At 38.4% G+C, this 144,179-nt stretch overlaps 11 protein-coding genes and 1 long non-coding RNA gene across 18 annotated transcripts; 6 read left to right on the top strand and 6 right to left on the bottom strand.

The window, feature by feature from the left end:
- Positions 1 to 442: 442 nt before the first annotated feature.
- LOC130734172 (bet1-like protein At4g14600) lies at positions 443 to 3,840 on the bottom strand. The gene is made up of 4 exons (XM_057586505.1): positions 2,514 to 3,840; positions 2,292 to 2,409; positions 1,182 to 1,238; positions 443 to 813 (listed from the first exon to the last, which is right to left on the bottom strand). The coding sequence occupies exons 1-4, from the start codon at positions 2,573 to 2,575 to the stop codon at positions 652 to 654; spliced, it is 399 nt and encodes a 132-aa protein (XP_057442488.1). The 5' UTR covers positions 2,576 to 3,840; the 3' UTR covers positions 443 to 651.
- A 2,823-nt stretch (positions 3,841 to 6,663) lies between these two features.
- On the top strand, positions 6,664 to 11,628 carry LOC130734171 (dihydrofolate reductase-like). The gene is made up of 6 exons (XM_057586504.1): positions 6,664 to 7,186; positions 7,421 to 7,519; positions 7,991 to 8,032; positions 8,339 to 8,468; positions 10,760 to 10,861; positions 10,965 to 11,628. The coding sequence occupies exons 1-6, from the start codon at positions 6,848 to 6,850 to the stop codon at positions 11,021 to 11,023; spliced, it is 771 nt and encodes a 256-aa protein (XP_057442487.1). The 5' UTR covers positions 6,664 to 6,847; the 3' UTR covers positions 11,024 to 11,628.
- An 11,668-nt stretch (positions 11,629 to 23,296) lies between these two features.
- LOC130734170 (mitochondrial succinate-fumarate transporter 1) lies at positions 23,297 to 28,196 on the bottom strand. 7 transcript variants are annotated; one of them, XM_057586498.1, is made up of 5 exons: positions 28,061 to 28,196; positions 27,682 to 27,841; positions 26,732 to 26,797; positions 26,150 to 26,586; positions 23,297 to 24,158 (listed from the first exon to the last, which is right to left on the bottom strand). In XM_057586498.1, the coding sequence occupies exons 4-5, from the start codon at positions 26,552 to 26,554 to the stop codon at positions 23,622 to 23,624; spliced, it is 942 nt and encodes a 313-aa protein (XP_057442481.1). In that variant the 5' UTR covers positions 26,555 to 26,586; positions 26,732 to 26,797; positions 27,682 to 27,841; positions 28,061 to 28,196; the 3' UTR covers positions 23,297 to 23,621. The 7 variants fall into 7 exon arrangements, with proteins under 7 accessions (XP_057442481.1, XP_057442482.1, XP_057442483.1 ...); XM_057586499.1 differs by having other exon boundaries at positions 27,682 to 27,846; positions 28,061 to 28,191; XM_057586500.1 differs by having other exon boundaries at positions 27,682 to 27,812; positions 28,061 to 28,185.
- A 23,296-nt stretch (positions 28,197 to 51,492) lies between these two features.
- On the bottom strand, positions 51,493 to 54,848 carry LOC130734169 (transport inhibitor response 1-like protein). The gene is made up of 3 exons (XM_057586495.1): positions 53,959 to 54,848; positions 53,092 to 53,593; positions 51,493 to 52,993 (listed from the first exon to the last, which is right to left on the bottom strand). Exons 1-3 carry the CDS (start codon positions 54,591 to 54,593, stop codon positions 52,235 to 52,237), a joined length of 1,896 nt encoding a protein of 631 aa, XP_057442478.1. The 5' UTR covers positions 54,594 to 54,848; the 3' UTR covers positions 51,493 to 52,234.
- A 6,478-nt stretch (positions 54,849 to 61,326) lies between these two features.
- Positions 61,327 to 61,668, top strand: LOC130730323 (uncharacterized). The gene has a single exon (XM_057582305.1). It carries the CDS (start codon positions 61,327 to 61,329, stop codon positions 61,666 to 61,668), a length of 342 nt encoding a protein of 113 aa, XP_057438288.1.
- An 18,768-nt stretch (positions 61,669 to 80,436) lies between these two features.
- LOC130731713 (uncharacterized) lies at positions 80,437 to 81,952 on the top strand. The gene is made up of 4 exons (XR_009016790.1): positions 80,437 to 80,892; positions 81,001 to 81,118; positions 81,409 to 81,511; positions 81,601 to 81,952. It is a non-coding gene; the product is annotated as an uncharacterized LOC130731713 (long non-coding RNA).
- Positions 81,953 to 87,733: 5,781 nt separating this feature from the next.
- LOC130734168 (18.2 kDa class I heat shock protein-like) lies at positions 87,734 to 88,510 on the bottom strand. The gene has a single exon (XM_057586494.1). The coding sequence runs from the start codon at positions 88,381 to 88,383 to the stop codon at positions 87,922 to 87,924; it is 462 nt and encodes a 153-aa protein (XP_057442477.1). The 5' UTR covers positions 88,384 to 88,510; the 3' UTR covers positions 87,734 to 87,921.
- Positions 88,511 to 89,391: 881 nt separating this feature from the next.
- LOC130730312 (protein MAIN-LIKE 1-like) lies at positions 89,392 to 90,949 on the top strand. Its single transcript, XM_057582284.1, has 2 exons — positions 89,392 to 89,461; positions 89,815 to 90,949. Coding segments are annotated over exons 1-2 (1,137 nt in total). The 5' UTR covers positions 89,392 to 89,459.
- Positions 90,950 to 91,133: 184 nt separating this feature from the next.
- On the bottom strand, positions 91,134 to 92,946 carry LOC130730302 (protein FAR1-RELATED SEQUENCE 5-like). Its single transcript, XM_057582271.1, has 4 exons — positions 92,866 to 92,946; positions 91,624 to 92,783; positions 91,277 to 91,526; positions 91,134 to 91,163 (listed from the first exon to the last, which is right to left on the bottom strand). Exons 1-4 carry the CDS (start codon positions 92,944 to 92,946, stop codon positions 91,134 to 91,136), a joined length of 1,521 nt encoding a protein of 506 aa, XP_057438254.1.
- Positions 92,947 to 113,934: 20,988 nt separating this feature from the next.
- On the bottom strand, positions 113,935 to 115,138 carry LOC130734167 (zinc-finger homeodomain protein 2-like). Its single transcript, XM_057586493.1, has one exon. The coding sequence runs from the start codon at positions 114,955 to 114,957 to the stop codon at positions 114,136 to 114,138; it is 822 nt and encodes a 273-aa protein (XP_057442476.1). The 5' UTR covers positions 114,958 to 115,138; the 3' UTR covers positions 113,935 to 114,135.
- A 12,489-nt stretch (positions 115,139 to 127,627) lies between these two features.
- LOC130730278 (uncharacterized) lies at positions 127,628 to 128,329 on the top strand. Its single transcript, XM_057582243.1, has one exon. The coding sequence runs from the start codon at positions 127,628 to 127,630 to the stop codon at positions 128,327 to 128,329; it is 702 nt and encodes a 233-aa protein (XP_057438226.1).
- A 2,446-nt stretch (positions 128,330 to 130,775) lies between these two features.
- On the top strand, positions 130,776 to 131,294 carry LOC130730264 (uncharacterized). The gene has a single exon (XM_057582224.1). It carries the CDS (start codon positions 130,776 to 130,778, stop codon positions 131,292 to 131,294), a length of 519 nt encoding a protein of 172 aa, XP_057438207.1.
- The last annotated feature ends 12,885 nt before the right edge of the window (positions 131,295 to 144,179 follow it).

Below are 144,179 nucleotides of genomic sequence, written 5' to 3'. Positions count from 1 at the left end.
AATATGGACTTGACGGCTACCTGTTTTCTAACCGAATAGAAAATGAAAATCTGCTCCAATATTATAAATTTAAATCCTTAGGAATTAAAAAGAAGCCATACCAGAGTAGGTCATAAGTAAAAGAGAAAATCTATTGGTCCTGATATAGGGCCACCTCATGAATTGAGGGTAGTTCTTGGTTTTGGTTGTTGCATGCAGATTAAAATCTTTTGTCCCGTTTGATATCTATTTCCCTGTCTCACCTATATAACTATGGCATATCAATTAAAAATAGATATGAACATAAAAGTTATGAGTTATAACCTTACAAGGTGGTTTTTAAATGACATGACACAATGACACAATTTTATTCATGACACAATGAAGAACTAAACTTTCAACCCGTTGTATCCAAAGTGCATACTTCATTTATAAACGTGAAATTTAGACAAAAAGAACCCTGTCAAACCATTAAGCTAGCAAATTATGCATTCTTAACTATGCCATACATCCAATCCAGTGAACATAACTGAAAAGTCATAGATTTTTTATAATGAGCTCCAAAGGAATTTAGAGCTTTCTCTTTACAAAAGTTTGCTATCATATTACATGAGTCATCGAAGAGCCCATAAGACTTTCAACCAAGAAGTTGGGTAGTAAACTCGCAAGGCCTCATTTTCTGGACATCTTTGACCAAAGGTACACTATGAAGAAACAAACTAACGCAAAAAGAATGACATGAACAATATGGTTTGAACCACTTTGGATGATGCTCTTGTTCAATCTTCTTAAATTATTCTTCACTCCAGCTTGAGCTTTTATCATTGTCATTTGCTGTATTGAAATAGATAAAACAAGTGTTAACATGACAGCACGTAGATTTCAGCTAAAGAGCTAATCTGACTAATTACTAGGAATCAACATGCAACAAAAACCAGCTGAAAGATTTTCCTCTATTTTTCTTTTAAATCAAAAAGAAAAATAACAAGTTGACCCTATTTTGCTCCTTCATAAATGTTTCCTGCCACAGTTAGCATTCAGCTTTCAAAATCTTAAGAATCAAAATTTAAGGAGTAAATCATTGATCATACTGGTAACACTAAGAAGAGTGGAGTTATTTCTTAATGCGCAGAAAACTTGTTTGATAAACAGTTGGAAAAGAAAAACAAAGTGAAAGAGAGATTAACCAAGAAGTTACATACCAGCTGTTCCAGAAAATCTTTCTGATACTTCACTTCAGTACCTATCTCTTGAGCAACCTGCGCCACAAATATCAGATTCAGAAGTGGTATAAAAGCATAAAAGAGAAAAGGGAGAGTAAGATAAGTTTTGAAACACAATCAAAAGATTTCGCACCATACAATTCAACAAGTCAAGCTAAGGCTGAAGAGTAAAGACTCTATAACATGTAGTTGGAACTTGAAACAACAACAACAATCAAATCTTTTCCCACTAGATAGCATAGCCTACATGGATGCCTTAGTTTCATGTTATGAAAACTCAAATATAAATCATTCATCTCTAAACCTCTCAAAGGTTTAGTCTATAGTTTTTCTTCGTTTCCATCTATTTCTAACTAATGGTTATAAATTGTTGGAAATAGAACTTAATTTTATACAAAGGCTTTCTGAGTTATACATACAAAAATGCAAGGAAGCATACACACAACAAGCATATAGTCCCCTTGATTGACAATTATTTTCAGGGCCAAAAACATGCACATAATTTTTCTCCAAGAGTAAGCCTACAAAATGTAGTTATTCCTCCATCTGAGCTTCCAGAGTTCTCATTTTTAAAGTGTAATCTCTACCCACCTGTTGTTTGCGCAAACCTTAACTATTATCATCAAATTCAGAAGAAAGAGAACAACTTCAAAATGTTAAATTCCCATTCTTTAGAGAAGAACAAGGCATGAATCAGGTGTATCATGCATCATCAAAGGCAATCAAATGATAGTAATCCCTCAGAAGAACAACCATAAAATTTGAAAAATGGGTATTGCCTAGAAGCTCATAGAAAATAAAGAATCCTAAAACAAGAGTCAAAACTACTAGCTGTAACACATAGTTTGATTAAATCTATGTACATGTTCATCCAAGTGTCCTGCAGAAACCTTGAATCTTGTTCACCTTTGTGAATAGAACTCACAAACATGATTCAGTCCAAGTTCAAGTCAAATTTCACACAATAAAATATAACAACATCTTCTAAATTGAATAAATATACCACACAGAAACAAATGAAGTAACAATTACAAAAGTGAATGAAAAATAAAGAGGGAAGAAAAACCCTTGAAAAATGGCGAAACATACATTTTTGAGCCTTCTAACTTGACTATGAAGACCGGTGAGCTCATCGTCCAAGTCCATGGGATCAATACGCAATTGGATCTCCTCGGAGGCAGCACCGGGTCGGGTACTAAGCCCATCGCTGCAATTCAACACATGCAGCAATTGCATATAAGCACAATGAATTCAAAGGTATGAAGACACACAGAGAGAGAGAGAGAGAGAGAGAGAGAGAGAGACGGTTACCTTGATCGGTAAGGGGCGGCGCCGCCGTAGAAAGATCCCGGTCTTTGGGAATTGGCGGCCATTGAGGAAGAAGGGAAATCGGGAGAAACCTAATCCTCTCGAATCAAGTTGGATTGTCCGTCACAGGTGATCTGGTTTTTGATTTTGTAGAAGAATTGAATACTACGTAATAAACGCGGTGTGTCTGACAGCGTTTAATTGTCGTGGGATGATAATCAATGAGAGAGGAAATCTTACTCACCAAGAAAATTGAAGGAAGTAGGAAACAAAGGGGAAGATGGGAAATTGGGGGAATACTGGAATGTGACTCACTCGTGATTGCAAACATGTCATATATATTTAATATATTTCTTTAACTTATTTTTTACTACAAAGAGAAAAACTAACAAGCATGAAAAACTAGGTGTTGTCTAAGGTGCAATAGGTTGTGGGTCTTGCACCGGTGCAAGACACATTTAGAGCCATAAAAATGGAATATTCCATTTTGATACTGTATCTATAACATGTTATACCTGTAATTTTATATTCAAAATTTATTATAATTTTAATTTGTCTTTTACAATAAAGCTCATTATTGTCTTTCTCTCTCAACCATCTTCATCAGCAATCTCCAGCCTCCGGCCAAGACCTCACACGGCCACCACCTTTAACCACCACCTCTAACCACCACCTTCGCCTCCGACCACCACCGCCTCCGGCTACCAGATTATGTTCATTTAAACTTAAGCCCACACCTTCAAATCAATAGCAACAACAACAAGCAACCCAACAACATCTTGATTTCAATATCATTCATCATCAAAATAAAAAAATCAGATCAAATAAAACAAGACCCGAACACAGATTCCAAACCACCATTTAACCCACACCAGAGGTCCGCCACCGTCGTTGGTGGTTTGGACAATGGGGTTGGACCTGGGCGGCGAGGAAGAGGAAATAACGGCGTCGCGTGGTGGTTACGGGCGCCATCGACAGAGCTCGGTTGATGGCTGCTCCGGCGAGATAAATGGAGGGTAGATCTGTTCACGGTGGCTGGCACCATGCATGACCAAAAAATACAGGATATATCAGATCGATGATGGTGGTGGTGGTGATCGGCATCTCGGTGGCTCCGATGGTGGCGTTGAGTGTCGATCTCAGATCTGAATGAAGGAAATCTAGGTTTTAACATATTTCACCAAAGGCTTAATCTTCCCACCATGGAAGAGTTCCTCTACTGAACGAAGGGGGAAGGGAAGGGTTGGAGTGTGACGGCAGAAGGGCTCTGGTAAGGAGGAGGCTGGACCTGGGCTCCAGAGCCATGGTGGTCAAGTGGGTACAAATGTCATCGGTGGGGAAGAGAGGTAGAGAGCAGGGAGAAGAATAGTGCAGGGTATTTTTGTAACCTCCCTTTTTATTTTTTATTTTGAATTTTCTTACAGCAGGTAACAAAACCTGTTATAGTAGGTGATTTACCCTCTTGCATGGTGCAAGACCTAGAGTGCACTTCCACCCTAACAGCCACCGAAAAACTACACTAGAGCATCTAAATAGACGGACTAGATAACAAATGACGGCGGGAGTCTCCAAACGTTGCGTGGAGTACCCTCCCTAGATGCTTGTCGGGCCAAACAATCCACGCTGCTATTTTCTTTCATGGGCACGTAATCAATAGTAACATTCCAACCCCAAGAGAGCATGATTGTAACTCGATCGATGACATCCCTTGCCCAATAAGTTGATGTATCTATGGTGCTTTGCATCACTTCAACCAAATTGGCACAATCGAAGACACATGAAACATCACGATAGCCAAATTGCTCGTGCATGTTGCAGTTCAAGTTCCATGCCCATAACCTCAACAAGATATGCATTCCATGCCTGACTGAGAGGCACACCGACTACCCAGACTCCATGTGGTTATCTCGGATAACAGCTTTGCATCCCATTCGGTAATCCTCCGCATTCCAGCTTCCATCCATTGCTACATGCGCCTGTGACGTGCGGCAAGGTTCAACGGCCTGCATCGATGCGTTGCGGGGCTGTGCAATTCCGACCCCTTCTTCTCGTAAACAACATCCATCGCGACCTGTCGAAGAACATTCATCACTTATTAAATTTATGCACTTATGACATAAGCTTTTATATAAGAAATTCTTTTTAAATAAGTGTTTAATTAAACTGTTTATCTACACGTCGTCCAGAACTAACCAGTTTTTTAAGAAATAATGTTTGGTTGACACTTCAAACTCACGTACACCTAGTAAGCTAATGAAGAAAATATAGAGAAATTAGATATATGGTAGATGATGTGATATGAATAGAAGAGAGATATATGAAGAGAAAATGAGTGAAATGAAAGAGATAGTAAAGCATGATAAAGCATGAATAAATCAATATTATTTTTTAAGATTTTTAATTCATGCAGCAACAAGGACCTCGCATCTTGACCTCTGCCCTTCACCAACGTCTGCGGGCTCAACCACTAGCCACCACTCAGAATCATCGTCTGTGGTCGATGGCCAACACCACTCTCATATGCTCTTCTCGGTTCATGCTATTGCGGTAGCGCCTCCTCCAACAATCAAATTTCCTTTACCTCCATCTTCGCCTCTTCCATTCCATAATGGATGCCTCTGTTGTTTTACTTAGCGTCAACCGATACATGTTTGGAATCATCAAAAGCCTCTTTGTCTTCCCCATGTTTCTAGAGTTGCTTTGATTGACGCATGTTAATATTGTTGAAGCCTTAATGGGCTTCCTTGATAGCTGCACAATTTACAACTCCAATAAAGATGTTTGAGTTGTTTGTATATATGGGGATGTTGTTTGAGAGGTATGTTCTTTTCGCTCAGAAGTCAATTCGCTTTTCAAGTTTTGGGGGCTATTAAGGGTTGTTGTATGACCTTCAGGGTTTTGCATCATGTTTTTCTGTTGGTTATGTTGGCTTGAGTGTGCATATTTGTTCTTCATTTCCTTATGTATATGTGCATTGTTGTAACCTCTTAGAGATTTATTCTCGCATGCCATAAGCGTTGTGGAGCAAACCTTTGGGTGTTATTCCATATATCTTTGACACGAAAGAGAGTTTTGTTTCATTTCCACTAACATTTTCTTCTTATCTCTCTCTTCCTTTTTCTATCGCGTGACACATCATATCTTTAATTTCTCTATTTTTGCGTTCTATATCACTTTAGGGCTCGTTTGGCACACCGTATTAGGCATGATACTATAAGCTTATACAATACATTATGGACTTATCCATTGTTTGGTGCTAACATTGTATTATATAAGCTTATACATCAATCCACTCTTATACATAAAAAAGATAGATTACTTAATTCACCCTATTGATGATGGATAATGCATGATAAGAGTGTGATGTATAAGTTACATGAAAACACTTAATCCACCGCCACAACCACCACCCTCTACCACCGCCACCACCACCACCACCCTCCATCTCTACCACCAGCACCGCCTCTACCGCCGCCACTAACACCACCCTCCACCGCCTCCACCACCACCGCCAATGTCGCCATCGCTATCACCACTACCACCATCGTTGTCACCCCTACAACCACCATCGCCCTCCACCTCCACTACCACAACCCTCCACCTCTGCCACCACCACCGCCTCTATCGCCGCCACTACCTCCACCGTCACCCTACAACACTGCCACCACCACAATATTTTCCACCAACATCATCCACTACCACCATCACCACCACCACAAGTACATCCCTCCATCGATGCAAAATCACTCAGCATCACTACTACCACCTCTACCACTACCGCCACAACCATTCGTCACCGCCACCACCAGTACTACCGTTACCACCACCACCGCTGTGCCACCACCACTCATCACCCCCAATTTCATTACCCACTAACAGTCTAACACCATCATTTTTTATATTATCTATCATTATTCAATATTTCACAAAACATATTATATTATTTTAAACGATATTATAAGTTATACAGTGTCCGACCAAACGTCGTATAATATTAAACTTTTATCCGACCTTATTCTATACTATCAAGCTTTATACTATACAACAAACAAATCGGGCCTTTAAGTATAAATTGAAGTTGGAACTTAAATACTTCTTTTTTCCCATTTTAAGGGAAGTGGAAGTGGCATGTCCACATGTGTTGGAAAAAACGCCACCTCTAAAAACAACCAAAAGGTTTGCTTAATGCCTTCATACAAAGCCAACAAAATGGACTAGACGAATCCCTTGACAAAATAGCCAACAACTAGTTATTCATTTTCCATTGGACGCACACGCCCACGCACACGTAGAATTGTGACTGAAAACAATTCCCTTCCTTTAAATTGTGTTCATTCATGTGCGTCCACAAAACCTTATTCGCCACAATCTCTCTCCCACAACCTCGCAATCCTCAAACATCGATCATTCATCTTCCACGTTCGTTTCTCGATCAATCGATGGGAAGCGAAGGCGATGACAACAACAACAGGGTGGTGAAGAAGCCAAGGTTCCTGTGCCTTCATGGGTTCCGAACAAGTGCAGAGATACTCAACAAACAGATACATAAATGGCCTCAATCCGTTCTAGAAAAACTCGATCTCGTTTTCGTCGATGCCCCTTTTCCTTGCAATGGAAAATCTGATGTTGAAGGCATTTTCGATCCTCCTTACTACGAGTGGTTCCAGTTTAACAAGGTTCGGTTCTCAACTTTTCTATAATGTATTGAATGTGTTGAGTTGGACCAAAAATCAAACACATGGTGTGCATGTAAATCAAAACCCGTTTTATTCGGTGTTAACATGTGCTTACTCATGATTTTTTCATTTTGTAACTGTTTATTGTTGCGTGTTTGACATGTTTATGATTGTTCTGTTTTGTTTTGTCTGTTCTGGTTTTGTTGATGTTCTGATAATCTGATTGCACAACAGGAATTTACAGAGTATACTAACTTTGATGAGTGCCTGCAATTTATTGAGGATTACATGATCAAGCATGGGCCATTTGATGGTCTACTTGGCTTCTCACAGGTGAACTACCTAATTCATTTTGTTTGAGGTTGGATGTTTTAATGGTCAAATTCTATGTGATTCATGATTTTGTAGGCATTCTGCAGCAAGTATTTGAATGAGAGGGTTTTAATATCTTTTATTATAGTTAAATAAAATTTAATCAGTATATTAATATGAAACTTGTGTCGGTCTAGAAGTAAATAAGTTAAGACCCTGCAGAGTAAGCACACTAGTTTGAACCCCGGAAAAATCATTTATTGGGATGAACAACTACCGAATGAGTGAAGATAGCCGAGTTTAAGACAGTAAACAATCTTTTACACTGTAATTTTTTATGGAATACAATAATAAAATCATATTGGGAGGGTACTAAAACCCTAGTTAATTCAATGCCTACCCAAATATTCTTCATGTTTTGAATAATTTAAGATTTCATATACTGGTCAAGGATTTCAATCTGATTTTTGATTCTGAATTTTGACAAAATAGGGGGCTATACTATCAGCTGCACTGCCAGGTCTTCAGGAGAAGGTGCGTGGAAATTCGGAAATTTTGGTTCATTTTGAATTCCCTTTTCCACTTCGATTAAAATAACTCCCATATGCATGTTGACTTAGCCATGGATGTGTGTATCTTGCCATGTTACTAGCTAAGATACCAATGTTATGTATGATAATAAAAAATCTAATGAATCATATATCAAGATATAAGTACTTTTAAGTTTTGGGAATTGCTTTTGTATCTTAGACAGTTCAATATCCTTCAGTTCATTGATTAGAATATAAATGACTAGATTGTGAAAGTGAAATATCTGATAATAAAAATGGGCATGTGCAGGGCGTGGCACTTACAAAGGTTCCTAAACTGAAATATCTGATAATAATAGGAGGAGCTAAGTTGAGGTCACCTTCAGTGGTGGACAAAGCATATTCTTCCCCCATTCGATGTCCCTCCCTTCACTTTCTAGGTACCTCCAGTGCCTCCTTTTATTTTATTTTATTGTTGTCACTTTTAGAGCATATTCTACCATTCCATCCTTGATTCGTTAACCACAGAAGATGAATAATTTTTTTCTTGGGCCTGGAAGCCCAGAACTCATTTTGACATATGGCCTGGCCCATTAATGATTCGCCATTAGAAGTGGCAGGAATTGTTTTTCAGGCGTAGCTCCAGTATCTATTGAAAATATGATGGTGTAATACCTTTAATTTATTTTTTACCATATAAATGACTAAATTGTTAAATTTAAAAAAATTTATTATGGAAAAAACATGACTGGAACCATTCACTTTTAAAGGAGTACTAAACAAATTGCCTTATTTTTTTACACCTCTTTTTACTATTTATGCTTTCTTTTCTTTTAAAATTAAAAGGGTATTGTTATTCAGACCCCCCCACAACTATTCAAACCCAAAACATTTTCAGAAATCCAAAAATACCCTTGTCGAACGCACTTTGAAAGTGAAAGTGAGACAGGTGAAAGTGCTGTCTCACTTTAAAATTTGAAAGTGTGTTAGGGTCGCACTTTCAAAGTGCGTTAGGTTGCAGAAAAAAAACAGCAATTCTAAAAACGACACTTTAACAGTAGAAAAGAAGAGAGAGAGAGAGAGGAGAAGATGGAGGTTGTTGTTGTGGTGGTGGTGGTGACAGAGGTGGTGGAGGAAAGAGGAAAGAGGATATAGAGAGGAGAATATGGAGGTTGTTGTTGTGGTGGTGGTGGTGACGGAGGTGGTGGCGGTGGTGGCGGCAGTGGAGGTGGTGGTGACAGTGGTGGTGGAGGAAAGAGGAGATAGAGAGGAGAATATGGAGGTTGTTGTTGTGGTGATGGTGGTGGTGGTGGTGGCGGCGGCGGTGGTGGCGACGAAGGTGGTGGTGGTGGGGGTGGTGGAAGAAAGAGGTAAGGAGAGAGGAGAGAGAATGTGAGTGAGAATTTTTTATATTTTTTTTATTAAGGACATTTTAGTATTTTTACACATTTAAGGGGGGTCTGAATAGCTGTGGGTAGGGGTGTCAAAGCGGGTGCGGCCTGTGGGCTCAACCCGCAAGCCCGCAAAAAAGGGGCGGGCCATGAAAAATGAGCCCGCAAACCATGCAACCCGCCCCGCAAACATAGCGGGCCAACCCGCAGCAGGGCGGGTCAACCCGCATTTTTCTATTTTTTTCTCCCACATAATTATGTGGGCTGCTACTGTCATTTTTTTCACTCAATTTTCTCAAGATCTATAGGTCAGCGCTTCTCACTTTGGTATGTGTTATGTGTTGTGTTTTGTCACAATAGAACTCCTCAAAGCAAAAAGTAAATGTTTGATCCGGATGAACATATATTTTCCTAAAGCTAAGTACCAGTACCACATATATAGTTAAAATGTTTTTCCTTAAAATATGAGGCTTAATTATTTGATCTGATTACTTCTATGACATTTTAACCAGTACCACATATATTCACAATGATAATTGGTTTTGATCTGAGTACTGCTATGACATGAAGACATTAGCATGGAGTTGTGGTAAAATAAAATAACCAAGTTAAAACAATTGATGATTTTTCTTTGATGAATTGATGGAATTAATTGTGAGAGATTGATGTACTGTGCGACAAGTTTTTGTGTTTATAATTCATTCATATTAATTATCATTAGGAAGTGGAATTTGACTCTTAATATTAGGCCAATATCATCATTTTATAGACTAAAATCAGTTATTTGAAGGCAAAACCCACCATTTTATAGGTAAAAAATTGATTTTCTCTTTTACGCGAGCTAGCCCGCGAACCCGCAAACCCGCCATTATGCGGGGCGGGCTAGACTTTTTCAACCCGCGCCTCATGCGGGCTAGCCCGCCCCACCCCGCTTTTATGCGGGTTGAGTGCGGGGCGGGGCGGGTTTCCCGCTTTGACACCCCTAGCTGTGGGGTCTGAATAACAATTCCCAAATTAAAATATAACAGATGAGGATGAAGGGTGTAAACAATAATATGAAAAATGGTTGTAGAAATTGTGTCTACTTGACTGTGCTAATCGTTAATACATTTAATACGTGCCAATCGCATTCCTTACTCATTTTTCTGGTTCCATCTTTGTATATAATTTTTTTTTTTATGTAGTATATGCTGTATGGTTATTTCTTTAATTATATTGTTTAAGGTACAAACAATAGAATTCATGCTGATGTCACAGTAAACATGGGTTGAGAATTGATTGTAGTGTTTTGGTTAGTTAAAAATAAAACTTCTCTTGAAAAATTTTCATGCTTATTGCAGGAGAGACAGATTTTTTGAGGCAGTATGGTAATGAGCTATTAGAATCCTGTGTCGAACCTGTGGTGATTCATCACCCAAAAGGACACACAATACCAAGATTAGGTACTTTATTGTTTTATCTGTGAATTTCATATTTTATTCGTTTTATCCAAAAAAACAATTGTCTTATTGACATGAGTTGTTTTTTTTTTTCTTTTTCTTTCAGATGATAAGAGCTTGAAGATCATGATGAATTTCATCGAAAAAATTCAAAAAGATACCTAAAAATAAGAAATAGTTTTAGACGAAGAGCTAATGCTTCAAATGATTTTTTTAAATAATTTTTCATTTTATCATAAATTTATAGCATTAATACGTTTTGGTACTGTCATATGATTCTGCTAGTGTTTTGAAATATATATGAAAAGGCTGTCATATTTGCCGCAATATTCACTCTCATTTCCCTATTCATTTTTAGGTTTACCTAATATCGACTCGTAAGAATATCTAAATTTAAACCCTCATTTTTTAGCGGCTATTAAGGGTCACACTTCTTTACATTTACATAATTGTCCTCCTGCTTAGTTTTGCAACAAATAATAAGAACAGCAAGTGTGTAGCTTTCTTCCTCCTAAACCTCCTTTGTCGCTTCATCTACTTCGTCTCCCTCTCCCCCTCCGACCAAAACTTCATTGGTTTCGTCGATACCCCTCACAGTCCATAAGCGACAACAAATTATCAACCTATGTGACCTTAAACATGCCAACGTCGTTCAAGTCCTTGCGCACAAGTGATGATTGAAGAAATAGCTCATGCCCGCCTCTCCTCTCTTTTCTTAATTCTCTCTCATGTACTTAATCTACTTTCATCAACAAGCTTTGTCGCGCTTTCATGTCGTTGTCGGAGTTCTTCGATGGCTTCTACACCTCTAGTAGCCCACTTTGTGAATTTTTCCATGAATAGTTGCTAAAACGCCATGGAAGGAACATGGGAAAGAAAGAAAATAGTTAAGGGAAAATCCAAACAAGGACTGTTGGAACTAGTATTATTATGGTCAAGATTTTCTAAATCAATGTTTTCTCTCAACCATCAGGTCGCTTGATTCTCACCTTAAAGAAATCAGAATTTCATGGATGTGCGTCCCCCCGCACCTTACTCTTTCTCCTCCATTACTAACCAAACTTCTTTTCTCCTCCAAATCCTGCAAAAAACAATCATGGGTAGTGGACTGGGCGGGACATAAAGAAGATTATGCCCGCCCAAAATGAACAATAAATGATTGAAGACAGCCATGGCGGGAAGTATGATACAACGAGCTTCTCTACCCTTCCTTAGATGATGGACCCACAAGCCAGCTGGAAGATTCCTTTGGATTTGTCTTATATGTACGGGGATTTGGGCCCTGATTGTCAGGCCCAAATTTAGGAAAAGTCCATGTCATGACTCCACCCTCTATAAAAGGGAAGGTCATCAGCTTGTACAACTTAACTTTTTAGCATTAATGAGAATATTCCTTTTATGATAACATAGCTATTTTGAGTGCTCTGCTAGGGTTTACTTTCTGCCATTATCTTACGTAAGATTTCCCTAGTACAGAACATTGGCGCCGTCTGTGGCTCTGACCTAGATCTTCCGGTGACAGAAGGCAGGAGTTACGAGCCATGGAGACTCGTTCATGCGGCGTGGGTCGACGTGATCATCGCCGGCGCGGTGGTGGTCGACACGGCGGCCGCGGCGGTGGACGGAACAACAACCGTCCCATACTGGACGAGCAAGAGCAGGAAGCTTCCTCGGAGGGGGTCCACTCAGTGGCGCCGTCGCCAGCGTCGCTGGTGAATGCAGCTCCGGGAAGACCTTCAGATCTGATCGCTAAATCAGATCCAGGCGTTCGGCGGCATTCAACGCCGCCTGACTACGTGAACTTAGAAGATCTTAAAACCACTGCTCCACGGAGAGCGCAGGAGGCAGTGACGGGTATCACGCCCGCGGCTTTGCAACAAATGTTAGATACCTTACAGAAGGTGCAGTCCCAAAACGAGCAGTTGCAAGCCCAAGTTGAGTATCTTACTCAGAGGCAAGATTTCAAGCAGGGACAACGTCTGGAGGCGGAGGACGTAGTTGAATTTCAACCTTTTGTTCCAGCCATCACCAAGGTGGACATACCAAAGCACCTGCAAAACATGACATTGGACGCCTTTTCGGGCAAATCTGATCCTATGGAGCACCTGAGGTATTTCAACACTAAAATGGTGATCGGCGGGGCAACGGATGCGATAAAGTGCCGATTATTGCCTTCCACGTTCAAGGGCATGGCGATGCAATGGTTCATCCGACAACCGCCCTTTTCCATCGATAACTTCACTGACCTGTCTACTAAGTTTCTGACTCAATTCTCCGCCAATAAAACCACAAAAGCAACAATGTTTGATCTTATCAGCATACATCAGCAACCAGGCGAGAAATTAAAAACCTACATGGCACGCTTCAGCAAGATGGCGGTGCAGTTGGAGGAGGATAACCCGGATGTATGCTTGGCATCGTTCAAAAATGGCCTTCGGGCGGGAGATTTGAATAGAGACCTAACAAGGCGGCCGGCGAAAGATATGATGGATCTTCGTGCTCGCGTTCAGGAATTCATATTGATTGAATAAGATGATCAGAAGAAACAAGAAAGAGAGGAAGGACGCAAGCAGTCTCAGTCTGGCGGTGTTTCACAGGAGAAACCCAAGGCGGGGAAGGAAACCAGGGTAGCGCAAACCCCTCGTGTACCAAGACCGGGACCATATCAAAACTCCAAACCTGGCTTCCAAAATACATGGCACAGAAATTCCCAAGGTCCCACTGCAGCCACAACTGGTCAGCATGGTGCTTCGCCAGCGCCAGTCCCACTTACTAAGTTGAATGCACCCTTAAGTACCATTTTAAGGGCAGTCGGGCAGACAAACGTTGTGCAGTATCCGCCACCACCACGACGGCCCCCGGCTAATGTGGATACCAATAGGTGGTGCGAATACCACAAGGCGTTGGGGCATACGACAGATAATTGTTGGAACTTGAGGCGGGAAATTGATCGCTTAATTAAGGCTGGCCATTTGGCAAATTTTGTTAAAGACACAACAACGCCAGAGGCCGCAAAGATAACCCACGGGGACAAAGGCAAAGGGAAGGAGATGGTTGAAGAGTTGGGCGATCCTGTTGGAGAATGCTCATCTATTGCAGGAGGATTCGGTGGGGGTGCAATTTCAAGTAAGGCTAGAAAACGCTATGTGGCGGCGGTACACTCAGTACATGAGGCGAACGAAGGCGAGTGTTGGGTGAATCATTCCCCTATTATATTTACCCCTCAGGATTTCGCGCATGTGATCCCCCATGACAACGATCCAATTGTGGTAACAATCAGGGTTAACAATTATGTGACGAAGAAAGTATTTTTAGACCAGGGATCTTCGACGGATATCATTTATGGAGATGCCTTTGATCGCCTGGGGTTAAAAGAATCAGACTTGAGGCCGTATAAGGGAACCTTGGTAGGATTTACAGGGGACTGTGTCACTGTGAGGGGATATGTGGAAATACCAACTGCCTTTGGCGAAGGAGAGTTCGTAAAGAAATTTCAAGTGAAGTACTTAGTCTTGGCGTGCAGAGCCAATTACAATGTACTCTTGGGGCGAGACACCTTCAACAAGCTATGTGCGGTCATTTCAACTGCTCATTTGACTATTAAATATCCAGCCTGCAATGGAAAGGTTGGGGTATTGCATGTGGACCAAAATGCAGCAAGAGAATGTTATTTACGAAGTGTGGCGCTTTATGGGCGTAAGGCCGCCAAAGAAAGTCACAGAATCACAGAAATCTTTCCACAAGAGGGATTTAGTTTGGATCCAAGAGACGATGCTGATGATTTCCGCCCACAACCTCTGGAAGAAACCAAGCAAGTGCAAATTAAGGATAAATTTTTAAAGATTGGCAGCAGTTTAACAAAGGAGCAAGAGGAAAGATTGATCACCCTACTGGGTGATAATTTGGATCTCTTTGCATGGACCATCAATGATGTACCAGGGATTGACCCCAATGTGATCACTCACAAATTGGCCATACGACCAGGGGCGACCCCAGTCATCCAGCCAAGGCGAAGAATGAGTGAAGAAAAGAATAAGGCGGTACAATTAGAGACTGAGAAACTAATCAAGGCCCGCTTCATCCGTGAGGTGCAGTACCCAACATGGCTCGCCAATGTTGTGATGGTCAAAAAATCCAATGGGAAATGGCGAATGTGCACAGACTACACAAGCTTGAACAAAGTGTGTCCCAAAGATTCGTATCCACTTCCCAATGTTGATAAGCTTGTGGATGGAGCGTCGGGGAATGAACTTTTAAGTCTCATGGATGCTTACTCGGGCTACAATCAAATCATGATGCATCCATCGGATGAAGAAAGTACAGCATTTATGACCAATCAGGCGAATTATTGTTACAAGACAATGCCTTTTGGTTTGAAGAACGCCGGAGCCACGTATCAACGGCTCATGGACAAAATTTTTTCAAGACAAGTAGGCAGGAATATGGAGGTATATGTGGATGACATGATTGTAAAGTCCGCCAGGGCTGGTGATCATGGCGGCGATCTTAAGGAAGCATTTGCTCAATTAAGAACATATCAAATGAAGTTAAATCCTGAGAAGTGCTCCTTTGGGATCCAGGGAGGAAAGTTCTTGGGATTTATGTTAACCTCAAGAGGGATAGAAGTGAATCCGGACAAGGGGAAGGCGATCTTGGAAATGAAAAGCCCAACAAGTGTAAAAGAGGTGCAACGTCTAACAGGACGAATGGCCGCTTTATCACGTTTTTTGCCAATGGCGGGTGACAAAGCAGCCCCATTTTTCACATGTTTAAAAAAGAATTCAAAGTTTCAGTGGACAGAGGAATGTGAACAAGCTTTCACCAAGTTAAAAGAAACATTAGCAACATTACCGGTACTCTCCAAGCCAACGCCAGGCGTCCCCTTAATACTTTATTTAGCAGTCACTGACAAGGCGGTGAGTACGGTGTTGCTTCAGGAAGAAGGAAGTAAGCAGAAGGTTATATATTTCGTCAGCCATACTTTGCAGGGGGCGGAGTTGCGGTACCAGAAAATTGAAAAGGCGGCTTTGGCAATTTTGAAAACAGCAAGGCGCCTCAGGCCTTATTTCCAAAGTTTCCAAGTAAAAGTTAAAACTGATGTTCCCTTACGGCAGGTATTACAGAAGCCTGATTTATCAGGACGATTGGTCAGCTGGTCAGTAGAGTTATCAGAGTATGACATACAATATGAGCCGAGGGGCCAAGTCACAATCCAGAGTTTGATCGACTTCGTGGCGGAGTTAACACCCACGGAAGGCGAGAAAACTCAAGGAGAATGGGTCTTATCTGTGGATGGGTCCTCCAACAACACTGGAAGTGGGGCTGGGATAACCATTGAAAGTCCAGATAAAATGATAATCGAACAGTCTCTAAAATTCGGGTTCAAGGCGAGCAACAACCAATCTGAATATGAGGCTCTGATCGCCGGTTTAAGGCTAGCGATTGAATTAGGAGTCCAAAAGTTATTCATCAAAGGAGATTCACAGTTAGTGGTTAAACAGGTGAAGGGCGAGTATCAGGTGAAAGACCCGCAACTTTCCAAATACTTGGAAGTGGTGCGTAGATTAATGATGGAAATCAAAGACATTAGAATAGAGCATGTCCCGAGGGGTCAAAATGAGAGGGCTGATGTGCTGGCAAAATTGGCAAGTACAGGGCGATTGGGCAATTACCAAACAGTCATTCAAGAAACCCTGCCTCGCCCAAGTATTGATTTAGTGGAAGTGAAGTTCAAAGCAGTAAAGTCAATAAGTGAAGGCGAGCCTTCATGGATGGAATCAATCAAGATTTTTCTACAGAATCCTCCACAGGGTGACGACTTGAATTCAAGAGCAAAACGTAGAGAGGTCAGTTTCTATACACTGGTAGATGGTGAGTTATATCGGCGAGGCATTATGTCTCCCATGCTGAAGTGTGTGGACACCAAGGATGCCCCGGGAATAATGGCGGAAGTCCACGAGGGAGTATGCTCCAGTCATATTGGTGGGCGATCCTTGGCAGTAAAGGTTTTGAGAGCAGGATTCTACTGGCCCACAATGAAGAAGGACTGTCTAGAATATGTTAAGAAATGTGAAAAATGTCAAGTCTTTTCTGACTTACATAAGGCTCCGCCGGAGGAATTAACCACCATGATGGCGCCTTGGCCATTTGCTTTATGGGGGACTGACATTTTGGGACCATTCCCAGTAGCAAAGGCACAAATGAAGTATATCATCGTGGCGGTTGATTACTTCACCAAATGGATAGAAGCTGAAGCAGTGGCGACTATCACGGCAGCCAAGGTCAAGAATTTCCTGTGGCGAAGAATTGTGTGCAGATTTGGGGTTCCCATGGCTTTGGTAATGGACAATGGGACTCAATTTACAAGTAATGTCACCCGGGAATTTTGCGCAGAAATGGGAATTGAAATGAGATTTGCCTCGGTAGAACACCCACAAACCAATGGACAGGCCGAGTCAGCTAACAAAGTTATTTTGAAAGGTTTAAAAAAGAAGCTGGATGAAGCAAAAGGGCTTTGGGCGGAGGAACTACCAGGCGTTCTTTGGGCATATAACACCACTGAACAGTCAAGCACAAAGGAAACCCCGTATCGTTTAACTTATGGGACTGACGCCATGCTCCTAGTGGAAATAGAAAACCAAAGTTGGCGAGTGGCTCGGTTTGATGAGAATGACAACGGAGAAAATCTGATAGCAAGCCTAGTTATGCTGCTTGAAGAACAACGAGAGGCGCATATAAGAAATGAGGCGGGAAAGGTGAAGGTCGCTAGAAAATTTTCAACAAAAGTGGTGCCAAGAAAGATGAGGGTGGGAGACTTAGTGCTCCGAAAAAATACCATACCTGACAAACACAACAAACTGTCGCCCAACTGGGGCGGGCCTTACAGGATTATAGGCGATGTAGGAGGAGGAGCGTATAAATTGGAACAACTTAACGGTCAAAAGGTTCCACGCACATGGAACGCCTCCCACCTGAAACAGTATTTTAGTTAAAAGAAACAACAAAGGTGAATGAAGCCGCACTCTTTTTCCCTTTCTTCGGAAAGGTTTTTAATGAGGCGGTATATGTAAGAACGAATGAACAATTGTTTCCATATATGAAAAGTAATGAAAAGCTCATTTCAACAGTATTGCTTATCTTTTGATTTATATTACGAGTTTTATGCAGTGCAAATTGTATCAAGGTATACAATACCGCGAGGAAACCTTTCGGAATAAGAAAGTATCGCCATCAAATGTTAAAAGCCTTGGCAATTCTAGTGGCCACTAGAAACCAAGCCACATTGAAAAATTGGCTAAAGTATATGAAGCCAAATGAAAAGAACAATTTAGTAAACAACAACTTAAAAGTAACAACGATCGAAATTAAACAAGTCATATTAAAAAAAAGATAAAGGGGCGAAGCCCATACATGATTCAAAACAACAAGGAACAAAAAGGGCAAGGCCCAAAGCTAAAATTTAGACTTAACAAAATAAAAACAACAGAATAAATTCAAGCTAAGTTCTCGTTGTTGGCGCTGTTTCCCTGGTCTGTAACAGCTTGAGGGTCTTCCTTTCCTCGATCCTCGCCCTTATTTTGGCCATCTCCATTTTCGCCATCTTCTTCTTCTTCAGGCTCACTTTCATCATCGAATTGAGGAAGGAGATCGAGGCTAATGTCATCCTCGCCAACCACTTGGCCATCCTTAATATCCTTCAAATACCCAATGCGGGAAAGATCAAAGCCTGGCTCAACCACACTTATTTGCTCTTTGGCCGCCAGAAAGCCTTGAGCAAATTGGAGGGAGGCGCGCCCTAAAACAGAAGCATTCAGACGATCATACTTCTTTTCCAGCTTTTGACACTTGGCTTGAACAGCAGTGTGTTTGTCATTGATGGCCTCTTTCAGAGACTTGGTCTTTTGAAGAAGCAGGTCCGAAGCCGCCAAGTCATCAGTTAACTTAGCGCACTTCTCCTCAGCAGATTTCAGCTTTTTGTTGGCAGCCTCAGCGTCAGCCTTAGCTCGCTCGTATGCAGCCTTGTAATCGGCTGCCTTCTTTTCAAAGCGGTTCTTGGTTGAAATCAACTCCTTCACACACTGAGCCATTCCCGCCACGGTGCTGGCGGCAGAAAGGGCGTGATGGATTGCCACAGAAGCAATGTTGGGGGTGCCCTGACCGGAAACATCCTTATGGATCCGATTGTCAACAGTACGGGTCATAAAGTCCAACCCGTTGAAGTGAGGATCAGATAAGTTCATCAAAGGGGGAGAAGCCTCGCCACCAATGGCTGAGCTAGGGCCAGCTTGGTTGTACGGCGTTTGCGGGCGGTTGATAATGCTTGAGTCTTGGTGGGGAGGCGGGATATTGTCATTTCCCTTCTTTTTCTCCGCCGGATGACTTTTAGAAGCTAAACCGGCTGGATCGAGAGTGGACTGATGAAGAGGTTTGCCACCAGTAGCGCCTGAAGTCTTTTGGCGCTTTGGGTCCCTGACGTTGTCAGAACCCAAGCACCATCATTCTTCTTCTTTTGCTCAGTTTCGGCGGCCCTCTTCTTCGCCGCCGCAGCAGACTGGGCGAGGTATTCCTTCATCTTGATTGGGTTCGCGTCAACCTTGCTCTTTCCCATCGTAGCTGCATGGAAAACACCAATTAGACGAGATACATGAACAAAAAGAAAAACAAGTTACGTGCAAAGATTATAAACTTACTAAAAAATTGATTTAAAGTGCCGGATTTCGACGCCTCAATCAAGTCGTGACCAGAAATTACTGGTAGTGTGCGGAGGTAATCGGCGATGCCTTGTTCAGATTCATCCAAGGCGTCGTATGAAACGGATATTTTTCGGCGAGGGTTTTTTGTCCAGTAGAAAGGGAAAAGAGGGTTATTGTCGGAATCTCGGAACAAGTTCTTTATTTCGGGCGACTCCATAACTTTGAAATATTTTTTCTGCCATACTTTGTAATGGCTTTTAAGGGCGGTGAACCGACTCATGTTCTTACGGGCTAAAAGGGGAACCCATTTCACAGAAGTAGGTTTAGTGGTGACTGACTTATAGAAAAGGAAAAACAAAGGATAGGTCGGAGTAAAACTCAAGTGTTCACAAAGAATTTCAAAGCAGCGGATAAAACCCCAGGCGTTGAGTTGGAGTTGACAAGGCGCCACATTCAGAAAAGAAAGAACGTGACATATAAAAGGCGAGAAGGGAAGTTTGATATTCAAGTCTAAAAAGAAATAACCATAAACAAAAAAGAAATCAGGCGATTCATCGGTTGGCTCTTTGCGCAAAAGAACACAGTCATCCTCGCCACATGGAAGAACATTCAACTGAAGGTCTTCATTATTGGAGGTGGCGGGGTTTATCTTCGTGAACCCTTGGGCAGATATTCGAAGCGAATTAATGCTCCCAACACTGCTCCAGATAGAACGCAAGAGACACTTATCTTCAACTAAATGCGCGTTTGAGCGCCATTCAGGTGAAGACAACTCTCCATTGGAGGAGAGAATTGAATCTACAGAGCCGGCGGGACCGGAATCGTCGTGGGTAGAAGGCGAGGAGTGAATTTCAATTATGGTGTGGGCAACAACTTCCTCCTCCGTAGAGGGCGAAGAAAGTTCTAGGGAAGAAAAGTTGGCGTTTGGCAACGACATGCGAGGCAGTTTCATAAAAAGAAGAAAGAAGATGAACAAACTCAAAGAAGAAAGAAGATGAACAGAGTCAAAAGAAGAAAGAAGATGAACAGTCAAAAGAAGAAAGAAGATGAACAGAGTCAAAGAAAGAAAGAAGTAAACGAAGAGTCTCAAGAAAGAGGAAGAACTAACCAGGGGAAGAACTGTGGATTTGAGAAAGGAGAACGTCGGCAATGGGGGAGCACCGCGCAATGACGACGGCCGGAGTAAGGAAGGTTCACCGGAGTTCAAAGAAGAGAAAGTGAAAGCTGCGGTGAAAAGTTTTCAGAACAAAAGTTTCAAGAAAGTGAAAAATGAAAAGTGAAAAGGGGTTTTTATAGAGGGAAAAGGAGGAGAGAGAATGAGTGGGGAAAGATTGTGAAAGGACGTGGGATTTGAAATTTGAAAAGGCATGAACCGAAAAGGTGTAACTCCTCGAGACGCACAACCGCATTCATGGCAAATGATGACGAAATCCCGGAAAACAAGGATTACGCGCGTTAGTTGAAAAGACGTGATTGACGGTTATGGCAAATGGCGACTTATCTACAAAACGGTAACAAAGGTGGCGAAGCATGAAAGTGGCGTCGTATCAATGAACACTGAAATGGCGACGAACGAATAAACAATAGAGGCGGACTACTAAACAACATGATGAAGACATTTCGACTCGTTACTCGAGTCTCATGTCTTGGGGGCATGTGGACTGGGCGGGACATAAAGAAGATTATGCCCGCCCAAAATGAACAATAAATGATTGAAGACAGCCATGGCGGGAAGTATGATACAACGAGCTTCTCTACCCTTCCTTAGATGATGGACCCACAAGCCAGCTGGAAGATTCCTTTGGATTTGTCTTATATGTACGGGGATTTGGGCCCTGATTGTCAGGCCCAAATTTAGGAAAAGTCCATGTCATGACTCCACCCTCTAAAAAAGGGAAGGTCATCAGCTTGTAAAACTTAACTTTTTAGCATTAATGAGAATATTCCTTTTATGATAACATAGCTATTTTGAGTGCTCTGCTAGGGTTTACTTTCTGCCATTATCTTACGTAAGCTTTCCCTAGTACAGAACAGGTAGTAAAAATGTAATGTGCACCGGGATGACCTATTGTAGTGGGTCAAAAAGTTGGACCTTGATTGAGGTCGACATAACCTCTTTTTTATAAATATTAGTTGAGACTTAGGATGTGTTTGATAAACAGTTTAGTTAAGTGTTTATGGCAATAACTGCATATCCTCTTATTCATAAACTTATTGAAATAAACTGAAAATAAGTTATAGATAAGCACAAGCTCTTATTTATAATTTAATATAAACAACTTATGAAAATAAACTCAAAATAACTTATAGATATACTGCTATGGAGGAGGGAGTTGTTGGGTTTGTTGCTCTAGTTTTTTTTAGGGCTAATGCAAAGAGACGAGCAATTGTTAAATAATTGCTGGAGCGTCTCATAGACTATGCAGGCTTGATTAGCGGAACAATAGCATAATGACAAATTAGCAAATAAAAAGATAAGAGCGGAATATAATGATAACTAGGGATGGCGGCATAACCCGAACCCGTGGCGCTAGCCCGAACCCGACCCGATTTCACGAGTAAAACCCGATATGTTTGGGTTTGGGTTTGGTATTGGTTAAACTCGCACCCGAACAATATATATAAAATTACAAAGTTACTCTTATATATACCACGTTAACAACTTGATTTGTTAACAATTTGATTATATTTGAACAACAAAGATACTATATTTGTTTGCAAAGAAGATATAAAAGGTTTTTTCATAACAAAATCCGACGCCTTGTTTTACAAAAAACTCTGCGTCAAGTTAGGTTAGTTCGTGAGTTTGAGGCTATAACGGGTTTGGGTAAACCTGAATTGGGTTTGCTATGTTAGTTCGGGTTTGGGAAAGGCAAAACCTGACCCGACCTGACCCGGTGTCATCCCTAATGATAACCTGAGCTCCGATTAAGATGAGACTAAATATATGCTATTTCTCTAAATGTAGGGGTATTTTTACAATTTTACTTTGGCGAGGGACTAAAACCAAATCTCGCTCATTGTACAAGGACCAAAAAATTATTTAACCCTAAAATCAACCTTAAACATTGATGTTAAAAAATCATTACATTACTGATCAAGGGCTCAAGTTAATGTATTTGTGAAGAGCTTAATAACTATACATTAACAAAATAATTAAGTTTTACATAATCAATTTCACCAAGCAAGAAGGTCGCCGTCAAAAATAAAATAAAATCAAGAAGGTCAAAATGTTGAGTTTAGAGTTTAGACTTATTCAGAACATGATTCTTTTGTCATTGTATTTAATTAAATACTTCATAAATTAGGAGAGGTTTTAAATAGGTTTAAGAAATTGAAGGGTTTTTGACTTTCTGTAATAGAAGAGGTTGAAGTAATTTACTAAATTTACTATATAAATTAAGATTTAAATATATAAAAAAATGCATTTATACCCACAATATGTGCATTTATGGCCATACATTGTGCAAGAAATGAGCGCAGCTGCATGATTGGTCTTTCATTAAAAAATATATTTAAGTTACTTCAGAAAAGTAAAAAACACTCTAGTTGGTATGCAATCCTTGAATCATCTACATCAGAAAATGGTTAAAATTATGTTACAGACCAAGAGAATGGAAGAAAAAGGCAGTCAATTCAGGTATCTGAATTCACAATATGATGATGATAAACAAATAACACATAAGCACTCGTTCAGTCCCCTGAAGGAGATAACTATTCAAACATCTCATAAAAGTAATCACCGTTAAATAACGCCATATTGGCTTTTCATAAAATAGCATTTGACAGTGTTTTACATCTCAAGTCTTGACATAAAACTAATAAACCCAGCATCTGAAAGGGCTTGCCACCTAGTGGTTCTGCAATTATTCAGAATAATTTCTAGGCCTAAATGCTAGAAATTCCCTACAGCATGAAGCCTTGTTATGGACCCCTAAGGACTAAGATCCACAAAATTAAATTCTAGTGAATCAAATAAATTAACAGTAGATTGAGGCTAAATGATGATTTTGTAGGCTTGAAATGAAACTGGTTCTGGAGAAAGGAAAAAATAATATAAAGGGGGGAATCTACAAAGCTGACATTTGAAGATATCTCCTCTCATACAAACCCATTATTTGATCAGCAACAGCCCACATAATGGCCTGTCCAGGAGGGATCCTCATGAGCCGAGGCAACAGACCTTTCCATAATGCGCGAAGTCCTTCTTCTGAATATATTGTTCTGATGGCATGGATCATACCCTTGTACTTCAGTTCACCCCCTTCTCGGCTCTGAGCCATAAGCCTTGTTTTCACTACATCGAAGGGACCAGTACAAAATGGGCCTGCTGTACCTGCAAGAAATCCAGAGATCATAGACTGCCATGGTTGCAGAACACTCCCATCTCCTTCGTGTTTCTTCCACAAAAGCACATCAAAAGCATTTTTGGCGGAGAACATGACAGATTGATTAGTCCCATTACGCATTATAGTTGGAGAGACCCCTGCCCAAAGCCCACGTATGCCTTCTTCATGTAAAATTGTTCGAGCGCAATGCACAGGACCTTTATATTTCAAAAGCTCAGGGCTTAGTCCTCTTTGCTGCTGCAGTTTGATCTTCACCACCTGCAATAAGACATTATACAAACTTGAACCTTTACAAGGCAAAGTCAAAGGTGATGTTATATGCAGAGTAGCCACACTATCTGATGACTTTTATACCCAAACAAAACATCAGTGTAATCAGTTTGGGCAAGAAGAAAGCAAACTGCATGTGCTCATAGTTCGTAGCACACAAGAAGATGAACTAGTTTCCACAAAGAAGTTTATGAGACCTGTCAAAGTTTCTTGAAAAAAAATGTCATGATTTATTATTTCCCAGCTATTATGAGGCATACACTGTCATTTTGTCATACATTGGAGAGACTAAACTTAAAGGAATCAAAATGGGAGCAAAATGACAATGATCTTCCCAGGTCTGCCAGTCAGAGGAATGAAAATGGAGATTGTTAACGTTATATCTATTCTTAAAGTTAAACTTTTTTGCTTTAACCTTGACTGAGAAATTTGTCCGCAAAAATATAACTTAATTAGACATAGAAGCAATTATATGGTTTTATTCTACTTCAACTTTCACGCATAAAAACTTAGGAGAAGGGACGTTGATTTATGGAAAACTCAGAACATGCCACAAGCTTCAGTAAAGGCTCACAAGGGTAAATACAGATGATCTACCAATGAGTGTCCAACTGTGGAAATCAAATCCAAGACCTTTTCATGAACGCCATTTGATGTTACCAAATGAACCAACCCTCATTAGTTGTTTTTTTCACTTCATTTGTACTTACATATACTAGAAACATCTAAATTCACAAATGAAAAAAAGCTTCCTTGTAAATCATACCATCAAGGAAGGGAATACTCTTTTCCCATTCTCCTCCTACCTTCCACCCTGATATCCTTAAACAAAAGTCAGAAGCAGACTACTCCTCTCATATTTTATTTCCTTCTTCTATTCACCATTTTTAACTACATTTTGAAAAGCACAACAAATCATCAACTTGCCCTGGAATCTAATAAGCTCGATGAGGCTTAGAGACATGGTGGAATAAACCCCACACTACAATCTCATACTTCAAATGTGGGACTAAAGTCCCATACCTTGCAATTGATCCTAACATGGGCTTTCCACCTACCATGCACCCCCATCGATTAAAATGAATTACTAAAAAAAGTTTATCTCAACTTTGCAATTGAAGACCATAGAGAAATCTTCAACAAAAGGTCTTAGACTTCTGTCTTCTAAATTAACAGATGAAATACATTAAAATGTAATTCAAACACTGAAGTTATTAAATACCCTTGACTTTCCTATTAATAATTATAATATCTGAAATTTCTTTTCTAAAGTTAACACCTTGGGTTTGACTGGCCAAATCTAGGGTCTTAAACGTTAATATTGAGTTCACGCTGAGAATAACAATTGTGAAAAACTACGATTCAGAAGACTATGACTTCACAATGAAGAGTTTATTAATACTTTAATAGTGACAAGTAGTTCAAACTCAGTTTATCAGCTACATATCACAAGCAGATAATCAGTAAATGAATATCTGGGTAAACATAGCTGAAAATATAATTGACTAGTTAAGCATTGCTATACCACTAAAAAAATCATAGCTGAAATAAATAGACATTATAAACTTATATTCTTAAGAAACTAGGAAGTATAAATCCAAACCAAGAATGTCTAGTCAACAATATATTAGCAGACAAATTTAGGAAGAAGGGTAGTGCTAGGGATGTAAGTTTTCACTTCTGAAGGTTTAAAATCAAAGTCAACATAACATAGTGAATTAATGATCAAAGAAGAAACTGATACAGTAGGTATTTCAGAATCTAAATGGACAATTGTTTCTTCAAATTCTCAGTCATTAACCAAAACTCATAAGTGCAAGGAACACTAACAATTTATTTTGGAAGAAATAAATTTCACAGCATGTGTATGCAATTCATCTTCATGGATTATTTTTTGCTTAGTTCATGTTTAACTTAAAACAGGCTATATATATTAGAGTAATTGCTGATTGCTTATCAAACAATATAAAAAATCAAACCTCAAATGGCGTGACAATAACAATAGCTTCAAGCACCCCAGCACCAAACCCAGAAAGGAGCCGTCCATGACTGCTAAGCTTACCAGTCTCTGAGTCCTTAAACATTGATTGAAATACTGCATTTGAACCCATTCGAAGTGCATACTTAAAGGTCAAATGTGTGGCAAAAGGTGTCAGTCCCTTCCATAAAGCCCGGACTCCTTCTGTTCGTGAAATTGTGGAACCACAATGAACTATTCCCTTGTAATTCCCTGACCTATCAAGCTGTAATCTGGTCTTGATCACATCAATGGGTTGCAAGCAAGAAGCCTCCACAACTCCTCCAAGTGAACCAGAGATTGCCTTCAGGTAGGGTGGGATTGATTTCTTTGGATGAGTGTTATCTTGTGCGACATCTTGTTTCATGATTGTGGAGGTTTATTTTCTTCTGCTTGAAGCTTCAATAGATATATGGTGTAAGTAAACTAGTAAGATAATGAATTGCACCATGTACAGTTTACCAATACAAAAAAACAAACATGAAAGAATGGTGCAATTAATAAAATAAGAAGAAGAAAAGAGAGAATAAAAAGAAGAACATACTCTTGAATCTCAAGCAGCAAACTCTTTCCCAAAACGGTGCAATTAAGCTCCTTCCCAGGGTAAAATCTGAAAATCCCACAAGCAAAAATAAGAAGAATGAGAGAATGAACTCATGTCATAATGAATGGATATCTAAGTCCAACACAGTTCTTAGTTCATTTTCATGAATACCTACCTAATTTTAAAAAATTAGTTACAATTTGTAAGCTCCTAAAGAATCAGCCTAACTGAGATCCAATCCATTTAGGGGGTGAATTCACACAGAGCGTGTTTGGATGAAGTATTTTAAGAGGGGAATGTAATTTTTTAGATGATTTAAAATGCTGCACATCCTCCATTTACCTATGTTCCCCTGCAGCTATCCTCGGTTTACCTCCATTTTTATCCAAACAATAAAATTTGTAAATTCAAGAAATCAAATTGATTCATTTGAATTCCCAAGCATTTGAATTTCCTTAGAATTCTCTATCCAAACACACTATCAAACCATTTACCACAAAAGAAAAAAGGGAAAAGTTCAGAGCAATGCCATATTTTCATAGGCATCAGGCATGTAAACCAGCAGTCCAAAATTTTATTTCAAGAAGAATTCATAGATTAATAACATGTCACCTAAAACGAACAGGTTACGGTTACCACATCATCACATTGATAAGAAAACAGTAATCCAACACAAAAACATTAAGCTATCACACATGATAAAATTGAGTCACAAAGGAAGCGAAGACAACATGGAGCAGAGGGTGACCCCCCAAAATGCAAAATAGTTATCATCACAAAATCTAAAAGTTGCGGTCAAGAATGGCTTACTTTAAGACAAATGTGAGAGAATATATTGAAGATATGGCTGCACTAGTACAGGATGCATGTTAAGGTTTCATGTCTATCACATGCAACCAGAAAACTCAGCAAAATGAACAAAAATGGAGAGAGAGAGAGAGAGAGCTCACAGTTGGTGGTGGCTGGTGTGGTGGAGAAGTCAGTCACGTCGTCGTCACGCGGCCACTGACCGACCACCTGAATTCACAACTCAATTATAAAAACATGGCCCGGCCCGAATATGAGCCCGTGCGGGCTAAACCTATAACACGTGGCAATTCCTCAATCTCTCTGCACTGGTTCAAAACGTTAGATCTATTCAACGGTCCAGATATGCCAAAGATTAAAAAAAATAAAAAACACCAGCATGACACTGAAAGAAAGAACACAAGTGACGAAATGAAGCAGAACAAGAGCAACATCGAAAAAGACAGACATGTTAATAGAAAAGGTTGAATTTTACAGTGTTAGGGGTTTCGAACAATTTTAAGGTTGTCTTTTTCAAATTACCTGTGACATCATTGCCGTAGAAGATGAAACCAGGGGTGAGACGGATGGCGACGCTCTTGCCGGCGAAGATGAAACCAGTGTCGCGGATGAAAAAATTCAGAGGGTTCCGTTGCCGTTGTGTTGAAATCCGGTGATTTTATATAGCAAAATTATTATTATATAAAAATGGTAACAAGTCTTAACATATGGAAAAAATAAAACAAATGATTTTAAATTAAAAAATAAATAAGTATTATTTCAATAATTCAAAATATTTAACTAGTTTTAATATTAAATGTTTCTGCAAATATTCTTAATAATTTTCTTGATTACTAAATAAATAATTTAATATATTATATTCTTTTAGATGTGTTAAAATGGGCTAGGACTAGCAAGTGAGTTCGAATAGACCGAAGATATCAATTTTTTTTTAGAAAGTAAAAATTTATTGAATGCGTAAGAAGTCGAGATATAGATCCTCTCGACAATGGATTAAATACAAAGTAAAGCAAAACGAAAGCAACAAACGCAAACGCCAACCTACAAGATACAAACACACGCCAACCTACAAAATACAGAACACTGATATCAATATTAACCTTACTCCGAGTAGACTAGCAAGTTGAGCTATCAATATTTAAATCTAATCTAAGTTTGACCTATCTAGGATTGAAGATTGACTCTACCGCGAGGTAATTTTGATAGGCTAAGCCGGTCCTACTGGCGTGATTTGTGATTAATTATAAACATGTAAAAGTAAATATAAAATAAAATAAATAACTAAAATGTATAACAAAAATATTTACTATTTTATGTGTTTTACTTTCAGAAAAAGATACTTACGTTATCAACCAATCAAATTTTAAGAATGTGTCACACCGACTAAATTAGTTAAGTTTTTTCTTAAAACATAGTTAAATAAAAAACATATTTTTCCACATATTTAAAATCTGATTGGTTGACTAACTAAAAGAAATTTACAGTGCATAAAAATTACTTTTTTTTCATATAGCAAAATAAATTTTTTTACCTTAATTTTTTTTTAGGACAACCTTAAAATTTTTAAAAAATAAATTTTCAAGTGAAATTTTTTAAAAAAATAATACTCATGTGCCAGTCCGTTTAGCAAGCAGCCATGGAATGACCACACAGTCCCCTCAAAATCGCATAGTCATGTTAAAGTTTGATCCAAAATAGGAGGAGGGTTAAGCCATATTTGAGCTAACAAGCCCAAGAACAAAACTTGCATGACCCATATTAAAAGGTTTTCTGCAACATTCATAAGTGGATTCACATTTGACAAAAAAGAGTGGATTCACTTGGCTCAAAGTGCTTGAAGTGCAGAACTTGATCCAGCCTTGGAAAAAATACCATCCCCAACTCCTAGACAAAGAAAAAAGTTGATCCCTGTAAAATACCAGTTACCAAGGTGAGGGGATTCCTATTTGATTTCCAAGTACGTGATAAACACCAACAAAGTGTAGCACAATTGGTTTATAGAGTTTGATCCTTGAACGGTGCATATGGAGAAGAGAAACATTTGTTGGAAGAGATCTACTAAATCAATGTAATCTTTAAATCTCAGGAGAGTAGTCTCATGACTCCCGGCTGTGAGATACATTTAAAAAAATATACCAGATTAACCACACCATTGATGGACTAGTTAGCATGGTTATAACATTGAGATTTTTATCATTTTGAAGACCTAATTTTTGAATTGTGAATAGTATCTTTTATTGTACTAGTGCGATAACCCGAGCGCTGCACAAAATTTTAGGTTAGAATTTTATAATAAATAAGTTAGTTTTTATATATATGCAATTTTTAAATTATAAATATGAAGAGAAAAATAAAATAAATAAATGAAATTGGGTTGTATACATCAAATATTTTCAAAAACTTCCTTAAACACTACATTTACAGTACTGATTTGTTGTTTGCCCGACTCATCCAGTATACAAAGTTTAAGATCCTTTCTTGAGCGTACTCTAGATAGAGCTACATATAAATGACAACGAGTAAAGATGGACCTCGGAAGGAAGAGCCCAACTTGAGACAGTGTTTGTCATTGAATTTTGTTTAGGGTTATCGCAAAGCATACTGCAATTTGTCATTAGCATTTGTTCCCATGATAACAGTTGCACCAATAAAACGCCCAACAAGTTCATCCACCATTAATCTGGTTCCATTGCATAAACCTCCTGCTTGGTCTATATTTCTTAAAAGTATGATTGAAGTACAACTTTCAATAATAGTTTGTTATTAAGCATTCCTGAACTTTTAGTGTCGTTCAAAAATTCTGTGGTACACCACTCACCTCGGATTTCAGAATCCTCATTATATCACAAGGCAGAGTCGGAGCTCAGATATTCATGTTCTGGTGCAACTATCATGTCAAGCATGTAAGTGTTTATCATTTCAACAACCTCTAGTGTACGGGCCAATATTTCTCTATCTTGAAAGAATTGCGGGTCTTTCATTTTGTGCGGAAGGTTATGATATGTATATTTAATCAATTTCATTAATGGGTCAGGAATGATTAGGATGAGCAGATCTAGCAGGATTTGAACATTATACTCTCCTGCTCCGGAATCAGGGTGATCGTCAATTCCAATTTTAAGAATCCAATCTGCAAACTCTTTGATTTCTTTTACTTCATCAGTCGTCTCACTTGCGGTTAGCGTTCTTAGACAATTTCATAACTTTGCAATGCTTCCACAATTATGAAGAGTTTACAGTAGCTTCCTCAACTTTTTGTCTGCTTCCTCTTGTTATTACAAGTAGTATTTGTCTTATATCACCTCCAAGTATTACTACTTTTCCTCCAAAAGGTTTATGTATGTCTCTTCATTTTTCAACCTCATTAAATTTCGGAGTGGAACGTCTATAACTTCAAAACAAAACTTTTAACATTAGAGTTTCATCCCATATAATAAGGCTTGTTTCAAGCAGAAGCTTTGCTCGTAGAATTTCTTGCTTTATATTACATGTTGAGGTCTCTGTAGCATCTAATGGAATGCAAATTTTAGAACGAGTTGTTCTGCCTCTAGGCAAGAGTAATGATGTTATGCCACTAGAAGCAACATTAAGCACAATTAGTCATCTGGATCTAAGTACACGCGGATAAAGTGTTCCAGACAAAAGTCTTTCGGTTCCACCGTAGCCATATAAAAAGTAGAAGCCTCATGAGTTTGACAACACAGATGTAACAACCCTCTCATTTCTTGCGGACTCAACTTTATCACCCATTAACGTAAAAGAAAATGCATTGTTGTATGTTCTTATATTTTTTTTGAAGTGTTTAGACCTAGGATCGACTCCAGTAATTAGATTAAACAATAAATCAGGTGGTCTTTGCAAGAAAGGTAATTGCACTTTTCTTTTTAAGCAGAATAATGAAAACTCCGGATTTGGAGTATTTTTAGATTTCTCACTACTTTCTCCCCATGAAAGATGTATCTTTGTAATTTGTATAACCAAAATAGTAGATTATATGTTACATAATAAACTTTTAAGATGAAATTTTACTGTAGAGGTAGTGAAATTTTTAATTTTTTTTTCTATTAACTTTTACGTGAAACTATTTTTTTTTCTATTAACTTTTACGTGAAACTATTTTCAAGTAACTAATATGTTCTCCCCGTAGGAACTTTTAAATTTGAAATTTAAGAATAAGTAAAGGGAAAAAATGCAAATTGCTACTCTGAGGTTTGGCTCATGTGCTGTAAGATCAAGATTTGGTCATGTGGTACAACTCTATGTTTTGATGATAACAAGTATTTATTTGTGGATGAACAACTATGATACTCTAATGTTTGTCTTGAGTGTTTTGACAAACAGGTTCTGATTCTGACACCAGAAGATATATTCGTCAGAAGTTCTGAAGATCAGAAGATCAGAAGATCAGAGGATCTGAAGATCAGAGGATCTGAGGATCAGAGGATCTGAAGATCAGAGGATCTGAAGATCAGAGGATCTGAGGATCAGAGGATCAGAAGATCAGAGGATCAGAAGATCTGAGGATCAGAAGATCTGAAGACCAGAAGCTCTGAGGGACCAGAGGCTCTGAAGGTTCAGAAGCTCTGAAGGTCCAGAAGCAGAAGTTACGAAGGTCAGAGGATCCAAGCATCCCTCTGACTCTGATCACCAAGCTTCACAAGTTCCAACACGAAGCATAACTCTGATCAGAAGTCAATGGTTAAAGGCAAATGTCTCTATCGAGAAGTACAAGAGCAGTGTACTATTCTGAAAAGCCTACCTACCAAGGTTCAGCCACAGCAGGTTCTGGAAGTTCCAGAAATGCCCTCCAACGGTCATATTCTCTCAACAGAAATATCCTTTGTACCTTGGACTATAAAAGGCTGAAGAAAAGAAGAAAGACAAGAGAGCGAGAAGAGCGAGAGAAAACAAAGAGCTGCAATACAAGAGAAGATTCAAGCCTCTACTTTCTTCATCTATTCTTATTTGGTTTACACTCAGCTTATTTAGAAGCAAACCTTTGTAAACACCAACCTCAAACAGTTGTTTGATTTTCCTTAAGGGACCGGGTAGGTCAGTATCCTTAAGAAGACTAAGAGAGTGAATCTTAGTGGTGATTCCTTTAGGAGATCAAGGTTGATCGGATCCTAGAGAAGACTAAGAGAGTGAATCTTAGTGGTGATTCCTTTAGGAGATCAAGGTTGATCGGATCCTAGAGAAGACTAAGAGAGTGAATCTTAGTGATAGCTAAGTCAGTGTATTGTTAGTCACTTGTAGGTTTCAAGTGCAGTTGTAACAATTATCTGATTAGTGGATTGCCTTCATTCTAAGAAGGAAGAAATCACCTTAACGGGTGGACTGGATTAGCTTGAGGGATTTATCAAGTGAACCAGGATAAAATACTTGTGTGCTTTTCTCTTCTCTCTATCTTTATCCGCTGCACCATCTATCTTAGAGAAACCGAAAAGATTTACTTTAAATCTTAAGGGGAAAGTTTTTATATTCAAAACGCTATTCAACCCCCCCTTCTAGCCGTTTTTCACACCTTCAATTGGTATCAGAGCGCAAGTTCTGATTACCACACTTAACAGTGTTCAGTAGATCCGGGCCAGTGTGAAAAACTCATGGATGCCACCACTACTACAAGCAAATATCAATACAGTGCAAGACCACCTATCTTTGATGGTCAGAGATTTGATTTCTGGAAAGACAGAATCAAAAGCTTCTTTCTTGGCTTTGATCCTGATCTTTGGGATTTTGTTGTTTATGGCTACACCCCTCCTGTCGATGAACATGGTGTAAAGATCCCAAGGGTGAAGATGAGTGAAGATCAAAAGAAGGAATTCAGAGATCATCACAGATCAAGATCTATTCTGCAAAGTGCCATTTCATATGAAGAATATGAGAAAATTACTGATCGTGATTCCGCCAAGGGCATCTTTGAATCCTTGCAGATGTCTCATGAAGGAAACAAGAAAGTGAAAGAGACAAAGGCGTTGTCTCTAATCAAGCAGTATGAATCCTTCCAAATGGAACCTGACGAATCCATTGAGGATATGTTTTCCAGACTTCAGTTGCTCGTAGTTGGAATAAGACCTCTCAACAAAAGCTACACTACAAAAGATCATGTCATAAGGGTCATCAGAAGTCTTCCTGAAAGCTGGATGCCTTTAGTGACTTCAATAGAGCTTACAAGAGATGTTGAGCATATGAGTTTAGAAGAACTCATCAGCATACTGAAATGCCATGAGCTGAAGCGCTCTGAGAAGGCTAAATCTGAGAAGTCAAAAGCTCTCCAAGCTGAAGCTGAAGAATCTGAAGAAGCATCAGAAGATTCTGATGAAGATGAGCTGACTCTGATATCCAGAAAGTTCAACTGCATCTGGAAGCACAGGCAGAGCAAATACAAAGGTTCATCAAAGGACAAGAAGCCAAAGAAGCACTTCAAGACCAAGAAGAGTCTGATGGTGACATTCGATGAATCAGAGTCAGAGGATGTTGACTCTGATGGTGAAGTCCAAGGACTCATGGCTATTGTCAAAGACAAAGGAGCAGAGTCAAAGGAAGCTGTTGACTCTGACTCAGAATCAGAAGGAGATCCAGACTCTGACGATGAAAATGAGGTATTTGATTCTTTCTTAACCTCTGAACTTAAAGATGCTTTGTCTGAAATTATGGATAAATATAACTCTCTCTTGACTAAGCATAAAAGGTTGAAAAAGAATTTCTCTGCTGCCTCTGAAACTTCTTCTGAACATGAGAAAATCATATCTGATTTGAAAAATGATAACCATGCTTTAGTTAATTCTAACTCTGTGCTTAAGAATCAAATTGCTAAGTTAGAAGAAGTTATTGCCTGCGATGCCTCTGATAGTAAGCATGAATCTAAGTATGAAAAATCTTTTCAAAGATTCCTAGCTAAAAGCGTAGATAGAAGCTTAATGGCTTCTATGATCTATGGCGTAAGCAGAAATGGAATGCATGGCATTGGCTATTCTAAACCAATTAGAAATGAGCCCTCTGTGCCTAAAGCTAAATCTTTGTATGAATGCTTTGTTCCCTCTGGTACCATATTGCCTGATTCTGTACCTGCTGAAGTTGCTAAAAACCCTCTTAAAAAGGGATCTTTCTCTATGACTAAATATCATGCAAATATTCCTTTAAAATATCATGTTGAGACACCCAAGGTGATCAGAACCCTTGGGGTAACTAACAAAAGAGGACCCAGAAAGTGGGTACCTAGGGATAAGATTATATATGTTGCAGATATCTTCAATAGGTCCATCGAAACTCCAACCGTGGAACCTGGACAGTGGATGCAAGCAACACATGACGGGAGAAAGGCATATGTCCCAAGATCCAAAACTTGAACCTGAAGGTGAAGTTGATCTTGGAGGCATCAGTAGAGCAAGATTTGGTCAAGGAATCATTGGTTTTTGATATGAACCCCTCTGTTGATATTCTGAACGCTATTCATGTTAGAATTAATGATAAGCTTGACTCTGACAAGTCAAAGCAAGCTGAAAAAGCTTGTAGAGATGAGCATGACCGGTTCAGAAAGTAACAAAGACTCAGAACTTGACGAACCAGAAGCAACAACATCAGAAGATGCTACTACAACTTCTGACTTGCGTCATCAGAAGAAGAGTAGGCTCCTAGCTTCTCATTCTGAAGTATCTAAAGATGAAATTTTGCCCAGAACGGAGATGTCACCAGAACCACACTTCTGCTCTCATCAGAAGATATGCTAATCAGAAGCCAAGTATCCCTTGGTATTACTTCTGAGGGGGAGTATTTCGTCTTTTACTCTTACTATTTTTTTCCACCTTCATTCTTTTTGCTTATGACAAAAAGGGGGAGAACTTATAGTATCTTGACAACTCAACTCCTACATCATTTAGCTCAGAATCTAGACTTTACTAACGTTGATATTAAGTATTAGATTCAGGGGGAGCTTAGCTTAGCTCAGAATCAAGCACGAGACTTGGATTCAGAAGGAGCAAGATAAACTATACACATCAGGATAAGTTTTAACTCTGATACCTTATACTCTGAGTGTATTCAGTTTATTTGTTTAGAGTTGTTCATCAAAATACATGGTTTTGTCATCATCAAAAAGGGGGAGATTGTAAGATCAAGATTTGGTCATGTGGTACAACTCTATGTTTTGATGATAACAAGTATTTATTTGTGGATGAACAACTATGATACTCTAATGTTTGTCTTGAGTGTTTTGACAAACAGGTTCTGATTCTGACACCAGAAGATATATTCGTCAGAAGTTCTGAAGATCAGAAGATCAGAAGATCAGAGGATCTGAAGATCAGAGGATCTGAGGATCAGAGGATCTGAAGATCAGAGGATCTGAAGATCAGAGGATCTGAGGATCAGAGGATCAGAAGATCAGAGGATCAGAAGATCTGAGGATCAGAAGATCTGAAGACCAGAAGCTCTGAGGGACCAGAGGCTCTGAAGGTTCAGAAGCTCTGAAGGTCCAGAAGCAGAAGTTACGAAGGTCAGAGGATCCAAGCATCCCTCTGACTCTGATCACCAAGCTTCACAAGTTCCAACACGAAGCATAACTCTGATCAGAAGTCAATGGTTAAAGGCAAATGTCTCTATCGAGAAGTACAAGAGCAGTGTACTATTCTGAAAAGCCTACCTACCAAGGTTCAGCCACAGCAGGTTCTGGAAGTTCCAGAAATGCCCTCCAACGGTCATATTCTCTCAACAGAAATATCCTTTGTACCTTGGACTATAAAAGGCTGAAGAAAAGAAGAAAGACAAGAGAGCGAGAAGAGCGAGAGAAAACAAAGAGCTGCAATACAAGAGAAGATTCAAGCCTCTACTTTCTTCATCTATTCTTATTTGGTTTACACTCAGCTTATTTAGAAGCAAACCTTTGTAAACACCAACCTCAAACAGTTGTTTGATTTTCCTTAAGGGACCGGGTAGGTCAGTATCCTTAAGAAGACTAAGAGAGTGAATCTTAGTGGTGATTCCTTTAGGAGATCAAGGTTGATCGGATCCTAGAGAAGACTAAGAGAGTGAATCTTAGTGGTGATTCCTTTAGGAGATCAAGGTTGATCGGATCCTAGAGAAGACTAAGAGAGTGAATCTTAGTGATAGCTAAGTCAGTGTATTGTTAGTCACTTGTAGGTTTCAAGTGCAGTTGTAACAATTATCTGATTAGTGGATTGCCTTCATTCTAAGAAGGAAGAAATCACCTTAACGGGTGGACTGGATTAGCTTGAGGGATTTATCAAGTGAACCAGGATAAAATACTTGTGTGCTTTTCTCTTCTCTCTATCTTTATCCGCTGCACCATCTATCTTAGAGAAACCGAAAAGATTTACTTTAAATCTTAAGGGGAAAGTTTTTATATTCAAAACGCTATTCAACCCCCCCTTCTAGCCGTTTTTCACACCTTCATGTGCAACTTGGACCCTAACCTTTTAAAAGGTGCATTTATCTCCCCAAACTTACTAAACTGTGCAAAACAACCCTTTCGTTGACTTTTCTTTTAAGTTTTAATATTCTTTATCACTTTACATGTTTTCCCCCTTAGAGGCAGTGGTTTGATGGTCTCTTTTTGGTTGGGTATAGGGGGTTAGTTGCACTGACCCTTCCCTCATTGATCTTTTGGTAAGGTTGCTTTGGCGGAAGGGGTCGGGTTGTCCTTTTTATGGCTAGTTGTATAGTTTGGTCTTGGGGCTTGTTTGAGCGCTTTTGCTGCGTTGGCTTTATTTGGCTGTTGTGTCCCCTCTTTTTTATGTTGGTTTGTGTATTCTTGACTATGATATTTTATATATCATTTTGCTTTCGAGAAAAACTTAAAAAGGAAAATCAACAGAAGGATTAGTTTATGTACCAAAAAAAAAGAATTTACCAAAAACCAGAAGGCTTAGTTTGCACATTTTAGTAAGTTTAGGGAGATAAATACACCTTTTATAAAAAGGTTAAGGTCTAAATCACATGGGAACCAAAACTTAGGGTTGTAATTATTAAAGTCTATAACCAAACATAAAATATTTCTCCTTCAAATTCATGGAGAACATATTTCACTATCAGATTATTAAAGTTTATAGCCATTTTGTGTATACTTTATCTAACTAAAAAAATAAATAAAAAGTGACTGTTACATTTAAAAAATGGTGATAATTTTATCCTAAAATTTAGGTATGCGTATAGAAATTCATAAAGCATAAAGCTGACTTCTTAAATTAAGGATTTGAGGCACATATATAAATTCATAAACTATAAGTTCACTATTTGAATCAAACATTTTAATTGTCTCATTGTTAAAATATTGACAATACAATATTCACCAAAAGCACTCATAACACAACTTTAGATGGTGGTGGGTGACTTGGGTGAAGGGTGCAACAATTGAACCTTAAAACAGAGCTAAGTGAATAACAAATTGTATTCGATTCAAGTAGAAGCAGAAATCATAGAGGACACAAAAGTATAGTTGAGATGGTTGATTAATAAGAGTGAAGAACGAAATACGAAAACTACTCTATTGTTGGCTCTTCTTCTTAGTATATATCTTGCCATTATACACATTATAAAAGAAATATTAGAATACTAAATTACCCAGGGAAGAAAACACTAAGCCCAAAAGGAAAAGAATGCATTAGTTAGGAATGATTTCATATGCACATTCCGAAGTATGAATTTGTCCTCTCTGAAATATGCAAGCATAGGGCGATTACAATGATGTTTTTTTTCTTTTACATAAAAAATTCTAGAAATCACAAAGAAAAAGAAATTGAAGAGTATGCCATGATCATGACTCATCTTGTTAGTTCCATGGTTCAAGCTGGTGGAATTACCTCCTCAAGAGCTCAAAGTGTTTCTGCTTCAAGACTTGTTAGGAGTGCTGTAGTTTTCTTTTCTGCTTTAGTCATTTTTCGATGTATAAAAAAAATTGGAGTCCATAAATTGAACAAAACAACTTGGCCGGCCATTGAGAAGAGTAATCTACAATGAATAAAGAAATGGAGAGAACAACTTGGATGGAAATAACATGCATGACAAGAATAAGGAAATCCAATAATATAGAGTAAACATTGCCATTAAATGGAGGGCTTGAACGAAGATGACATTAAACAGTATAATAGTTCATCCCTATATAAACATATATTTAAGAACAGTGTATCAGAATTTCATATAAGCATAACATGAATTCGCATACAAATAAAATTAACATACAACCAAATCAGAAAAAGAAAACCCAAAGACAATACAAATAAAGGATTGAAAGAAGATGGATTTAAATGCAAAGAGTTAGAATTTATTTCTAGAAGACTGAAGACCTCTTTGGAAAATGACTAATGAAACATGCCATCTAACCTTAGGTAGATAATTTTGCCAAGTGCCAACCCTGATATTTATGTTTGGAGGATGAGAAGCGAATACTTGGATGTTGCACAACTATAATAAGGATTCCAATTATTTTTACCACTGACGAGAACGGAAACTGTATAACTCCAATTTATGAGGGGAAACCGTGTAGCTCCAATGAGGTGAGTTGTTCCAAAAATCTTAATCTAGATACATTGAATTTTCCCAACAATATTTAATCTTTCGGTTTCAAAATAAATGCTCCTCCTTTGGATATGCAAAATGATTTTTTATTCATCTGTATTTTTAAAATTTGAAGTTTAAAAATGGTTGTTTTCTAAAAACTCTCCTTTAATTCCGCAAATTTTTTTTAACGTAATGAAGATAACTAAAATTTGAAATAATCATGAAGATATCTTTGTGCTTGATTTTTTAAATTTGAAATTTAAATATAGTTGTTTTTAACGAAATTTAGAAAATCTCCTCCTTTGAATTTTTTTTTTTTTTGCTTTTCTATAACATACAATCTTGAAATCATACTAACTAATGTAAATTTTTTTTTTCAAAAAAGAAATAATCATATATGAAGGATAAGCTTGAGAATCAAGTTCTCATGAAAAGAGTACATAGCATTGTTACAAAAAATTAAAACAGAGGCCAAGAAACAGCCAAAAGAAGAAGGAAAACAGAAAAGCTAGACTTTCACTAACATAACCAAAGCAAAGAAAATAAATTAAAGACTATCAAAAAAAAGGAAAATAAACTAACGTAAATTTTAATTTCAAAATCTAAAAGATAAAACCATGTGCTCAATTAATTGAACTTTTTGGATTTTTGGATTTAATCATTTAATTGTTTTCATTTCCTAATTTGTTTTTTTTTTATTTTTTATTTATTAAGTCATTAATATGGACCAATGAAAAATCTTCAATATAGACCAATTAAAAACTTACATTTAGAAAATCACTGTAACAATCAATATGAAAAAAATATGTGGCATTTAGGTTGCAATATGACCCACTTTGATAGATGTGTCTTATATATTATTAAGTTGATGAAAAAAGAAGTCATGAATTGAATAATTGGTGGTTGCATAAAGTCTAAGTGTTCAACCTCTCAAAAAATATCAATAAAATGATAAAATGCAAATTGTTACAAGTTGTAATTCAGTGTTAATATTTGTATTTGTAACATATGCGTGTATCTTAAGCCTACTTACGAGCCTATGCGTGTCATGTGTGTGTTACTTGTGTAGTGTTTTGTAGGGCTATGTGTGTGATCAGTGACGGATCCAAAAATTTAATGTTGTGAGGGCAATTTATACATATAAATTTGTAACAAAAATAATTAATATATACTATTAGAAGTTATGAAATTTTTTACTAAAGCGGACATAAGTGAAAGCATTTTTTTACGAAAGGGGTCATCAAAAACCATACTTTTACTACTCTAGTGAGGACATTTAACAATGTGGGATACAAATGCTGGCATTTTTTACCAAAGAAATCATAATCAGTCACATATTTTTACTACTCAAATTTTTTTCTAATGATATTTTCCAAATTCAAGTGAGTGCACTTACCCTCATATACTTAAACATAGATTCGTCCCTGCCTGTGATGATTTTGTAGTGATTTTATTATAGGCATGGGTAACTTTGTGGGAGTGTATAAAAACTAAAAAGAGTTTGTTTAATCTGTTTTAGTAGTCTCTTGTAAATATTTCATTTTAAACTCCAATAATACAAACCTCTTATTATTCTCTATCTATGTCTTCTTCCATCTACATTGACTTTAACAGTAATATCAGAACTAGTGGTAGCTTTCGTGAGCAGCCATCAGATCATGAGAGTGTTTTGCTACGTCACTCCAATATTAGAATAGATAGTTCGACCTTGGCAAGTGAAGTTATGGTTGTCTGATGACTCGAGTTAAAGGTCGATGGCCAGTGAAGTCGATGGTGCATCGACCCAAGTGAAAGGTCGATGGCTAATGAAGTTGATGGTGCATCCACTTGAGTGAAAGGTCGATGGCGAGTGAAGCCAGTATTGATGCAACCATGATGTGACGACTCCATGTATTAAAAAAAGAAAAAAAAAACAAGTGAAAATCTTATGGTGTGCCTCATTGATGTTGAGTTCCAACAACGATATTGAAATGAATGAAGTGAAGTGCTCGAGAGGGTAAAGGAAAAAATATAAAAATAAGGGGACAATAATAAAAAATAAAAGATCAAGTCAATTAGACTTGAAGGGGAGTAGAAAATATATAAAGATGAAAAAGTGGATTCACACTTGAAGAGAATGTTGAAGTACAAGTGTGAATGAAATAAGTCTCACATTGGATGAAGAAGCAAGAGTTAAACAATTTATAAATGAAATGACCCACTCACTAACTGTCTTAATGTTTTGTGGTGAATGTATGAAAATGATGTTCACTTATGCTTTTAGTTTAATGTAGATGGTGAACTCTCACTCCCTCTTGCAATTATCTCTTCAAATTCACACTCAACCCCAATACAGTCCTACTACTTAGATCCTAGTAAATAATCATATTTTAAACAAAATAGTTGAATCATTCATCATCCCAAAAGGTCAATATAGAGTCACTGAGCTCATCATTCGCATATCCCTTCCTCTTCATTTACAATATAATTATCTCTTCAATTCACTCTCATCACCAATATTCCCTTTTTGAATTTCGCATTTAAATTTCTTGGACCTATAAAAGAAAAAAATTAATAAATGATTCACATGATTATTTTAACTTTGGACTACTATAGTCAAGAGGCTTTTATTTGGCTCCTTTTTCTCGTTGAGAGCTCATTCTTCAAACATAAATAACTTGTGCATATTTACCCATGAAGCATCAATTGGTAAGCAATGGTCTTCTATTTCGGCAATCCACTCATAGGATCACAAGTACCTCCATTGTCCTCTCTAAACTTTTGCCTCATCTCAAGACTCAAGTTGAAGATCAACTTTGACCAAAAAAAAGTTGAAGATGTACATAACATAAAGTCATAAACAAATGCACTTAATCTTTGTTGCAATAAGTGGTTTCCTCTTAGAATGAATTTAATTAAAAATGCTCCAATTAAGTTCACAAAGTGGTACTACATGTGAGACTCAAAACTCTCAAACTTTTGTGACAGTTAAAAACTACTACTAATTAGTATGTCAAAAATGTATGTTTTTTATTTGATTGTATCGAAAGGCCCAATGAATTGGGATTTCCCTCCTGGACCAGTTTATTTCGGGGCAGACAAATCATTTATGATAAAGAGTTATCCTGCACTTGGAAGAAGAAGTAGAAAAAGGAAGAAATATATAGTGATAATTTGAAACACAAAATGTTATTTAGCAGTAAAAATTGGTATCACTATCTATAATCAATCTATCACAAAATGCTATTTGGTATCCTAAATTCATCAAACCAGCTCTGACCAAAGGTTTTTTCGAATATAATGCATCTCAAAATTATAAAGAGGGTGATTATGAACCAATTTTTTTGTCCTTATGCGCTTGTATCCTATCCTAAGACCTATATGCACAGATTTCCAGCGCACTTCAAAAGTTGCCTCATGCTGAAATATGATGATGGCAATATAGAATTAGTGGTAAGCATTTTCCTAATCAAGATGAGCCCATTTCTTTTAATTTTTGTACCCCAGAGGTAGGGGGTGTCTCTACGCTTCTCCAAAAGTTGTATGGTTTATTCTAGGACTTTTCTTGACATTATTTGTAGAATTATTAGGTTGAGGTCCATTTGTACCAAACAGTGCCCCACCATGAATTTTAAGAAAACAAGTAATTTTGTTTTCTTTTCAGCTGGCTTGATCATCTCCTCCTTCTTGATCATGTTGACGCTGATCATGCATGCTACTTTGATCTGAGAGGCCAATTGGGTTCAAACCAAAGTGACCTCTGACCCAACAAAACCAGTTTCGTTTTGAAATAAAGTTTTGGGCTTCTCTTATCAAGTAGTTGAGATGGGACAGGGTTAACATAAGAGTTCTAATGGGTTCTAGTTTTAAAGGAGAAATTATTTGAATAAAAATTGATAGTAAAGACACCTGACACCTTTAGTGGCGATCATTTTATGATGGTTTAAACTTCCGCAAAATTGATTTTTTGAGGATATATCTAGCAAATATTTCTTCAAAACTTAGTATATTCTTGCGAATTTTTTCAGCAAAATTTATTTCTAGAAAAATCTGCAGGTAATATTCGAAGCAAAACATGTAAAAACTTGGTGTATGGGTGGCATGGCCTCTGTCGCGGGACCGTTATTGGAATCCTCTTTACTTCTTTAAATTATGAGTTAATTTATAAGTCCAATATTGACTAGAGATATAATTAAATAATTACTTATAAATGATAGGACAATCCTCACTTCTGAACTAGTTTTTTTTTTTGTAGAGCTAGGTCTAACCTAAATCCTAATATGGTATAGTATTTAATTTGTACCTGTCGGTTGTCGGGTCTTAAACACCCAAATCCGACAACTCAAACCCATTAAGCTAGACCCTAATGAGTTGGAGGACTGTGTACTCAAGTCTTATCACAAGGTCAACTTGACCGAGTAAGTTGTAGAAGCCGATAAGAAAAGCCAAAATCATTAAATTCACTTAAATGCTCATTAACTAGCAATAACCTGTTAATAATGACACACTTAAAAGCTCTTGATAATTACTCTATCCGTTCCTTTATTTCTGTCACTATTTTAAGAGTTTTTTTCCTACTTAACTGTCAATTTTAGAATATCAAGAGAATATTAATTACATTTTATCAATTATACCCTTAATTTAAAATAATTCTAAATATTGATAAGAAAGTTGGCGAGTCAATTTTTTTAGAGATTAATTTCTATGCACCGACGGTGTAAAAAGTTTTACACAATCATTCAATCACAACCTTCCATTTTCTATTTTAGATATTTATTAAATTCAAAATTAATTGTGAGCTAACAAAATGGAGGGATGTGATTGAATGATGGTGTAAAACTTATTTACACCGTCGGTGCATAGAAATTAATCTCATTTTTTTAGGAGAAATAAATGATATATTGGAAAGTTGAATATTAATTTCAATAAAATCATGAACATTAATACTCTTTCTTAATATTTGTGTCAAAATCTTAAAATGACAGTTAATAAAGAATAAATAAAGTAGTTATAAAATTGTTACGACTAAATGAACTCCAAGGGTAACCACAAGCCCTTAAGAAGGAGCTCGTTCCTCAAAGAAAGGTATATTCACTTACAACTAGATCCTAGGGGCTAAACTTTGTATCCTTGTCAGTTAGCCAAATTCCTATATTTTGGACGGAACAATATCATAGTTTCACGTTGATTAAAGATATGACTAATGTAATACACAATTCTCACTATGAACTAGCTTTTCAGAGTAGAGTTAGACAAAGAATTTGGACGGAACAATATCAGAGTCTCACATTAACTAAAGATATAACTAATATAGTACACAATCCTTACTTTGAGCTAACTTTCAGAGTAGAGTTAGACTTCACTCAGATCCTAATATTATGGGCCAAAAAAAGCTAAGATTTAAAGTTTTGAGACTTGGAACTTCAGTTTTAGATATTTTTCATGAGTGGAGGAAGCTGTTTAAACCAATGGATGAGTTGATTGAGTTATAAGCACTAGGACATAACACGTACCTGGTTCCATTCGAAGAGCTATGTGACACAAAATGATGTCAAAACCGGTGCCTAAGACTAGAAACAACCATCTGTTATGGATGTCCCATTTGTCAATTTTGTACAAGGGAGGGCCCCCCTTAGGGTAATCAATTTTACAAAAATAATGTTACATGATCTACATTTTTGGTCGACACACAATTAACATACATTAACAGGTTTTTAACTGCCACTAACTTAATAGCAGTTAAAAACCGTGGCTAATGTTTGTTGATTGTGTCCTGGCAACAAGTGTGTATATCAATATATGTAAACATATAACTCTCAATTTGAGGAGTCTTAATGGCATTTTAAGGCTAAGAATGTTTTACTTTTAGTGTATGCGTGCACTATATGTGTAATGTGGGGGAAAGAGATATATAAGAGTTTTCATAAGAGATATAATCATATATAAGAGTTCATAAGGGGAGTGGAAAAGAAAAACATTATGATCTCTCAAAGTTTTCAGATCATGCATGTTTTTAGGAATGGACAAAGATACTGAGGAAGGGGATGGTGCTACTTATTTTCTTGAGAAAACTTTTTTTTTTCTTTAGGCTTAAATATGTTGGAGGTCCCTCTAAAATAGGGGTTATTTGGTTAAGGCCCCTATAATTTTTTTTGGGTGGAATAAGCCCCTAATGTGAAAATAATATACAGTGATAAGCCCCTGCCGTGAAGTTTCGTTTAATTTCTGATGATTCTGCAAACGACGCTGACGTGGATTATATTTTGTGAAAATTATTCAATTCAAGAAGGTGTCACGTAAGTAAATTAGAGTTGAAAAAATAAAAATAAAATAAAAACCCAAAGTAAAAACCCTAAGTACGTTTGGGGATTTTACTTGGTTTTTTACTTTGGGTTTTTATTTTTTTTATTTTTTCAACCCTAATTTACTTACATGGCACCCTAATAATTTTCACAAAATATAATCTGTGTCAGCATCGTTTGCAAAATCATCAAAAATTAAACGGAACCTCACGACAGGGGTTTATCACTATATATTATTTTCACATTAGGGGCTTATTCCACCCAAAAAATTTTGTAGGGGCCTTAACCAAATGACCCCTATTTAAGAGGGACCTTTAACATATTTAAGCCTTTTCTTTATTTGCTATCTCTGTGTTGTGACTTAAACTTTTGAGGGGCTAAAATGAACAAGTTATCTATAAAGATTCTGACAATTTGATTTGACTGGTGTGGGTTATGGGCGATTTATGGACAAGAGCCATTTAATATAATTAGTGCATGTCTTATTTCTTCAATGGGTGATATATGTGCTGGCAGGGTTATTTTATTCGTGTGTTGTTATACACCATGGGTTTCAGCTTAAAGGGAAAAAAAAAACGTCATCCAAGACCAAGAGAGCCTCCTAAATCATAATTGAATAATAGTTGGTTCAGACATTAATTACACCTACATATGATATAAGAAAAAAAAAGTGAAAATTAGATGCAAGAAAAATTAATATGGTTCTGTAAGCTTCAAAAGAAAATGATCAAGAGCTAAAGTAATTGGGATTTAATTTATATATCACTTTCTTTTTCATCCCATTTTCACTTATTTTCTTTTATGATAAACATGTTTGGAGAATGAATTGCAGCTCATGTTAGAATCGATTTAAGATTTTAGAAGCTACTCTTTGCTGCTTCTAAAGTTTGGAAAATGAAATTAAAACATTAGCAGGGTGAAACATACTTCTCCTTGTGAGACCATCTTAGAATAGTTAGATGCTAATTAAGAAGATTTGGAACAATAAGATATTTTTTTATCAAGCAAGAATTCACTAGTAGATGTGAATAATTTCCGGAGAATTGCGAATGATTGATGAAAGATTTTTTACCACGATACATTTGAATCTCTCAAAACTCAATTGTAGTATAGTAAAAGGTTTTGTCGTATCCACTTGGAGGTGTAATACTTATGTCGTTCAATAGCTAACACACTTAAATGATGGTTTACAAAGAGATTGATTGTTTGCTTAAGAACATAAAAACATAAATCAAGAAGATAAAAGAGTTGGATTCACCAAGGTAGATAGTTTTGCTGGGATTAGAGTTTCGTTGTCTGACCTCTATGTAACCTATTAATTCACATGCAAATATTGTTCTATGAAATTGATTCATCCCACCATTTCTTATCTTACTACCCAGTCCCCCGACGTAGAAGATTATCAAGTCAGCTATATTAACCCTCAATCCCTTGATCGATTAACAGTAGTGAGTAGCATTAAGCATGAATGTTTGAATAGACTAATGATCTAACCCTATCCCTAGACCTTAGAATCATTAGATGATTATACCTAGTTCAGATTTAAATAGTCAGTTCCCACCATCCTATTAAATCTAAATTCATGTTCTAGATGATCAATCCAAAACAAGCATGAAGTACACGGTAAAAATCATTGAATCATGGAAAAGAAACATATGATTAACTCTAGTTCAGACTCAAGAACGTGTAAGTTCCCTACACAAGTTTGAATCAATCAAAATATCCAAGGGGATCAACCTAAGATATAGCATGAAGCAAAAGAGAAAATCATTGATTCTTTAACATAGAAACATGAAATTTGCATGAAAGGAAATCAAATAGATTACATGAGCATCAAAACAACTAGTTCTAATCCCAACAAATGAGAAATTAGCTATCCATTTCCATGGATAACTTTACAATCATAAAAGAGAAAAAGAACGATGAAAAACCGAATCTGTGACGGTTCCCCGGCGATGAAATTGGCTCCAAAGCCTTCTCTCTTGTCTCCTAGGTCTCCCTTGATGATCTCCTTCGTTTTCTCTCTGTTTTGGTGAGTTTTCAAGTGATGGGTTTCAGTTTTGCTCCCAGAAGTGGTTCAAAACGTGATGGAATGCACTTTATATCAAAACAGGGTAGCAGGTTGGTGCTAAGCGCCACAATCTGGTGCTAAGCGCCCTGGAAAATAGCCTGAAACCGCCTTAATCGCGCTAAGTGCCTCTTTCTGGTGCTAAGCGCCAAGCTTTCTTCAGCTTTGGATTTCCTCTCTCCCCAAATGGTGCTAAGCACCCAGAAATGGTGCTAAGCGCCCAAGACATCTAGAAACTCCATTTTTCATTCCAAGGCTTTGATTTTCTTGATCTTCTTCAAACTTTAACCCTACATCAAAATTATGGGATTAAACATGATTTCTACATAATATATATAATTAAAAATTAAAATGGGTGTTTAATAAATTAATCATTTGAGGGATAAAATGATCAATAACTCAAGCATACAAGTTAAATAAGTGCCGAAAATTATATCCTAATATACGTAAAATTGACACTTATCAATGATCTATCTGCCATGGGATTTAACATGATGAGGAAATTGGAAGGCCTATTACTTCTTCGATTGTTCCTGCCAGAGCCATGGAAAATGTTTCAAATCTTTATTGTCTATTTCTCCTAATAGTGTGTCGTCAATGGATATTATTAAGAGCAATATTCTGAATGAATAAATGAGAAAAAGATTTCAAAGTTCCTCTTCATAGTCAATGATCTTGGTTACTAGGTCAAGGGTGAGAAGAGAGAATCATAGTTTAAACTACATGTAACCATTGTTGTAAATTTTTAGTGCAACCATTGTTGTAAGAAAGCACATGTAATTCTGAAGTATTTTTTGCTTTAATTTAAAAAAAAAAAAGAGAACATGTACAAACATAAAGGGAAAAGAAAGAATAAACAACAAAGTGATGACACAAGAGCTAATGTAAAATCTAATCAATTCCTTCGTGTTGAAGAATATGACGTTATTAATCTTGTTGATATATAGTACATCCAATTCATTGGTTGATAGTGGTGCCTCATTACATATTACTTTCACGAGGGATATTTTCAATTCTCAACTTGGTGAGACTAGGTGAGAGTGAGACTAGATTATGCCATAAGAGGTTGTGTCACATGAGTGAGAAAGATATGATGGAGCTAGCCAGATGAGTTGATAAATCCACAGTTGCATAAATGTGTTCATAGCAAGAGATTGAGATTCTTGACTTGCATTGGTGCATTCTAATCTTCATACCCCTATGAAATATTTGGATTTATACATTGAAAAGTAAAGATATTCTCATGAATGTGTTCAAGCAATTTCAAGTCTTAGTTGAGAGAGAAACTAGGAAGAAGCAAGTGTATATCCATAAACAATGGTGGTGAATGCTTACGAATATATTTGATGCTTACTGTAGACAACAATAGCTTTAACATCAAAAGACCCCATAAGACTCCATATATAGTTTAATAGTGTGGCGGAAATGATGAATGGGCTGCAAAGCTCCACTTTCATTTTGGGTGTAACATTGAATATAATTATGTATTAACATGTCCTAATTCTTTCATCATGCATGTCCTTGTAATATGAAGTGATCAGGAGGAAGATTTGACTCAATATTGAAGATCTCTCTAGATTAATGCACGACCTAATAAGTTTCTGGATAAAATGGTTCGCACTTGCTCATACTGTCATACATAATAAGCATATAGCGATATTACTTTACACTGTTTACAAAACCCTCTCCATAGCATGGCACGTTTGCATCGCACATGAAAATCCATCCAACTTTCATCTAAAGATCTAAAGTTGCCATTCTGATCTGGTCCCATAATTTTAAATTTGAGAAAGGGGCTCACTTGAAAAATGAGAAAATCAATCCTGGAAATAGTGCTTAGAAAGAACACATAATTAATTAGCCAATTTGAGATAAGATAACTGCATCTTGAACTAGGTTAGTGCATGTTTGGTTTTAAGTTGAACTCAACTGAATCTTAATAGAGGTTTAAGATCAATCCTGCATATTGAAGGAGCTTAGTATATTCTCAAATTTCAATGTACTGAATGTAATTTTGAACTGAAAATTAAACATGAAAATTACATAACACTACAAAGGACAACATACTTTAGTGGTTGACCTCGTGCTTAGATCAGCTATGAAATGTGCTTAACAGACAAAAGTTGTGAAAACCCAAAAACCCTTTTAGGTTTCACCGACTTTATTTTCAAAAAATTTCCTTCCCCCACCAAGTCACCAACACCACCCACTGCCAATGCCAACTAGTTGTTGGTTTTCCTTGTTTGTTATTTTGTACGTTAGCTTCAGCATTCTGCCTCTCCCACCATTATTTTATCAACCATGATATCATTATTGATAAAAATGCATGATTATATAATATCTTAGTCTGCACAAACCCATTAATGTATCCCAACCTTAGAACCGTACACGTGGCCCACACACTCCAATGATCAGGTGGTGGGCCATACCCCAGATGGGTCTTCACCAACCAGCCCAAAGAATCTTTTCACAACTGCAACTCATTATAAATAATTAAATATTACTCGCTATTATCAGAATTATTATCAGAATATCAGTGTAAGTGTGCTTAGTAAATAGTATTATGCATGTGAAACCTGATCTGATTCGGGTTCTGTGCTGACAACACCTTATTCATTCATGACCATGCAATTTGAAGGGAACAAATAATGAAAAAAAAGTGATGGACTTGGTTTGCGGGTCTGACTAGTAGGTGAGACAGGACCATCAAAATGGTCATTCAAAGGTATCCAACGATTATAATTGAATCAATAATCTTCATTGTACCACTTTTTATTTGGGTAAAGACCTAAATATAGGAATTATATATAATATGTGATATGACAAAAAGAAATACGGAGAAAAAATGAGTGTAGGAGTGTTGTTCCTGTCATCGTGTATACAACATGGTGTATATGAATTGAGACTGTGTATTTGAAATAAGTGCCGCAATGGTCATACTAGTGCAAGGTCATTATCAATTTATTTTCACTTTATTTTTTTCCTAATGGGACTGTGATGGCTACACATAAAGAAGAAGGAAAGGCAAAGAGAAAAAAAGGGGATAGGTTGAAAAGGCAAAGACAACAATTGTATGGTAATGACCATCCATGGGACTATTCCCACCATGAGCAATTTGGATAAGCCAATGAGAACCTGTACAGAGCTTCTTATCCTCTCACTAAAGCAATCTGATTCATGATACAACATATTTGAGGGTCAGAGACACATGGAAAAGAGAAGAGAAGGGGGAAAAAATGACCAATTGCAAAGGGGCCAGCTGGCAACAAAGACCATAAGGTTCAGTCCACTTGATGTAGCAGCAAAAGGATAGAAGAAGAAAAATGGGGAAAAAAAGGAAGCCAAAGCTTTGGTTCCCATCACTTGTTTGCACAGTCAGATCCCACTTTGGATGTTAAGTTTGCTTTTACCAATTTGCCTCTTGCTAGATTGAATACCAACAAGAGAGTGAGATAGATTTCTTTCCTAATTATGAGAGAGAGAGAAAGACATAGTCTGTTAGTGGACTAGGCCCCTTTATAGTTTATAACGCAAGCGCATAAGGGTAGACCAGTCATCAAATTATTGGTCCCCCTCACTCCCTATGCAAGCTAAATATTTTATACATGTAATATACATCAGCTTAATATTACATATGTCCAAAATAAAATGGCAGGTTTGGACCGGTTTCTATATCATAATCAATTCTTAAACTCAAGCTTCTCACAGAAAGATCAGCTTCTATTTCATCAAGATCAATTCTTAAACCCAGAAACTACTGAAAGAAGTTTTTCACCAAAATTGATTTTAGCTTCAGAATCGGTTGCAGAAGGGTTTCTAAACATGCACAAAAAGATAAGCAATCCAAAACATGCGAATTAAGCATGTTTATACAGAAATACGCATGCTAATTGAGAAGGTTTGGTGTATGAGGGCCATCAAATTCTCCATCCCCCTCTTTTTCTCTTGAAAGAGATTCTCATGGCATGTAAAATGGACCCCTAGTGGTAGGGGTCCTCGAACGTGTACTTGAGTTACACTTTCCATACATAATTAATAGGTCTATCTGGCTATTATTCCACATTCAGAAAACAAATGATATAGACACAAAATGGTCCATGCAAATTCTGGCATTTATTAAACATCTGACAATTGCTAGCAATATCAATAAATTCTACAGTCAGATGGTACATCAATACATCTGGGAAAAATAATAATAAGAAACAAGCATTGAGATTAAAGAGATGGATAAGTTTATATGAGCCCAGGGATTGGATTCTTCCCACCTACAGTTTGAACTAACTATGATTTGAATCCAAATAAACAGACTAAGTTCCTTACAAAGGGAAGAGTTTTTGCTTCTCTACTGGTATGATATGGTGGAAGAGTTAGAGAACCTCACCTCTCTAAACCCTCTGTTTTCATACTTCTGAAACTTGTCTCAATTTACCACTATTTCACCAATGAACCAATCCTCAGAGCAGCTTCAACAATCTCTACTTCACCCTTTGGCAGTTTTCGGATATGATGAATTGAAAATAGAAGGAAAAAATACATAAACTATGAAGATACAACAACATTGAATGGTCCAATACCTGTATGACTTTATCTTCTGCACCATTCTCCTCCTAACCTTCCCTATTTTTCTATTCCCAAACCTGAGTCCTCTGACATAAACAAGAGCAAATGAAAAAATGTTTCTCTCACGATAGCATCTTTGTGGCCTGCCGCCGCAGCCGCCCACGCCAAGAACAGGAGAACTTCATTTGACATTGATAGTAGAAATCCCCTGGCTCCATATTACACTCAATAGCCACCATAGGAAAAAGCTATAAACGTCTTGAATTGAAAAATCTAATGCAGAATGGTAACAACTTGTGGAGCATCATCCCGCGGCCCATCAAGAGACCGATACATGTACAATAACTCAATATCATCAACTGCCGCCTCGTCTTCCTTGTTGATCACTTCCACAACAAGGTGGGGCAATGCTCGTGCAACATCTTGGCAAGCTTGGCGCGTCAATTTGCAGTTCGACATCCAGAGGAATCTCATGTTGTAATAATGATGCAACCCAGATCGCAAAGCTGCATCCCCAAATGGACAATCCCTGATTTCAAGCTTTTGCATATTAGGGCACCCTTCTAGCACATATTTAAGGGCCAGGTCAGTGTCCCCATTAAAGGCAACTGACAATGTCCTAACCAATTTCCCATACCTTCCAATATACTCAAAAGCCCGATCAGTCAGCAAACCAGACACAGCAAGTCGAGTGAGCTTCCTGCAATTCATAACAATAGCACCAAAACCCTCATCCATTGGTTCTTGAGTCACAGCATCCGGCCGATATCGCCCAATAATACATAGACGAAACACCAAAAGATCAGGACAGTTCTTTGACATAGCTACCACAGCTGCATTTGTCATCCTCTGGCAGAAAAACAAAATTGATTCCAATTTCCTACAACCCTTTGATATTGCTTCAAAACCAACCTCAGAAACTGGACCTTCAGACTCCTCCCGCGCATCCACAGGGAAAACTCGAAGCTCGCGTAGATCATGGCAAGTTGTAGCCACTGCCTGAAGGCCTTCATCACCAATCGAATCAAGAGCCTGCACAACAAAAGCAAAAATAGTAAGCTTCAAATATCTCTATTACTTGATTTGAGAATGAAATAAGAATTGCACAAGACAAAATCAGCAGCACACACCCACAATATCTGCAGCTTACGGCAGTGGCATATAACAGACCTCAGCTGATCTGCATTAACATCAGCATAGCTCAAATTCAATGAAGTGAGATTTGCACAAACTGGAAGAATGGCGGGAAGGTAATTAGCCCAAATCTCCCTGAATCCAGACAAACAAACCAATGATCTGCAAGCTGCAAAAGCAGAGGCATAATCAGGTTCCTGTTCCAAAGCCTCACTGTCACTGAATGAACCCGTTCCAAGATGCGTGAGCTGGGGAGCACGAAGCATTAACCGGTACAGCTGAGGCATGGACACAAAACGGTTCAATCTAAGTTTCTTCAAACCAGGTGACCTCGCTACCAGCCCCTCCAAAGCCTCAAAATTCACCGGGTACTCAACACAGTCGAAAACAAGAGACTCCAAATGAGTCTGAGTCTCTGGAAAACACGACACCCAATCCACCTCGTCCTCAGATACCGGCTCCACCAAGGATTCCACCACTTCAAGCACCCTCAGCAACCTGAACCAACAACAATACACACACAAATAAAAAGACAAATTCAACCCACACAACAATGCTAAGTCAAAATTCACAACTAACCCAATCACACTTGTTAATCCATCACTAAAATAAAACCCCAAATCACTGCTCAATCTTCATCACCAAGTTCAAGTACAAAAAATAAACACCTTTATTCAGTTCTCTGAACTATCAAGAGTTGATAATCAACAAATGAAGCTTCTAAAGCCTAACAATTGAACTAGGATGAAATGGGTGACAATCAATTTGAACTAATTTAATTTTTTCCTCCAAAAAAATTGAATTATCAATGTATCAAATTAGAGAGAAAATCTACTATAGTGATCTCTAGCCACGGCAATTACCTGCACTTGGAGGTAACGGCGGCGAGTCCGCGAGTGCCGAAGCCCTCGCAGCAAACGAGGACAAGCTCACGGAAGCCGGAGAATGAATCGGCAACGACGGCGAGATCTTCATCGGTGACAGACATGCGCTTGAGGTGGATCTTCTCAAGCCATGGATAAGCCTGAGCCAGCGCGGTTGCCCAGGGGGCGAAGTGGGCCCCCCAATCGTCCGGCATCAGATCGAAATCCGCGAACCGCGGCTTCCCCTTCACGGTAACAGACCGGACGCGGCTGAACCTGGCGGTGGCGCGGCGAGGCGACACCGCGTAGCAGTTCCCGATGAAAAGCTCGGATCGGGTGAGCGCCTCGGCGCGGCACCAGGAGCGGCACACCAATGAGGCGGCGTTGCGGTCGCGGCGTGAGGAGAGGAAGTGGAGCACGTTTTCCAAGACGTTCTCGAGGACCTGGTCCGGGAACTGTGCCTGGAGCTCCGAGCCGGAACCCGGTTGAGGGAGTGATGATGATGATGAGCCGGGTCCGGGTCGGGTTTTGGAGGAGGATGAGTCGGTGATTTGGCCGCCTCTGGCAAGATCCGGGAGGGAGGAGGATCGGTGGTCGTCGTCGGAGGTGGGCGGCGGAGGGTGGTTATCTCTCATTTTGTCCGATCTGAGTTGGATTCAGTGGAATCTTTGAGTGGTTGATGGGGGTGTTGGATTCGTGGGGGAAATGGGAGTAGAATAGTGAGAGAGGATGGAAAAGGAATAGGATTTAGAACTGAAATGGAAATGAAATGGAAAGCTTGAGTAGAGAGAGAGAGAGAGATTGTGTGGGTGGGGGGAAGATGATATGATATTATTGTAGATGGGGAGAGTGAGAGTGTGTGTATGTGAAAGAGAGAGAGAGTGAACATTTCTTTTTAAGTCCACCACACTAGTAGTAGTAGTAGTATGCATTGCCTTAATGCCAATAATCTTACCATACACTACTTCTTTTTTTTCAAACTGTTGCTGACTACCCTTGACTTTCTTAGAATTTAATCTTGTGATATTAATTATGAAAATCTAGCTTGTTTATAACTAGATTTACCATACACTAGCTTACATTGATGAGATGTCTTCTCAATTGATGCTCCCACCTCCATTGGAAGCATGTTTTGAGTGAAGCTAATTTAGTGGCGGATGCATTTGTAAAGAATGGTCTAACCTTGTTAATGCCTATGAAGATTTATGAAAGTGTATTATCCCTTGATTATGTACCCTTTAGATTCGATTATTGTAATACCCTCTATGAGAGGGGTTAGTTGGGCGCTTTAAGTCCCGAATATAACAACAACAAAAAAGCTTACATTGTAGAGATCCTTCTAATTATAGATTCTCTTAAGTTATGTCAAGTTAAAATTTCGTGTTTATCTCTTCATATGTGTTTCCTCCAATCCTTAACACTATAAGAATCAAGTAACTAACTCACATCCTTTAAAAAATTTAGTTTATGTAGTTAATTTCGTTAAAGTTGTTCTAAAATTGTATCAACTTTTCAGAATTACCCATAACTCGCTTTGTTAATTTATACTCTTCGTTAATGCTCGTGAGAGTGAAAAAGAAGAGAAAATTGAATTAATTAGGATTGTTTGACTTTACACTCAACACTTGTATTTATATTGATTCCAAATCAATGAGAAATCATACAATCAGTTTCCTTCATGGTATCACGACCTAATTTCTGACCTCTCTCTCTCTCTCTCTCTCTCTCTGACCTACTCCCTTGTGTCGTCCGCAACCAGCCAAGTCGTGCGCCTCCCTTTCATTCCGTCGCACCGTAGGCTGTTATTCTTGTTGCCCACTGTGCGCCCTCCACTGCTAACCTGCGCTCGCTGCTGCAAGACACATGCCCTTAGCCCATCGTCGTCTGCCTAAGCCCACACCCACTGCCATGCGTCTCCCGTCCGCCGCCACGCACAACACGTTTCTTCCTACAGCTCGTGCGCCCCGTCGTGTTCCGCCTGACCCTCTTGCTTTCGCCAACCACACACATGCGAATCTTCTCTTGCATCATGTCAACCTTTTATGACAATAGCTACCATGAACCTACCCCTACCATAGTGGATCCTCCGCCGAAGACACATTCCTCCTCCACCACCACCAAAATGGATTTTCATCCCGCTATTGCTGTTTCTAATATCAAGAACCATATTCTGATTGTTCTTGGAATGGAGAAGGACAAGAACGACACCTGGGCATAGCTACTCAAGATTCATGTCCGCTCTCACAAGATTCAGTGTCACATCATTCCTTCACCTGACAATAGCAAGAAGGTATATCCTGCCGACAGTATGTATTCCCCGTTACTTAATGTTTTGCAATGACTATAAATAAAAGTCAGGGGCAATCTTTATCTCATGTTGTACTGTATTTGTCAATGCCAGTCTTTACTCACGGGCAACTATATGTTGCACTTTCTAGAGTTAAATCTAGAAAATGGTTGAAGATGCTCATCATAGATGACGATGGAGTTGTATCTAACACTACACGCAACGTGGTGTATCAAGAAGTCTTCGATAATATTTGACATGTAAGTGCTGATTTATCTTACAATTAATTTCAATTTAAATTTTATTAATAGGAAAACTGATATGGTTATTCTTTTTATTGTTGACAATATAAAAAGATGTCAAGCAGTTTATTGATCATCTAATTCGAAGGGTTATTGGTGTTTCTATAAGATTTGCTTAACACTTTCAAATTATACACAGTTTATATTTGTGTTGGTTACTGATTATTACTCTAATATAAATTTTTTCCTTTGTAGGCTCTATAGCTCAAATATGCTTGATTGAAAACATGATCGGTTATGCAGTTTTTATCATTAATCATGGACTACAACTTCTAATAAGCGTTCATGTTGTTGTCATTGTTATGTTTATTTTATTTCAATTTCAAGGTAATGCATTCCTTAAAAACTTGGTTCTTATTACTATTCAAATGTTGACATAGTGAGGTCTATACAACCGCATCAAATTAATATTTTGACTGTGGTCCATTCATCTACATGTTTGTAATATATCTTCTGTTCCATATCTCTTCTACTTACTAAAAAGAGGCTAAACTAAGTAAAAACATATTCCTACTGATTCATCTTTACAATAAATTCAATCGTCGTGCAACGCACGGGTAAAGAACACTTGGAATTAATGAAAAGGGTAGAGACTAGAGAGGATTTGGGTATTTGTGATGAAAGAGAGAGAGCATGGAGATTCTCATGGCTAGGAGACACAGACAATAGAGGTTACTGTTATTCACTCCTGTCCATGTTATATGACTAATTTAATTAAGAAAAATACTATCAACATTTTTGTTATGATTATTCCACCATCATTTTCTTATTTATTGATTGGAATTTATTTGAGCTTTCATTAAACATATTGGTCTCGTTTCTAATTTAGTTAGATTCACATGAATTTTAATTAATAAATAAGAGAGTGTTCATCTTAAACTAATTAGAGTGAAAATAACTTATGTTGGGCTTAGCTTTGTTAGATAGATCTAATTACCGATTAGCTCTGTTTAAATAGATCATCTTAAAAGTCTAATCTTATTTAAATGTTTGTTCTATAATAAGTCTTTTAAATAGACCGGAAAACTACATACCAAAAAAAAATGCTAGACTAGAAAACTTAGTGTTATTTTGATTTTCGTTGAAAATTGTTGTTTGAATTAACGTGATTTTCCAAACATGATTTTTTAAAAAATTATGTTTGAGGGAATGTGATTTATATTTGAGTGATTTATAACAAAGTGATTTTGAAAAAGTGAATATTGTTTGAATGATATTAATACACTTGCACGCAGGGTAATACCAATCCATACCCTCTGCAATATAATTAACAGTACCAAGAACAACACAATAGGACTTCTGAAAAATTAAATTCAAAAATCAAAATGTATAATATATGTTGTAACTAAATATGGAATATAAATTATTATTGAATTGTAAATAAAAATTATACCTCAGCAAGATCTTTGAGTTGCTCGATGGTTTTCCCATCACTCTGTTTTAGGAAATCATCTTCAAGGATAGATTTTCTTGCCGAATCTTGCAGCGGGCTAATGACATGTGCATCAGTATCATTTGATTCCAAGAACTTGGAAGATAGCCGATTACATAATTTGATATGAATAGAAAAAATGAAAGAGATGTAAAAACCAGAATAGGACTCACCGAGCTCGGAGGGGGGCAGCTTCTTGTATGAGAGGATTAAAAAGAACCCTTGTAGCCCCATACACATTTTGGAGACTTGTCTTACCTGTAAAAAAAATAGGATAAAGGAAAAAAACATGCGCAACTAAACTTTGATTATTCGACACCAGATCAAACTTTTAAATACCTTTAAAGGGCTTTATCGACACCAGAAATAATCACGACCGCTTTCACCAACACCAAAAAACGAAATCTGGTATACACGTCTTTCACTTAGCAAAGATTGAAATCGGTATATAAGAGTCTTCCTAACCGAAGCGTGAATCTTACAACCCTAAAATTCAATAAAAAGAGAACACAAGAGATTTACCAACCATTAAAAAAATGAACTTAAAACATGGTGATTATGTGAAAAAGTGATATACCTTGTCATCCATAAAAACCATGTCCATGGAAAATGGAAGCTTCGAGCCATATAAGCTGGGACTAAGCCATAAATGGTTCACCTTTGCAACAATAGTCCAGTTCTCCTTCGAGGCATCGATGGTGGCGAGATCGTCGATTGCCATAAGAACAAAGTACATTTCAAAGCTTATAGTTGGTGGGAAATGGAAGGATGAAGTTGAAGAATAGCATGAGGTGATTTATATAGCAATTTCAGAATTAGAGTTACTGATGAATGTAAGTTAAAAAAGAAAAGAAAATTAGGGTTACTACTGCACGGTATTTGAAATTGGTAGTCAATTACCGAGTATGAAAAAACCTTGCAATCAGTGGCTACGGAATTGATTAAATTATGGAATTAAATTAGGTCAATTCAATTATGGCATTAAATTAGGTCGTTTAGGGAAAACAGTGGAAACACGTTATTAATGACTTATTATTATTTATGGAAACGCATAATCACCATAATCACCATATTTATGTATCAACCAAACCGTGTTAACCATATATATAAAAAAAAACCGTCATTATAGGAATAATATGGGTTCAAATTAAAATTGGTGTTAATTATATTATTGTTTTTAAAATCTCATTCTATAAAATATTACCATATCTCTTTTTATTTTTAAACTGTATCTTTGCATGGAAATCAGTACCTGCAATTCATTCTCAATATAATTGACTTTAATTCTTATGAGATTTGGTACCTAAAAAACCGAATCAATAAGCACACTGGTTCAATGAAAATCCGTGATAACTGGATATTTATTTACGGTATGCTGCGAGAGAAAATTGATGGTCGTTTGATTCCGGTGGTAATACTATTTCGACTACAACTCATAAATGGTAATTATATTTAAACACGTAGATCTTTTTTAAAAACATCAGTTATTTGTAATTAAATAGTTGATATAGTAAAAATGCTAATCAACCATTAATGTGCAAATTTTATGTTAGCAATTAATGAGGGGATAAAAAAAATTAAAATCAACATTCAAAAGACTTTCAATAATGGGACTTCATAGAAAACTCAAATGAAAATGGACTGGTAATATTTTGGTCCAAATCAATATGAGGGTGACACTTGTCAAGCAAAGAAGGGGGTTGAGTGAGAGTTATTCTTAGAATGTCAAATCAGCTAGGTGGAGCTCACAATGTTCCTCTTTTCTAAAGTATATAGATATAGATTTGAGAGATTTTCATTTTCATTTCCGTTTCCAAGCTTTTGTACTTTTCTTTTTCTTCCCTTTCACGTGTTCTGGTTATTTCTCAACTTACAGTTTTTCTGCATGTTCAGGTCAATTTAAATAGAATACATCTAAACTTTTTGTTATCTACACATAACACATAAGACCATTTTATTTTTCTTTTCCAAATCCCCAAAATCCAAATGGAGCTATGAGCTATCAATGTCGTAGTACGTATATCACTATGTTTTGTTTGGAATTTGGATAGAGATAAACCATATTGGTAAATACTTTTCAAACCACATTTTTTTATAATTTTATAATTAATTTGTATTATTTGAAAAAAAAAAGCCGAGATAATAATCATGCCAGAAAAGAATATCATAGCTGTCATTCACCAAACAACTCGTCGGTTCATCTGGTCGAAACACGGAGGAGCCCGGGGTGGCACCATGCTCGTTGGCAAACAGTAGTGGAAGATAAAGAGCATGGAGGAGTGGGTGTGCGTGATATGCGTCTTGCAAATACAACGATGTTGGGCAAGGCGGTGTGGAGTATGATTCATAAGCCAGGGAAGCTTTAGGTCAGGGTGCTAGCGCATAAATACTTACGAACGTCATCCTTTTTCCAAGCCATCGCGCCGACCAACGCATCTCTGGTTTGGAAGGGTCTGCTGCGGGCCAGGGACCACCTTCGGGAGGGTTTGCGCTTTCGCCTAGGAGATGGGACTTCATCAATCTGGTACTCTGATTGGTCCGGGACCGGAATTATGGCTGAAAGCCTCCCTTTCGTTCATGTGTCAGATTCTGCACTCCATTTGGCAGATGTGATTTAAAATGGTAATTGGGATTTTCGCAGGCTCTACACAATCCTTCCTCCGGAGGTGGGGGAGCTCTTCATGAAGGTGCAACCTAATCTTATGGCTGGGTGTGAGGATAACTGGATTTGGGAAGACGGCAACAGAGGGATATACACAATGAAGGAGGGGTATCGCTTGCTGATGGCGCAAGGTAGAGTTGAGGAAGGTACTAACAGAAGCTGGATTTGGAAACTCGAAGTTCCGAAGCGGGTCAAGGTTTTCATTTGGCTAGTGGTCTGTCATGGTCTGCAAACTAATGACCACCGATTTCAGTGTCACTTGTCCGCGTCGCCCTCTTGTTCGCGGTGTTCAGAGGCAATGGAAGATTCATTGCATTGCTTACGTGATTTCCCTCATTCGAGGGAACTTTGGAGAAGGATGGGAGCTTTATCTTGGAGGGGATTCCGTGACATGGATTTGGAGCGTTGGATCAGAACCCAGATCTGTGGGAAAAATGGCATCAAATTTCTGGCGTGCATTTGGGGAGCCTGGAAGTGGCGAACCAAGATGGTTTTTGAGGATAGACCCTAGGATGTAGAAGATGCTTGGCGTCGGGTGCGTCGGGATCATGATGATTATAGAACCTTGCTTCAGAATATTGTGGTATCGGGTGTTGGTGAACTCTTATGCAAAAGATGGATTGCTCCCCCAGTGAGATTCGTGAAGATGAATGTTGATGGTAGCTACATGTAGGATGACAATTGTATGGGAGGTGGTGGTGTTCTCATAAATAGCCATGGCAACTGGGTGTTAAGATTCTCTTACCATGGCAAAGGGGGGGAATCCCTCTTTGCTGAGCTGGGTGCGCTTCGTGTTGGCCTAGAATTGGGTTGGAAAGCTGGCCATAGGAAGCTGGTGGTGGAGCTTGATTATAGTGATGTGTTGGCTGCCTTAGAAGACCTGAATTGTGGTGATTTTATCCCTGAGATCGAAGTTGTTCGCTGTCTCATTAGTCGTAATTGGGAGGTGAGGTTGAGAGTTATCCCCCGAGACTACAACAGGCCGACGGATTGGCTTGCTAAGCATGGTGCGTCGGCTCCTGACTGAGGAGGGGCTTCGCGTTTGGAGGGATCCGTGTGTGAAACTCCAACCGCTCCTGCTCCTCGATTGTTTAGTTGTTCAGTAGTGTTGCGTGTTTCTTTTAATTTTCCGATGTACAAAAAAAAAATATACTAGAAATGAATATAAATGAATTGTTTGGATTGAGTGAAAAAGAAGGTAAAATAAAATGCAAAGTAAAAGAAAGGAAAATATGTATAACATGTAATTACAATTTGATCCTTTCACTTAATTAAAATAATTTGAGATATATGTGTCAATTTTTAATTTATTATTAACAACTAATTTAAATATTTTTATAATTACTATTGATGTATAATCATTATATTTTTATAATTACTATACAATGATCCTTGAACCAGAATTTGAAAAAAAATCATTCGTTAAACATAAAACATTAACACAGCACATAAAAAGTGAAATAATAAAGTTGCCAATGGTGTGAAGAAAACTAATATACTCTATATCACCGTTCAGATTTTCATTCCCCTCAATTTCCATGATAATCCAAACAAATAAAAAGTCGTTTTATTTGAATAAAGCATAAAGGTCTTAAACTTTCGTAGGAGTATACTTATTGTCGATCATAATTTCTACCAATATCTAATAGTTTTATTTGAATAGAAAATCAATATGATACTCATAATTCTTAGCAATAAAATATAATCATAGTTGCAGTTGCGTATGCTCAAAATGCTTTACACCAACTCAAATTTTGAACAAAGGTAGTCTTAACAACTCACATTATTGTATATTATAGACCAGGGATCACTTATAGAATTGACTGGACCACCACTTCCCTAGTTTATCATCAATTTGCATTGCGTAACTCAATTTTTTTTCTTCTTTTGTTTACATCTTAAGGTTCTTTTAATAGGAGTTTATATCTTAATTAAGTTAAAGATATTGTTTAACTTGCAAACACACTCGGATTATATGGGTGACTTCTACATGAAATACCTCAATGAATGAGATGTTGTTGATTTCCAAATAGTTTGGGGAATAGGTAATTTTGTAGGTCCGCTGAGAAATCAGTATAATGATTCCCTAAATAAACTATTACTCGATAAGAGACTATGTTCTGCAATACAAATTTCTAAGATAGTCTTAAAAACTCTTAATATTTACCTTGAATGATTTATATAGTTTGTTAGCATAATTGGCCGTTAAAACCTGTCACAGCTGAATTGAGATGAAGAGTTTTTTTCTTCTTTCAATAATTTGTCAAAGCTATTGACAGCACCCGGCCTAACTTCTTCAATTCAAGGTAGATAAAAACAAACCGAAAAGGAAAGAAGCTGAAGGAGTTTGGGTCAAAAAAATTAAAAGATATGCTTGAGATTCCCCATTGTAGCTTTCAACATGTCATTTCCATTTTCAACTAAGTAATTTTTTTGGACAACCAGGGGAGGGCACAAATTTTAGACTCGAGTAGGCCACCGACCTACAAAGACATGGCTAAATGCATGATGAAATTGAAGACTTGGTGTACAGCTGAACTTGTTCTTAGCCTAGCTAGGTACATAACAATGTAAACCATCTACTAATAATATTGAGGTAGGAAAATTAAGGCAATACACCCCAAACTCATACAGTTCACATATAGCTAAAAGCCAGAGATGAATTGAGTATTTGGAAACTATTTCATATTTGATTCTGAAGAGGAAAACCTAACTTCAAAGTTTTAGAATTAATATGGATGAAAAACAACTTGATATAAAGTTATGGATACTCCCTAAAGTTATACATGATTCATATGTGTTCTTGCTAGTGTTTGAATTTTTGTTATCGGGAGAAACTTAGATAAGTTCCTTAAATCCATTTCACCAAGTTTACCAATCATGTGATGACACATGTGCAACTATTTCTAAAAATAAATGTCATTTATTAAAAATTTATTGTCAAAATTTGAAAAATTACACATAAACTTAATGGAATGGAGGTAAGAAACTTAATCTAAGTTTTATCCTTTGTTATATTCATTAAAAAACTCTTTTATTTTGGTCGGTCTAAATGATCACACAATTCATTACCATTCTAATCATACTAAACGACTACACGACCAACGTCAATGAAGTTGGCTGATTGCGACGATCAAACACAGTTAAAATAAAATATCAGAGCATGACTTCGTTCTTCTAAGGTTAACTATAAAGCTAAGTTGTTAGAATTATGGTCAAATTAACTTAACCAGAATTAAAACCTCAAAGCCATCTAAATGAAAGACTTGCAAATGGTATAGTTTATCAAACGACTATTATATAATTGTTTAATTGCACCATAAACTTCCGAAAACTCATGCTCTCTTATTTCTCTTATAGACTTTGAGAATTTTTATCTGATTTTCAATATGTTAAGCATTAGTGTGCCTTTTATAAATACTTCCTCGTCTTAAATATTCAATGCATTGCTGCTGTGCTCTTTGCCGTGCACCATAAGAGGTTGGTCTGCCACAATTTATGGACGATCAACTCTTAATGAATTGAAAAAAGTGTTTTTAATTAAGGTAATGAAAATCCAAACACATCGATAGTTGCAATTCATATGTTTGGTTGATTTGCTAGAGCAGAATCAACAAGTAGGTAAAAGGGACTTATCGTTAGCATGTGGGGGCTGGAGCTTTAATATATGGTGAAAAACTGAAAAGGATGTGAAATTGTGAATGGTCCACTGCAATTGCAACATTGAACATTTTTCTATGCCACCGCCTATGTATATATGACTATTCCTCATCCGTTTCTGTGCGGGGACCTTTCTGTTTGGTTTGTTTATAAGGACAGAACAATAGTATACGAACACTGATAGACACTAGACCTTGATCAAATTTAAATTCACATAGAAATTGAACATGTGAGCTAGCTTTTTAAGATGCTCATCAGTCACTGCATTTTTGTGACAACTTCTCCATGCCATTGAGATTCCATTAGTGTTGGCAAAGAGAAGCTACTTTATGGTTTCATGCTTCAACCCCACTTGCATGGATTTGGTTCTAAAGTTGAATTGTAGAGTTCTTAATAAGAGGGGAAAAAAGATGCAATGTAAGCCAGTCTTTTGATTTTTTGAGCATAGCCTTGCCTTTCATGCTATGCTAGCTAGCAAGGGATAGGAGCTAAAACTAACATAAAATAAACCAAAGATTTTAAAGTTTCAACTTTCAGGCTCCATCGAATTGGAGAAAGTCTTGAAAGCTACCTGTCTGTGTTTTCAAATCATACACCTATGACCATATTATATTAACAGAATCTGTCTACTGATAGTGAAGAAAAATATAATTCCCTATCAAATAAATGGCTATAATCTCAAATTTACTCTAGTTGGGTGGAAGAATTAAAAATGCATTGATGATAATATCTAATATTGTAGGATTTTTCCTCTCTTTGGATGCCTTATTATGTTTCACTTTCATCCGTAAATTCAAATAACATGTTTGGTTTGACTTCTCTTTCATTAGAATCAATTATGAAATCCAAAAGCTACTTAGAAAAGTTTCTCCCTATAATTGATTTTCCATTCAGAATCAATTGTAAAATATTTGCAAACATGTACATAAAATTGAGAACTCTGAAGTACACGGGTGTGTATAATGCACTTGAACTTTGAACAAAGGTTGAGTGAAGTACCATAAAGTCATTTAAAGTAGCTCTACATTGATGCAATCCCAAACAAATGGAAAAGCATTAAAGGCATCTTGCATAGATTGGTACATGTAGTAGCTACATAATTTTGGGGTGATGTGTTAAATTATTTTAATAATTAATGTGGCCCATGTAACTTATAGAACTAATTTTATGAAAAGATCCTCAATGTGATGGTCATTAGGATATTAAAGCAATTAAAGTTAGTTTGGGGTTTCAAAATTCAATTTTGAATTCCCTCTCCTCTTCCTTCAGAAAATTAAAAGATAGTGGGTGGTTACAATAACCAACCTACAATAAAGGGTTTACTGAGCAGTTTTCAAAGTAACGTATTCTGCTTCTCTTCTCATCCATCAGAGAAGGACTGAAAGTGGAAGGCAAAGAGGAGAGAAAAGGATTCAGAGAGCTTAAGGATTTCTTCATGGATTCTGGCATGAATCAAGGTTAGTTATCTCCTCCCTTTAAAGTTAGTGAGAATCATATGAATTAAAGATCCTGGCTTAGGTTTTCTGTAAGTTGAAAACCCTAGAATAGATGAAATTTGCTTACAATTGGTATCAGAGCCAGGTTGTAAATTTCTTGATTCTCCATGAAAGATGAATTCTCTAATTTTTATGAACCCTAATTTTAGAATTCGAAATTTATGGATTCAATTATAGTATTTTTGTTTCCGCTGCCTTGTGCTAATTGGCTGTGGCTGACCGAAACTGTATTTCAATGGACGTGTCATGTGTATAGTTTAAAAAGATATGGCAATTGACAGTAGCGTTTGTTTACCTATATTGACATGTATATATAGGTGTAATTGAAATTGAATTGCAAACCTAGTAGAGTAAATTAACTTAAAGGAGACATACATACTCGTACATTAAAATAATATTATATATTAAATGAGTATGTATTGTGAAATCATTGCAAAATTTACCTACTGAAAGTTATAGCTTCCGCGTTACTAATTTTGCATAAAAGACAAATTGCTTATAAGGTATAGATCATGAAATTAAATATATGAGGGATTTGTATCATCAAAGTGGTCAAATGTGTTTATTTAATTTCATGATATATGGTTGCAATTTACAACCCATGGTTTTGATGCTATGAAAAGATTTAATGGGCTTATGATGCTTCATTATTATAAGAAATATTTGTGTCACCCAAAGGTAGACCATTACTTATAATGTATGGCATTAAAGAAAAGAATTGACATACTTGAAAAATGTGTTTATATATCTAAAGATTTATAAACATGTTAATTATTTGTCTATTGAAGTAGTCTTTAATAGCATTACTATTCTTTGAAGTTATGAATTTAAGTTACATCCAAAGATGGGCTTAAATCCATAGGTAAAGTTATTTGTTTGAATCCATTTAAGTTACTCAAAGCATTAATGTGTAAGCTCATCAATGTTTTGCAGCTATGACTTCTTTGTCTGCTGGGGTCACTGGGGTGATCAAGTTCAATGGTCTTAACTATGCTGATTGGTCGGAACAGATTCAGTTTCAACTGGGTTATATGGATTTAGACCTAGCAATAGTTACAGACGAAAAGCCTGCAGCCATTACTGAGACCAGTACAGATGATGACAAGTCTTATTATGAGGCTTGGGTAAGGTCTAACAGGCTGTGTTTGAACTTGATGAGAATGACAATGGCTGAAAATGTTAAGCCATCCATGCCCAAAACAGACAATGCAAGGGAATTTATGGCAAAAGTTAAGGAGTACTCACAATCAGACATAACTGACAAGTCCATTGTGGGAACTCTAATGAGTGAGTTGACGACCAAAAGGTTTGATTGGTCTCAACCCATTCATGATCATGTGACTAGCATGGCAAATCTGGCAGCAAAGCTGAAGTCCATGGGTATGGATGTAAGTGAGTCTTTTCTCGTGCAGTTTATTATTAACTCACTTCCTTCTGAGTTTGGCCAGTTCCAGGTGAACTACAACACCATTAAGGAAAAATGGAACTTTCAGGAAATTAAGGCCATGTTGATTCAGGAGGAAGGGAGATTAAAGAAAGAGAAAGACCACTCCATTCATCTCACGACTCATGATGGAGCTAGTAGCAGCAAGGCTAAACCAGGTAAAAAGGAACAGAAGAAGGACAAAGCCTTAAAGGTTAAAGAGGGCCGAATCCATAAGGAGCATGTGTGCTACTTCTGTAAGAAGGCTGGACACTTCAAGAAAGATTGTCCGAAAAGAAAGGCTTGGTTCGAAAAGAAAGGTACATTTTATGTTTCAATTAGTTTCGAATCAAACCTTATTGAAGTACCTAACAATACCTGGTGGTTGGATTCTGGTGCAACTACTCATGTGTCACATATTATGCAGGGATTCCTTTCGATCCAGCCCATAAGAGGAACTGAAAAGTTTCTGTACATGGGAAACAGGATGAAAGCACGAATTGAAGGAATTGGGACTTACAGATTGATCTTGGACCCTGGTCATCAGTTAGATCTAGAAAAGTGTCTATATGTTCCTGGATGTGCTAGAAATCTTGTTTCAGTAGGAAAGTTGGATCGCTTAGGTTTTGATTTTAAGATTGGACATGGTGGTTTTTCTTTGTATAAACTTGCGTACTATTATGGTTCTGGTACTTTGTTGGATGGTTTATACCGTTTCAATCTTGATGTTAATTTTGTTGAATCCCTGTTTAATGTTGAGCACAATAGTAGTGTTAAATGTACTGCACGTAATGAATGCTCTGCTTTCTTGTGGCATAAAAGATTAGGTCACATATCCAAAGAAAGGATGATGAGGTTAATGAAAAGTGAAATGTTGCCTCAATTGGATTTTGCTGACTTGGATATATGTATGGATTGCATTAAAGGCAAGCAAACCAAACATATATCAAAGAACCCGGCTACAAGAAGTAGTCAACTCCTTGAGTTGATACACACTGATATCTGTGGTCCTTTTGATGTTCCATCTTGGGGTGGAGAAAAGTATTTCATTCTCTTTATTGATGACTTCTCACGTTATTGTTATATGTATCTGCTGCATGAAAAGTCTCAATCAGTGAATGTCCTTGAGATATTCATTAATGAGGTGGAAAGACAGCTAGATAGAAAAGTGAAAGTTGTGAGGTCTGATAGAGGAGGTGAATTTTATGGTAAATTCAATGAAAGTGGACAATGTCCAGGTCCTTTTGCAAAGCTTCTTGAAAGTCGGGGCATATGTGCACAGTATACATTGCCCGGTACACCACAACAAAATGGTGTAGCAGAAAGGCGGAATCGTACTCTTATGGATATGGTTAGAAGTATGTTAAGTAATAGTAATGTACCTTTTTCATTATGGATGCATGCATTAAAGACAGCCACATATCTGCTTAATAGGGTTCCTAGTAAAGCGGTTCCTAAGACTCCTTATGAACTGTGGACAGGAAGGAAACCTAGTTTAAGGCATTTGCATGTTTGGGGTTGTCAAGCAGAAGTAAGGTTATACAATCCCCATGAAAAGAAGCTTGATGAAAGAACCGTTAGCGGTTACTTCATTGGCTATCCTGAAAAATCAAAAGGGTACATATTCTATTGTCCTAACCATAGTACGAGAATTGTAGAGTCTGGTAATGCTCAGTTCATTGAGAATGGTCAGTTCAGTGGGAGTGATGAATCACGAAAGGTGGATATTCGAGAAACTCAAGATAATTCAATTGATGTTTCTCCTCATATTGTTGTTCCTCTTGTATCACAGTCACATAACACAAGGAAACAACAAATTAATGTTCCAAATCCACAAAATGAACATGAAAGTAATGAGCCAACTGACAATGCACAAGTCACAAATGAACAAGTGGGAAAAGAGGCACAAGAAATAGCATTAAGAAGGTCTGAAAGACCTAAGAGATCAGCTATTTCAAATGACTATGTGATTTATTCACTTGAGAATGCATGTGACTTGAGCATTGATGAGGATCCAGTCTCGTTCAAACAAGCCATGGAATGTAGCAATTTTGAAAAGTGGTTCAATGCTATGAAAGAAGAGTTGAAATCTATGGACGACAATAAAGTATGGGAACTAGTCGAGTTGCCTCAAGGTTCAAAACGAGTCGGATGCAAGTGGGTCTTTAAGACTAAACATGACTCGAAAGGCAACATTGAAAGATATAAGGCTAGACTTGTCGCCAAGGGTTATACTCAAAAGGATGGCATTGACTACAAAGAAACCTTCTCTCCAGTTTCTAAGAAGGACTCTTTGAGAATTGTCATGGCTTTGGTGGCTCATTATGACCTAGAGCTTCACCAAATGGACGTAAAAACCGCTTTTCTGAATGGTGACTTGGAAGAAGAAGTTTATATGGACCAACCAGAGGGTTTCTTGACCACAGGAAAGGATAATTTGGTGTGTAAGTTAAAGAAATCAATATATGGACTAAAACAAGCTTCCCGACAATGGTATCTCAAGTTCAATGATACCATTACGTCATTTGGTTTTGTAGAGAACACCGTTGATCGGTGTATCTATATGAAGGTCAGTGGGAGCAAGTTTATTATTTTGGTTCTGTATGTTGATGATATCCTACTTGCTGCTAATGATATCAGTTTGTTACATGATGTAAAGAAATTTCTCTCTAACAACTTTGAAATGAAAGATATGGGTGAGGCATCCTATGTTATAGGAATAGAAATATTCCGTAATAGATCAGAAGGGTTGTTAGGATTGTCTCAGAAAGGTTATATCAATAAAGTGTTAGAGAGATTTAGAATGAAAAGTTGCTCCGCAGGAATAGTTCCAATTCAGAAAGGGGACAAGTTTAGTAATATGCAATGTCCTAAGAATGATTTGGAACGAAAGGAAATGGAGTCTATTCCCTATGCATCAGTGGTTGGGAGTTTAATGTATGCTCAAACATGCACTCGGCCAGATATCAGCTTTGCTGTTGGAATGTTAGGCCGATATCAAAGTAATCCCGGAATGGACCACTGGAAAGCTGCAAAGAAAGTCCTTAGGTACTTACAAGGCACCAAGGATCACATGCTTACATACAGGAGGTCAGATCACATTGAAGTGGTTGGCTACTCGGATTCAGACTATGCTGGATGTGTAGATTCAAGGAAATCTACATTTGGTTATGTATTTTTGCTCTCTGGTGGAGCAATATCATGGAAGAGTGCAAAACAATCAGTTATTGCTACTTCAACTATGGAGGCTGAATTTGTGGCTTGCTTTGAGGCCAGTATTCATGCATTATGGTTGCGGAATTTTATCTTAGGGCTTGGTATTGTCGACAGTATAGAAAGGCCGCTAAGAATTTATTGCGATAATTCTGCAGCTGTCTTCTTCTCTAAGAATGATAAGTACTCTAAGGGTGCAAAGCACATGGATTTAAAGTACTTAGCTGTCAAAGAAGAAGTGCAGAAACATAGAGTGTCTATTGAGCATATTGGTACTGATATGATGATAGCGGATCCGCTAACTAAGGGATTGCCGCCCAAAACATTTTCTGGCCATGCTGTAGAGATGGGCATTATAGACAAGTCCTTGTTAGCATAATATTATAGAATGCATATGTACATATGATGGGTTTGCTTGTATGGACATGACACTTATGAATTCAATTAAATATGTGTTTCTGTTTGTTTTACTTGTTATTCATAGTACGGTGTATACGTGTATGGCTTAGATGAGATAACAAGTTGTGTTTTGTTTGAAAACATTAAAGTTGAACATTGCAGGAAGTGTTCATTAAAGTTGTTTTGTTTTGAGTTGGTTCTGTGATACATGGAAGGGATCATGTCGCATGATGACTTGTGACCGCCATGATCCGATCATCTCATTTCAATTAAAGATGATGACTTGATAAATTTCAGCGTAAAGCGCGCACTTATGGTTTGTTGAATCATCAAGTCGTCACATGGGCCAAGTGGGAGATTGTTAAATTATTTTAATAATTAATGTGGCCCATGTAACTTATAGAACTAATTTTATGAAAAGATCCTCAATGTGATGGTCATTAGGATATTAAAGCAATTAAAGTTAGTTTGGGGTTTCAAAATTCAATTTTGAATTCCCTCTCCTCTTCCTTCAGAAAATTAAAAGATAGTGGGTGGTTACAATAACCAACCTACAATAAAGGGTTTACTGAGCAGTTTTCAAAGTAACGTATTCTGCTTCTCTTCTCATCCATCAGAGAAGGACTGAAAGTGGAAGGCAAAGAGGAGAGAAAAGGATTCAGAGAGCTTAAGGATTTCTTCATGGATTCTGGCATGAATCAAGGTTAGTTATCTCCTCCCTTTAAAGTTAGTGAGAATCATATGAATTAAAGATCCTGGCTTAGGTTTTCTGTAAGTTGAAAACCCTAGAATAGATGAAATTTGCTTACATGATGTGCAGGCCCAATTCATTTGTCATGTTATACCAGAAAGAAATTTCAGAAAAGAATCACATTACAGAATTTGTACAATTCACATTCATTCCTCACTATTACCAAAAAAACAAGAAATCTATCCATAATATGGATTTATGGGTTTGCGGAAACCTTTATCAATGGCTGCTTAATTACCTGGGAAAATCAAATCAAATCAATGGCACTAACAAGTTTGGAAGTCATGGATTAGGTGTTGGAAAATTGTGTGTATTTCAAAAGTTCAATGTCCCACATTATCTATGTGATGAACCTTTTAATAGCTTATATTTCAAACTTCAAATGGTGGTGGTAAAATGCTTATATGGTAATGAATTGGTCCTCGTTGGCCCAATGTAAACAAACAAAGCCCAAGTAAGCTTTTAATTATGTATTATCTTACTCACGTAAATTCATCCCTCGAGTCATTTGACTGATGATGTGACATGATGACATGTAAGCTTTTAATTATGTATTATCTTACTCACGTAGAATAAACAAAGGGACCAAAATACATTAAAAAAAATCATCATACCAAATCATCTTCATCCTCAATGATTCTTCCTCCCTTTGATGTTGATGACGATTGAACTAGCGGCGTCCTTTCATCTGTGGTGTTAAAAGTAGCCAAGTTTGCTCATTTCTCAATGACGATGACGACGTACTCCTCCAACGATGACTACGTTGTACTCCTCCTTTGACACTGACAACAAAAGCAACACCAAATTAGTTCATTCCTTCCCTCGATGACAGAGATACCTAGGTTGAACTCTGACGTCAATCTCTTCTCCTTCGAGGTCTGCAGAGGAGTAAATGGTCTAAGAAGATTTATCACATAATTTGATATTTATGTGATAAAAGCAGTGTTATTAAACTCGGCCCGGTGATCGACTCGGTCAGGGCACTGGGTCAATGGGTCACTGGTTCAACCGGTGAGTCAAAGGTTCAACCGCTTAACTCGGTTTATGTTAAAAATTAAAAATCCATAATATAAAGTAGCAGCATATATTAATAACAATAAAATATTTATGATGATATATATTACAAATTTAATATATATTATTTAGTAAAATACATAATTAATTTTTTACGGTATATACATAATTAATCTAAGAGTGATATATTTTTTAACTAAATTAATTGGTTGGCACCAAGAACCACATCTGCCGCAAAAAAGGCTTACAGCCCAATACTGTAGTCCAATGCCTATTAAGAAGAGATAACATTGAACATAATATAGTAACAAGAAACAACGTTAAAAGAGCAAGCATGTAACAAAAAAAAAAGCGTTAAAATAGCAAGCAGAGCCCATACCCATCATTTAATATATAAGACTCAGTGCAACCCTAATTGATAGTGCACAACCGCAATATGAGAGAGATAAGGTTTCTTGGTTTCGAAATTACTTCCCAATGTCATACAGAGAGCAATTTCCTTTGAAGCAATCAACCAGTATTTTCTTTTCCAATGTCATACAAAGAGCAACTTCACGCCATCTCTCCTATCTGATACTTTTTTTTTTCTTCTTCTTCTTCTTCTTCTTCTTCTTCTTCTCTTTCTATTTCATTTGAATCCATCGATCAGTATTTTCCTTTCTTAAGAAGGGATTGAAGAAAAGAAAGAGTAGGAGTGAGGAAATTTAGATCCCGTTCTCCACTCAACAGTGAAGAAAACCAGTGTCAGCCTCCATAAAAAAACTCTGTTTTTTCCTTCCTCCAAAACGGATTTGACATTTAATTTTAAAAAAAAAGATTGACATCCGGTTGAACCGAGTCAGGCCGAGTCACCGGGTTTTTTACTAAACCGGCCGAGTTAAAACGGTTCGTACCGAGTCAGATGCATGGCCGATCCGATGTGTGGCTCGAACCGGCCAGGGGTCCGGTTCACGGTCGAACCGGCCGGTCCGAGCCGAGTTTTATAACACAGGATAAAAGTTTTGATATTTATGGGTTTAGGGAAACCATTTGGGTTTACCCCGTTCAAGATGAAGAGGCGAAGTAGTATGATTGCTTGCGATTTAGGAATACCCTTGGGTTGCCACAAAGCACAATTATCGCCATTATTTGTTTGCATAAGTAACAATGAGTATTTTATTTCTTCCAAAAAATAACAATACTTCATCCGTTCCTAAATAACTACTTTAAAGTTGTTGCACAAGTATTAAGAAATAACAATTAATGTTATTGTTTTATTAAAAAGTACAATATAACTTCCTACTATACCCTTTACCTCTCATATTAATTCTAACTTTTCAACATTTCTACCACTAATAAATGAAGGGTACAATTGGTAAAATATAATTAATACTCTCTTAAACTTTGTAAAATGGTAGATAATTAGGAACAAATTTTAATTAAAAATAGTTATTGAGAAGGCAACAGCAGGCAAAAACCATGTGCGTGTGTACGAAGGATGTGAAGCTGTGAAAGAACAAGATTCATCACACAGAGCAAGAAAGCGACTATAACAGAACTATTATTTCATGTCTATTATAACTATTTCGATTTGTAATCAATACTATTCAATAGTGTTAGAAGACTGTGAAATTTGGTTTTCTTTTTATGAACATATATTAATTGTCACCATGTTTTCCAATATGAGAAAGATTCAGGAAAGTCAAGCAATAATGAAGGCGAAAGCACAACAATGAGATGGGTTTCTAATCTAGAGACCAAACACTTGACGGCTCACCTTCACTTGCGGGAAGAATACAAAATTAATTGAAAACATCAAGGAAAAGGCAAGAATTACTAGAACTGCATTTATTGTTCTTCGGATATTTTATACCAGTGATAATGTACCCTCCCCGTCACTTTAGATTCATTTAATAAATGATATATGTGGTCATTAAAATGGTTACATACATCATTTATTGAATGAATTTAAAAGCAAACTTTTGCTTATAATAATGATCGGAAGGTGTAGATTTTTTAAGTATTTAATAGTAAGCTTTAGAATTGAAGAAGATATAAATGAAATTATATATACGACCCTCCGACATACGTAGATTGTGGTAGATTGTGAAGCCACAATCCGTAAAATATACTCCTCTTTTTCCTTTTTATAAGAACTAAATGAGGGGTTAATGTTGTTCTTTTTTAAAAGAATTAGATAAAACTTTAGGTTTTCATAATTTTACTATTATTTAATTCTAGAAATATGGAAATGAAAATTATATGTTAAGGACAACTTGGAAATTTAACAACATTTGAGAACAAATTTAATGCAAAAAACTATGTTAACTAACTTTCTTAAGGGGTGTGCAAAGTTAGTTTGATTCTTGTAAAAAATGATCAGAGGGAGTATAAAATTAGTTACAAATAATTTTTCTAGTAGTTTTAAATCGCTTCTCTAACCGCATAAGATTACACAATTATTTTATGAGTGTTTTATTACCTCCGTTTAACATTTTTTAACTCTTTGCATCTAGCGATAGTAAAAAAACCACGCTAGACGTGTATGTCGATTGAATATACAATTCTCACTAGGACTGCATATGGGTTGGGTTGGATGGACTTTTAGGCTAATCAGATATGAACTGATCAAACTGTTTGGGTTGAGTTGGGCTGGATTTCGTGAATTTTCAACAACGGACCCTAACCAACCCAATCTGACAATCTTCAGGTTGGTTTGAATGGATTGATTTGATCGCTATATTCAAATAAAAATAAATTTGGAATATTGAAAAAATACTAAAAAACAAGTACTCAAAGTCTACAACATGCAATTACATTATAAGTTCCTAACTACCGTCTACACACATTCATATAACAACACATAACTAAATAAGTACTCCAAGTATTTAAATATGACAAAAAATTACAAACAAATGAGTCTCAAAGTCTCCTAAAAATCACTCAAGTAGTAGGGCGCCATGTCTCCATAAATCACATACCCTACTAATAGGTTAGGTAAAAAATAAAATTATTAAAAGTATATATTAAATAATATATTATTATTATATAATTTTATTTCGGGTTGGGTTGGATGAATTATTATGAATTTGATATCCGATCTAAAGATGATTGGAGCGTAATAAAATCCATCTGATGGATCCGTTTGGCAAATACAACCCGCATATTTACCATTAGATCGGGTTGTGTTAGACGATTTTATTGGGATGACCCGACCCATGTGTACCCTAGTTCTCACTTAAAAAACTATGGATTAGCCATTAGTGTTATAATACCTATCAAGCCACGAGCAAGAATAGTATTTCTCCATTTAAGGGAAACAGGATCTTTCCTCTAAAATAAAAATTTCATTTTATTTTCATAAATAAAAAAGACAATCTTTTACCATTTTATTTAGCATCAATAATTTTCCTTTTTTTTTTGTCTCAATAATATTTCTGGTACTCCCACCATTCTCTTTCTGGGCCCAACCTTTCCTTTCGTTCAAATGGGCCTAGTTTCTTTTGTTTTTGTCAATGATATCAAAGCTAACTTAAAAAAATGGTATCAAAGATCAATAAAAGACAAACTCTTGAATGGGCTAGAAAACTGTGGAAAATTGTAAGCCTACAACTTATTATTGGTCAGATTGCTTACTCAAAAAATGAAAACAAAAACAACACCATCCATTGACAAAAAAAAAAAACACCATCGCTAATGTCTTTTTGTTTTTAGGGTAGAAACTATCCTAAGGTCAGCGAAATAGAGAGTGAAATAGAGGGTGCCCACTAAGGTGGGGAACTTTTAAATTGGTCCACCGATGGACCACCCCCTAAACACCATTGGATTAGAGAATCTTGGAATATTCTTTAGATCAACGGTTAGGATTTACTGAAAACTAAAAGGGTAAAAATGTAAAATGTTATATCATTCTCTCCCTTCCTCTCCTTCCTCTCCCTTCCCCGAATCCCTGCGAAACTGCATTAAACCACCAACCTCCATTGTCAAGACCTCCATAGCGAAGCCAAACCATGCCTCCTTCAATTCAACCCCTCCATCATCATTCACAAATAATTTCACAAATAAACTGATTCATTCTAAGAGGAAAACGGAAATAAACTTCCAGAAATCAATTCCAAAATAAACTCCAGAAATCAAAATAACCAGATTTGAAGTAATCTCAAAATACGTACCAGAAATCAATTCCAAATATCAATTCATACAGAAAACTCAAAATAACACCAAAAAAAAATTCATATCAGGGACACAACCCTATGGCTCAATCTGGAGATGAACAACTCAAAATCATCCCTTCAGTTGAAAACGGGGTGGAGGCGCAGCGACGAGAACAAAGGATAGTGCTTTTCCGAAGTGAACCGTAGCTGATGTACTTGGTTGTGGCTAAGATGCGTCGGTTGATCTCGCTGTCCATCTCAAACTCGCTGCCACCTTCAACCTCCATTCCCCAACTCTTCCATGCAGTCAGCGATTGAGCCTTGGCAGAGGGTTTTCGCCGACATCCATCCCACTCCGACGGCTGCTCCTCGTGCATCCACCGTTGAAGCCATCGCGACCAGAATGGTGGCGCGAATCAACAAAGAGACCACCGTGGCTTCAATTGACACTGAGGCCAGTACCCAAATCCGTCAACGGAGAACCCACGACCTCGTCCTCCTCCCTTTCGCAAGCTCTCATTCACTACTACCAACTCGCCGGCACGCTTCGCCACCGCCAGGATCACCGCCTCAAGCTCTGGTGCGCCGCCGACCAAGGCGTCCCTCTCATCCGCGCCACCACGGACTTCACCCTCGATTCCGTGAACTATCTTGATGATTCGAAGCCCGATTTCATCGAGCATCTGGTGCCCGACCCGGGACCTGAAGAGGGGTTGGAGCGAAACCATCTTGGTATATGACACGGTGTTAAAGCTTCGACCTTGACCGTGGGACTCGGTGCGAAGGAGCAGATCGATGGGTCTGGTGCGAAGCGTGTAAAGGGCTAGAGGTTGAAGATGGTACTTTGATGTGAAGATGGTGGTGGGGACTGGAGCAGATCGATGGGACCAGATCGATGTTAAACTATTGAGGAGCAGATCGCCATTGATCGATGCTTGTGTTGTTCCTGATTCTTCACGAGTATGATGCATTGATGCCCGAGCTTGTTTCCTTTCAGATTTCAGATTAACCTAGGTAGGGAAGGTAAAGGGAAGAGGGAGAGGAAAAAGGGTAAAGGGAAGGGGTAAAGACAAAATTACCCTTCTGGTCCATGGGTGGACCAGAATATAACTAGCCCACCCTAGTGGGCACCAAAATAGAGAGGTCAACTGCTAAAATATAACGTAGCTAGTAGCTAATAAGCATTATTATTTTTTTGTTGATGTTTTCTCCAATTCTTCTGGAATAGAAAACATATCTTATCAAAATCAACAAAAAAAATCAAAATTAATTTTGAAAAAGTTATGAAAATTTTCTAAAATTCAATATCTGGAATGCAACAATGGTATATGCACACCTCATATTTTATACACTTCATTTTCACCTATTTTTTTTCTATATCTCTCATATTATCATCTGTCACATCTTATACTTTCTCTCTCTTATTTTTTTCTTCTTTCTAACTCTCTCACCCCCACCTATTTCCATCTCAAAGATGAGGCTTTGAGGTGTGAACAAAAAATTATTCATCCGAAATGTGATAAATATATTTCAAAATGATTAAAATAATGAAAGAGAAGGAAAAGGAAGAAAGAAGTTCTCAAACAAAACAAGAGATTTCAATTACAAATGAAGGAGATGCAACGACAAAGATACAACGAGAAGAACTCTTGGGGTTAAGGCGGTCCAAAAAATCACTACCAACCGAAACCCGATTCACCCGACAAAACCGTCACTCAAGAAATCGAATATGAATAACCCTTAGCTACTAATCAGTAAGTGGCGGGTCTAGTGTTTAGATGATTTTTCACCCGACAAAACCGACTATTTTATCCCGAGTCTGACTGATTGATATCTCAAACCCATCTAGACTGTTCACAATTTCACATTACCCTCACTACTAACTTTGTTGCTTGACTTGCCTCCTCCCTTAAATCTTTCTATTCTCTTTAACAATCATAAATTTGAATGAGTTATTGGCTAATGAAGTTTTACCTAAGAGTTCCTTCATTCAGATGAGTGAGATCTATCCAAGTATAGTTTCATTCTATGTCATCTTCGTGCATCGTCAATACGAAGCCAACTTTGTAGTGTCATCTTCTCTTTTTTATTAACTTTTCTAGATTAGCAACCCGCATGAACCCACCCGACAAAATTGTGATCCGTGCAAACCGAACCCGAGCAACTCGTAGCCACTAATCGATCGATGGCGGGTCTAGTTTTTTTTTTTTTTTAATGTTTTTCACTCGATAAAACCGACAATTTTGATCCGAGTTCGACCGAAACCGACTGATGGACAACCCTACTTAGGGTAAACACCTGACGAAAGGTAAGAAAAGATACAATAAAAAAGAAAAGTTTGTGATTGATCACTACTACAGAAAAGGCCTTTCGTCACGGTTAAAACCGCCCATTCGTCACGGTTTAACCGTGACAATAGAAGGCGTGACAATTGCTCAATTGTCACGGTTAAAGGCGGAACCGTGACAATTGATACGCCTGTTATCACGGTTTGCAAAATGTAACCGTGGCAATAGAGGTCACCTATTGTCACGGTTACCTACTTAACCGTGACAATTGATTAGCCTGTTATCACGGTTTGTAAAGCGTAACCGTGACAATAGGTTCCCTCTATTGCCACGGTTCAGTAAGTAACTGTGGCAATAGGTGGCCTCTATTGCCACGGTTATAACCGTGACAATAGGTCATACACCTGGTCTATGAAATTGCTACAGAATTTTTGATTTTTTTTTACCTGGTGTGTGCATAAATTTTAGTACGTTTATATTGAAAAATAAATTGCATAAAATCACCAACATTCACATATTCTAGCCAAATTACTCAAATATTCCAACCTTGAATAAGAAAACAATACATTTACACTAATTTGTCCAAAACAATATTAATTGTTGTTGAGAACATACTCTCACAAGGAATTAAACCAAATAGCCCACACTAGCCAGTACAATACACTGCTTGAACCAAATACTCTAAAAAAACATGCAGTACAGTTCCATACCATAAGTAGCCCATACTCTCACAAAGAATTAAACCAAATAGCCCACACTAGGCAAAATTCTTTAACACATAAGTAGCCCACTCTTCTTTAATTTCATTTAGTTGATCCTCATCATAGAAGCCAAATTGACAATCAGAGAAGTACTGCAAAATGATGGTAAAAGTAACAAAATTTAGAGTCACACTTAAAAATAGGAAAAATTAAGAATTTAGTCAAAGTTCCATACCGCTTGTGGAATTGTAGATTTTTTGTGCGCAATTATCTCCTTTAGAAAGCTTAGTACATAGTTTAACCCGTGGCAACATATGACCTCTTTTGCCATGGTTTAACCCGCCCATTAGCCACAGTTTGTTATATATCCTTCTTCAATTAAGATGAGTGGATGCAATATTCTTTCTAATAAAGATGTAACTGAATTTCATCTAATTAGAAACCAAAAGATGTGACTGCAAGCTACTTCTATAAATCATTCACTTAAATTTTGCAAGCTACTTCTATATGCATCTTATCTCAGGCTGTCATAGTGCAAGAATCTATTATAATATATTAATTGTGAAGCGCGCAATATAACGCCGCCACCTCACATTTTTTTTATTAGCAAATTTTGCCACCTCAGATTTTAGAGTGACGTGTCAACATATCTTACCCTCCTTCATTTTACAATATCTAACCTCGCTCCATCAACTCATCTATTATTCCTCTCCCTCGACCATTCCTTGCCTACCCACAGAAAATCTACACAAAATTGACTGCTTTTAAGTTTCTTTCCTCTGTGATTGCAATTCCTCTTCCTCCATCATCGACTATCAGGATTAAGTGCTCGCATCCTCCTTCCGGAAACCCTCTCCCAAAGCCTCTTTCTTATGGAAGATGTGCTTGAACCGAAGCAGCAGCAGCGGCGGCCTAAGCGTCCAATTTAGAAGCGAAGATGGAGACTCCGTTGGCATAGGCGCAAATGAGGCCTTTCCTCTCACAATTGAGGCGACAACCATCATAATGTAGGGACATTGCATTTCCCACACCTTCTTTCAACTCACGTGAAACCAGCACTTTTGATTTTGATTAACTACTCCAATTTCACTCCTTGCATACTGTTTCTGTCTGAGAAACGACAGAGTACTCTGAAAACTCGGGCCTAAAAACTAAGTGCAGATACAACAGAAGGTACACTACCTACTAATACTGTATTTCTTTATGCAATCAGTGGTTCTTGGACTGAGTTAATTATCTAAAAAGCTAATGTCATGCACATAATTCTCTTGCATTTGGCAGAAGAGGAAAATATCATAAGGTTGATGAGTAACTCATTCCAAAAGCACAATCCAAGCCTTATTTTATTTTGATGGCTTTTTGTCCATAGGAGGTAATGGCTGATAAGGAATTTTTACATGTAAGTTACAATCTTTTTTTAGAAGTTTTCCCCCATACTATTTTGGCATTTTTTTATCTGTTCTCTTAAGAATGTCTCTAAACAGCTATTGATTATACAATAAGAGTTAACACACTTATATTTCTAAGAACATTCTGTTAATTTCTGGCATTCACTTAAATAGATGCAAATTTGCTGGGATTCAAATTTGAACCTTTAAAAAGGGATTCAAAATAGATATTGTGTTGTAATGTGTATCAATGTACATAGACATGACTGGAAATTCATGATCTTTACTTTCCCCATTTCAGGAAAAATACCCACAGAACAAAGTACATATGGAGCACAATCTACTCCAAGATCTCACTCATGACTGGTTTGTTATAGTTCGATACCCACAAAACAATACCAAAGGTAAACAACTCAACCATTTCATCATATTTAAATAATTGGTTTTATAACTTTGAACTAAATACTAAATATCTTTCCTTTGATTATAAAAGGAGGGATTATAAAAGGAGCAATGTCTACTTACACAACAAATATCATCTGATGATGAAGAAGAAGAACCATTGGTGTTTAAAAAGAAAACAAGGTAGCACCGACAAAGCTTACACAACGTGTATCATTTGATCATGAAGAAATCAAGGAGACAGATGGCATTACATCCTCTGATAAAGAACAAACTTCAATTCAAATCTACATGACAAACACATCTAAGAGAACCAGAGTTAGTGGTACGAACACCATGAGGAAGCCAAAAGGACAGGAAAAGAATAAAAAGTGTAATTCTATGTAACGCTTACATTCCATTTCCTGCAATTTACATCATTTATTTGACTATTTTATTTCTAAATCTAAAGTTTATTTTAATTTCAATAAAATATTTTAAATCATGTAGTAATACATTTTTCCCCACATTTTGAGTGTCTTAACAACGATCATTACTATGGTAAAGAATTTTCGGGAAATTAACAATATATTGAGTCAGTAGTATTCGTCCGCGCATCGCGCGGGTCTTAGTCTAGTATAAAATGAAGCTATATGCTTTTTAACAAACATATGTGAAACAGGTCTATATCTCTATCCCTATTTCTAATGAAACATGAAATCAAAAATTAAAAGAGAAGGAAAGCAGTAATCACATGAAAACAAAAACCAATTTTGTGATCATAGGATTTGTATTTTGCTATCACCAAAAACCATTTTTGCTTACCCAAAAAAAAGCTTCAACCGCAGTCACTGCATTCATAACTCAGATGATTGAAAATGACATCACATTTTCAAAACCAATTGACAGCAACATAGTAAATATATTAATCTTTACTCAAAATTTCCATAACATATATAGAACACGCCTTTACAACAGATAAATATGAATCAGTCAAACCAAACATATTTTCCCACCAGTAAATTTCAAAATGATCTCATTCTCATGTACAATATTTCATGAAAAGTTTAGAAAGAGCAATGCAAACTACACATATAGACATAGTACTAACGGATTCATTAAGATTATCATAGGAATCTGCCATCGCTGTCCATTGCTGTAAATCAGGAGGTGTGGCGCGGCTGAAAAAATTATAAAAAGTGAAGTAGAATGATGTTTCCCATTGTCACTATATTTTTGAAGAGGAAAACAAGTAAAAGACAAATTAAGAACTCACTTGAGTAAGTTAAGCTGCTGTAGAATTGAATGGTGAGCATTTTGACTCTGAAAATAGCAGTCAATCATGAAGAGAGTTAAACAAAATATAAACTTTATTACAGACTCACTCTAAGTAAAAGGGGAATGTGCCAAATGTTTGGTACATCATGGATATTCAGAATATTATCAACCCGTGAAAAAATATACAGAAAATATCAATCAATAATAAAACAATGCTTGGTACTCTGCAGCAGAGGCTGCCACATTCAAGCCAATGTACTTTTACTCAGAAGTTAAGATTTGTAGCTTCTAATTAGAAGTCATTATAGAGCATATCACAGTGGAAACAAACATGTTAATAGTCTGTCAACATGTATAATTATGTTTATTGGTAATTAAGGATACTACTTTGATTGTGCAGTGATACTACAGCAGGACTTGTTAATTTGTTATCTAGACCCGTTACATTTTATTACTTATCTAGGTGTAACTCAGCTTTATATAATTGATTGTTAATTAATCACTTCTTGATGAATGAAGAATGCTAATTTTGATAAGGTGCAGGGAAAACTCCAGTGTTTAGTACAGGATGTTGTATATGTTTCCAAAGCTTCTTTAATATTATATTGATCCTTGACATCTATATTCTAAATTTTATCTACATGTAGGCATTTGATGAAATCATTATATACAACTGCTGAAAAGTTAATCCGATATAATATTTTCTTTCTTTAGAATCAGTTATGTAAAGCAAAAGCTACTCACAAAAGCTTTTCCCTATAATTTATTCTGGTTTTAAAATCAATTGTAGAAGAATTATAAATCTTTAAATCCAAAGCTGTTAGTAAAGGGAAATGAAATCTGAAGAAGAAAAAAAGAGATCATTTTGGGGACCAACTAAAAAGAGAATAGCCAAGCTCAGTTCACCAACTAACTTTCTGGAACTTGGCAAACTGTGAGACTTTTCCTTGGTACTCTGCAGCAGAGGTTGCCATATTCAAGAACAAATATTTTAGCTACTAATATGTAACCAAGCCAGCAATTAAGATAAATGTAAAATTCTCCATTAAAATAATGACAAGTGGATTAGAACCTACGATGTCGGAGATTTTTTTGTTCTTTCACGACTCATCTAACTTATACTATCCAAGACCACCACAATCCCACTAATCACAAAATTTATGAAAATTAGCATGGTAAAACTAGCATGACAGTAAGCTAAAACTAGCATTGTCAGTATGCTAAAACTAGCATTGATATAAGCATGGTAAAATTTATCATGTGGAACAATACCTCTTGAGCTAGATGATTGGTTTACAATGCCCTTGACAACTTCAACCAGCTCTTTTAGTGCTTTAGCACGAACTTTTAGAGCCTCAGATTCTTCTGTTTGTTGTTTCTCCAAGAGCTCTATGCATTTATCCCCCACTGCTGATGCCAAATCACCCTATATATGAAAATCAGAGTAAACATGAATGATTCTGGCTAGTAGGCAAGTCAAGGGTTGATAGCAACCCTTGGATTGTTATTGCACCACCCTGCAGTTGTTGTATTATAACTCATAGGCAGGGCCAGAGCACTTACAGGAGCTAGAGCTAATGCCCTTAACATCAATAATGCACCAAATATATCCATTACAAAACCTGTCAGCCATGTTCATAGCATATGACCTTAATACCTGCAAACAAGATGGAAAAATAACCCAAAAGAGCAATGTTAATACTTAATCAAACAGTCACACCCTACCCACTTAGCTTCAATGCAAAAAAATGGAACTTTTACCCAATTTTTCATAACCCAAAACCCCACCCTCATACATATGTACCCAATTTCACAATTCCAAAAACTTCAATAAAACATGCGTATGTTAGTAATCATATAGTTTTCTTGAAAGGAGAGATTTTGAAGCTGGAATCAGATCATAGTGGTAAAAGGGGTAGCAGAAAGAAAGAAAAAAGCAGAAAAGAGAAAGGGGAAAATTGAAAATGAGAAACATGCCTTGAACTTGAAAGAGAAAGGGGGAAGAATGATTGTGCCTTTCTTCTGAAGGATCTTACCTACCAACATGCCCCAACTCAAGAGGAATCCCAGCCTCAGAATATTGCCCCCAAGAATCGCCGACACAGCCTCTGTCTCGCCGAGGTTCTTCAAGGCCTGAGCCACCACCCAGGCTTCTCTGATTCATAGGGAAATTGGGCGTGGGTTCAACTTCAAGAGGCAACGGATCAAGAGGGAGAGTGGGAGGGAAGGAGAGGGAAACGAGAGAGGGTGAAATTTGCAGAGTGTTGCGCGATGCATGCAAGCAGGTTGAGCTTTAGGGTTTTGATGGAGAGAACAGATCGAGGGTGAAATTCGCAGAGATGGAGATAGCAGATCGATGGAGAGGCAAAAATTGCAGTGTCAGGCGAAGGGGAGAAGGGGAGGGTTTAGGGTTTCTCTGAAAATTTTGGAGTGTGTGGGAGGGAGTGGAAAAATGTTGGGGGATTATGAAAACTCAACCTATTGCCACGGTTCCCCCAAAAAATAATAAAATACTTCTCTCTGTTGCCACGGTTCCGCCTAAAACCGTGGCAATTGAGCTATTGCCACGGTTCCGCCTATAACCGTGGCAATTGGGGCGTGGCAATAAGCTAATTCTGTAGTAGTGGATGCAGAGGAAACATTTCACGGACTTGGTCATGTGTATGCTCTTTCTATGAGGTTTTTCTATCACATCACTTATCATATCTTCTATTCCCTCTCTCTTTTTTTCTTCTTGTTCTCACTTGTCTTAAGTGTGATGATGATCAAGGATAATATGGTCTTTTTTATCTTACTTTTATTTCTTTTAATTATTTCTCTTTATCTTTTTGAGTCTCATATAGTGTTTTTATTCTTATTTGCATTTTTGTCATTTTCATAGTTTTATTTTACTTTTAGCCCTTCTTATTGAGTCTTTTTAGTTTTAATCCTTGCTCTATATATTAGAGCATTTGAGGATATTTTGGGGGAGGAATCTTTGTGCCAAATGTGATCTAAATTTTCATGACTTTATGTACATTTGAGGGATGTTTTTTGGTTACAAAGATGACTTGATGTGTGTTAAAGTGTGCAGCCCTCATTTAATGTTCACGATGAGGAACAAAGAAATCTTATTTTGATGAAGAATGACAAGAGTTTGATTATGGTAAAGGCTCGAAAGGTTTCAACATTTGACAATGAAGGGAGTGAAATCTATTGAAGAGACTTACGTGCATTGAATTGTGAAAGTTGAGCTGAAAGAAGTGGAAAGTTCTTAGCAGGTGGTCGCACATGTGCGCGGCCATATGCAATTGAAGAGACTTAAGTGCATTAAGTTGTGCAAGTTGAGCTGAAAGAAGTCGAAAAGTTGTTGTCTCAGCAGGTGGTCACGTACACATGTGTGTACACCATGACCACGCACATGTGTTGCAGGGCAGTGGCTTAGCATTTGGTGATCAAGCTCCCACACATGAGCGTGCACTTGAACCACGCTCATGCATGGCTAGTCAGAGAGTTGGCAAGATGCCAACGCATGTGCATGCAAGTCAACCACACACAAATGTAGCTCATCATCTATTTTTCTTATAAATAGGATACTTGTAATCTTAATCTTAGCTTATGATCTTGATTTTTTGAAAAAATTATGGAGTATGTTCTTAGAGCTTTCTTGGAGCCTTATTCCATATTTGATTATGTCTATATTAGTCATGCTTGGCTAAGTTTCTTTTAGCACTTGAGATTTGAATCATTTTCTCAGTTATGTTTTATGTTTTTTAGTTTGTATGAACATGGTTTTTATCTGTGAGTCTATTTCCCTTCTACAATATTAACTTCAATACTAGAATAAGGGACTTAAGATTAGATTTGTTGCTTGCGCCTTAGGGACAAATAGTTGGTGGCCTGATAAAGAACTCTAATCCTCAATTGTGTTATTCATAGGTACTAAGGAATTAGACTAATAAGATTGAACTGAAGTTTTGCTTGCTTAAGGAATTAACTTGTAGAGACTTAAGCAACATTGAATTCCAAGAGCTTCATACACTCTTAATTATCTTAAACATAACTTGAATCAGTGAAACTAAACCCAAGTGGTATTCTTTTATCATACTCATTTCTTTGATTCTTAATCAAGTTCAACATCAAACTGAATATATATTGCATTTGTTTTTCTCATGTTCTAAACAACTATTTCTTCTTACAATATGATTCTGGAACACAATTGGTGAATTTAACAAGCTTTTGTATTACTTTAATTGATTCGTACACTTGAACAAAATGTATCATGTGACATCAGTGTGAATAAAAACTTAGTGTAAAATCAAAACAATGCATCATCTGTTAATAATTTTTGGCTCATTTAAACAGAGTGAAGAATGAAGAGGAGAGGAAGAATAAAATCATTCTCAACATGTGGACTTTCATGTGCGAAATACTTTTTTTAACTATTTGAAATTACAAATTTTGCCCAAAAACTCATTTAAAATGTACATTATGCCATTAATTTATCTTTACTTTTAACTAATCTACCCAAACTCACCCAATACTACACAGCCGTACTATCACCCTACCTGGTCGTCACTGCGACTCAAACACCACACCTCCAAATCAATAGCAACAACAAGACCTCACTTCAATTTAATTTGCAGAAGGTTTTCAAGGGTACAAGTGTACAACACCCCTCATCCGTAACCCATTCTTCATCAAATCATCCAACCACTGCAAGAAGATTGAACACAAGACCCTGAAACAATAGGAGGCCAATCAAAGCACCTACAAACAACTGAAACAACTGAATAATTGCTTACTTTTAATCCACATGTGAAATTGGAACCAAAAGCAATCAACTCATAAAACACTCCTTTTGTACATTCACCAAGAATTTTCCAATGCTAGCTCAAAAAACAACCAAACTATTTGATCTTATAATCATATCGCACACTCTTGCTGATCAGGTCTAATACTACTTCAGATAAATAGAAAGGATCAGATGCTTCATAATTTATGAAATAACTCTTTATTGATATGCCAAACCTTTACAATCACCTTAATAGCAAAACCTTACATATATATAGCCCATACATAAACAAAAACAAGACAGGACAACATTTCACAAAAGAGACAGATAACATGACAAACTTGTTTGAAAGAGAGAGACTGCACATTCCAGAAGATTGATTCAACCAGAAATCTGAATAGACTTAACCTCAGGCTTCTTCTCTTCCTCCTTAGGCACAGTAACAGTGAGCACCCCATTCTCCATGGCAGCCTTAACCTGATCCATTTTAGCATTCTCCGGCAGCCGGAACCTCCTCATGAACTTCCCGGAGCTCCTCTCTACGCGGTGCCACTTATCATCCTTCTGTTCCTGCTCCCTGCTTCTCTCCCCGCTTATCTGCAACACGCTGCCGTCCTCAACCTCCACCTTCACCTCCTCCTTCTTGAGCCCAGGGAGGTCGACGCTGAACACGTGAGCCTCCGGCGTCTCCTTCCAGTCCACACGCGTGTTGGCTATGGCCGTGGTCTCGCAAGCAGAGGAATTGGAGACAGGGAATCCTTCAAAGGGGTCCCACAATTCTTGAGAGAATGGATCGAAGACGTTGCTTCGTCGACCACCGAAGAAGCTTGGAATGAGAGACATGATGATAGTTGATATGCTTTGCTTTTGATCACAATTGGAATCTGTAATGTTCTTGATCACTGGTTCTGCTTGTAGGAAAACAGAGTGGAGGTTTATATAGGAAAGAGAGTTATGTATCTGGGAATTTCGGGAATTTTCTTTTGAGATAGGGGTGGATCCATAGATTTTATTTTCTACAAGTTTCTACACTTTTTCTCTCTTTTAAATGACTTTAATCGTTTTCCAAAAAAAAACTTTTGAATTAAAAAAAGACTTTAATTGTTTGATGTTATTAATTTTTTGAACGTGATGTTAATTCTTATGTATACTTGCTCTGTTCCTATTATAAAAACTAGGGGAATTACGAATTTACGATTATTAAAAATATGTAATAAGATAATTTATTATTTGATTTTTAAAAAATTATATAACTTTTCATATATACCTTTAATTAATGCATTGGATAGTTTAAAAATGAATTGATCATTAGTGTCCCCCTCTAAGGTAAAAAGTAATATCTATGTGGCCAGAGACATCACTACCGTATCCCAAGCCAGATTAGTCACGTGAGGCCCATTTCTCCCGTGGCGACTGGTGGTCAAAGGGTCAAAAAAAAAATTTCAGAAATTGCAAAAGCTAAATAAATACAAGAGGTATATATGGAAGAAGATCATTAGTATTCCTAAAATTTAGTAAGGAGTCTTATATTAAGGGATATCAATAATGTATCTAAAGGGTCGTATAAAAAAGAACCGATGGAGTATTTAGGCAGAGACTATTTGCGCCCCCTTTTTTGCTAAGTCCACCATCCCCAAATACGCGAAAAGATTAAAATACCCTTCAGTAATTTAAATTTAAAAAAAAACTACCTTATCTCTACAAACCCTCCCCCTCTTTCAACCGTATACCATCTTCCTCTCCCACCCAATTTCAAAAGTTTCAACCTTCACAAAATCAAGAAGAGGAAGAGAAAGGAGGACAACCAGTAAGAAGAAGAAGTAAGAAGAAGTTGAAGTAGAAGAGGAAGAAGAGACCAAGTCAAGAAGGAGTAACCCACAAAATACAACAACAACCCATAACCCACAAGAAGAACAACAATGTAAGTTATTTCTTACAAGTTTTCGAGGCTTAGGTTGTATTTCGTGTTAAATTTCAGTCCCTCGATTTGATTCTGCAATGGGAGGAGGTTTCGTGACTTTCCCGCACTCTAAACCGCGGACAGGTTTTATGCCTACCGCATGTTTAAGTGCGGTTCGCCTGTCAAATTTTTTATACCTACCGCAAGTTTAAGTGCGGTTAGCCTGTCAATTTTTTTTAATTCTCTCTGAATTTTCTCTGAATGTTTATAAATTATTTTTTATGTTAGCAAACTGTTGTTTATGTTAATAAACTGTTGTTTATGTTAATAAATTGTTGTGTATGAGTATTAATTTTTGTATTTTTAATTTTCAGGCCTCCTAGGAAAACTGCCCGTGTTGTTGGTCCTTCTACTGAACCTACTGCTCCACGGGATCGTAGCTCCACTCATGCTTCTAACCGCAAACGGTCAGAAGAGGCTAATAGAGGAAGGGGTAGAGGAAGGGGTCGAGGAAGGGGTAGAGGAAGGGGTAGGAATGCTGAACAAGAGCCTGCTGTACAGGATCAGCAGAATGATGAGATTATGGCTGATCAGCAGGATGATGACACTGAGGCGGAGGAGGAGACTAGTGGTGAGGAGGAGGCTGAGGAGGATGTCGGTGCTGACCTCGAGGCGGAGTTTGATGAGGAGTCTGGTGATGAGGACGATGAGAACAGGTTGTGGTATGAGGGAGGTCCGTTTGACCTTTGCTTGTTGACTAAGTATGGCGAACATATAGCTCGTGACATATGGAGGTCATACAAGCGGCCAAATTATGAGACTAGAGGTGTGCTCAAGACCTATAATCATGGGAGGATGTGTCATCCTGTAGTCCATCATGCTCGGTACATAAGGGGTGCGGTGCATAATGCAGGTTTGCGGTGGGTGATGAAATGCACAAGCCCGAGTGTTGACCAGAGCATTATTTCTGCTTTTGTTGAGCGATGGCATCCTGAGACGTCATCTTTCCACTTACCATGGGGGGAAATGACGATCACACTTGAAGATGTCTCAGCATTACTCCACTTGCCCGTAGAGGGTGAGTTCTTCTCCTTTGGTAATCCGACTAGGGAAGAGGCGGCTCCTGCGGTTGCTCAGTTACTTGATGTGGACATTGAGCTTGTGATGGAGGAGTTTGATGCTTGTAGGGGTCCATCTCTTCGCTTTATCTTTCTCCAAGCTATTGTGGAGAAACACGTAGAGGCTAACAATGAAGTTCCTGCATGCCGAGCTTATATGCTGCGGTTGATTGGCATGACCCTTTTCTGTGACAAGAGCAACACATATATTGGTGTTGTGTATTTGTCTCTGTTTGAAGATGTTGAGAATGCATCAAGGTGGAATTGGGGAGCTGCCACTTTGGCTTACTTGTATGGTCAGCTCGGGGAGGCCAGTAGGAACGGTGCTAAGTCTGTTGCTGGTTATTTATCTCTTCTGCAGGTATTGTTATTTCTTTGTAATTATTGTTAAAACGTTTGTTGTTAAATAATTAGCATCATACTTTGTTGGAGCACACATAGAAGTCGTTTCTGGATAAGTAATCATTCTAAGGCTCTCAATGATCGACATTCTAACTCCGTGAGAAGACTCCTCGAACTTGGTTCGTAATTTATCAAATTCAGACTCAAAACTCAAACCCAATGTTGGATCCATGTCACGGTCCGAAGAATCCCAAGTCAATTTCCTCCAATGTGGATGAATTGCAAGTAATGGGACAGATTCAAACTTCATGAGCTCACAAGCACATGGTAGTCCATGGGTTCTCCTAAGTACACATTCACAGTATATACCACCAACCCCAATCATGCCAATTTGAGTCTTCTCTTTAACAATAATGTGCAATGCGGCTTTAGATACAAACCCGCGCAAATGCTTATAGAACAGGTCATTCACAGAATGCTCTGTGACAAATATGCTGAGCTGGAAGGACTCATTTATCTTGTCATGCTGCATGATAATAAGCTTGTTCATCGCAGTCCACGCAATGACCAAGTCACCCTTACTGTCGGACAATAGTTTCTTCAGCTTTGAGTGTGCCCCCTCAACTCTGCGCATGGTATAAACATGAAATAAAAAAAACAGAAAACATTTTGCCAAACATTTTACAGTTGAAGTAAAAAAAGTGAAGGATAGTAACAAATTACCTGTTTGTTGTCGTGCACCCCATGTGCATACAAGTATCAATCTCAAACTTCACAAACTTGCTTCTCAAAGGCAACCAGTTAGTCTCAATGTAAGTCCAGAGCTCACCGGTATTCGACATAGCACCCACAGCTTTATCATACTCAACCTCGTTGGCAGCATACATCAACCGATTCCATCTATCAGTAATGTCTTCACGTGTCTCAATGTCTTTCACAAGTTTCTTCATCTCGCCAGTTACACTCTTAAGTACATGAAACTGACATAGAAGACAGCGAGCTGCGGGAAAAACAGTTTCCAATGCTTCCATCAAAACTTGGTCTTTGTCTGTAACAAAGACCTTCGGCAGATTGTCCTCATTAATGATCAAGTCTTTTAATCTATTCACAGCCCAAACAACCTCATCCTTTTGCTCATTCTCCATGTACGCAAAAGCAATTGAGTATGTCAAATTTGTCGACGTAACCCCCACCATCTCAAGTAAAGGGATCCTGTACCTATTGGTCTTGTATGTACTATCCAGAATCACAATATGAGGAAACTCATTGAATAAGTGAATGGAATCAGGGTGTGCCCAAAACAAAGATCTGACCACATCAGTACCATCCTGCACCCTGGACCAATGTGCGTATTTGTGTTCTTCCAACAACTTCATCAAGTGTTGCATCTCGGTCAACGATCCCCTCTTCAACCTGTTGTATGCTTGCTTCTCATTGTAAATCTGTTTAATTCTAGTCAAGTTGGTTGGGTTGTGTTTCCTTATAGCAATCAAAATATCACTGGCCTTGACCCTTTCTTCAATCATTTCTCCCACCATCGCCTTTTCCTCTGGATTTAGACGGCCAACATATGAGTGACCCTGCAAAACCTCAACAGTGTCATGATTATGGATCCCACTATGCACAAGCACCGTCCACATTTTATCTTTATTACTACGCCTTGCCCTTAGCCTGAATGGACAATTACACTTCTTAGTTTCAGTCCGATTTCGCTTTAACACCGATGTGGATGGTTTATATTTGCCGCCACGCTCACATCCTAGTGTCATCACGGCCCTCCTTTTGTCAGATCCATAGTCCGACTTCTGAATAATAATAACATAGCCATGCTCTTTACCTACAGCTTTGGCCCAATTAACAAGATCTTTGGAGGATTCAAAAGCCTACAACATTTAAAAACTCAATTAAGTATACATCGCATGACCTACACATAGTGCCTAACTTGTTAAATTGAACAAAACTTACTTGGCTAGTGGTGAAAGCTTTTGTAAGATCCACAGAAGGCACAATCTCCATATTGGGCCTATTTACTTCCTCAGGTATCATTATGCTGCAATCAACAAAATAAGCTCAATCAATCTAAAAAACTTTGTTTTGTCCGCACTTTAATATGCGGCAGCACATATTTGCCTTCCGCAGTTTAACTGGCGGACCTATTATTCCAACATATCACTTTCCGCACGTATGCTAACGGGAAAATCAATTTTATTTAGATAGTAGCAGTACCAGAACTTAAGACGATTGAAATAACTAAGTTTTTTTGACTTCCGCTAACAAGTTAGCGGAAGGTATAAATTTAACACGTCCGCACGTATGTTAACGGGAGCGTGTAATTTGTTTCATTACCGCAGTTTTAAGGGCGGGACTATCTAGTTACGTCAGAAAGTCGCGAAATCGCGATGGAAGCTAAAAAAAGCTGAAAAAAAAAGCTCGGAAAAAGGTAAAAACTTACATGGGTAAGCTTTTATTCTTGACTTGAGATCACCCAAAAGAGCTTGGGGGTGGAGGAGCGGAGGAGTGGAGGATTAAGAGGAGAGTGAGGAGGAGGGTGAGGAGGAAGAAGGAGATGGTGTGTGGGAAGTAAAAATTAAATATTACCTTTTTATGTTTTTTTTACTAAGGGCATTGTTGGAATTTTTAAAAAAGGAGATGGCGGACTTAGCAAAACAGGGAGGCGCAAATAGTCTCTGCCTAATAAATATGAGATATTTAAAGCGTATTTAACCCTAAAAAATAGCAAAATAATGAATATTTGCGAGAGCTCATCAAATGGGATTGGATGGTAAACAGTTGGGTTTTGTTTAGGGGCTTTGACATGGAGGCCTTTGAGGCATTTGTGTTTTTGTTTCTGATTTTGTTTGAACTTGATTTGGTATTCGTTTAGCTTTTTGTCAATGTTAGGTTGTTGAGCTTGTAGGTTTTCTCTGCAGAGAAAGATCTTTTTCCTTTGTGGTTTTTGTTGTGGCTTGATAGGATCTCGTTTTAGTTGAATCCGTCTCCGCATATGGTACCCAAAGAGAGGACTTTCCCAGTTGTTGAGATTTGGGATTTTGTGTCTTTTGTCCAGGCGAAGGCAAACTCTTGAATTTGTCCCTTTTGAATGGCTAGTTTACTTTGCGGAGGCCTAGCTGGGTTTGCCTCTTTTGTGGGATTTTGTGATCATTTGTCGAGAGAACTTGTATCTTGACGCATTCAACATTCAATAGTTATCTTTTGATTTTTCCCGAAGAATAGCTCAAGCGAGAAGAGCTGGAGACATATGGGTTAGTAAAAGAAGATCTAGGCTTAATCCCTGGAGCAGAAACTTGGTCGATAAAAAAATTTGATTTAAGAAAAAAGCTAAAACATTTGAATTTAAATAAATAATTTAAATTTTCAAAACAAATAATTTAACTTAGAAGAATCACACTCTCATAGATAGATAGTCTATGAAATTCACTTTACTGAGATGAGAGAGAGAGTATTGGAGATAGACTCATTGAGAAACTAGAGCTCCCGACGGTTACACTCTCCAAAATTAGAATTCTAATTTTTCTTTGATAACGAATGTGCGATCCGGGGTATGGTCGAAGACACCTACAAAATAGAAACATCACAGAAAATAGAAAACAAGAAAAACACAATAAAAAGGAAAAGGACTAAATCTATAATCTGAAAATAAACACCGAAATACAAGAAAAGGGGATTAATCTGTGTCTTCAAAATCTTTTCATGATTAGTTTTTAAAATTCTTTTCAAAGATTCTCTTTTCTCAGTAGCATAGCAGGGGATTGAATTTACAGAGTAAATAACAAAGAAACAAAAGATTAAGAATATGAATATATATACTGGTTCACTAAACATGGGCTAAGTCAAATCTTGGTATCCACCAAGAGTCTCCACTAATCAACCAAGTATTATTGACTTCTCCTTCAAGAGTAATCTTAAGAACTTTTCCTTATTAAGTATTCTCAGGGATTTTTCCTATCAAGTATTATACATGACTTTTCATTACAAGTATTCTCAAGGACTTCTCCTCATCTTTTTGAAGGTGTTTTCTTCTACTTTGATTCTCCTATGAAGAGGGAGGTAGAAAACTTAAGCTCCAACATCTCTCTAGTATGTAAATCAGATTTGACTCTTTTGAATGTACTTAGAGGCTTTTATAGAGAAAGGATAAACTTGTGGTTCTTTATTTTTGTTTGGAGATAATATTTGACTATGAAGCGTGCTTTTGATTTCATTGAAGTTGGAAGTAGTAAATTCTAGGCTTAATTCCAGTTTAGGCCCCTGATGTTTCACAAATGAGCGATCTGCACCCTCGTGTTTAAAATGTGCGGTCAAGCCCCCTTATGTATCTAAACTGTGACATTGGTGCCCTTCCGTCAATATCCGTTTGGTTCTGTGAGTTGACCAAACGGTTCTCCCTTCATTAACTGACGTGGCGTACACGTGTAATAACAATTATTTTACAAAAAAAAATTTAGGAAAATAATTCCCTCCCCCATTCATTAACCCGATTCCCCCCAATTTTAAACCAAGTTTTCCCCAAATTTTTACTTACCCAATCCCCCCCAATTTGAACCCTAATTAGAACAAACAAACCCCATTCATTATTCGTTGGAAAAAAGGCAGAATAGATGCTGAAACCGCACAAACATTAGCTGCACCAGGGAACCCAAGCCACCAAACAAATTTAACCAATATGTATCACAAGTGTGAGCAAACGACTCTATGACCAAGCAAATCAAGTTTGATCATTGTTGGTGAGTCTGTATTAAACTTTCTCCACCATCCCCAACCACATCTTCATAGGGCGGAAGGTACATGGGGGATGCAGATCTGGTAAATGAGTGGAGTGAAATTTCTCTGGCTTTGCATAGGGTGTAAGGTAGATGGGGGTTTGTTTTTCTGATTTGGGGTTAGCATTTGGGTCATGGGGTTGGGATAGAGAAGAGGAGAAGAAGAAGGTTGGGTTCTGATTTTGCTGAAGATTAAAATGTGAGGGAGGAGATGAAGAAGAAAAAGAAGAAGAAAGGAAAGAGAGGGGGGGCTGGAAGCGTGAGGGACAGATGGGGATTGAGGGTTTTTTAGTTGTTTTACTATTTTTTTTTATGTTTTATTAAGTTAACTTTTTATTTGTAAAATAATTGTTATTACACGTGGACGCCACGTCATTTAATGAAGGGAGAACCGTTTGGTCAACTCACATAACCAAACGGATATTGACGGAAGGGCACCAATGTCACAGTTTAGATACATGAGGGGGCTTGACCGCACATTTTAAACACAGGGGGTGCAGATCGCTCATTCGTGAAACATCAAGGGCCCAAACTGGAATTAAGCCTAGTATAAATTCTATCTTGTTTGATCTTCAAGAGTTTCGTTCATTCATGTTTTTTTTTTGTTAAGCTTCATACATGTTCTTTTGAGATGGCTTTGCTTGATCGAGGTAGATCTACAATGGTTCTATCCCAAGGTCTGTTTGCCTACGCAATAGATCTTTTCTTCTCGCAAGCTAACGTCTCCTTGCTGTGCATTTAATCCATTTGACAGTTTGTGACAAGGATTACTTTCCAATAAGGTAATATAAGCACTGGCCTAAAAGATTTGTATCAATGTTAACGTTGTAGACTCTGTCTTGAAGTAGAGATTCCTTTCAATTCTAAACATGCTATATAAATCTTTACCTTGGCTTTGACCGCTCTGCTGATACAGTGTATGCTTATATATAGCTTATTTTCAATTTATATCAATAAAATTTTAAAAATAGCTTATGAATAAGCACTTATGACATAAGCGCTTATGGTCAGAAGCACTTAATTAAGCTGTTTTCTCAAACGGGGCCTATGTCTTCAATAGATTTTGCTTTCACCTACTAGACATTTTGTGTACCAAGTCTTTGTTATTCCATGCTTCAAGAGGATTTTCACTTTCACATAGGATTGATGGCTTTATATCTTTGGAAGACAATTGAGATCCTTTTTGTTTGTGGTCTTTTAGATGATGTAACTTTGTGGATCTTGATTTTTTACCTTGTGTATATTTGATTTGACGTTGGAGCTGCAATCAGACATTTTCAGCCTTATGTAAATTGAATAGACGTTAAAACTTGTGCAAACACATGCTTATGGTCTTCAACAATTTTGTTGAACTTGAGCATTTTCTTCTTCTTCTTATTACCTGTTGTTTGATGTTTGTACCTATTCCTAATTAAGACTTTGAAACACATAACATCATTAGATTTTATAACTTTTCCTATTGGCCTAACATAAACCCTACAATCAGTCATTTAATTATAATCTCCGACAATGGCGTGAAAAACTTGTTGCGATTAAAAACAATGCATGCATTCAAAGCAAGTTTACTCTGTCACTCAAGTAATTTAGGATTGTGAAGTCTTAGTTCTCAGACCCAAGAGACCAGAAAAACAAACTAATTAAACCTAGGGGTGATTTCATAGTGTAGGCAAATATTAGTTTGAAAAGACGGTGTTGCGAAGATGCAGGCAAAAAAAGAGCAAGATAGAAAATCTGTCAGAGAGGAAAGCCTCGAGATTGCAAAGTAATTGAAGCATCTTCTCAGGGTTTTATATATGTTATCTAAAGAACATATGAATCCACTATACTTCTCAAATGTTAGATAAACTGCCAGGTTACACATAAATTACATACCTAAGGATACTACTACCTATCACACTCGTTATGCAAGCGTGATTGCTTAAATAATGATTAAAAAGGAGAATCTACTTAAGGGGAAATCTCCTTTAGAAGTGCACCAAAACTAATTCCTTATAATTCCCTCTCCATGAGTAAACTACCCGACTATTAATACGATTAATTACTTCTTATAGAACTAAGAAGATTAAAGAGAAAACACAAATATAATGAATTGGGAATAACATATATAAAAATATCGGGATTCAAATAAGCAACTTCGAGGAAGGACGATTCGCTACTCATGATTAAAAAGACATACATCACAAGAATCCTAGTAACTAACATCTTATTGAAACAAGATAGATAAATCTCCAATGCTTCAACCTCTCTCTCATTCTTCTTTTTCAGAGCCTGTAGCAGCCTTCTCTGTGTTTTTCTTCCTGATAGTCTACTGCATGTTGCTCTTCCTTTTCCCTAAGCCCTATTTAAATATAAATAGTCAGGTTTCACTCGGGCCTCTGCTGCTACAACGGAAGGCATGGTCGTGCCACTTAAAGAGCACCATTGTGGCCACTTAAAAGTTAGACAAGAGAAATCTTGGGATTGACACGCTTGTGAAGCTTGAATTTTACTGAGCACGACCATGTCCCACGGAGCCCACGACCCTGCTTCCTGTTTCACACCCCAATATTCACTTTTTGCTCCATTTTACCGTTTTTCCATTGTATTCCCATTTTTTCTATTTTCATCTCTATCATTCAAATACAGTTGAAAACAAATGACTTCTAAAATAGCCTATGATTGGGTAGTGAATATGCCTTAGGCATCTTTTCTGTTTTAATCCTTATTCAAACAATCACACATACATGAAGATTGTTGTCCTTGAGTACGTAGTTTAGGTATATACTCTGTGGCTTATCTATAACTAGCACTACAGTTAAGTCATCTCCCCTAGTTTAGTGTATGTTACCCAAAAATCTATCTTTTCTCTATCTGATTTGGTTCAATTACTTATTTATTTGCTTTTCAATTTAGAGTTAGTTTGTTTACCTATTCTGTAATTACGGTTCTTGCACAGGACATATGTCGAACGCGATGCTGGGACAACCGGTTCAACAATTGACTAACAGTAACAAAACCAGCAAAATAAAAAGAAGAACGCAGAGGATTGGTAACCCAGTTCAGTGAAAAACTTTCACCTACGTCTGGAGGGTTCGCACCCAAAGAAAGGAAATACACTATCTCAAGATTCAGGAATTACAGACACTCATGAACACCACAGTTCATAGTTCACTTCCTAATCTACCCAGTGTATTTCTACTTAGTATCTCAACCTAAGTATGAGAGCCCTCTCCCTTTCTCTCAATCACTGCCACAGTGATTGGTAACAAACAATCAACAATCAGAGTTTGTAGAATCAAAGAACACATAACACAACTTTGCTTTATAGAATTAGGGAGCAAAGTTTGTTCACAAGAAATAAGGACAAAGAACAATGAACAACCCTAAAACACTTGATCTCTCTCTATTAGCTTAGGTGGTTTTCAAGCTTTAGGTCTTTGTCCCTTTATAAACTTCAGCAGCAGTGGCTTGGGCACTAGGGTTTTCTTGGGCTGAAGTAACAAATTGCAGCAACAAATCAAAATTGAATCTCGAAGATATTGTTGCAAAATTCAAACGTAAAGATAGAAACCAATCTTTTAATAAAGATTGTTTCAACAAATAACAACCCACAATTAAAACCATTATGGTACAGCTACTTGAACCTCAAGTAACTTTAAAAAAACATATCTTCATAAGATCTTCAAGGGCCCACATCACGTTCCAAGCAAAGGACTGATGTCCTAGCTTCACGAAATCATATGTCAAGGCATCTGCTTCGATATCAGGTTGTTTTTGACAAAATGCAGACAACAATGTAACAACATAGTCCCTTGGGTGCGATAGCTAAGCCTTCACAACTTATTTTACTCGAGCGATAGAGAACACTTACTCTTTTGCACATGTGTATTTTTAGCGCTACAACTAACTTCAACTTTTTTTTAAACAAAATTGATTATATATTAATCATTTTTCCTTCTAGGTTTTTCCTAGTAAGGTTTTAATGAGGGACTTTTTATTTAGTCTAGCTTCCAAGGGGTTTTGATTTTGATTTTTTCAATTGTAATTTTGTTTTTTGTTTTTTTTGTTTTTTCTCTTAGCTCCCTTTTGTATTGAGTTGAAGTACCCCTTGTAATTCACTTCAATATATTAATTGGCTTATAAAAAAAATATTAATCATGAAAATTTTAGGAGACCTCTTAAAGAAAAAGAAGACGGACAACCCAGTAAAATACAGGGTTCAATGTCTCCATTGAGCAGATATACAAAAGTCCACCACAGCAACACCGAAAACAAAGACCCGAGCAAAAAAAATACAATAAACTATAAAATCTGCACAAAAAGAAGGCTCACAAAATCAGGAAACAAACAACCAAAACAACACTACTAATGCGCTAAGAAGAGAACATCGTTCTAAATTCGTGCTCTAACTCACGAATAACTTGAAGGTGCCTGGGTACTCAAGCCCAAACTCGCGAATGACTTTAACATTTCTTTAAGATCCAAACTAGGGATATTAATAATTTCTCTATGAAATCTTAGGAAGAAATTGTAAAGTGATTCATGTTGCCTCAAGTTCCTTGTCAAATGATAAATTTATCATGACTATTCATGAATGAATTGAAGAGAAATATCATTCCATCACTCCATCCCTTGATGGAGTGAAGAGGAAGAGATTTGCAGAATCTATTTTTCAAGAAATTGGCTCCATGTTAGCAGTTTTGTTGGGAGATCTAGAAACTAGGCCTTTGCTATGAAATATGAATAGATTGTGAATTCTTAACTCTTCAATTTGCTGAGAGAAAATCCTTCCAGATTGAAACCTTTGCAAGTTTCCAAAATAGGAATTCCAATTTTGAACTTCTCGTGGCGTGATTTCACCATAACCACGAGAATTGATTCATCAAAGTTCAAACATATGCCACCAAATGTTCTTCCGAAGAGTATAAGCTATGAAGCACGGACTCGGACACGGACACGGGACACGGACACGGGCGGGAACGGCGACACGGCAAAACTCCAAAAAATAGGATACGGGGACACGGCTTATATATATATATATATATATATTAAAAAAAAACCAAAATAATTTTTTTTAAGAATCAAAGAAGATTAATATTAAAAATAGGGACCGGAAAAACCAGCAAAGTCACAGTTTAGAGCATAAAAAGAGAGGAAACAAAACAACTACTAATAAAAACTAGCTAAAGGGACAAAACAGAACAGCATAAGCATAATGCCATAATCTGATCATGCTCTCATATGTATGGGGCTAAAATTACAAACTGCTAAAGTTATTTATCTCATATGAACTTATTGAAATCAGCAGCATAATCTGAACCATAAACTTACAGCAAAATCAGCAGCAAAATAATCATGGTAAAGCTAATCATGGTAAAGCTATTTATCTCATATTGAAATCAGCAGCATAATACTATTTGAGTGAGTAGCAAAATTTGCAAAAAAGAAAAAAAGAAAGGAGTCAGGACCCAGAATAGTAACAGCTTAGCAAAATTTGAAGTAAGAAACGACCCAATGAAAGGAAGCGATCAAGCAACAGAGCAAGAAAAAGCTTTGAGTGAGTAGCAACAGATTTTGCTTTGTTTTAGACAGATTTGAAGAACAGAGTTGATAAAAAAGAGCAACAGATTTGAAGAAATAAAATCAACAAAACCCTAAAGTGATAAAAGTTCTTACCTTTGTCCAGAAACAATGAAGAAAAGCGAAATACTAGGAGGAAGGAGGAAACGGCGGTGGTCGTCGGCAGAGAAAAAGACGTCGTCGGCGTATGATGAAGATGAAACGCTCACAGTAAAGAGAAGACCACTAAGAAGCGCGCCGGTGGAGAGAGGACGAGCGCCACCGTCGCTGACTGAGGAAGAACAACCGCCGCCGTCGATGGCGGAGGAAGAAGATGAACGTAGCAGTAGCAGTAGCAGTCGTAAAAGATGAAGTGTGTAGCAGAAGATGAAACGTAAAAAGGTGTTGTTTGTTGTGTGCGTTATGGGCCAAAGAAATAGGGTTTAATTGTTTTTTAATTAGATAAATCTGTTTGACTTTTAATTTATCTTTTTTTTAAGTCAAAAAAATAATAAAAAATGACACAAGTGTCCTATATACGTGTCCCGCCATAACGGTGTGTCGGCTCATGCTACGATGCGTGTCTCAGTCGTGTCCGCGCCGTGTCAGAGCCGAAAAAAAAAAAAAAAAATCAGACACATCGCCGACGTGTCCGACACGTGTCGGCCACGTGTCCGCCACGAGTCCGTGTCGTGTCCGTGCCGGACACGCGGACACGCCTGTGTTCCAGCGTGTCCGTGCTTCCCAGAGTATAAGAGATGTATCTCAAGACAGTGTGTGGTAATGCACAGTGATGAAGGAGGTACAGAGAGCATAGTGAAGCAATGAGTATCCACAAGGACCACAATAGTTGAGGTACTTGGAAATGACACTTTGACGCTCAAGTCAGTGAAGAAACTTAAAGAGAAGTCTCTAATAATTCAAAGACTATATGTGAGTAGTAAAGAATAATACTTTACTTACAAAGAGTTCAAACCTATACTTTTGTGATTGAACCATGTAGTAGCTAGTGAGAGCACACAACCTGTTCTGTACTAGGGCAAGCTTACGTAAGAGAAAGACAAAAAGTAAACCCTAGCAGAGCACTAAAATAGCATAACTACCATAAAAGGAATATTCTCATTAATGCTGAAAAGTTGGTTTCGTACAAGTGGATGACCTCCCCTTTTATAGAGGGGGGTGGTCATGATATGGACCTTTCCTATATTTGGGCCTGACAACCAGGGCCCAAATTCCTATACATATAAGACAAATCAAGAAGAATCTTCCAGCTGGCTCGTGGGTCCCCCTAAGGGAAGGCAAAGATATTAGCTGCGTCGATGATTCCCGCCGTGGTTGTCTTCACTCTTGGGCGGGCATGAGCATTGTGTATGCCCCGCCCAGTCCACATGCCCCCAAGACATGAGGTTCAAGTAACTTGAGTCAAAATGTCTTTAATATGCAACTTTGTCGCCCGTTTTTATCGTTTGCTTTGCGACGTGTCAGAATACCACTATTTTTCGCCACATTTTTGTTACATCGCCATTTTATTTTCATTGTTACATCGCCCTTTTACTTTCGCTGTTACATCGCCATTTTACTTTCGTTGTTACATCGCCATTTTCACGCTTCGCCACCTTTGTTGCCGTTTCAAAGATATGTCGCCATTAATCATAACCGTCAATCACGTCTTTTCAACTAACGCACGTATCCTTGTTTTCCGAGATTTCGTCATCATTTGTTATAAATGCAATTTTCAGTTGTGCGTCTCGAGGAGTAATGTCTTTTCGCTTCCTACCTTTTCGAATTTCAAGTCCCACAATCCCACGATCTTCCCCCACTCATTCTCTCTCCTCCTTTCTCTCTATAAAAACCCCTTTTCACTTTTCATTTTTCACTTTCTTAAAACTTTTGTTCTGAAAACCTTTTCACCGCAGCTTTCATTCTCTTCTTTGAACTCCGGTGAACCTTTTCTTCCTCCGGCCGTCGTCATTGCGCGGTGCTCCCCTATCGCCGACGTTCTCCTTTCTCAAATCCACAGTTCTTCCCCTGGTTAGTTTTTATCTTTCTTGAGATTCTTCGTTTACTTCTTTTTTCTCTGACTCTGTTCATCTTCTTTCTTCTTTTGACTCTGTTCATCTTCTTTTTACTTTTAGTTTGTTCATCTTCTTTCTTCTTTTTATGAAACTGCCTCGCATGTCTTTACCAAACGCTAGCCTTTCTTCCCTAGAACTTTCTTCGCCCTCCACGGAGGAGGAAGTTGTCGCCCCCACTATAATTGAAATTCACTCCTCGCCTTCTACCCATGATGATTCCGGTCCCGCCGGCTCTGTAGACTCAATTCTCTCCTCTAATGGAGATTTGTCTTCACCTGAATGGCGCTCTAACGCGCATTTAGTTGAAGATAAATGTCTGTTGCGTTCTATCTGGAGCAGCGTTGGGAGCATTTATTCGCTTCGAATATCTGCTCAAGGGTTCACGAAGATAAATCCCGCCACCTCGAATAATGAAGATCATCTGTTGAATGTCCTCCCATGTGGCGAAGATGACTGTGTTCTGTTGCGTAAAGAACCAGCCGATGAATCGCCCGATTTCTTCTTTGTTTATGGCTATTTCTTCTTAGACTTGAACATCAAACTTCCTTTCTCGCCGTTTATATGTCACATTCTTTCTTTTCTGAATGTGGCTCCTTGTCAACTCCAGCCCAACGCCTGGGGTTTTATCCGCTGCTTTGAAATTCTTTGTGAACACTTGAGTTTCACTCCAACCTATCCTTTGTTCTTTCTTTTCTATAAGTCAGTCACCACTAAACCTACTTCTGTGAAATGGGTTCCCCTTTTAGCCCGTAAAAACATGAGTCGGTTCACCGCCCTTAAAAGCCATTACAAAGTATGGCAGAAAAAATATTTCAAAGTTATGGAGTCGCCCGAAATAAAGAACTTGTTCCGAGACTCCGACAATAACCCTCTTTTCCCTTTTTACTGGACAAAAAACCCTCGCCGAAAAATATCCGTTTCATATGACGCCTTGGATGAATCTGAACAAGGTATCGCCGATTACCTTCGCACACTGCCAGTAATCTCTGGTCATGACTTGATTGAGGCGTCTAAATCCGGCACTTTAAATCAATTTTTTAGTAAGTTTATAATCTTTGCTCATAACTTGTTTTCCTTGTTGTCATGTGTCTCGTCTAATTGGTGCTTTCTGTGCAGCTACGATGGGAAAAAGCAAGGTTGATGCGAACCCAATCAAGATGAAGGAATACCTCGCCCAGTCTGCTGCGGCGGCGAAGAAGAGGGCCGCCGAAACTGAACAAAAGAAGAAGAATGAAGGTACTTCGGGTTCTGACAACGTCAGGGACCCTAAGCGTCAAAGAACTTCAGGCGCTGCTGGTAAACCTCTCCACCAATCAACTCTCGACCCAAAAGGTCATCCGGCTGAGAAAAAGAAGGGACATGACAATGTCCCGCCCCCTCAACAAGATCCAAGCGCGCTGATCAACCGCCCACCAACTCCCTTTAACCCAGCTGGTCCTAGCTCAGCCATTGGTGGCGAGGCTCCACCCCCCTTGCTGAACTTGTCGGATCCTCACTTTAATGGGCTGGAATTCATGACCCGTACTTTTGACAACCGGATTCACAAGGATGTTTCCGGTCAAGGCCCCCCCAACATTGCTTCTCTGGCGATCTATCACGCGCTCTCTGCTGCCAGCACTGTGGCGGGAATGGCCCAGTGTGTAAAGGAGTTGGGATCAGCCAAGAATCGTTTTGAAAAGAAGGCGGCTGATTATAAGACTGCCTATGAACGAGCGAAGGCTGATGCTGAAACTGCCAACAAGAAGCTGAAGGCCGCCGAGGAGAAGTGTGCTAAGTTAGCTGATGACTTGGCTGCTTCTGACTTGCTCCTTCAGAAGACCAAGTCCCTAAAGGAAACCATCAACGACAAACACACTGCTGTTCAGGCCAAGTGTCAAAGGCTGGAGAAGAAGTACGAACGCCTGACTGCTTCCATCTTGGGGCGTGCTTCTCTCCAATTTGCTCAGGGCTTTCTGGCGGCCAAAGAGCAAATCAGTGTGGTTGAGCCAGGCTTTGATCTTTCCCGCATTGGCTATATGAAGGAGATCAACGATGGTCAAGTGGTTGGCGATGATGACATCAGCCTCGACCTCCTTCCTCAATTTAATGATGAAAGTGAGCCTGAAGAAGGAGAAGATGGCGGGAATGGAGATGATCAAAACAAGGAGGAAGATCAAGAGAAAGAAGACCCTCAGGTTGGGGCCAGCCAGGGAAACGACGCCAACAATGAGAACCAAGCTTGAATTTGTTTTTATTTTTATGAAGTTAACATTTTGCTTTGGGCACTGCCCTGTTGTTCATTATCTTTCTAAGTCCTGTATGGGCATCGCCCCCTTTTCTTTCCTTTAATGAAGATCGTTTTAAGTTCATTCGTTGTTACCTTGAGTTGTTACTGACTTTTGTTGTTACGTAGGTTTACATATCTTAGTCGATTTTTCGACGAGGCTTGGTTTCTAGTGGCCACTAGAATTGCCAAGGCTTGTAATATTTGATGGCGATACTTTCTTATTCCGAAAGGTTTACTCGCGGTATTGTATACCTTGATACGATTTACCTTGCATAACTCGTAATATAAATGAAAAAGTAACAATCTTGTTGAAATAATCTTTTCATTACTTTTTCATACATGGGAATGATTGTCCCTTCATTCTTTACACATGCCGCCTCATTAAAAACCTCTACAAAGAAAGGAAAAAAGAGTGCGGCTTCATTCACCTTTGTTGTTTCTTTTAACTAAAATACTGCTTTAGATGAGAGGCGTTCCATGTTCGTGGAACCTTTTGACCGCTTAGTTGTTCCAACTTATAAGCTCCTCCTCCAACGTCGCCTATAATCCTGTAAGGCCCACCCCAATTGGGCGAAAGCTTGTTGTGCTTATCAGGTATTGTGTTTTTTCGGAGCACCAAATCTCCCACCCTCATTTTTCTTGGCACGACTTTTGTTGAGAATTTTCTTGCGACCTTCACTTTCCCCGCCTCGTTTCTTATGTGTGCCTCCCGTTGTTCTTCTGGCAACATAATCAGATTTGCTATCAGATTTTCCCCGTTGTCATTCTCATTAAACCGAGCCACTCGCCAACTTTGGTTTTCTATTTCCACTGGGAGCATGACGTCAGTTCCATAAGTTAAACGATACGGGGTTTCCTTTGTGCTTGACTGTTCCGTGGTGTTGTATGCCCAAAGAACGCCTGGTAGTTCCTCCGCCCAAAGCCCTTTTGCTTCATCCAGTTTCTTTTTTAAACCTTTCAGGATAACCTTGTTAGCTGACTCAGCCTGCCCATTGGTTTGTGGATGTTCTACAGAGGCAAATCGCATCTCGATTCCCATTTCTGCACAAAATTCCCGGGTAACACTACTTGTGAATTGGGTTCCATTATCCATTACTAACACCATGGGGACCCCAAATCTACAAACAATCCTTCGCCACAGGAAGTTCCTGACCTTGGCGGCTGTGATAGTCGCCACCGCCTCGGCTTCTATCCACTTAGTGAAGTAATCAACCGCCACGATGATGTACTTCATTTGTGCCTTCGCTACAGGGAATGGTCCTAAGATATCAGTCCCCCACATGGCGAACGGCCAAGGCGCCATCATGGTTGTTAATTCTTCTGGTGGAGCCTTGTGTAAGTCAGAAAAGACTTGACATTTTTCACATTTCTTAACATACTCCAAACAATCCTTCTTCATTGTTGGCCAATAGAATCCTGCTCTTATCACTTTTACTGCCAAGGATCGCCCGCCGATATGACTAGAACACACACCTTCGTGGACTTCCGCCATTATTCCGAGAGCGTCCTTGGTATCGACACATTTGAGCATAGGAGACATGATTCCCCGCCGATACAACTCACCATCCACCAGTGTGTAGAAAGTGGCTTCCCTGCGTTTTGTTCTCGTGTTCAGATCATCCTCCTTTGGTGGGTTCTCTAAGAAGGTCTTAATCGATTCCATCCAAGGTAGCTCGCCCTCACTGACTGACTTTACAGCTTTCAACTTTATTTCTACCAAATCAATGCTCGGGCGAGGCAGGGTTTCTTGAATGACTGTTTGGTAGTTGCCCAATCTCCCTGTGCTTGCCAACTTCGCCAACACATCAGCCCTCTCATTTTGTCCCCTCGGGACATGTTCTATTTTGATTTCTTTGACCTCCATCATCAATCTGCGCACCACTTCCAAATATTTGGACAGTTGCGGATCCTTCACCTGGTACTCGCCTTTCACTTGCTTAACCACTAACTGCGAATCTCCTTTGATAAATAACTTCTGGACTCCCAACTCAATGGCCAACCTTAAGCCGGCAATCAGAGCCTCGTACTCAGATTGATTATTGCTCGCCTTGAACTCGAACTTGAGAGACTGTTCAATGATCATTTTATCTGGACTTTCAATTGTTATTCCCGCCCCACTTCCAGTGTTATTAGAGGACCCATCTACAGACAGGACCCATTCTCCTTGAGTCTTCTCACCTTCAGTGGGTGTTAATTCCGCCACGAAGTCAATTAAACTTTGGACAGTGACTTGGCCCCTTGGCTCATATTGTATGTCATATTCTGATAACTCAACTGACCAGCTAACCAATCGCCCTGATAAATCAGGCTTCTGAAGTACTTGCCTTAAGGGAACATCAGTTTTGACTTTGACTTGGAAACTTTGGAAGTAAGGCCTGAGGCGCCTTGCAGTTTTCAGAATCGCCAAAGCCGCCTTTTCAATTTTCTGGTACCGCAACTCTGCCCCCTGTAAAGTATGGCTCACGAAATATATAACTTTCTGCTTTTTTCCTTCTTCCTGGAGCAACACCGTACTTACCGCCTTGTCAGTAACCGCTAAATAGAGCACTAATGGAACGCCTGGTGTTGGCTTGGAGAGTACCGGTAATGTGGCCAATGTTTCTTTCAATTTGGTAAAAGCTTGTTCGCATTCCTCTGTCCACTGAAACTTTGAATTCTTTTTTAAACATGTGAAGAACGGGGCCGCTTTGTCTCCCGCCATTGGCAAGAAACGTGACAAGGCGGCCATTCGCCCTGTCAAACGCTGAACCTCCTTTACACTTGTTGGGCTTTTCATCTCCAAGATCGCCCTTCCCTTATCAGGGTTCACTTCTATTCCTCTTGATGTTAACATAAATCCCAAGAACTTTCCTCCCTGGATCCCAAAAGAACACTTCTCAGGATTCAACTTCATTTGATATGTTCTTAACTGATCAAACGCTTCTTTGAGGTCACCACCATGATCACTAGCCCTAGCGGACTTTACAATCATGTCGTCCACATACACCTCCATATTCCTGCCTACTTGTTTTGAAAAAATTTTGTCCATGAGCCGTTGGTACGTAGCTCCTGCATTCTTCAAACCAAAAGGCATTGTCTTGTAACAATAGTTCGCCTGATTGGTCCTAAATGCTGTACTTTCCTCATCCGAGGGATGCATCATAATCTGATTATAGCCCGAATAAGCGTCCATGAGACTTAAAAGTTCATTCCCTGAAGCTCCATCCACAAGCTTATCAACATTGGGAAGTGGGTACGAATCTTTGGGACACACTTTGTTCAAGCTTGTGTAGTCCGTGCACATTCGCCATTTCCCATTGGCCTTCTTGACCATCACAACATTGGCGAGCCACGTTGGGTACTGTACCTCACGGATGAAGCGGGCCTTGATTAATTTTTCAGTCTCTAATTGTACAGCCTTGTGCTTTTCTTCACTCATTCTTCGCCTTGGTTGGATGACTGGGGTCGCCCCTGGTCGTATGGCTAGTTTGTGAGTGATCACCTTGGGGTCAATCCCTGGTACATCATTGATGGTCCATGCGAAGAGATCTAGATTATCACCCAGAAGGGTGATTAGTCTGTCCTCTTGTTCTATTGTCAAACCACTGCCAATCTTTAGAAACTTGTCCTTGACTTGCACCTGCTTGGTTTCTTCCAGAGGTTGTGGGCGAAAATCATCAGCCTCGTCCCTTGGGTCCAAGCTAAATCCTTCTTGTGGGAAGATTTCTGTAATTCGATGGCTCTCCTTGGCTGCCTTTCGCCCATAGAGCGCCACGCTTCTTAAATAGCATTCCCTTGCTGCATTCTGGTCTACACGCAATATCCCGACCTTCCCGTTGCAGGCGGGATATTTAACAGTTAAATGAGCAGTTGAGATGACCGCGCAGACCTTGTTGAGGGTGTCTCGCCCCAAGAGTACATTGTAATTGGCTCTACACGCCAATACTAAGTACTTTACTTGAAATTTCTTGACAAACTCTCCTTCCCCAAAGGCAGTCGGAATTTCCACGTATCCCCGCACACTGACACGGTCCCCTGTGAATCCCACCAAGGTTCCCTTGTATGGTTTCAAATCTGATTCCTTTAGTCCCAGGCGATCAAAGGCGTCTCCATAGATGATATCCGCCGAAGATCCCTGGTCTAAGAATACTTTCTTTGTCACATAATTGTTAACCCTAATTGTTACCACAATTGGATCGTTGTCATGGGGAATCACATGCGCGAAATCCTGAGGGGTAAATATAATAGGGGAATGATTCACCCAACACTCGCCTTCGTTCGACTCCTGTACTGAATGTACTGTCGCCACGTAGCGTTTTCTAGCCCTACTTGAAATTGCACCCCCGCCAAATCCTCCTGCAATAGATGAGCATTCCCCAACAGGATCGCCCAACTCTTCAACTATCTCTTTACCTTTACCTTTGTCCTCCTGAGTGATCTTAGCTACCTCTGGCGTTGCTGTGTCTTTAACAAAGTTTTCCAAATGGCCAGCTTTAATCAAACGATCAATTTCCCGCCTTAAATTCCAACAATTATCTGTCGTATGCCCCAACGCCTTGTGGTACTCGCACCACCTATTGGTGTCCACGTTAGCTGGCGGCCGCCGTGGGGGTGGTGGGTACTGCACAACGTTGGTCTGCCCAACTGCCCTTAAAATGGTACTTAAGGGTGCATTCAACTTAGTAAGTGGGACTGGCGTTGGCGAAGCACCAGGCTGACCAGCTGTGGCAGCAGTGGGACCTTGTGAATTTCTGTGCCATGTATTTTGAAAGCCAGGTTTAGAGTTTTGGTATGGTCCCGGTCTTGGTACACGGGGGGTTTGCGCTACCCTGGTTTCCTTTCCCGCCTTGGATTTGTCCTGTGAAACACCGCCAGATTGAGACTGCTTGCGTCCTTCCTCTCTTTCTTGTTTCTTCTGATCATCTTGCTCGATCAATATGAACTCTTGAACACGAGCGCGAAGATCCATCATATCCTTCGCCGGTCGCCTTGTTAAGTCTCTATTCAAATCTCCCGCCCGAAGGCCATTTTTGAAAGACGCCAAACAGACATCTGGATTTTCCTCCTCCAACTGCACCGCCATCTTGCTGAAGCGTGCCATGTAGGTTTTTAATTTCTCGCCTGGTTGCTGATGTATGCTGATAAGATCAAACATTGTTGCTTTTGTGGTTTTATTGGCGGAAAATTGAGTCAGAAACTTAGTGGACAGATCAGTGAAATTATCAATGGAGAAGGGCGGTTGTCGAATGAACCACTGCATCGCCATGCCTTTGAACGTGGAAGGAAATAATCGACATTTTACCGCATCCGTCGCCCCGCCGATCACCATTTTGGTATTGAAATATCTAAGGTGCTCCATAGGATCAGATTCGCCCGAAAAGGCGTCTAATGCCATGGTTTGCAGGTGCTTTGGAATGTCCACCCTAGTGATGGCTGGAACAAAAGGTTGAAATTCAACTACATCCTCCGCCTCTAGGCGTTGTTCTTGCTTAAAATCCTGCCGCTGAGTGAGATACTCAACTTGGGCTTGCAACTGCTCGTTTTGGGACTGCACCTTCTGTAAGGTATCTAACATTTGTTGCAAAGCCGCAGGCGTGATACCTGTCACTGCCTCTTGCGCTCTCCGTGGAGCAGTGGTTTTAAGATCTTCCAAGTTCACATAGTTAGGCGGCGTTGAACGCCGCCTAACACCTGGATCTGATTTAGCGATCAGATCTGAAGGTCTTCCCGGAGCTGCATTCACCAATGACGCTGGCGACGGCGCCACTGAGTGGACCCCCTCCGAGGAAGCTTCCTGCTCTTGCTCGTCCAGTACGGGACGGTTGTTGTTTCGTCCGCCGCCGCGACCGCCGTGTCGACCACCACCGCGCCAGCGATGATCGCGTCGACCCACGCCGCATGAACGAGTCTCCATGGCTCGCAATTCCTCCTTCTGTCACCGGAAGAGCTAAGTCAGAGCCACAGACGGCGCCAATGTTCTGTACTAGGGCAAGCTTACGTAAGAGAAAGACAAAAAGTAAACCCTAGCAGAGCACTAAAATAGCAAAACTACCATAAAAGGAATATTCTCATTAATGCTGAAAAGTTGGTTTCGTACAAGTGGATGACCTCCCCTTTTATAGAGGGGGTGGTCATGATATGGACCTTTCCTATATTTTGGCCTGACAACCAGGGCCCAAATTCCTATACATATAAGACAAATCAAGAAGAATCTTCCAGCTGGCTCGTGGGTCCCCCTAAGGGAAGGCAAAGATATTAGCTGCGTCGATGATTCCCGCCGTGGTTGTCTTCACTCTTGGGCGGGCATGAGCATAGTGTATGCCCCGCCCAGTCCACAACCTTTGCTAGGTTGTTTCATTTAAAACTTCGAATAATCTAGCGATTTATTTGACCAACTTATCTTTGGATGAGCGTCATATTTGTCTTTTGGATGTTCTTGCCGACCAACCCAACACTTGTCTGTGAGCCTTATAAGACAACCATGACGATTATGAGTCGTGTGACCGTTTGGACTGACCGATGTTACGTAATAAAGAAAATGAGGTAAGAAGAAATATGAAGTGTACATGAAATGAGATTTATCTAGCGGGGCCTATGAAAAATCTAATTCATTAGTTAAAATGACTTCTCCGCAAATTAATTTGAACAAATAATTAGAAGCATATTGTAAATGGCATGCACTAAATGTTAATAGTAAATCATGGTTCACAAATAAACTAATTTTTAACATGATCCACTACAGTTAACGAAAGAAATGTCGTGCTTTTGTGATGTTTAAAACTATAAATATTTTTTTGATCGACCAAAATTTTCCCTTTAGGGACCAAATTCACGGACCTCCCCCTCTCCAACTCATATATCTTTCAGCTCTTATCACTTGATCTATCATTATATATTCACTTATCTCCTGAGTAGAAATACCAACATAAAACTACATGAATGGTGTTCCCATTTTCCTTCTATTAAATTTTAAAGGGAAAATCATTTGAATCAAACTAAATAATATTGATTTAGGAATAAAATCAAACTAAATAAACGTTAATCAATTTGATTGAATTAACTTAATACATGTTTGAGCACCAGTTTACTTATAAATGAACATTTATCTTAATCCATGAGTTTTGTGTAATTTACCCTTAGTACATGCATTATTAGTTAATGTGCCGACAAATATCCAAACATAATTTTTGAAAACTATTAAAAGATATTTGTGCGTAAAAATAAAAGCGAGTGAAAATATATCCTAATTTTTCTTTGAATAAATCACATGATTTAATATTTTAATCTTAAATATTATGTATTATTAACTTTTAAAAATTATATTGTATTTTTACCACGAAAATCATAGAGAGAGAGAGGTGAATAGTTAAGAAGAGGAAATTAAAGTAACAAGTAGATAAGAACAAGTAGATAGAACATAAATAGGATTATTTAGGACGCTGCTAATCATACTCCAGAAAAAAATAAAGTCTGCAACTCTTCTGAAGTGCAAGCCTGTAATCTGTGACCCGACAGGCATACAGTGTACGATTTTGCCGCGTGAATACCCACTCCTAGTTCTTCCATCCATTGCTTTCTCGCTTTTCACACCGCACTGACCAAACATTCACCACAATGGCAATTCATTCATTCATTCTGAAGAATCATTATTCATGGAGTAATGATATATACAAACCTCATCTTTTAAACACTTCATTTTCACCTATTTTTATTTCTACCTCTCTTCTCTTATCATTTATCACATCTCATATTTTCTCTCTTTTACTTTTTCTTTTCTTCCTATCTCTCTCCTCTTCCACCTCCTTCCACCTCACCTTGTGAAGAAAACATTTTACATTATTCATGAGTTTGAATTCTATATATACATTTCTTTTTCATTTTCCTTTTCCCAACGCTCACACACATAATTAAAACCAACAACAGCGACCCAACACAGAAGAATAAGAGAAGAAGATAAAAAATCACTGAATCACAATGGAGGACGAGGTTAACACCGGGGACTTTAAGGATGTTGGAAACTTGGAAATGAACGAGAAATTAAATTAAATAACAAACAAAAAGCTATGTGTGAAGTGAAGGAACAAATGTAGGAGAAGATTGAAAACACACACAAAGCTAAGTTAATTCCATTATTGCATGCCATTCACGTTCTCTTGTCTGAAAGACACATACACTAGCAAGATTTTCCCATAAACAACGTTTGTTTGCTTTTTTCTTCTTCTTCAAAACTTGGTGTCTCTACCTTTACACACAACAGTCAACAAATAAACGAGATTTGATTCGCAATTGATAACCTGATCATTGTTTTAATTATGTAATAATAACAATGCTGGTTGCTAGCTCAAGGTTGCAAGTTGCAAATCAAAACTGAACATCATAGAATAACACTATAAACTGAAATTAACTAAATTATTTAATTAACCAAATGATGATGAAGAACAAGTAAGAACCCTAACTACATCGATCTCCATTAAGTTGCACTTTCATCAACATCAAAGTTTCTTTTTTCTTTCACACATAATGCTCTTTCTCTTTCTCTCCTTCTCTCTTTCACCACCATGAAAGAGAATCGGAGAGAATGATCGGAAAAAGTTAATTAGGGTTTCTTACCAAGAGTGTTCTTGTTATTGTGCATCCAAACCTTGAGAACGTTTCTCCTCACACAAGTTTCAGCACAGAATTGTTCAACAGCAGCTTCTTGATGCTTCTGGATTCTCCAACCAAGCTCTTCTGCAAAAGCCAGCATCTTCTCCTTCTGCTCCGGCGTGAACTTGGTCCTGTACCTCTTTTTCATTCCACCTCCGCCGCCACCGCCGCCTCCACCACTGCTGCTAGGGTTAGACATGTCTTCCTCCTCCCTGCTGAATCCACCTCCTGAAGTCGCCGGTGGAAGTGCTAACGGCCGGTGGGGCGCCGTCGGAGATGTTGTCAGGTGGTGGTGGAGGTAGCCGCCGGAGGCGGCATGGTGCTGAGGTCCACGGTGGTAGTAAGGGGAGAATTGGCTGTGGTACTGGTGGTGGTGCACCGGAGGAGGCGGAGGCTGCTGCCTCTGGCACGAGGCCACTGTTTCGCCGTCGATCTCCTTGCGGTGGAAGTTCCGGTGACAGTTACAGGCGGCGCAGATCACAGCCTCCAGCTTGCCTTCATCTCCGGCAGCCATGAACTCGCAGCACCCGTCGACGGCGTGGCCGCCGAAGCTGACGGCGTGGTTCTTCTGGCATTCCCTGTACCTCACAACCCCCGCTGCCACCGGCGGGGTAAACGAGCCGCCTTTCCTCCCGATTACAGGCGCTGAAACCTCTGCGATTTTGGATCTCGGTGCTGAGTTCAAAAGCGGGTCGTAACTCGCCGGCACCGGCGGCGGTGACTCCGGGATCCCCATTTCTTCATCTTGCTCTTCTTGCTCATCAAACTCCATATCAATCTCCACTTTTTCTTTTTTTCAAAAATATAAAATAAAATTTCTCACCAATTTTTTTCCACACTCTAGATTTTTACTAGCTAGATGCTTGAGACATGAGAGGAGATTGAAGATCTACATGACTCATGAGGTGAGAATAGTGAATGAATGAATGAAAAAACCACTAGAGAGTTTGTTTCACAAGGTTAATAATGACTAAGCTAAGTGAGATTGTGTTGTTCATTTATATTGAATTTAATAATAGTAATTTTTTTAATAAAAAATAGTAAAAGGTTGTCTAAATGACCCATGATAAAGTTTAGGTTAAATAACCCATCATTTAATCATATTGGAGATAGGTAAGTTGGAATTTTCATATTTTATTTATTAATATTACATGTGTTATTATTAATGTTTTGTTTTGTTTGAGTTTTTAGTAGGAGAAGATAAGAGATGGAAGATGATGTGGTCATGAATAACCGGTGTGCAGAAAAGAGGTGTTTCACTCTGGAAAGCCTTTCAAAAACTTGCCATTGCATAATTAACACCTGTACCTACATGTTCAGACATTTACTTTTTACTTTAACCGGCTATAACCCATTTCTCCTCGCTTTTTATGACATTGTTCTTTTTCTAATAAGAAAACAAATTGAAAATGATATATCAATCACTTTCTTTCTTCTTCTTAAAATTAATGTTCTGAAACTCTAATTCTAAAAGCATCTTCAATGTATAGTTGCTGCTAGTTGGATTACTTAAAAACTATTTCGGTGAATCATAGGATTTAAGCAATCCAAGCAGAATTCGCTCCAACCACGGTTGCTTAGTTTACTTTTAGTTGAGTCTCATTATATCTCTTATATTTATATTATTTCAAGGTAATGACACTGTACAAGTACAAGAATGAAAGAGAAAATATGATTTTTTAGTCAAAAAGTAAGGAGAGAGAAAATAAGCAACCGTTGCTTAAATTTAAGCAACTCAACTACCACGTCATGTTGCTCCAGTGGTGCTCCAAAATAAGCAACGTTGCTTAAGTTGCCAACTGAATTTAAGTAACCTCCATTAGAGATGCTCTAAGGTGTGATGTATTAGTTGTTCACCTCGTTATTTAACCATAAAGTTAGAAGTTTTATTCTCAACCATATTAATTGAGTATATTTCATGATCAGCTGTTGAATCGGTTAATGAACACACACAACAAATGAATTAGTCATTATTATCGGTGATGATGATGTTAATCTCAACAAAATAAAATCAATAATACGAACCAAACTAGCAATTGAATGAATTGATAGAACCCCCTCCTCATAATTGGTTTTTATATGAAAATTAATTATATAAAACTTTCTAATGTTGCACTTAATTTTTGTTGCAATTTGGTTAGAGAGGGGGTAAAAGCAAAGTAAAATCATGTAATTATATTTGGGAAGGGAAAATGGGTGAGAGGGTGAATGTATGCCATTTATAGCAAAGCATGTATGTTTATGTTGGTGTTTGTGGTGTGGTAGGCTTGGCTAGCTAGAATGAGAAATGAAGGTGGTTGAAGAAATGGTAGTAGAAATGGGAATTGATAAGAGAAAGAAAACCATACTAATTAATAAAAATAAGATGACACGGACTTCTTTCTTCTTCATATCCGACGAAATTAATCTGTCTGCATTTATGGGAGCTGCCTACGTGCCCTCCTTCTCCGACAGGATATGATGTCACTCTTTCTTCATCTTTTTAATTTCTTTTTTTGTGTGTATCATGGATTAACGTTAATGTTACTTCTGTCTCTTCGCTTTGCTAATCTTACCGTGTGAGGTCACTACACTTTTACTCTTGTTACCTTCATTAGGGCTATGGATAAAGTATAAATTTTATTAGTTAATAGTTCAATTATGTTAGGGTTAATCCTCTACTTGATCCCTGTTTTTGACTCGCCGTCTGAAATTAGTCCCTCCCCGGAAAATTTACAAATCTGGGTCCTCTCGTTTGCAATAAGTCTGGAGCAGGTCCTCGCCGGAGCCCGGAGCTCCGGCAAGTGATGAATAGGCATGCTGACTGGGATAAAAACGCTGACGTGTCAAGGGAAAAAAATTAAAAATAAAATACAAATTAGTTTTATTCAATTAAAAGTCCCCCCTCCCCCAAATTAACCCAAAATCATCTTCATCTTCACAAAATCATCATCTCCAAAGGACCCAGAAATTCATCTCATCATCTACTACTCCTTCATCTTCTTCTTCATCATCAAAGGAAACCGAATTACAGAGTTTCAGAAACAACAAACAGGGTGCAAAAATACAACAGGAACAACAGACACAACCCTACAATCTTCACCCTCACGCTCTCCACCCAAAACCCTGCAATCTTTCAAACTCAAAACCCCATCACTATGAACCACAAAATTCCCAGAACCCATAACCCCACCATCGATTTCTCCCCCCCCCCCAACTTCATCCAACTTAGAAACCCAGAACCCCTCAATTGCCACTCTGTTCTTCAACTTGTTTACTGGGAAGAGGAAGATGAAGAGGATGTGGTGTCGGTTATGGCGAGGTCAGCTTGGTTCGTGGTGCTGCTACGGTGGTGGTACCGCGACCCACCACTTCGATCTACCCCCTCTTCACTCCGATTCGCACCTGGGTTTGAAGGTTAGGGTTGCGGTGGGTGAGAATTGATGTGGGTCGATCTCTTCCTCTTTTGTAGGTTAGGGTTGCATGTGGGTTAGTGTTGGGTTGAGGTTGCATGTGGATGAGGGTGAGGGTGGGTGAGGCCGTGAGGGCACCACTTCGATCTACCTCTCTTCACTCCGATTCCCAACCTCCGCCGCCACCAGGGATCCTCCGTCGGCGGAGATTTCGGCGAGTACAAGCCTCTGCATTCCTCTGTTGATGCAAAGCTTCAGGCCATTTGTGAAGGCTTGGCTGAGATGCAGAAACAGGGGAAAACAGAGAAGAAGTCAGAAAAGCCTCAGAAGAAATCAAAGGCGACAGCGTCCAAGGTGGCTCCGCAAGAAGGTTGTTGTTGAGTTGGATTGCATGTGGTGGGGTGGGTTGCGATGGGTTCTGGGTGGGGGTGGGTTTCATGGGTGGGTCGCGGGTGAGGGAGGGATGGGTTCAGAAGCTCTGTTTTGGAAGAAGTGAGGGTGGGTTGCGGGTGAGGGAGGGTTGCGGGTGAAGAAGCTGGAGCAGGAACACAGATCTGTTGAAGGAGGTGATGAGGAAGAAGATGATGTGATGGAGAAGATGAAGATGATGAACATGGAGATGAGGAGCAGGAACACGGATGTGTTTAACTTCACCAATTTTTTTTTTATTTTGGTAAATTGATTTTGTGAATTAGACTAGGGTTAGATAGTTAATTAGATTTTTTTAGTTAATTGGATTAATAAATCTGAATTCTATTTTATTTTTTTATTTTTTATTTATTTTTAAAATCCACGTCATCATTTTTATCCCAGTCAGCATGCCTATTCATCACTCGCCGGAGCTCCGGGCTCCGACGAGGACCTGCTCCAGACTTATTGCAAACGAGAGGACCCAGATTTGCAAATTTTCCGGGGAGGGACTAATTTCAGACGACGAGACAAAGACAGGGACCAAGTAGACGATTAACCCTATAAGTTATAACTATGTGTTATTTTAATTTAATTTATATTTTACATTTTGTGATTTTTTTATAGAACAAAAAGAACTTTATTGAAAATAACCAAATAAATGAAGACAACCACTCATAGTAGGTAGTTACAAGAACTTACAATCCCTCTCTATCAGTAGTCCGGAGACAGGAAAAGGAATCACAACCCCCTTTTTACAAGATACTTCCTCCTCTCCTTTTTATAAGAAAAACTTGGACAAATCACACAAACCAATGAAACTTATATTTTTTATAAAATACTCCCTCCGGTCCTATTTATAAGCATGAAAGAGAAGAAAAATCTTGGTCCTTTTTATAAGAACCAAATGAAAGTTTGAGTTATATTAATTAATTTTTTCCAATGATACCCTTATTAATTCTAACTTGTAAAATGTATCTCATTAATTATTCTCTCTCTTTCCCACTTTCCAACACTAATAACAAAGGGTAATTTTGGAAGTTTATTTTAATTTAAGACAAATTTAATGTATTTTATCTAGTTTAACTACATTTCTTAAACTATGTGAATTTTTTTGTTGTTGCTTATAAATAGGACCGGAGGGAGTAAACTACTATGCTTAATTCCAATGATGTTTTTTCCTTTTTACAAAAACAATCATGTTAATTACTATAAATGTTGACCATGCCTATTGGGTGCTTGCAATTTCCCTCCAAATTTTTGCATTGGAAATATATCTCTTTGCATTGGAATTGATTATTTGACTTAATTTTATAAGAGTATTTCTTATAAAAAGGATCAAGAAAAATTGCCAAAGTGTTTCTTATAAAAATTACCGGAAGGGAGTAATTAGCTACAGTTTCGTGTTTCTCTGCTTATAAATATGTCTAACTTCAATACAGTCCAATACTCCAATTCCTTCATTAATTAACAGATCCATATGATTAGAGCGTTCATTAGCTAAAAGAGACAATTTCTAAGTTGTTTGACCCGCTTTAATACAGTCCAATTTCATAGAGAAAGGGAAAGAATTTAAGTGAGAGAAAAGAAAAAAGATATATCTATGAAATGACATAAATATCTTTAATTAAAAACTAATATACATTTTAAACGTTATTAACAAAAATTAAAGTTAAATTATAATTATAAATTATTTAGTACTATTAACAATAATATGTTAATATTGTTTACTGCTTTATTATAACTATTATTATACAATAAAGGATGAGGGGTATTTTAGGCAAATCACCTAAAATACTACCCTTGCCGTTTCCTATCCATATTAATATTAGCATAGAAATTTTTATGGGGTCCCACCAAATTCTTATTCTCCCTCATTAGTTTTGTACTCAACTATTTGATTTTTGTGTTTTCTCCATATTGCTTTTCTTTTTTCCTAGTTTTCTATAATACAAAACGAGCCCTTAATATTTCAAGGTGAGGGGATTCTGATTACCAATTGAGAGCTGGGATTATAGTCACATCCAACTCCAGGCAAAAATGCGTCAGTGATCGGCAAACCTGAGAAACAACCATCCCCATTAACTCTTGAGATAGGAAGTCACTCAGAAGTAGTAAACAATTGCCCAAATCACGCATCTTAACCTACGGTGCACCACTTCAGAACCAGTATGCCCTCTTAAGATCAAACGAACGACGCTCCAACATGTCCCACCCATGCGCCCCATCAGGGTCAACGACACCTTACTTCAGTCGCATACATTGCACTTGAGGAAGATTATCCAACAAACAACTTCTCATGAACCACACGATTGGTAGAAGTTAGAGCGATCGAGTTATGATATATACACAAATCTCCACTTCTTTTCCACCTTCGATCATTTTCTATTATTTCTCTTTTCTCTATCAATCAAATCACATATCACATCTTTACTTTCTCTCTCCTTTCTACTTATCTCTCTCTTCCTCTACCTCTTCACACCTAAAAAATGAGGTGTGAAGATATAATTATTCAGAGCGATCTGATGGTCACCATGGGCCTAGGGAACTGTGGACCCCCAGTCAAAGCAGTGCTTTAAAACCGTGTACCCCATTACCTTAGAAGATACAAACCTTTCCCATATATAAAGCAACACAAGTCAAACAACAAATGTAACTTCTAACTTCACCTCAGCCACTCTCTCAGTTTTGCTCATGTTCTAACTTCAACGTTGGAGTGCTAACGTGTAGGTTCTCCCTAACTAATCTCAAGGCGAAGAAAGTCCCGTGTCCACCACACTCAACGGGGAATCACAAGCATCCTCCTTCCAAACTCCACACTCTACCATCTATAACACCCCGATTTTCAGGTGTCACTTTAGTAACTCAAAAATCAAATAAAGCGGAAAAACATGTATTTTTTTTTCGTTTTCTTTTTAAATAAAAAGACTTGTCAAAATAAAGACTCAACCCATTCGCGATTAACAGCGACTAATATACAATAAAAGCACAGCCCTCGCTGCAACCAAAATCATCGTCATGAGTGTCCTCAAGTGACGGAAAGTAACGTCAAGTAACTGAAAGTAGTGCCCGCAGGCAAACAAGTGCGACCCATAGCCAGAGTCATAAGTTTTATAAATATAATCCTCCAAGAAAGTAAGTTAGCCCAGGACGGCTTCCAACAGACCTCTTACGTCCGACAAACTCCCTGTGATCCTCATGGAAGAGAACCACACAAAAAGCTAATAGTCGGGGACCTACCCTGCCCCAAAAAGAGAAATGACAATCAGAGCTATGACACTAACACCCAACCTTAGTAGGCTCTAAACACCCATACCCTATACTTCCATCCTCGACCCTCATCTGGTCATGCATTCAGTCCGGGTCCTCGTCGAAACTTCAGTAATGGTCATTACGCTCTTGGTCCTTCCCGAGTGACGAATCATCACGAACCAGTTGTCGAACGTCTGGCAGCAGGCCGACCGCCCAAACACAGACATACAAACAAAGTCAAGGCGCTATGGTCAACTTACAGAATACAATAGATATACAACCAACATGCGATAAAGGGGGTATATACTTATATAGGTTCTCAGTTGCCTATCCTAAGGTATATACTTAGCATGTTAACAAGGCTCTAATCAACAATTCAATATATGTTATCTCGACAGTTCAATAAACAATGACTCAACAATTCAATAAGCAATATCTCAACAATTCAAGTTAGGGTGCATGTATGCATGCAATATCAATTCAAAAGATGATCCCAATAAATAGGCATGTCAAGTCGATCCAACCCATTGGGTTGAACATACGGACTCGCACACGCAACAAATGACAACGCCAAGTTGGTTCACTCAATAGAGTCGAACATACGGACGTTGGGCGCGTCCAATGACTATCGCCGAATCGATCCAATCCATTCGATTAAACATACGGATCCGCGCGTGTCGAAAGGTTATCGCTGAATCGATCCAATCCATCGGATTGAACATACGGATTCACACGACTTTAAATGGCGATCGCTGAATCGATCCAATCCATCGATTGAATGTACGGACTCACGCGTGCCTAAGTGACTACCGCCGAATCAATCCAATCCATCAGATTGAATATACGGACTCGCGCGTGTCAAACAACTATTGCCGAATCGGTCCAACCCGCCGGGTTGAACACACGGATTCGCGCCCGCTATGCCGAAGATACACCCTTGGCGTTCTTCGTGAAGGCCCAGTCCTTCGACCGTCCCAACCTTCGTGAAGCCGACCGAAGCCGTCCCAGCTTCACCGAGGCCCGATCTTTCGATCGTCCCAAACCCCGAACGTATGCATGATGCAATATGGTTAGCTAAACATCGAATCGTCCTCGCACGTACGTGTTTAACTACAAATTTCGATTCAAAAGTACCCGAAGGTCAAAGTCGTCTTGCGACTAGGCTGTGAAAAACCGGAGTACATAAAGCACTCAGTGACATTTCCCTGGTCACTATGGTTCACCCCCGTGGCGACCATCAAATCATCTCAGGTTCAAGGCTTTTCGACTATTTCCCGTTTTTCACAATCATTTCCAACTCTTAAGTTTCCCTAAAGGTCTCGTTAATTAATCAAAGCATTTCAATATGAGTTAATCAAGTTATGAGGTTTATTATCGAAATCCAAGTTCCATAAGTTCCCGAGTTCCAAATTCTAACTATTCAAAGTTTCCCAAATCCCCCAGATATAATCCCCGGGAAAAGTCTAAGTATTTCAAAAAGGGCTAGATCTCAGACCTCAGGTCAGGACCTGCCTAGGGTTATTCTTTCAACCCGAATAATCAAAACAAAACAATTCAAATGTCCTACACTCCGCAATCGCGTCAAGGCGCACAATTCGACAACAATATCAATATCTCAGGCTATAAGAAGCAATACAACAATAATTCTATGCGGAAATAATAAGACAGAAACCAGTAAACAGCCGAAGCCTCTCAGAAAACGGAGACACACGTCTCATATAAGTTCACTCGGCCGAAGCCTCCAGAAAACATTTCCCATTTCAAAGCGATAAACAATATCCAAGCAATATTCAAGTCGAATTTATCGACGCCTATAAATCAATAGCTAGTAAGTAAGTTGCCCTAACCTCGAGTTGTTCTAGTCTCGCGGTGCAGGTCTCGCTCACAAGCTTGCTCAGTCAAACCCAAAGTTTCCACAACCAAACCTTGGAACAAACCAAGTAATAACCAATCAAAACAAGTCGATACCATCGAAACAATACAAACTAACGTTCGACAAAGCTCAAGAAGCTTCTGTGTACAACATTCTAACGCGAATGGAAGATTTTCCCCGAATGGGTGAGTTTTGACTCGTGAAACCAAACAGAAATTCTAATATTTACCTTTGCTCACTAAAATGCGCATAACTCGAGCTACAGAACTCGAAATGACACGAAACCAAAGCCAAAATTTCGGCGACTCAAAGGGCTACAGTAAGCATAAGGAAAACCTTGCCCATATTTGAGTTTCCTCACTATCCTAACACAAATAGGTCTCAGCCACTCTCCAATTTAGCGTTTCGGCGCTTTTTCTTCGATCTAATTTAATTCCTAGGTAGTTTTAGGGTAAAACTAGGGCAAGGAAACTGTCGGAAAAATTTTAGAACGAGCGGGTCGATATACGACTAGTTAGGGGCACTTTGGTCCAAAATTAAAGCTCAAAAACTCAAAGTTGAAACTTTGAAAAACAAAATTGATGGGGTCGTTCACAACGACATTTATAGCAACTAATCCTAAGGGCGCAAAGTCGGATTGTGGCTTTTTAATCAAAAAGTTTCAATATGTGAGTAAATGAGTTTTTATACCGTTTTTCAGATCTACGGTGACTCGATCGAAATTGGCGCGCATCTGCGAGAGATTTAGCTTGTTGGGTAGTAGTAGAAGGTAGTTCAAAAGAAAAATCGGGAAAATCGGACAATTTTGGAAAAAGCTCGAAACTAGGAGCTCAGAAAGAGATAAAGAAACGCGATATAAAAGATGATCAGAGGTAAGAACAAGCAAGAGTACCTCGATGTCGAGAAGTAGCAACGAACAACACGAAGATCGGTCACGAAACGACGAAGATCTCTCCTCTCCCTCTCCTCCTCAAGCTCGCGGCCTTGAAGCTTCAAATGGTGAGTGTTTTGATTTTTTTTTTCTATTTATAGGAGAGAGAAATTGCGGGAAAATGAATATTTCGCGATTCCGATTTTTGCAGTACGTTCAGCTGTGAATTATAAGCGAGAATCTTGCGACAGAATTCTAGAACTCAAGACAAGTCTCTTGAATTTGAAGAAAACGATCCAAAAGCGGTGTGAGTTAAAATACTCCGAAAAACTACTTTTTGCCGTGAAAGTCGGATGACAAAACTTCCTTCTGAAGAAAGGTTGGAAATGTCGAAAGAAATCTGGTAACGCGGATGGAAACTTTGTTAGAAACTCCGAATAGAAAAGGTCTTCATTCAGTGTTGGAATTTAAAGTCTTGAGAGAATAGAATTTAGCGTCGTCGGACTTCCGAGAAGCGAAACCTATCGTGCGTACAGTCCAGAGTTCTGAAATGAAACGCTGGTCGAGGTAAAAATAAAGAGAACTTCTTATTTTTCCAAGGATTTTGAATTTTGATTAAACAGTCCTTTAAGAGCGGAAATAACCTTTTTCGGACACTCTCGACCTTAGTCGAGTGTGGAAATGGCTCGTACTAATTAGTATACTGACCAGAGCACTATCCTCAAGCAATTTCCTGAACGTTATTCTTCATCAAGTCGTCCAAAACAACATTATCCTTTACAAGGTCCTTTTGCGGTTAAATCGGTTCTACTCTTAGGTTGGAAAAATAATTAAAAATAATTATTTAAATCCAAGTCTGAAATTTGGGTCTTACACCATCCCTCATCCCCAAAACACACGCTGTGGGCGATTTGACCAGACTTTATCTGATCACTTAATTAAATTATAATAAGTTTGTAATCATATGGATAACATTATAAGTAGGAGAGCTAATGGGGCCTTTTATGCCAGGGTTTATGGTTTAATAATATAACTTAAACAAGTATTTATCCCTTTATTTATTTTTGAATTTAGTCATTCTATTTCTTTTTTCAATTTGTATCCCCTTAAAATTTAAGTTTTTTTTTTAATTTATGTCGTTTGTGCGAGACTATTAACCGCATAAGAAAAATGTTTATTATCGACGACTAAATCATGAAAAATCATCGGTATTATTTCATTAGCGACGGCAAAAAACTGAGCATGGGCTTCATCACTAATTTTTTTGATGGCTTTAAAAAATGTTGAGTAATTACTAAAAAAAAGATTTTTCTCTCTTCTGAATAGGGAGAAGAGAGATGTTTAGAGAGAGAAGCTCCAGGAAAACTACTCCGGTGAGAATATCGGGCACAGAGGAGGAACGTCGACGGAGCCGGTTTGAAGGACGCTGGACATGGCCTGGGAATGGGAACACCAAATTCTCGACGAGATGGCAACGACAACAACGTGTTACCCAGCGGGAACCGATTAAAGGGAGAGAGCATGGCCAGTCAAAAACAGTGTTTGTTGATGGTATTGGCCAGAGGGTGACTGCTGATCAGCTTCGATATGCTTTTGCGGCTGCAGGGTCTGTAGTAGGAGTGGACATTTGAATCAGAAGGCATGGAGATACACGGTTTAAATTTGGGTTTGTACATTTCTCATCGATCTTCGAAGTATGGCAAGCAATTCGAAAGTTTAATGGGGTGCGTTTTCAAGGAAGCTATTTGCATGTATGCAAGGCGTGGTTGTCGCGGCCTACTCGGAAGGGGGGGAGTGCGAAACCTGGTAACAAACATGCAGTAAAAGGAAAGGTGTGGCGACCAAAGAAGGCGAAGGATCACAAAGATAGCTCGGGTAATGGTGTTACTGAAGTCCAGACGACTGAGGACCTGGTGCTACAACATACAACAAAACCGACAGGCAAAGATTGGGTGGGTAGATGTGCGATGGCGATAGCGGAGGAGTGTTATAATGTGGTGGAGCTTCAAGCGTACTATAGTTCTATCGGATTGTATAATTTTAGATTGATACCATTGGGGGCTAAGGAGGTAGTCCTGGAATTTGAGAATAACCACGAGAGGGAGAGCATGATGAAGGAGTGCAGAGAGTTTTTGGAACACAGATTGAGCGATATCCGGTGCTGCTCGATGGATACCATCGGGGTATCACAGATAATGTGGTTGGCATTGTGGCAGGTGCCACTTGGAGCGTGGGGAATGGAATTCTTCACAGCAGTTGGGAATCGACTAGGACGTTTTGTTTGTGTCCATGAGTCTACGCTGACAAAGGAGCGAGTGGATGTGGCCAAAATACTTGTGTAAACAACTCATCCCTTGTGGCACCCAAGTGTTCTTCTTGTTGATATTGATGGTGAACAAAGAAGAATACTGGTGGAGAAAGAAGATCTCAATATTGATTACGGATGTGTCTCAATAATGCATGCTACACCGGTGAAAGAGTACAAATCTCCGTCAAATGATTCTGGAAATGATAGTGAGGAGTCTGGCCATTTAGATGATCAGGAGGACTTGGAGATGTTTGATGAGGATATGGGAGGTGAGATGGAGCAGAAGAGTACACAGTGGCACACATCAGAAACGGAAAATCAATCACCGGAGAATGTTGGACACACCTGGCCAGGGTCGCCGGTTCAGTGGAGCTTGGCGGGATGCAACCGGGCGAACATCTGGATTCGTGGTCAGACCCAATCGAACCAGATAGAGCCGTTGCGTTTGCAACAGTTTCGACATCAGGCCGTTAGGAATACTGGAGAAAGTTCAGGGTGGGTTTGGAGACGTTGTGCAGAAAAAAAGGTCAAACGTGTGGATTCAAATTTGATATGTCAAGCACGTGATTTATTGGATGATGGATATACATGGAATGAGATAAAAACGGTTGCTACTTTTAAGGAGGTGGATTTCAAGGAGGTGATAGAAAATGCTGGGTGTAGTATTGGAGAGAATTTTCCAATGATTTGGAAAAGATGGTGTGCAGAGAGTTATGATCAGCTATTTGAGCAATTAATGGGCTGGTCAAAATTTGTTAATGCTCAGATCATGGCATCAAATATGTGTAAGGAAATAAATATATTATGGGTGAGCAAGGCTGGCGGTGATTTTCAAAAAAATGCACAGCAATCAACATTAATGTGGGGCCCCTCAAACACCATAACTGTGGAAGATTCTGTTAAGGTTATTGCGGAAGTGGCCTGCGAAAGTACGGGGGATGCGAATTTGAAGGATAGTTTTAATTTGGAGGAGGAATGTGAGGTTTCCCCAGAGGATTATAAGGTGATTTTTGCTGATTTGGAGGACGAAATTAAGGTGACACGTCCCAGAGGAAGACCACGAAAGGTTTCAAAAATAGGTGCGGGGGAGTCACCGAAAAGACAGAGAGGGAGGCCAAAGAAAAATTTAGTCACACAGGAATTAAAAAACCTGCAGGCAGAGAATATACAAAGAAGGACATTGGTGCATGCAAATCCACATGGGGAAGATGGTATGATAACTCGGGCAAGAAGGGCATTAATCCGTAGTCAGGCAGCGGGTTTGGTTTTTGAGTGTGAAGAAGAGGAAGCAATACAGGGCCTGGTGCAACAAATTCGTTTGGGACTCCACAACTAAAAATGGCAGGGGTGTGGGTGTCTTGGAATGTGAGGGGGTTAGGAAGAGCTGAGAAGAGGAAGGCTATTAGATTGGAGTTGGACAAGCTGAAACCTGAAGTCATATTGTTACAAGAAACAAAACTGAATGAGGGTCGTGAAGAGCTGTTGGGTGGATGGATACGGGAAAAACAGTTGGAGGCATGCAGTATTCTAGCAGTGCATGCAGCTGGTGGATTATTAACTTTGTGGAGAAAAGATAAGTTTCGTTGTGATCAGGTGGTGCGTGGGGATGGCTTTTTCCTGGTAGTTTTGAGCTTGATAAATACAGAGGGGGTTTGTGTGGTGTGTAATGTCTATGGTCCTCATGACTCTAGGGAGCGGGGACACATGTTTGAAGAATTAGGATTGGCGCTGGAGGGAAGAGTAGGGAGGGTGGTGTTTGGTGGTGATTTTAATGCTATTCTCAATGATGGGGAGAAGCAGGGAGCTGGTGGTGATACGTTAGGTGATCCTTCTTTCAAAGAGTTTGTCTCCAACCAGTATTTGATCGATTTGCCTATGCTAAACGGAGATCATACTTGGGGAAGCACTAGGAATGAAGGGTTGTGGAGTCGTTTGGATCGGTGGCTAATTAATGAGGAGGCCCTGTTGGGCTTTGATGGGGTTGTACAGATAGCTCAGGATTGGGGGTTGTCGGATCATCGTGCTGTTGTGTTAAACTAGGGGACTAAGGATTTTGGACCAAAGCCATTCACTTTCTTTAATTACTGGCTTTTGGAGGAGGGGTTCAAGGAGATGGTGGTGCAATGGTGGGACTCGAATGTAGTAGTAGGATGGTCAGGGTATGTGTTGTTAAGTAAGTTGCGAGGCTTGAGGGGGAAAATAAGGGAGTGGAGTAAGGCGAGATGGGCGTGGGGGTCTTCTAAAATTACTAGTTTGGAGCGGAAGGTTCATGATCTTATGGTGAGAATGGAGAGGGAGGGTGTGTCAGACATTCTGAGGCGTGAGCGGATGTCAACCTTGCATGAGCTATGACGGGAATATAGAAAGGAGGAGAGCATGTGGCTGCAAAAGTCTCGATTAAAATGGATTAAGCTAGGGGACCGCAATACAAAGTTTTTTCATAGGTCCTCAAAAATTAGATCTTGCCGCAAAACTATGGAGAGTTTGCAAATGAATGGAGCCTTATGTGAGGAGCCTAGGCGTATCAAAGAAGAAATTTTTAACCACTTCCAAGCTTTCTTCAAATCACGACCAAGGGGAAGAATCAGGTTTGAAGGGGAGGAGATGAGGAAGTTGTCTGCGACAGATTGTGAATTGTTACAGGCTCATTTTTCCTATGAAGAAATATGGGAGGCTGTATTAGCTTGTGATGGCAACAAAGCTCCGGGTCCTGATGGTTTCAATTTCACCTTCTTCCGGGAATTCTGGTTCATGATTCGCAGTGATATAATGAAAATGTTTCAGGAGTTCCATGCGCATGGGAAACTGGTGAAGGGGTTGAATGCGGGGTTTATTTCCTTGATTCCAAAAAAGGATATTCCTGTCGAGGTAGCTGATTATAGGCCTATCAACCTGATTGGTAGTATTTATAAATTGATTGCAAAGGTCTTGGCAGCAAGATTACAAAGAGTCATGCCAACTCTGTTATCTCAGAATCAATTCTCTTTCACTAAGGGAAGGCAAATTGCTGATTGCATTTTTATTGCTAATGAAATAGTGGATTCAATGACGAGGGGAGGGCGGGGTGGCTTTCTTTTGAAGCTGGATTTTGCAAAGGCTTATGACAATGTGGAGTGGGAGTTCTTGATGCATATGATGGAGGATATGGGGTTTGGGGAGAGATGGAGGGGTTGGATTTTTAATTGTGTATCTACAGCAACCTTGGCGGTCCTTGTCAATGGATCCCCGACAGTTTTTTTTTGCAATAGAGAAGGGTTTGAGGCAAGGGGACCCCTATCTCCAATGTTGTTTAACTTGTGTGTGCAAGGTCTGTCTATTCTGTGGAATAGCCTCGCAAATAGAGATAATGCTTGCGGTTTTAGAGTGAGTCAGGGGCTGTGTTTAAATCACTTACAGTTCGCAGATGACACTTTGGTTTTCAGTGAAGCAGATGAGGAGCAAATGGAAGAGATGTTTGATGTGCTTCTAGGATTCTTATGGGGATCGGGGTTGAGAGTTAATTATGCAAAGTCTGTGTTGGTGGGGTGCAATGTGGATAATGAGCAGGTCAGAAGATTAGCGGAGGGGTTGGGAGTGTCTACGGGGTCATTGCCGCTACCATATTTGGGTTCAGCACTTGCAGGAAATCTGCGGCTCATACGGTTTTGGAAACCTGTGGTGGAAAGGGTGAGGGTAGCGTTATCTAGCTGGGGGTCTGGTTCGTTATCATTGGCGGGAAGAGTTGTGGTGTTGAAGGCGGTGGCGAGTGCCATACCCATGTATCAAATGGCGCTGTATAAGGCTCCTGTGGGGGTAATATCTTCGATTGAAAAATTGATGAGGGGGTTTTTGTGGGGTAGGCCAGGGGGGGGGGAAGGAGGATTGCATGGGTTGCTTGGGAAGAGGTGTGTAAGGCAAAGAAGTTGGAGGATTAGGTGTAGGGTTTTTGGGGGTAAAAAATAAAAGCATGTTACTCAAATGGCCTTGGAGGTTTGGTGTTGAAAGATATACGCTGTGGAGACAGGTTTTGTGTGAGAAATACTCCATTACTCACACAAATTTGTTACTGCATAATGTGGTGACCCAAATACATAGCCCATCACGGTATTTATTTGATATACTCCAAGTTTTGATGGATATGGGACCAGGGGGCAGCTTGTTTCGTGATCAATGCTTGTGTGTAGTGGGGAAGGGAGAAAGAATTGGCTTTTGGACAGATCCATGGGCCTCTACCAGCTCTTTAAACATATTATTTCCAAGGTTTTTTAGCCTAGCAAGTGAACCAGATATGAGGGTAGTGAGTGCGGGTATTTTTTCTGGGTCGAGGTGGCAGTGGGATATTCCTTGTCGGCGTAATTTATTTGGTTGGGAGATGGAGGTCTGGTCTCAATTTATGGAGTGCATAAATGGTGTAGTGCCAAGCGGGAAAGATGATGTACTACTATGGGTAGGGGACGTGAATGGAAGGTTCTCGGTGAAAGCTTATTGCAAGGCTTTGGAGCTTTAGATGTACGAGGAACCACCTTGGGTCTTTCCGCGTCGGGTGCAAGGGTTTGTGCCACCAAAGGTCTTACAATTTATGTGGCAAGCGGCAGAAGGAAAAATAGTTGTCATGGAATGTCTCAGGAGGCGCGGTGCAGATGTGGAAGGGGAGGGCGTGTGTGTGTTGTGTGGCCTTGAACGCGAGACGGTCCAACATCTTCTTTTAACCTGTGTTTTTGTTTCAGGAATTCGGAATCGTATCATGAGGAGGGAGAGCATCTCTTGGTGTGTGCCAGGTTCTGTAAAAGAAATGCTGCAGCAATGGAATGCCTTATGCGTTGGAACAGCAAAGGAATTATGGGAGGTGATACCCTATGCGGTGGGATGGACGGTGTGGCTTGCTAGGAATGGTGCTATTTTCAGGGCTGAGGAGGTCTCATTGGAGATGGCATGGGATCTTCATATTACCAGAATTTATTGGTGGATTCAAGCGGCTAATATTGATTGTGATTATTCTTTGCATGATTTTCAGCAGAGTTTTTAGAATGTTCGATGGACAATGCCAGTAAAGATATCAAGGAAAGTGCAATGGAATTGTCCAGAGATGGGCTTGCTAAAGTTTAATGTGGATGGTGCTGCAAGAGGAGCCCCAGGAGTAGCAGGAGCGGGTGGTATTCTACGTGATAGTGCAGGTATGGTGAAGGGTTATTTTTCTCTTAGTCTGGGTGAGCTTTATGCTTATGAAGCGGAGAGTAAGGCCATACTCTGGGCACTGAAATTTTGTAAGGAGTTTGGAGTGAGAAATATTATGATTGAGAGTGATTCGACTTTGGCTGTGGGGTGGGTGATCAATGGTTCGCATAGGCCTTGGAAGTTATTGAATGATCTTAATATGATTGATATTTTGATGGAGCAAGTGAATTGTGTGAAAGTGGCACATGTATTTAGAGAGGCAAATGACCAAGCAGATGAATTGGCAAAGGGGGGGGGGTGTGTGTGAGAGAACTTCGGTGTTGTGGGTTTGGCTATAGTGCAGACTCGTGTGATTGTTTGGAGGGGTCCTGTGTAAAAGGTGGGAGTGCTGGAGTTATGGATACAAATGGAGTATTATATTTTATGCTTCATGGGCTGGAAGTATATTTGCCTCGCGGGTACTATCTTTTATGGCTGATATCTATGTGGTCATTGTGTTGTATGTTTGAGTATTGGATGCCGCTGGTGTGTTTCAACACTTGTTCCTGATGCTATTAAGTTATTAGCATTGTTAACTTCATGTGGCTGACCATTTCCTACATATGAGGGAGTCGTGGTTTCAGTGCAGAGTTTCATATGAGCTTGGTTTTTTGTATTTTGTAGCAGAGTGGCTATCTCAAGCATGTGGTACTCTTTTTCCTTACTGGGGTTTTTCCCACTGGGTTTTTCTCAGTAAGGTTTTAATGAGGCTCGTGCTTGGGATGATGTTAGTGCCACTTTGCGGGTTGGTGGGGGGTTTTATTTTTGCTCAGTCTGTTAGACATTGTACTGGTTATGTTGCCTGTTTTGGCATAGACTTTCGAATTTTCATAATAATACTAGTTCTTTTCATTTTCAAAAAAATCTTACCCACAACTTTTTCTGTCGAGTAATTGATTTCATTTGTACAAAGAAAACAGTTTTTATTGCAAATAAAAAAGTCAATCTTATCTACAGTAAAAGAAGCGCTTTGAGGCCTTTAAAAGTATCATTATTCGTAATTTATATGAAAGTGAGGAAGAAGAAAGATGTGTGAGTAAGAGAGTCTACAAACACCTCTTTAACTTAACAACGAATTTTTTCAGGATATTTATAGGTTATTGACGAACGTCAGTATTCCAAGTTCTCGGTTCACGAAAATTTCATTTTTTAAAACAACCGCGACTATCATCAATAAGGTGATAGTAACTATCCTGCGAAAAAATTATTTACCACCTAATTATTAACGGCTCAAGCGGTCTGTAACATTTTTCTTTTTGAAAACCTGTAACCGACAACCTCCGAGATTTTGATTCATAGATATTTTTTTATCTTCCATCTTATTTCCACTCACTCCTTTTTTTTTCTGCTCATTTCATTTTCTATCACATAATATATCATATTTTTTATTTCTTTCCATTTTTCATTTTGTGCCTGTAAATGTGGGGCGGGAATGTTAATATTTATTTTGAAAATGGGAATGTTAATATGAATGAAAATGATATGGATTCAAATATATATATTTAGACGTGAGATGGAAATTATATTTAGATGTGAGAAAATTAATTATATGTATAATTTTGAAGAGTTGTTAAGAGAAAATTATATTTAGATGTGAGATGGAAATTGGAATGCGGAACATGCATGATTGGAATGAAGACAATGCAATTAGAGATGGGAAGGAGGCAATTATGGATAGCAATAGGCATTATTGTCGTAGACAAAGGAGGCCCTAGTGCAGAGCTGCTGACCCTCGAAACATGTTGAAAAATAATTCATACGAAGAACTCAAACAAGATTTGGTCAGATCTCGAGGAGCTTCAGGTGTAAGTATTGCCACCCTACAATTTAGAAATTTGTGATGCACAAAAAACAGTGATCAACAACCTTGTACTCTTTTTATTAAATTTGCTTAGAAAATTAAAGAAGCGATGATGAACAACACTTGTTAGTTTTTGAAGCATCGACTAATTCTTTATAAACCCAGTTTTTGCCACGGTTAAAAAATCACATTTGTCCGGAAAACTTGGTGAATGAACAGGCCTTGGGGAGTTTAGGAAAGTGAGATGCAACATTTCAATGCTCCATATGTAAAACAAGGTTTTTGCCTCAAGCATGTTTAGTGTATATTCTTTGGGTGTAGATCACTAAAGAAAGTGATGGAAAGAGATGAGTGAGAAGTGATAAATGTAATGTGTGATGTGAAGAGATTAGGAAAGAGAAAAAAAGAAAAAAAAAGTATTCCAAAGTGTATGCAGTGTTTGATGGTGCATGTAGCATTACCGTTTGCTTCTATAATTTCATTTTTGGCTTGTTGTGATTTTTATGGAAATAACAAGTATTCAAACAGAGCAATTTGCTGCAGATAATAATTTCCCCAATTTGCCTATAATCTGTAACGAGCAATAATAAATATACACAACCACTTATCATCACAAACACATAAAAGACACCCATATTTTAACGTGAAAACCCTCTCAATGACCATCGGTAATCAACATTTTCTTGTAGCAATAGAGGCTGAGAATGAGGCGGCAAAGGAAGGGGGAGATGCAATGGGTAAGGGCGAATAAGGGAGAGGCTGAGCGTGTAAGGGTTTGAGGAATGAGGAAGAGAATAGGCTTATAAGGAAGATGATGGATAAATCTGTCCATATTAGCATCGCCGGAGGCGACGCAAACCCTCAGGGCTTGCGAATTGGGTAGTACCTAGATAGATTAGCGTTGGTCGTAGCCAACACTTATGTTACTGATGAATGTGGCGTCCGACCTAAACTGCCGCTAATTCTCGACTAGCAGATAGTATGTTGGCCGGTGATTTTGACATCTATCAAAGCCAACACTAAATACCAGTTAGCTAACACAATTCATCATAAACTTAAGAGATTTTTTTGTGCAGTTTTCATTGGTTCTTCCGATGCTAACTAGCCAAATTTAGCATCGGTGTCGTGGAAGGTTCTAATTTTGGGGGCTAAAAAAATCTTTTCTTGTAGTGGACATTTTCTCCTTTGTAACTATAAGAGCATCTTTAATGCTAGTTCTTAGTTCTTAGCACTATTCATGTGGGCTTGTACTGCCACATGTGCTTAAGCAATTTTTCGCATACTTTGCTCCCATAATAAGTTTTAAGTTCTTAGCACTATTCATCCAATCATACAATACCATTATATTAATATTTTTTTATTTATATATAATTTTGATTTAAATTTAAATGTTAATTCAATACTTAAATTAAATGAATGAGAGTGAAAAAATTAATTTCTTATGCTAAGAACTCAAAAAGTAAAACTTCTTATATAAAAACCTAGTTCTTATTTTTAAGAATTAAGAAATCAACGCCATCCCCTCCCGTGGCTAAGAACTCAGTTATTAATTCTCAACTAAAAATAAGAACTAAAAACTTTGCATTGAAGATGCTCTAAGCAAGTTACCTTTGGTTAATTTCCACTTACAAAAACCAAAGTAATTGACATAACTACCATCATCATGCATAATTGCATATGCAAAGAGATCAAATGAATCATTCCCTTCTTAGTGTGCTAGAAAACATTACCAAATGAATCATTTCTAGTTATGTATTGACATTTTTAGCATTGAAGCGAATAATTAAAGTTGATACTATATATAGTAATTGATTAAATTTTTGAATATAAAATAGTGATTGTTGTGTTGGAGAAGCAAAGTCCCCCATGTGCTGAACGCAACAACAACAGTGCGTGGCGCAGGGTTTTTCTGATTCGTACCGTACTCGTGTCAACATCATGTCAGCTGGCCGGAAACCACCTTTCGCATCCATTTTCCTGAAAAAGAGACACCAACCAGCACAGTAACTTCTGCTTCTTACCCTCTCACACTCACTTTTTCAGCCTTCACTATAATTCATTCATTTACTCACTTTTCAGTCTGTTAGATAATATTGTCTTATTTAATTATTTATGTTTTATGGATAGTATAGTTTTTTACTCTTGACCTATTTAAACTTTGCTTTGTCTCTTATTGTAATACTCTTAAACAATTGTTTGTTTCCAATAAAACCCTAGCACATCTTTCTCTTATACTCTCTCTTCGTCTTTTCTATTTCTCCTAACATGGTATCACAGTGCTGGTTGATCCACGTGATGTACTCTTGATTTTGAGCTCCACCACATGATATACTCTTGATTTAGTGCTCCCCACGTGTTGATAATTTTGTGCTCCTTCGTTGATGATTTTGTGCTCCACGTACCACATGTTTTCTTATATGGTTTGACCTCAAAGCAAACATCTCATCCCTTTGCTATCCTCTGCTGCGGTAATCGATGGAGTTGCTGTGACTCTTAGTTCCTTTGATATAGTTGTTGTTAATGTCACTCTCTTTTTATTTGTATTTCTTTGTCTCTATTTGCAATGGCCGGTAAAAAAGATGATTCACTTCAAGTAATTAGTGTGCAATTGAATGGTAAAAATTATCCATATTGGAGCTATGTACTGAAGAATTTTTTGAAAGACAAAAGAATGTGGGGTTATGTTTCGGGCACTTCTCAAACACCAAAAGACAAGAAAGATGGAAAATATGAAACGGAGCTCGAATCTTGGGAAGCAAATAACTCAAAGATTATTACTTGGATTAATAATTCTGTTATGCAGTCTATTGACTTTCAGTTAGCAAAATTTGAAACAGCGAAGGAGGTTTGGGATCATTTGAAAAAGTTGTATGCGCAGTCCAATTTTGCCAAGCAATATCAGCTGTAAATTGACATTCGAGCTCTCCAACAAGATGACATGAGCATTCAAGAGTTCTATTCTGCCATGTCTGACCTCTGGGATCAGTTGGCCCTCACTGAATCTGCAGAACTGAGTGCTTTTGCACCGTACAGTAAACATAGAGAGGAACAACGTCTAGTTCAATTTCTAATGGCTCTTCGAAATGATTTTGAGGGGATACGTGGGTCGATTCTGCATCGTAATCCTCTTCCATCTGTTGATTCAGTTGTTAGTGAATTGATAGCTGAAGAAGTTCACTTTAAGTCTCAATCTGATAAAGGAAAGGTTGACAAAGGAATTCTTCAAAGTCCAAATTCTCCTGTTCTTGTTGCCCCTCCTTTTAAAGGAAAATCTCATGGAAAAGTTGGTCTTGATGAATGTAGCTTTTGTAAGCACAAAGGGCATTGGAAAGCCCAATGCCCAAAATTGATGAACAAGGCACAACAAACACAACAATCCTCTCAATGGAAGCCTCCGAGTCAGTTCAACCAAAGCAACTTTAAGAATTTCAGGCCTCCGACACCTAATACTAATGCAGTTACTCCTGTGTTTGATGAGAGCCAATCTGTTTCTGGTCCTTCCTTAGATGATCTTGCTGCACAATTCAACAAATTTCTTGTTGCACAATCGTCAGCCATGCCTGTACCGTCTTCCACACACTCATATTTCATGTCTGTTATGTCTGCTGCACAATCTTCTGCCGAGTCCAACGTAGGTTTGTCCTCCACCAGTCCCTCAGGTATTTTTCCATCCTTGTGGATCCTTGACTCTGGAGCATGTCATCACATGTCACCTGATCTCAAATCATTTGTATCCATACACCCTATTTCAACTGTACCTATTGTAACAGCTGATGGCACACCTTTACCTGTAGCAGGAATTGGTTCTGTTTCCACATCTCGTTTATCTATTCCAGATGTCTATTACATTATTAAATTATGTGTGGGTCTTATTTCTATAAGTCAGTTATGTGATTCTGGTTGCTTACTTTCCTTTTCTTCCACCTATTGTTATGTGCAGGATTTGCGGTCTCAGAGGCTGATTGGGGCAGGTCGTAGATATGGGGGACTTTATGTTTTGGAAGAGCTACGAAGTCCAGATGTTGCAGCTACTAGTGCAGACTAGTCGTCCTTTCGTTTGACTCCGTCCTCTTCTAAGTTTTATTTATGGCATTCTCGTCTTGGTCATGTTTCTTTCTCCCGTTTGAAATACTTAGTTTCTACAGGAGCTTTAGGAAAGTTGCAAGCTAATGATATTTCTGATTGTTGTGGTTGCAAACTTGCTAAGTTTTTTGCTTTGCCCTTTAGTAAAAGTGTCTCAATTTCTGTTGCACCTTTTGACTTAATTCATTCTGATGTATGGGGTCCATCCCCAATTGCTACTAAAGGTAGTTCTAGATATTATGTATCTTTCATTGATGATTGCACTCGTTACTGTTGGGTTTATCTTATGAAACATCGTTATAATTTTATAACTGTCTATCATATGTTTCGTGCTATGGTTAAAACTCAACATAATGCTGTTATTAAGTGCTTTCGATGTGATTTAGGCGGTGAGTATACTTCTAAAAAGTTTACTGAACTCCTTGCATCTGATGGTACTTCTCATTAGACGTCTTGTACCGATACTCCTGAACATAATAGAGTTGCTGAAAGAAAGCATCGTCATATTGTTGAAACTGCTCGTTCTCTTCTCCTGTCTGCTTCTGTTCCTAGTGAGTTTTGGGGGGAAGCTGTCCTCACTTCTGTTCATGTTATTAACAGAATCCCTACCTCTCTCACTTCAGGTTTGTCCCTTTTTGAAAAATTATATGGTAATGCTCCTGATTATTCTACATTGCGAGTCTTTGGTTCTACTTCCTTTGTTCTTCGTCCGCATGTAGAACGTAGTAAGTTGTCATCTCGTTCATCAATTTGTGTCTTTCTTGGTTATGGTGATGGTCAAAAAGGTTATCGTTGTTATGACCCTACAAGTAAAAAATTGTATGTCTCTCGCCATGTCGTGTTTCTTGAACATATTCCTTTTTACACTGTTCCTTCTAGTACACATGACCTTACCAAATCTGATCTCATTCGCATTGATCCCTTTTCTACAGATTCGGCCATCACAGATGCTCCCCTTGTTCCCGATAGTCAAACTAACTCTCATGTTGAGCTTTGCAGGGTCGACACTAGTAGTTCTGCTACTCCCGAAGCTTCATCTGCCCCCATGCCTCCCCAAGCAACTTCTGAGATTGTAGATCCTCAACCTCATCGTCCTCACCGTGACCGTAAGTCCACTCAAAAGCCTGATTTTGTTTATTCTCTCTATTCCACTTCATTTGCTTCATTTTTAACCTCCATTCATAGCTTGTCTGAGCCCTCCTCCTATAAAGAGGCAATTCTTTATCCTTGTTGGCAGCAGGCTATGGAAGAAGAACTCTCTGCTCTACATAAGACAAATACTTGGGAACTTGTCTCTCTTCCACCAGGAAAAACTGCAATTGGTTCTCGTTGGGTTTATAAGATCAAAACCAAGTCTGATGGGTCAATTGAGAGATACAAAGCTTGTTTGGTTGCTAAGGGGTTTTCTCAGCAGTATGATATGGATTATGAAGAAACCTTTGCTCATGTTGCTAAAATGACCACTATTCGGACCCTCATTGCAGTTGCGTCTGTTCGTCAGTGGCATATTTCCCAACTAGATGTTAAAAATGCCTTCTTGAATGGTGATCTACAGGAAGAGGTTTATATGGTTCCTCCACCAGGTGTTTCTCATAATCCAGGTGAAGTTTGCAAGTTGAAGAAGGCTCTCTACGGGCTTAAGCAAGCCCCTCGTGCTTGGTTTGAGAAGTTTTCCATTGTGATTGAATCCCTTGGTTTCACCTCCAGCCCCCATGACTCTGCATTGTTTGTCAAATGCTCTCCTCATAGTCGTATTCTGCTCTCTCTTTATGTTGATGATATGATTATTACTGGGGATGATGTTGTTGGGATTACGAATTTGAAACTTCAATTGGCTAAACAATTTGAGATGAAGGATTTGGGTACTCTTCGTTACTTTCTAGGAATTGAGGTTGACTATTCCCCTCGAGGTTATCTCCTTTCTCAATCAAAGTACATTTTCACCATTCTTGCACAAGCTCGTCTCTCTGTTACTCGAACAGTTGACACTCCTCTTGAACTGAATACTCGATATAACTCATCTGATGGTGTTCATTTGGAAGATCATACTTTGCATCGCACTCTTGTTGGCAGCTTGGTGTATCTTACCATTACTAGACCCGACATTACCTATGCAGTGCATGTTGTTAGTCAGTTTGTTTCCTCCCCTACTACAGTTCATTAGGCAGCTGTTCTTCGCATTCTTCATTATCTTCGAGGCACTCAGTTTCAAAGCCTCTTATTCCCTTCTTCTTCCTCATTGGAGCTGCGTGCTTACTCTGATGCTGATTGGGCTGGTTCACCCTTTGATAGGAAATCTACCACTGGTTTTTGCATTTTCCTCGGAGATTCTCTTATTTCTTGGAAAAGTAAGAAGCAAGCTGTTGTCTCTTGATCTTCTACTGAAGCTGAATATCGTGCCATGGCATCCACTACTGCAGAAATTGTTTGGTTGCGATGGCTACTTGAATCCATGGTTGTTTCTCTTACTGCACCTACTCCTATGTATTGTGATAATATGAGTGCCATCCAGATCACTCGCAACTCAGTCTTTCATGAACGCACCAAGCACATTGAGATTGATTGTCATTTCACTAGACATCATTTTCAGCAGGGGACTATCACCTTGCCATTTGTGTCCTCCTCCATGCAGCTTGCTGACTTGTTTACTAAGTCTCATTCTGCTAGGCGTTTTCGTTTCTTGATTGGCAAACTCTCGATGCTTCCTGTTCCAGTTGATGCATCGTGAGTTTGAGGGGGATGTTAGATAATATTGTCTTATTTAATTATTTATGTTTTATGGGTAGTATAGTCTTTTACTCTTGACCTATTTAAACTTTGCTTTGTCTCTTATTGTAATACTCTTAGACAATTGTTTGCCTCCAATGAAACCCTAGCACATCTTTCTCTTATGCTCTCTCTTCGTCTTTTCTATTTCTCCTAACACATTCAACACCTTTTATGAAAATTACAAATTATTGCCACTATAAGCCAGCCATACAATTACAAATTAAACAATTTGGGAATCTGACTCAATGAAAATGATAATTTCTCTCTAGAGAAATATATAAATAAATGAGAGAGAAATAAATGATGTGATAATAATGTGATAAAATAAATGAGAGATAAAAAGAAAAATAAATAAAAATAATATGTAAGAGAAAATAAATGTGAAAATAACAAAGTTCGCATATAACTCCAACGCCTTCTTAGTAGTTACTTTTTTTTTTGGTATAAACATATGGTATCGCGGTCACCCTTTGGATGCCACCAGATTCGAGATTTAGCCACAATTAAGACTCTTCATCCTTTCCCCAGAGTGTATTGTGTGGGGATCGAACCCGAGAGCTCTTCCCACACAATCAGTCTGCGCTGCCAACTGAGCTACTCATCTATGCACAACTTGTGCAAAATTAGAACCCATGCCATTAGATATTTTAGGAATAATCATTTCTTCATACCTCACTTTTGAGGTGTGAAGAGGTGGAGAAATAGAGAGATAATAGAGAAAAGAGAAATAGATAAAAAATAAATGTGAAAAAGAAGTGAGGTGTATACGTATCATAACTCAATATTTTAGTATTATAAATTATAAATTACGGGATTATACATAGTGATGATAATAATAATTGAGAATATTAATTTTAATTATGTAGCTGGTGATTTTGTTGGAATGTTATTGAGATTGGAATAAAATTGATAATAGTAAGATTTTTTTTAAACATAACTCTTTGATGTTTTATAGTACTAATTTGTTACAAAAGCAAAAGATTGAAGGTAAATTCTGTGGTGCCCCCCTATTTTTAAGGGTGTGGTGCCTCCAACCCTTTTAGCAAATAATATGCTGTCATGTGTATTAGTATTTTCAAATTTTCTTTTTTCTGTTCAAATTTGAATTGTTTTTTAGAAAATCAAAAATGTTTTATATTTTATTTTCAGAGGGGCCTTTTAGCAATTGTTTGAAAGTTGTATATTATCTTTTAACCATCATTGAGAATTTTTACCAAGCTTATTCGTATTCTGAGTTCAACCCATTTTCTTCTTCTTCTTCCTTGAACCCTAAATAGTATCAGCTTTTTCACCTTCCAGCTTCTTCATTGTTCGTTTTTCGCACACGAGGACCATTGTCGTCATCAGCTTCTTCACGTTCCAGCTTCTTCATTGTCGTTCGAGCTTCTTCACGTTCCAGCTTCTTCATCAAATAGCACAGTCCGTTTCTGAATCTGGGTTTAGTCTGTTTTGGTTCTAAAATCGCATTTTCCTAATCTATTAGGGATCCCCATCTATTATTCGTTGCTGTTGTTTGATTTCAAATTCAGGGGTTCTTATATTTGTGGGTTTTGAATCTGGGTTTAGGGTTTAAATCGCATTTTGGGTATTGTGCTTTTGGGTTTAAGCTTTTGAATCGGTGGGTTTAGGGTTTAAAAAATCGGAATGAAATTTTTTTCGTTTAAGGTTTACAAAATTGATTTCGTTGTTTTCGAAAATCAGGTTTTGTTTACTTAAAATCTTTGTGTTGTACTTATTTATTGGTTTCGTTGCATAGGTTTGCTGCCATGGCAGATGTGAATGAATATTTCTCTATTGACTTGTCTAATGATGGAGGTATGAGTGAGGATGATGATTCTGAGGCTGTGGCTGATGATGGCAATAATGAGAATTCTAATCCAGATCGTTGCAAATTAATCCCTGACTTGACAGCTGATGAGATAAGGGAGCTGGTGTTTTGTTCTGAGAAGGATGCTGTTGAATTTTACCAACACTATGCCCATTTCAAAGGTTTTGGTGCAAGGAAAGATGATGTCCGTCGTGATCGAAAGGGTAATATTATTAGTCGTCAACTGGTGTGTAATAGGGAAGGTGAGAGACATGAGAAGCATTTGAATAAGGTTAGCCGAGTCAAAGAAGCAAAGCCTATTACCAGAGTTGCTTGCCCAGCAAAGTTTCGTGTCCGTTTTCATGCAGACTCAAGCAAGTGGAAGGTTGTGCTATTTGAACTAGAACACAATCATGGGTTGACACCTGCATCCCACGTTCATTTAATGCCCTCATTCAGGGGATTGACTGATGGTGACAAGGCTCAAGTAGACAGTCTAAAGCTGTATGGGGTGAGAAGTTGCAACATAATGGGGCTTTTGATGGGTCAGAAAGGTGGGCATGAATCGGTGGGCTTTTTGAAAAAGGACTTATATAATCATGTTGATAAGAAGAAAAGGATAAGTTTAGGTGCTGGAGATGCAGCCAGTGCATTGAGTTATTTGCAGCGTAAGGGGGAGAAGGATCCCATGTTTTTTTCAAATTCACAAGATCAGGTGAAGAAAATCTTGAAAACTTGTTTTGGTGCGATGGAACAAGTCGCCTTGATTACCAAGCGTTTGGAGATGTCATTGTTTTTGACAGCACCTACAAGAAGAACAAGTACAACAAACCGGTTTTTATCTTTTCTGGCTACAATCATCACAAGGAGACTACAATTTTTGCATGTGCCTTGGTTTGTGATGAGACCATTGAGACTTACAAATGGGTCCTGAAAGCCTTGGATGAAGCTATGTTTGGAAAGCAACCCAAAGCTGTTGTGACTGATGGAGACAAATCTATGCGTGAAGTAGTAAAGGTTGTGTTTCCTAATGCTACTCATAGGCTTTGTGGATGGCATATTCAGCAAAACTGTCTTGCGAAAATTAAGATTCCAGATTTCTTGAATGAATTTAAGACTTTGATTTATGGGAATTTCACTCCAGAACGTTTTGAAACTAAATGGCTACAAGTGATTGAAAAGTATGGTATTGGTGAGGAAAAATGGATTAAACAGACGTATGAAACTAGGCAGATGTGGGCAACTGCGTTTATGCGAGAGAAATTTTTTGCCGGTATCAGGACTACCTCCCTATGTGCAGTGCAAAAATAGCATCCTTGATTTCATTTATAACTTTGAGAGAGCTGTGGAGGAGTATAGGCATAATGAGTTAGCCTCTGATTTCAAGTCAAGTTATGGTGAGCCTGTCTTGATTACTGCTTTGAGTCACATTGAACAAGGAGCAGCAAAGTTGTTGACATTGAATATGTTTAGGGAAGTGAGACATATGATTCAACGAGCACTTAACCTTAATCTTGTTGAACGATCAGAGATTGGTACCACAGTGATGATAAAGTTTAGCATTTGTCGTCATCCAAACACTCAGTTCTTGGTCATTTATGACAAGAATCAGAACATGTTTGATTGTGATTGTGGGTTTTCTGAATATGTTGGCATACCTTGTTCTCACATTATATGTGCTATGAGAACTGAGAACATGAATGAATTCCCTGCTAGTCTTGTTTCTAAAAGGTGGCTGAAGACTGCAAAGGCTGATTCATTACAATCTATCCCTGCTATGGAGGTTGATACTGATAGAATGAAAATGTTGCGTAGAGGTGCAATTTCTGCTGCATGCAACTTTCTGAGTGAATATGGTGCTGATGACTCTTCTGATTTCTCAAATGTTATGGAGGACATATACAAGCTTGTCATGAAATTTCAGAAATGTCGTCATCCCAATTCTGCTGCAACCAATTTATTTGTCATTGGTGACCCAGCTGTTGTCAAAACAAGGGCGCTCCACAGAAGAAGAAGAAGTATAAGAAGACGAAAAGGCTATGCTCTAATTGCAGAAAGGGTGGCCACACAATCAGGACATGTCCTACATTATTTGAGGGTAATGAAGTTGGAGAAAGTTTTGCAGATGCTGAAGAAGATGAAGATTCATCTGTTGAAATTGATGGTGATAACACTGCTGATACTGTAAGTTGTTTGTATAATTTTTGGATTGGATTATTTTGCAGCCAATTACCATG

Source organism: Lotus japonicus, chromosome 1 (genome assembly GCF_012489685.1).
Source record: "Lotus japonicus ecotype B-129 chromosome 1, LjGifu_v1.2".
NCBI lineage: Eukaryota > Viridiplantae > Streptophyta > Magnoliopsida > Fabales > Fabaceae > Lotus > Lotus japonicus.
Note: the sequence above shows the minus strand (reverse complement) of the source record. Positions and strands in the feature narration are given on the sequence as shown.

Coding starts and splice junctions, on each gene's coding strand:
- LOC130734172 (XM_057586505.1), bottom strand. CDS start 2,575: ATGGCCGCCAATTCCCAAAGACCGGGATCTTTCTACGGCGGCGCCGCC. Junction 2,410..2,513: donor GCCGCCCCTTACCGATCAAG/GTAACCGTCTCT, acceptor GTTGAATTGCAG/CGATGGGCTTAGTACCCGAC. Junction 1,239..2,291: donor AAGTTAGAAGGCTCAAAAAT/GTATGTTTCGCC, acceptor TTTGTGGCGCAG/GTTGCTCAAGAGATAGGTAC.
- LOC130734171 (XM_057586504.1), top strand. CDS start 6,848: ATGTGCGTCCACAAAACCTTATTCGCCACAATCTCTCTCCCACAACCT. Junction 7,187..7,420: donor AGTGGTTCCAGTTTAACAAG/GTTCGGTTCTCA, acceptor ATTGCACAACAG/GAATTTACAGAGTATACTAA. Junction 8,469..10,759: donor TCCCTCCCTTCACTTTCTAG/GTACCTCCAGTG, acceptor TGCTTATTGCAG/GAGAGACAGATTTTTTGAGG.
- LOC130734170 (XM_057586498.1), bottom strand. CDS start 26,554: ATGAAACAAGATGTCGCACAAGATAACACTCATCCAAAGAAATCAATC. Junction 24,159..26,149: donor TTATTGTCACGCCATTTGAG/GTTTGATTTTTT, acceptor GTCTTATTGCAG/GTGGTGAAGATCAAACTGCA.
- LOC130734169 (XM_057586495.1), bottom strand. CDS start 54,593: ATGAGAGATAACCACCCTCCGCCGCCCACCTCCGACGACGACCACCGA. Junction 53,594..53,958: donor GCCGTTACCTCCAAGTGCAG/GTAATTGCCGTG, acceptor TTGTTGGTTCAG/GTTGCTGAGGGTGCTTGAAG. Junction 52,994..53,091: donor GTAAGCTGCAGATATTGTGG/GTGTGTGCTGCT, acceptor TTTGTTGTGCAG/GCTCTTGATTCGATTGGTGA.
- LOC130730323 (XM_057582305.1), top strand. CDS start 61,327: ATGGGAGGTGGTGGTGTTCTCATAAATAGCCATGGCAACTGGGTGTTA.
- LOC130734168 (XM_057586494.1), bottom strand. CDS start 88,383: ATGTCTCTCATTCCAAGCTTCTTCGGTGGTCGACGAAGCAACGTCTTC.
- LOC130730302 (XM_057582271.1), bottom strand. CDS start 92,946: ATGATACCTGAGGAAGTAAATAGGCCCAATATGGAGATTGTGCCTTCT. Junction 92,784..92,865: donor AAGCTTTCACCACTAGCCAA/GTAAGTTTTGTT, acceptor TAAATGTTGTAG/GCTTTTGAATCCTCCAAAGA. Junction 91,164..91,276: donor CTCAAATTGGCATGATTGGG/GTTGGTGGTATA, acceptor TCCACATTGGAG/GAAATTGACTTGGGATTCTT.
- LOC130734167 (XM_057586493.1), bottom strand. CDS start 114,957: ATGGAGTTTGATGAGCAAGAAGAGCAAGATGAAGAAATGGGGATCCCG.
- LOC130730278 (XM_057582243.1), top strand. CDS start 127,628: ATGGCAGGGGTGTGGGTGTCTTGGAATGTGAGGGGGTTAGGAAGAGCT.
- LOC130730264 (XM_057582224.1), top strand. CDS start 130,776: ATGTACGAGGAACCACCTTGGGTCTTTCCGCGTCGGGTGCAAGGGTTT.